Below are 141,204 nucleotides of genomic sequence, written 5' to 3'. Positions count from 1 at the left end.
TGGGATGCCATTCGATGATGCCCACTCTTCGAACATGCCCAACAAGTTCTTTCTTTGGACTGGTGATGTTTCTCGTTAGCAAGTGCTTGGGGATGTCCCAGATTTTAACCTGAAGGGCACAGGATGGGTCTTCGTGAGATTCCTGAGTAAGGAGGTAATATGGAACTTCCCAATAACTATTACTTCCTTGTTATAATTATACCCTTAGTAGTGAACAGGAATGCTCCCAACCTTATTGAAAGTCAGTCCTTCAAATTGGTATCATTAATTTTCTGTAGGCCTGAATGCTCCTCAGCCTCTATCTTTAGCAAGCAGTTCTACCATTTTGTTTTAATTTGACAATCCCACTCTTATACCTGGCCAAGTTGTCAGCACAATTATGAAGTTACTCCCAAGGGGAAGTAGTAAACCACAGATATTGCAGACTTTGTGTCCTAACAGTTTTGGAGCTGGAACAAGGAAATCCAAAATAAACTTCATTAGAATCTCAGAAGGTATTATAGCAGTGACTGATCTAAGCAGTCAGACATCCCGTGTGACCTGGTAAAGGAACTGAAAACTCCACCGGTGAGATGACAGCTATAGTGTTGCTTGTCCCATAGAAAACTGACCATTTTGCACATGACAGAGCCATTTGACAAAGTACAGAGAACTCCAGCTAGCCACAAAGCCTATGTTCTGAGCAGAGAGAATAGACAGCACCACACTGGAGTCACTCAACACTGGGAGCGTGCTGTCTCATAGCAGCAACCCTGGGTACTTCTAGAACAATGCTGCATGAAGACAAAAATTTTCTTTTCTAAGAATCACAGAATGGTTTGGGTTGGAAGGGTACCTTAAATATCATTTAATTCCAACCCTCCTGCATGGGCAGGGACACCTCCCACTAGACCAGGTTGCTCAAAGTACTGCCCAACCTGTCCTTGAACACATCCAGCCCCTTGAGGTTGAAGGAGGGAATGGAGGAAACCTGAAAAAGGGGCTGAACTTATGCAAGTAAAATGAGCTTTTCTTATTGCCACCCTAGAAGAACAAGTACCTGGGATGCTAATTGATGATTAAATCTTTAGCAAAAATTATTATGCTTGTCATAATTTTTTTAGGACTTAGCCTGAAGCAAAAGCAAAGTGATCTTTGAAGCAGAAGTTCATGGAAACTATCCGCACCTGCCTGAGTCTCCCACTCTTTCACTGATGAGGATCACACCTTTCTAAGCCAAAGAAGGAGAGGAACAACCTCTGGGACCTGCTGCGAAAGATCAGGAGCACCCTTCCCAACCATATTTAGCCCATTGAGCCCATCACAAAACTAAGGACTGTGGGATCCAATAACCTCCAGATGAAATTCTATAGCGGTAAGAGAAAAGCATCATGCTCTACAGTTTCAACAGCTATCATTAAAGGCATGGAGCTGAGAGTAAGAAGGGGGAAAATAGATTGTGTTCATGCTAATAACTGCCTGTGTGAAATATTTACTCCCCATGCTATGAAATGTTTGGTGGTTAAACCAGGGAAAGTCCCTGGCTTTAATCTCAAGATGCATTAAATGGCAGAAACTGCCTGTGCTTAGCATGCAAAAGAAGCAAGCAGGAACCATCCAAGAGCTGTCTACCCTCCTGCATCTTGAAGAACACCTAACAAAGTAAAAGGTACAAGAGTTGCCCTTCCTAGAGGATAAGCTCCCTCCCCCACACTGTTCAAACTCTTGGTCCCTTGTCACTTGCACTGGCTTCAGTACTAAGCCTGTCTGAAGCAGCACTGGGAACTACAAAGGGTCTCAGAAGTTCAGAGGCTCTCCATCCCCTTCCATGACCAAAAGTAGTAGTCTACCATGCTTCAGTTACACACCATGAAGGACAGCCATGGTACACCAAGGTAAACTTCAGAAAGGGCAGCTAACAGCCAAGAAACCTCTGGGGAATGAGGGCAATGGGAAATTTGTACCCTCTTCACAGAAGTCTGTGGCCTTCCTCAAAAGATCCAAGGAGACCCAGCACAGTAGGAGCAATCATATGCATGCTGGCACAGCAGCCAGAACTGCAGCTTATGCTAATCCACAGAAATGGCAGACAGCACCAGATCTTTAACAACAGACTGCAAGGAAGGCTTTGGCTCTAGTGTCCAGCCCAAAGTAAGTGGTGGACACCTCTGGGGCTCCAAAGACTTTCTCATGCTTCTCTCAGGACATAAAGAGTACTGCTGTGGAGATGTCCCAACTGTATAACCAGTCTGAGCTCTCCAGTACAGGCCTGGACAAGACAGATCTTGACCCCATGGAGTCCAACAGCAGTCACTAGGATGAGAGCACAGCAAATATGAAGAAAACTGTAAGGAATTTCTTCAGTCCAGGAACAAGAAGGTAAAGGTGAGCTTTTCTGGCTGCCCTTCAACTACATTGCAGGAAGGCACAGAGAAGATGGGGGCAGACTCTTTGGAGGTGCACAAGGCAATGGACACAAATGGCAATAAGGGCAACTCTTAGGCATCAAAAGAACACTCTCTTCCCTAGAACAGTACACAACACCTGGAAGAAGAACCTAGTGAGGCTATGGGATCTCTAGCCTTGGAGATCTTCCCAACTTATTTGGACAAGGCTTGGAGAAACCTGATCAACTGTCAGTCAAGGTTTGGACTATATGACCGTCACAGGTCTAGCTACCAGGTACCAAGAAAGTTACACTAAGAAACACAGACTGCTGCTCTCCTTTACTTAACAGAGAAGGAAGAAGTGTCCCTACACCATGTCACTGTGCAAGGGATCCCTAAGACCCCATTTCCTGGTACTAGGATGATGATGAGAGAGTAGAACCAAAGAGAGAGTACAGTCACAAACAGCAAGATTTCTTAGAACAACTCTTGGTGCTGAGGCTAGAGACAAACCCAGAGTTTTATTCTTATCCTGGAGAACAATCCAATATTAAGTTTCAGTAGAAAATTGGAAAAGAAAGCTGACAGTAGAGCTGTCTTAGTGCATAGACCCCAGAATCCTGATGAACAATAGAATAAACACGATCCAGCAGCATACCCTGGCAGGAATAAAAGCTAGCAAGTGTGGAAAACCAGGAATATAGCTAATAAATCAAGGGAAGCACTTCTCCACTTTACTCAGCAATCATTGAACAACAGGTGGAATAATGCATCCAGTTTTGCAGCTCCCAGTGTAAAAGAGAATCTGATAAACTTAAAAGAGTCCAGCGGAGGCCACCAGGAAGCTCAGGGTGCTGCAGCATTTGCCCTGTGAAAAGAAATTGAGGGATATGGGCTTGCTCAGCCAGGAAAAGAGACAGCTTCAGGGCAAAGCAGTAGAATCCTTCAATACTTACAAGACAACAGAAATCAGAACCAGGCTCTATCTTGAAATGCAGCATGGGAGGAAGGGATACAGTGGTCACTACACTGGGGCGGTTCTGACTACATATAAGGAAAAAAATTCCGTATGGGAGCTGCGGAAACAGGTTGCCCACAGAGGTGGTGAAATCTGCATTCTTGGAGGTTTTCAAGACTGTGCTTCCCAGGAGACGGGGATGACCCAAGTTCCTTTCCAACAGGAATGACTCTGTTATTCTGCAATTGCAGAAGGAAGCTTCAAACCTTGTGCTCAGCCCTCATCTGAGGCTCAAAACAGAGATCATGGCAGTGCCTTTCTGCATGAAAAACTGGCATACAGGTTGGAAGATAAAAGTCTCACAGGCAGACCAGAAATCAAAAGAAGCCTTCAAAAAATCATTCATATCCAAGGAAGCAAAGGGAAATCACTAAACAGGAAGGACAATTCAAAGAGTCTAGACTTCCAGATGAAGAGTGATTTTTTGCAGAGGTGAAAATGGCAGAGGATGTGCACCAAGCCAGGGCTTGAGGAAATAACAAAGGAAACCTTTCTGATGCTGTGGGAGTGAGTGAATATACCCACTGGAAGAAAACATGTGGAATCTGGAAAAAAAGCATAGCCGTTAATCAGATGTCCTCACTATTAAGGAAGTCACCATCACACTTTTGACAGGACATGGAAAGCAACCTTTCAGTATGCAGATCTGGGCTAAACTATCATTTGTAAATTCCAGTCGGTCTGCACCTAAACTGCAGAAAAATATGTCACTGCATCTTAATTACACTGACTTCAGCCAAGCCACTTAATGCAGAAAAGTATGATGCAAATTCCTCTGCTACTCCATAACTGATCCCGCATGACTTTACAGAGTAACTGAGGCCAGGGACAAGCTCAAACTTGCTTTGTGGGGAGTTAATCCAAAATAGCTGTTTCATCTTATTTTAAATTAATATTCTGGGGCTTCTCTCATGCAAACACACACAAGAAGACACAAGCCCCCCAAAACAGATACTACACTGATTTTGGTATATTATCTGGAAGGCACAACACAGGTCTGACATCGAGATTTCATCCAAGGACCTTCTGGTTTCTTTCCTTTACCCAAAAGCATATTAGCCCAGTAATAACACAGAGTACCAGCTGGTAAACTTACCGTGGCATCTTCTGAACATGAAGCTATTACAAAGTCATTGAAGGGGTTCCACTTGATGTCCAGAACACTCCCTTTGTGCCCACATATTTTAGGATAATGTGGGTCAAGCTTGCCTGTCTGGGAAAAAAAAAATCACTGAAATTAAGATGAGTTATGGAATTACAGAACATTTTCAAGGAAGCTCCAGCAAGAAACTTGTTTCTGCTTGTTATAGTCCAGATGTTCTGGATGTTGAGAACAGAATTTTACTGTCCCTGCAAGACAATTGATGATACCGAGGAAAAGAGGATGATGATACCCAGGAAGAGGAGAGGAGAGCAGAGGAGAGCAGAGCAGAGCAGAGGAGAGCAGAGGAGAGACTCAGGCCTTCCTAAGTACACACTTCTCTCAAGAAATCTCTACACATGCAACAGTCAAGATAGATGACACTAGAAGACAGCATTTGGTTCAGATCAAAATAAAACTTAGGAGGGAAAGCATACATGAGTTCTATCTTCCACAATTTTAGAATATCTTTAAAGATCTTGAATGGGCACGGGAAGAGAATTCCTTTCAGAAAACATTTCATGTAAGCACAGAAAAAATGTTTTAGTTTTCATTCTTTAGCCTCATCCACTAGCATCTATTGTAGTTTTTATACAAAACCACATTTGTGATACAAATTACAAATGCAGGATTTTTTCAGTAAGCTGTTTCTCTCTGATGGAGTTCAGATCCAGCCATTCACTGGATTCAATATGCATTACAGACTCTCAAAAAATGCCATGATTGGGTGGCATCTTCACTGGCACAAATCTTGCACGGACACTAAGAAGTATTGAGGGCTTTGTGCCACATGGGGGCTGTCTCACACCGGGGTAAACCCATACTTCAGGCACAGCCTCTGCTACAAAGTCAAATTGGTATATTTATTATGTGCTGCTAGGAAGGGTGATGGGGATTTTACTAACATTGCAGCAGCACTTGCTTCTCCCCGGCAGGAGCACAAATAGGGGGGGCTCCAGGAGCAGCCTTGCATCCCAGACATCTGCTCAAGAGCTGATGTCTGTCACCTAAGGAAGGAAACATTGTGACAAGCTAATGATGCCTACCTTCTTACTCTTAATCCACCTGGAAGAATTGTAAATTATAATGAATGCAAATGTGTGCTCTCCTGGAAAGTAAACACTTCTGTTGGTGTTCTCCCTGAACCTCTCTAGAAGTGAGCCTCAACAGTGCACAGCAGAGGGGAATCAGTGCTGGCCCTAACCTGGATGTGGCTATGATGTAATTTTCCCAGCCTTGAAAATTTATACAGATTTGAATGCAGAACAGGACATGATGTGTAATTATTTTGGCTTCACTGGTAAGTTTGTCGCCTAGACTGGGACTAACCTGCTTTAAACTGAACACCCAGGGGGCTTTGAAATGCAAAAGACTGTGCTTTTCCAGGCTAGAGTCTAAAACAATTCCCTTTTATAACAGCGACAATGCAAAGTGACTTGGGAAGGCAGAAGAGAGATAAAAGCCCTTTAATAAGCAGTGTTCCCCCGCCCACGGTGTCCTTTTGTAGGCTTCTGGGCTTGGTTTCCAGCTGGCAATTCAACTGGCTGGACAGCCAGCTCCACAGGGATCCCTTGATCCCTATGTGAACTCCATCCCCTCCCAGGGCTGGCTGCCTGTCTGTCCTCTTTCCATCTGGGAGACTCCCAGGCTGTCCTGAGCTTGCTCTGCCTGTCCCATACTGCAAGGTTCTCCTACCCCCAATTCCCCAGCAGGCTCAACTGGCCATGGAAAATGAGCCATTGACTACCTGGCTACCAGCCCTACCTGCCCTAATGCAACCCTGCAGCCCCAGGACAGGGCAGGACCCACAACACATGAACAACCAGGCTCCTAACAAATATAGGACAAATAGGATGTTGTTCTCAGATGCACAACTGTATGTGGTACCAAAGCTCTTCAAGTGCTGGGAGAAATCTCATTCTACAGGTCAACAACTATTTCAGTAACAAGATGTGTTGTCATTCATGCAGAGGTACCTGATTTCCACAGTTACTTTCATAGCTTGCAAATTAGTAGCTTTTCAATCACTCATTTGCTAGATTCCCAGCATTTTTGCAAAGTAGCTGAACTCAGGGTTCCAAAAACTACTCCTAGTGGGACAGCTGTTAAAACACTCCCAGCAGGTTTATAAAGGCTGATTACCATGAGATGGGTCAGCCTCACCTTTCAGGTGTAGTCCAAAGGGCACTAACACACCTTTTCAGCACATCACGGCACACCACTCATACATGGCATCACAAGTTCATCACAAGTTCATCACAAGTTCATCACAAGTTTCATTTCATAGCCCTTGCCCCCAGAGAGAAAGGAATAGAGTCTAGGAGGTCTACACAACTACAGATGTCCTCCCTTTCACACCTAGTCCTGGTACATTGAAAGAGTGGAGATTACATACACTTGGACACAAATATCTGTGTGTCAGAACTTTGTTCTCATTTTTATATCCCTTTGCTTTATGCTGCTAAGGAAGACACAAATGTAGTCAAGTAATCAAGTTTTGTCATTGGAGAAGAAAAAAGGCAGGCCTTTGTCTTTCAAAGGGAGGACGAAAATTGCCCTCTGGGTCCAGACCCTTCCTTGGTATGCAGTGCATGCACTTTACCAACCCATCTGAGTCAGACACCAATCTACACTCAAGCCACACTGTGGGAAAGCAGCTCTTCTCCCCAGTACAGTTACTGAGGCTGTGTCTCCTCTGACCTGCAGGATTTACAAAGACATTCAGTCTGTTCTGAGTACAAGGCAGCCCCTGTGGACACAGCCACTTTCATCCCAGGTAAGATGTGCTGCCATTCCACCAAGCTGGCCTTAATGGAACATTTTTATGAAGACCTAGCTGACCATACTCCAAGTGGTGGCAAATATTCAGATAATTCTTCTTTAGGCTGAATGTAAAGGCCTGCTGAAAAGAGGGTATCTATGGCAGAACTCTTTCCCTACATAACCTCTGCTGCTCCCAGCCTTACTTCTCCCCCAAGCTCTCAAGAGGGGAAGAATGGTGCAGAGGTATTCAAGAAGAGGTAAGAGACCATAGTGTCCATGATCCAGCAGGAGAGGGACACAACAAACAAGCAAGGAGGCACAGTCAAACGGGGCAAGGTTGCCTGCATTTGAGCATATCCTGAGACAGGTAGACCCTCAAGTAGAATATTCAAAATGTATGCCAAAAAAAAAGCATTGGAGTGATAAGAGCATCTCCCCAAGCAGCTTATTTGTCCTTTCTGGAAAGTGCAACCTTCCCTGTCCCATCCACCATCTCACCCTCATCAGGCTAAACCTGATGCCCTCTCTCCTGGGCTTTTCTTCCACAATGTGGCATGCTTGGAATGTGGCTGCTCCCTGTGAATCCAGTAAGAAGTAACCACGGATCAGCTGTCCATCACACGCACATACCTCCAGGTACCAGACTGTCTTTGGTATCCTGGCAGACAAGGGCACAAGCCAATGGAGCCCAATATGCTGCTCACTATAGGTGACCACCACAGGAGATGGGGGAAGTTCAAATACCACCACAAGGAGCACAAGCCTAAAGCTGCCACTTGGCAGCAGGCGTCACCACTTTGGAAGTGCATCATGAAAGAGCAATCAGTATACAGCCTGCAGACTCAGGGAATCCCTTCCTATGAGGGGCTGAGGCTTCTCTCTCCCAACAGCATGGGTCAGGAAAAAGTATTCAGAGAACAGCTGTACAAAGCACAGCACATACAGATCCTTTCTCTGATCCACTACCAGAGTTCAAGCCTCAAGGGACTTCCTGAACTAGGGAACTGCCATCTGAACAAGCACAGTTCATAAACCAACTCCTACCTGTAACTCCATGCTTTATGAACCCCTTAATTTTTTCTGGGCTTGTCAGCTTTTGGAGCAGTGAGCTCAGCATATGAACTGCAGAAACATTCATATCCACCACTAACGGTCTGCTCCCTGGTCTCCAGAATCCCCTTCACCACACAAATCAAGAAGAATTGCTTCCTACTTCTCTTTTCCACCCTCTTCACTATTTTATATATATAGTTCATTTGCCTTTTTTCCCAGAATGACTGAGGACTAACCTATAAAGCATTTCATCACATGAAATCAATTTCACATTTTTATTGATATACTTTAACTATCCTTTTCTGTATCATCTAGTTCTACCATGCCTTTTGACTTCTGCAAGCTGTATTTCAGATCTGAGTGGAGCAGGTGTTAAAAAGATTAAGCAGGTGTCAGGAACAGAAGAATTGCTACTAAAGACTAGCTAAGCTGAGAAGAGGTGAAAAGACAGAAGAATTGATAGTAAGCAGTGCAAGCACTTTCATCTCATTTTGCCAGCACTTTGAGAGCTGGGTCCCACCCCACATCCCTCAGTCACCAGCTGCCTGCTTACAGATACTGCTCTGTGACAAAGACAAGTTCTTCAGCCTCCAGCTTCAACAGATCGTGATCAAGGGGGGAGAATGGACTCAGTCAAGAAAAACAAGGTAGTGGTTAATTTTAGGACTGTCTCTGAACAGCACCAGTGGTGAAGGAGCTGAATAAACAAAGTCAAGAAGGGCAGCGATCTGTGCTAGGTTGTTTAAGCACAGTCAGTTAACTTTCATCCTTCACAAATGTATATTGGAAAAGTGGCACTGCAATAACACCATCAATTAACTTTTAATTAAAGGCTGAACTTTTGCCTTTCATCTGTTTGCCCTGATTCCACAGAGCTCATAATCTCATACTGAAGTTAATCCACATTAGTGCATGCCTAATTTTTCTGAAGCAATAAACATCAGTCAGCCAGTTTCTCCCTCTCATCAGATCCCTAAGTCACCAAAACCCATAAACATGGGATTTGATTCTGAAAGGGAAGTTTTTCCAGAATGAGTGCTTGAAGCTTAAGAGCTTCATTGCCTGATAAACATGTCTCTGTTCTTTCACAAAGGAAAATGTAAAGGAAAACATATTCTCCTTTAACTGAAGACATGCCAGTAAAGCACCTCTCAGTTTTGCCCTCTGTATCTACTAACTGCTTTTTTATTTGCAACTTTTCCTAGAGATAAACATCTGAACAACACAGAACCTGCAGATTATACAAGCAATGCAACTGAGATACAAAATGAAGGAAGGTGTTAAAAAACTACAGACAGCAATGTAAGATATGTAAGTACACACATCCCAAGAATCACCTGCCAGGGGATCTGGCATCTGGCCCATCATTTTGTAATTTGGGCAGCAGCTATAACTGAATATCACCTGTGTGATCTAGCTCCCTAGAAAGCCCGGCACTCCTCCAGCCTCTAAATGTGCTCTCTAAAGCCAGCTTGCCTCGGCAGAGCTCACCTGCTGGATGGGAATGACGAGGAAGGCCCCCCCACCTGCACATTCTGTCACCACTGCAATGAAGTGGGGGTTCACAGCACAGAAGTGGTTGTCATGGACGTTGCGGGTGATGGGCACGCAGTCGTAGCATTTCTCCTTGCTGGCAGCTTTCCCATACACGTGCCGGAATTTGGAGCTGCGGTACTGTGGGTGCCACGACATCTGCAAAGGGAGAAACACAATAACCTGTGACAAAAGGACCAGCCACCCCAGCAAGACCACTCCTACACTTTCCCCACCCCTTCCCCAGCAGAGGCTCACCCACCTCTGATTTTCAGTCCTTGCATCAACCTGCAGACTGCTGGGAACTTTTTGGAAGAAAACAGACAGATGAGCAATCCTGAATATTTATCTCTAACCTGAGTGAGCTAAGGACCTTGAGGCCTAGATGCAATGTTACTGAAAGATCAACTATGTGCAAAAGATAAGGGAGCTGGCACTAGAAAAGATGAATAACAGGCTGGGAAATCATCTCATACACAACACATAAACAGTTGTATTGAACCCGTTAGATAGTGCACTGTGGCATATGAAAAACATGTTGTACCAATCAGCAAAATGCTTGTATTATGTTATCAGCCTTGACTGTGTATAAAAGGGCTACTCCTGCTCTCAATAAATGGCAATACTTGAATTACACTAATCTGTGTGTTGTCCACTGTTCTCCCGCAGCAGCCAGCAAGCAGCAGCAAAGACAGCTGCCTCCATCACCAGCCAGCTGGGATGTGCAGGCACCAGGAATCCCTACCACTGGTGCAGGGCCACATGGCAGCAAGTTCAAAGAGGAGAATCCTGGTAGCACAGAGCCCAGGAAACAAAACATAGAACATCTTGGGTGAGGAAATCCTGAAAGGTGGCAATTGAACAAGCCAGTCTGGATGCATGCTTTGTTTAGCCCTCAGGTGGTTTAGGACCAAAAATGAATCTAAAGGTTCCTTATACAAAGGGAAAAAAGCTTTTCCTGGGAAAAGGCACATGCTGGGTGTGGTAAGAAGATCCTAGTGCCCCACTGAAGAAAAAGAGATGCAGATCAGGCAAGGAGGTAACTGGTGAAAAAGCACTGCATGCTGGGAAGATGGGCAAACATTGGGAGACCCAATACTGATCTCTTTAACATGTCTTTGGTGAAAAGTATTATCAGTGATGCTGGATCAATGACACTCCAGTATGAGAGGAGATCCCAACCAAGGCCACTCATATATATGAGTAAGTGTCTGAAGTAAGCAGTCATTCAATGGCAGGAAGCCAAGTGCATCATCACCTGACAAGCAGGGTTCTAAGCAATTCTAAACCAAAATGTCCTGGCCTCTTACAATACTAGTTACAATACTGCATCCTCCTGGAATTAACTATTAAATGCTAGGAATCTGTATTGCTTGATCCTAGGCAGTAAAGCTGGAGATTTACAAGCACCCATCAAGGCAAAGATCCACAAATCTCACATACCACATCACACTGGCATATTTGGGCTGTGAATAGTGCTAGGACACAAGTTCTGTCCTATTTCCTGCCTCTCTCCAACCTACTGGACAGCTCAGAGACAACCCCACCTTGGACAAATATACATGCCTGTAAAAAATCGGTCCTGGCAGATCACCAGTCCCTTTCACAGTCATTTTAATGCTCAATTTTCTCTTGACATGTTTTATGTTTGCTAACCCTGCACTTGTCCATATTCTCAGCTGATTGGATTTCCTGTGCAGAAAGTATTAGATGCAAAGACTCTGTGATACAGTAAAGCCCAAACAAAAACAAAGAAATGCAGGTTACTTGCAAAATAAAGCAGTAGTCCTGGGAAGCTGGTTAGGTTCACTCGTAATGAGAAAAAAACAAAAATCCCAGTATTGTCTGGATGCAGCAGTTTCTTTTTACAGCAGAAACATTATCTTTCAAAAGGAAATCAATTTTCTGGCTCTAAGGACCTTCTAGCTAATCTGCTGTTGAGGCGGGAAAGACTGTGTGTAGTCTGGAGGTTCAGGGCTCTTCTGCAGAAAGGACACATGAAAGATACTATCAAAGCAACATTCCTATGGAGTGCATGAACACACAGTAAGATACTGACATCCCATGTAGACTACCTGTAAAATGTTAACATAGAATAAGGAATAAAGGACACAAAATTAATTAAATGCCCATGTTTTGGAAAGAACTGCTTAGGAAAGATAGCTCTCTCCCCTTTCACTGTATAGAATTAAAGTTCAGCTGCCACATGAATGGACTTCAAAGCACCTACTGTTTGGAAAACAGAGCAAGATATGACTGGGAATGTCATAAAACTGGATAAAACAATCTTGGCAAAATTGTGTCCCTCTTGACAGCAGAAAGCTCAGTAGTAAAATAAGAAAAGCTTGGATAAAATATAGCACAAAACAGCCTGAACTGCTTTTGTGACTTGATTAGACAAAGCCACATCCTCCTTGATTTAGTGATCAGAATAGTCCTGCTCTGAACAGGAGGATGAACTGGAGAAAACTAAGGGCATGGAGTGAAACCAAACCATAGTGAAACCCCAAAATTTACAACTGAAAAAGCCTGAACCGTAAAATGCATGTATAGCCTGTCTGCTACAAGCCATCCAGTGGACAAAATGTAGTTCCTCAGCCTGAGACAATCTTCCAACTAGCCATTAGTGAGACCAGCACAGCCAGGGCTCTGACAGATCTCATCTATTAGACAGTGCAAGCCATGGTGTATGCAAGGAGATCCTCGTGCAGGAAAGAAGTCACCATTCCTACATTCTCCATCTGAGTTCTCAACACACCAAATGCTGTGCAATGTGTAAATACAGACCAAATACCAGATGCACAGCCAGGTGTAAAGGACTACAGAAACACTTTTGCCCCAGGCAGGTGCTCTGTAGGGTCTGCCTTCACACAGCTTGCCCAAATCTGTCCTTCCGCTGCTGTCAGATAAATTTAGGAACCAGTTACAGACCCTTGATAGCTCTTTTCCTTCAGCAGTCCTGGTCCAGCCTCTGTTCAGCTCCTGTGCTTGCATAGCAGGGCAGAAAGGGCCTCACTCTACAGTACCTTTCTGCAAGTATGTTTTTTCTGTAAAACACAAAGTTTTCCAGTCACTTCTCCTCCTTCCTCTATCTTCCTAGAAGGGACAGATTGGGTTTTCCATTCCTCATCAGGTACTTCAAACAATCTCCTTTTTTCTCTGCTAGACACAAAGCCATACTTGCTCCTACTTGCCCCTGAAAGAAATAATTTGAGTGAGTGCCATGTCCACTCCTCAGGGCTGAAGGTGAAGCAGAAGGCCAGAGGGCCAGAGGGAAGAAAGGCATCTCCTTCCTCTCAACAAGGAGAGCAGAAAGCCCCACGACAAAGGCAGAGCTGCATGAAAAATACTCATGGCCAAGCAGGGGAAGGAAATATGGTTTCCACAGAATCTCCCATCTAGGGCTCAGAGAACCCATTCTGGTGCAGCGGACAACAAAATCTAGACTGGTCTCCTTAAACAAGCAGCTCTGCAAATGATGTGTGGGAGATAAGGGTCTCCTCAGATTACAAGTGTAAGGAGATGCCAGTTCTTGATGGACGTACCTGTTTCCAGAAGGGGCTGTGGTTTGGCCTGCAGTGCCATGATGTATCTTCATTGCAGAAGTGCAGGATGTCACTGCTGTGTTGAAACAAATGGAGAGACAAAACACTTCCCTACAGGGCAACATGTGAGCAGCTCCTGAGTGCCTGTTTCAGCAGAACAACATAATGTTATCTGCTGCACTCCTGTACCAGGCAGAGACAAGCCTTCTTTCCTCTTTTATTCTCCACAACCTAAAGACTGTCAGCTACTCAAAGCAGCTCAAAAAGCCAAAGCCCATCTGAAGATGAGTCTGACAAGGAATGAAAAGGGCAACACAAAACGTTCCTACAGGTACCACAGCAGTAAAAGGACAAAGATGGAAACCATTGGCCTGTGTAGCATCCCAAAAAGAATATTTGTCTCAAAGCAGCCACCCTGTGGCCACTGTGCTCAGGTGGAGGCCTCATTCAATAGCCATCTGGACTCTGTTGTCTCAAGAAGAGACCCCCATTTGGGTAACCACCCTGATAAACAGGGCCCTATTCTCACAAGGACAGCCCCTCGTCTAGTGGCCATCCCGGTAAGGTGAACCTGGCAAGGGGAGCTCTGTTTGATGGCCACCCTGACAGGCAGGACACTGTCCTTATTCCGTAAGGGACAGGGGCAGGCACCTTGCACCCTGCGGAGGCAGAGTGACATCTTGTGTGTGCCCCGGGTAAGGCCACTGGAGAGGGCACATGTGCAGAAATAAGGGTTATTGCTGTGACATCCCAACTGGAGGGGTCCAAGTGAACACCTGGCTTTGCAAGATATGCCAAAGCCCCCCCCCCAAAATGGTGGGGTCAGGCAGCATAAAAGAGGCACACTCGAAGGATGTGCAGGATGATGCAGGATGTGCACCCACCATCCACCGACCTGAACTTCCTACCAAGATCATTGCTGGATCCAAGGGTGGTGATAACTTTCCTGTGTCTTCTTTATATCTCTTTCTCTCTCTCTCTTTCTCCTTCTCTCTCTGTGTCTCTGTTTCTAACTTTATCTCAGCACATGAGAGTAACATAGTTTCTAACTTTGTTAAGTTTTACTACCCATTGCTTTGTTAAGTTTTGTTAGTTGTAACCTGTTCTTTTGACAACTTCCTTAAGTTTTGCTAAATTGTAATCCATTGCTTTGAATTTTTCATACAAGCCTCCTGGGTAATAACCTTACTCCTGAGTACCGCACAGAGAATTTCCAAACTCAGTCTCGCCGAATGGGTTGTTAAAAGAGATTAATTAGAGGAGGAGAAGGATTGGGCCCAGCCACACCCAGGCTCCTCTCTGAGGGAGTTTAGAAAGCAAGGGGGTCCAGTCCGAATCTCCCTGGGTCGACCCCCACTCTGGGGAACCCTACCTGTGACCATTCTGTGGGATATAGAGATATGCCCACTCCACGAGACATAATATTTTGTTTGACCTCAACATCTGGGGAGTCGTGCTCACTCTGTGAGATTTCACAGTGCTGTACCCACCTTGTGGGTCTGCTAAGGAATGGGCAAGAGCCTTCGTGACAAAGGACCCAAAAAAGGCTGAGGCACCGAATGCCTTCTTTTCACCTCAGCCTTTACTGCTAAGATGGTCCTTAAGGTCTCCAGGGCCCCTGAGACCTGTGGAAAGCCCAAGGCAAGCAAGACTTGTGTCCTGGTTTGGGCCAGGGTGGGGGTTTAATCGCCGGGCCAGTGTTAAACCGTGACAACTTGAATGTAGTTTCTCTCAGTATTAGCAAGGCTTTTAACACTGTCTCCCATAACAGCCTCATAGAAAAAATGGGTCAAGTACAGACAATATAAAAGGAGACACTGAGGTGGGCTGTAAACTGGCTGAAGTCCTGGGCTCAAAGGCATGCTACAGGCTGCACGGAGGCCAGTCTCCAGTGGTGTGCCCCAGGAGTGAGCACTGGGGGCGTGCTGCTTAATATTTTCATTAATGATCTGGATGATGGGGCAGAGTGTACCCTCAGCAAGCTTGCAAATGATGCAGAACAGGTAGGAGCACAACAGAACTTTGTGCTGCCAACCAGAGGGAACTCAACAGACTGGAGAAATGGGGCCACAGGAATGTATCTATGTATCTATGGAAGAAGAACCCCATGCACCAGTATATGATATGTGCCAGCTGTCTGGAAAGCAGCTTTACAGAAAACATCTTGTGGATCCAGATGGTCAACAAGATGAACATTAGCTTCCAGCAACGTACCTTTCCAGCAAAGAAAGCCAGTGGCCTCCTGAGCTGCCTTAGGAGGATTGTTGCCAACTGGCTGAGGGAAGTGATCCTTTCCCTCTTCTTGGGATTGGGTGTGGCACATCTGAAATGCCAGGACAAGTTCTGGGCTCTCCAGTACAACAAAGATATGGCTATCCTGGTCGAGGTGCATGACAACAGTGAAGTGAATGGAGCATCGTTCATGTGAAAAGAGGGTGAGAGAGATGGGACTGATCATCAGGAGGAAAGCAGGCTCAGGAGGATCTTATCAATATGTAAAATACCTCAGGAGGGGGACTAAAGAAGACTAAGCCAGACTCCTCTTGGTGGTATGCAGGAACAGGACAAAATACAATAGGCCCAAACTGAAATGCAGAAAACTTAATTTAAAAACATGGAAACACTTTTTTTTCATTATTTTTTTTCACAGGTTAACCAAAGAGGTTGTGGAGTCTCTGTTCTTAGAGATACTTAAAATCTGACCAGCCATGATCCTGGGCAACTTGCTTTAGATGACCCTGCTCTGAGCAGAAGAGTTGGATCACTATTCTGTGATTCTATGATTTGAAGGCCTTGGATGTCAGTCACATGTATCTTGTACTGCCCTCAAAATGCCCCTGGCGGCATACAAAGATAGACACACGGTAGTATGTGGACTTTTAACCCAATAAACCTGAACTTGGTCTTGCCGTCTCAGCTCTCTCATCTGTTCCTCTCACAGACAGTGATCACAACACATCTCTTCCCCATTCCATGAAAAGTACTGTTTGGATGGACAGCCACTTTCAAAACTGTGTAGAGAGTAACTGGAATTACTGGGATTGGGGTAAGAAAGTCAGGGGATGTACACCAGCATTTCCTCGAAAAGATAGGACTGGTTTTTATTTTAAAAACACCTTGCACCTCCAAAAAGAAGGCCTATTTGTGCATTTTATAGCACTCCAAAATTAAATGTTTTGCTTTTCCTGGTTGTTTTTTAGGAATGAGTGTTAGCTTGCTCCCTGCACTGCAGGGCTGGCCCCAGTGTACAGAGAGTCCCTCCTTGCACAGCCATGTCTGATCACAGTGAGGCAGCATGGGCAAAGCCCAAGGTCCCATAAATACTGGGTGTGGAGCACCAAGTAAGGTTTGAAATAACAGCTCAGGGATCCCCAGCTCACTTCACCTGCTTGTGGGGCAGCAAGGAGACAGGGTGCCCAGAGCATAGGTGTGCAGAGCATCTGTGTACACTCGGCAGTACCCATGGGCAGCGTATCCCCATCCTGAGAGGCACCTGGAGCTAAAGTCTGGGTCCTGTGATCTGGTTAAGGAGGCAGAAGATCCCTGCTCACTTACTGCTCAGAGCTCTGGTGCCACTATCCCAGCACAGAGACTGATGCTGAGCTGACAGTATGAAAGGACCATTGGCTCTCTGACAGTATTGCACAGGGCCCTTTGTGTCCTGGGGAAAGGGAGCATAGCCTTTGCTGTCCACAAACCAGCTCCTGCCTTCCTGCCCCATCATCCTGACCTAATTCCCTGTACCACCAGCCTCTCTGTGGGGGGAGATGGAACTGGGATGGAAGGAGACACTGCAGATTGTACTAGTGTTTGTTCATATGTGTCTAACCATACAGCTGATGCCAAGAATGTGTTAAGCAGTATCCTTCCCTCACCCAGCTCTCAAAGACCAAGCCCAGGGACTTTGTGGTCATTATTCCCACATCTTCCAATAAGGATTTTTTTTTTCCAGAAGCTGTCAAGAGGTCTTAAAAGAGGATACAGAGATCCCTGCAAGCATTCCCACGTCTGCTTACCAGGCTGCAGTGGGCAATCAGCACAAGATTTTTCAGGTTGGACAGTGCTTCCTAGATAGCTTCTGTCCACTGAAATACACAATCCTAGCACTGGGAGCACTGTCATGAAATAGTAGAATCACAGAATCACAGAATGTCAGGCACTGGATGGGACCTCTGAAGATCACTGAGTCCAAGCCTCCTGCCAGAGCAGGACCAGAACTAAGGCAAGTCACTCAGAAATATGCAGTGCTGCCTATGAAATGGAATAAAATACACCCATCTCATCATGTGGAGAGCCTCAGCTGCAGAGCAGAGAAGCCTTCATGCAAACTGGTCTCAGAACATAAAAAGATCCTCATCACTTGTCCATGGTCCAGCACACAGTAAAAGGAAGCAGAGAACGTGAGATTATGGCTGCAACTTCTCTCACGTGATAAGAACAGGGGTCTTGCTACAATCCACACTCTTTGATTGTCAAAACTTTGTCTGTCCCAGTCCCTTGGAAAGCAGTAAGGATTTGGACATCTGTAGCAGCATAACAGAGTCCTGAGGGTAAACACAGAAACCTCTGGAGGTGTCTTCAGTGTGCAGCACAGAGTGCACAGGCATGCAACCAGCACATCTGTTTCTGTGTATGTACAGGTTAAGTTGCAGGTGCAGCAGATAGAGTCAACAACAGCTCATGCAAGGAAGACCAGAAGAGAATCAACCTAGAACTGATCTGTTAAGTCTGCTGCGTTGCAAGACCTTTCATTCCTTTTTTTTTTTTTAAGACAATCATATTGTCCTTGGTTCAGATGTTTGCTCTGATATTATGAGATAAAACAGCAAAGCTGTAGCAATTCTGAGCCCAGTGTTCAGAATGGGTGGGATTCTTCTACCTGGCACCTGACAAGGTTCCCAGAAAACCTCCAGAATACTTTGACAGCCTCAGACACTCCTGTTCAGCCCTTTTCTGTTTACCAAAGATGAGCATAGAAATGCATATGTGAAGTCTAAAGAGCAGACAGTTAAAGATGGAGAATCCCAGTCTCCCACATCTCTTAAGAAACACAATGGAGCAGCACTGGACTCTTTTACAAGGTTATTTATGAAAGTTAGATTTCATGACTCATGAAACCTGACTGCAATGGACCTAGCTCCTTGCCAAAGGTGTGAGGTCCTAAAAGGGCTGCGAAACCTCAGGATGTCTGCAGCACTGAGAAGCAGTCTTGGAAGAGCTATGCTGCAGCATATTTACTGCTCCCCAGGAAATGTCAGACTAAACAAACAGGCATATGCACTTCCAGCTGACTGAACATGTGCTTCACCATAGGCCAGAATGCTGCCACTTGGCCTATTGCATTCCACTTAGCCTAGGATCACAGATTCATGCACTGTGCATGAAATTTGTGAATCTCACCCTGGCCTAGTTGTGTTCTGGCACTTTCAGTCCCATCTATGACCTGCTTTGTCTTGCTCAAAAGACCTGAAAATTCACCAGGTATGAAGGCAAACTTTAAAATAAAATTTAAAAAAAAAAAAAAAAAAAAAAAAAAAAAAAAAAAAACAGAAACAAAAAAAACACACAAAAAAAACCAAACAAAAAAAAAAACCACAGACAAACAAAACAACCCAAGGAAAACAACCAAAAAAACTCAAAAGCTGAGCAGAATCAGATCATAAAAAATATGTGATATGGGCCAAACAGAGCACAAATGGGTGAGGGTCACATCATAGCTAGAAACTGGAGTGTCTTAGACAGCAATGACCTCTCAGCTCACCCAGGGAGCCACAGCCACATGGTGTGACAGTGTCACCCCAGGAAAGGAGGAGTAGCTATAAACCAGGCCTTGCCTTGTTCTCCTGTGAATTAGGCATGCACATTTCCAGCATGGCTGGAAGCACAACATCACTGCACTCAGCTGGAGCAGGGAGGAATTTAGGCTACATCAAGGTCAGATGGAAGATGGGTTTGTAACCTCACCAAGCAGCCTGGGGCAAGAAATCCCACTTAGCATGCTCAGCTCCCACGTTGCATGAGCTCCCATGTTGCATCTTCAGTGCATGAGATGCTTCTGCTTTTTCCCTGTCCCCTGGGACCAGCAAACTCCAAAGGACTCAGCACCCAGCATCTCCTATCATGTCATGCACACAAAATGAAACAGCAGATTTAGATTCCCACTGTGGGAGGGGAGAGGTGACACCAGAAAATGTGGGAGCCAGGACTGCCATACATCCTGCTGCTGGCTGCCAGGAAGAGCACTCATTTTCCCAGGTTCACAGAGCAGAACTATCAAGCAAAGAGTCTCACATCCACCAACAGAAGCCAGGGGCTAACATGCATGCCTATTTCTCAAGCCAGGAGTGTCCATTGCCATCTATACTGATTGGCTTAGTATCAAGTGACAATTTTCCTCTGATTTTATGCAAGAGGAAAGGTTGAGCAATTCCATCATTTACCAGCCTGGATGTTCTCTGTATGTCTTCTTTCCTTCCTGCTCTGAAGACGCAAGCAAGGAATCAGGTAGATTGGCTCTGTGATGAAATACCCATGGCACAAGCTGTCTGTATTTCCAGGACAGAAACAATACACAAGGAGCAGAAAGGACAACGCTGGGCTGTGTGCTCCTGCCCCACTTCACATGCCTGGACTGAGATTTCAGTTCAGATTGGTTTTCCTATCACCAACAACATGGACACAAAAGACTTCAGCTCTGGGTACTGTACAAGACAGCTCTACATAAAGCAGTTTCCCACTCCTCACTCTGATGTCCAGATCCAATGCTGCAGGAAGAAGCCATCTGCTACCTACTCAGAACCAGGCTTGTGTAGTCTTCACAGTCATAAGGTCTTGGTTCCAATGTCTCCACTTTAAGAAACTGTAGGCCCCACTTCTGATCATAGACAGGTGTGCTTCTTCCTGCATCTTATTTCTTGCTGAATCTCAGTAGAGGAACAGCTGCAGAAGAGGCTGCTCCACAAGTTTCTGCTCTTACTTGGCCAGCATCAGGGCATAGGTGGGGAGCAGTGCAATACACACCTCAGATCAGCAAGGTCAGTATTTCTTACACCTCCTGCAGAAGACATTTGTCACCTGGATGTGGTACACCAGTAAGACTCAACATACAAGCACTTGCACTGGGGCTGCATGTAGCAGTTGACTAAACAAGCAAGCCAACCAAATCACAGGTCCACCCAGCAAGACTGAAACAGTTTTTGCAAAGACAAATACACCACATCATTGCATTTACACTGAATAATGCTACTAATGCTCCTCCTACAGGGAAAAGATCACTCCCCAAGACCCAGTACTGCAGGCCACATGCTCCAAACAACCTACATCTGCAGTTAGGCAGCAGCAAAACAATAGGCACAAAAAAAAAAAAAAAAAAAAAAAAGTGTGCAGAACAACTTCTTATTCCAGATGGCTTTAAGACTTTTACCTTCACATCAACCCACAAGCATTCCTCATTCATTTTCCTAGGCTTATGCAGACAAAAAGGCTGCAATCCTGATAGGAGCACAGTGACTGCAAAACAAGCAAGCAGAAGGAAGGTTGCACTAGTGTGCACTTTTCTAGTTACAATCAACCAGTGCTGGGTTTCAACTTCTGATCCCATGTGTCCATGGGATCCCTTCAGCTTTCATGGCAATGAAAAAGGCTTTGTTAGAAACAGCAGAGTGGGCAAATGTGTCCCTCTTGCTAAACCAAGTATTGTAACAAGGTACAGTTTTCTGCAAGAAGTACACACTCATCCTGTGAGGGTTTTGGAAGATTGGACAGACTCCCTCACATTAACACAGACCAGACTTGGGCATGAGCATTCAGCCCATTGGAGCATGCTCTTGTCCACAGAATCACAGAATCATCCAGGTTGGAAAGGACCTCTGAGGTCAACAAGTCCAGCCTTTGATCCAGCCATCATTTGTTCTATCCAGCACAAATATTATTCTCAGATGATCTCACGGATTCAAAGAATCACAGAATTGTCACTATTGGAAAAGACCTTTAAGACCACCACGTCTATCCATCAACAGTCCCCCCCTCATAAAATAAATAAGATATATTTATTAATATCTGTATCACCATGCCCACTACAGCATGTCTCAAAGGGCCTCATCTACATGGCTTTTAAATACTTCAGGCACAGTGATTCCACCACCTTCCTGAGCAGTCCATTGCAACACTTAATTACTCTCTCAGTAATTAAATTCTTCCTTGGATCTAGTCTAAACCTACCCTGGTGCAACTTCAGGCCACCTTCCCTAGTCCTGTCATCATTCACTTGAGAGAAGAGGGCAACACCCACCTCCTACAGCCTCCCTTCAGGTATTTGTGGAGAGCAATAAGGTCTCCTCTTAGCCTCCCCTCCTCCAAATTAAACATTCCCAATTCTCTCAGACTCTCCTTATAGGATTTGTTCTCCAAACTCTGCACCACCCAGTCTCTGAATTCACTTCAGAAACAAAATGTCTTTCCTGTAGTGAGGTGCCCATCACCAGAGCAGCACAGTCAGCTCTTCACACCTCACCCTGCTCTCATCCTCCACTTTTCCCTTTCATCATAAGGTACAGTTTTATCACAGATGTTGGTGAACAATCCTCTAGCTCAGAGCAAGGCAACTCCCAGTGACAACTCAGAATGGCTGCAGCTTTCTGTAGGTGTGCAAACCCCAGGAGGGAAACTCTCTCACTCTCCCAGTGCTCTGAACCACCTTCTTTTGGTTGACCCATCTCCAGAGACTTCTCCCTGTGGCTCTCCATGCATGGCTGGGAGAACCAGAAGTATTTTCAGAGAAACCCACTTCCTGATCCCAGAAAGGACTCACCAGTAGCCTGGAGGAAGCCTGCCCTGTTCTCATAACGAGAAGGTCACTTATAGGTGTATTAATAAACACCAAGTCCTATGCAAGATGAGGCAGATGGAGAGGCAGTCCCTGGGTTTGTAGCCTGTGAAGAAACTAGAAGAGACCCCTCAAAACACCGAAGAATTACTGTGCTGCCAGACCATTGCAAAAGCAGGTAAAGGCTTTGCAAAGGCACCCCTTTGCTCCACTGGTTTGTGACAATTCTCATCCTTTTGCTTCCCTATGATTAAGGTCTCTATCACAAAGGTAAATGCTCCTCTTTCCTGTCCTTTCCTGCTCAATGACACCTGATCTATAACAAGCTCTTCCCAACAGAATGTATGCCAATAAATCAAAGACAAGCCTTCATACAGCCATCCCAGCTTTGTGTTGGAAAGGTCATGCTGTCCTTTCTTATTTTAAACATTTCTTGTCTCTGGTTGTGAAAGGTTTTGCATAAGGCTGTACAAAATACACTGTTGTTGCTGTGGGGGAAATATTGCTAAGAACTGACCATGGAGGTGAGTATTTAACAGATTATCTTGTTCTCAGCAATGCCAACAGCAGGTCTGCATGGACCATCTCCCAGTCCTCTGGTACCAAGACAGCTGCTTGCTAGTGCACCAGGAACATGAAGGTGTCCTAACACATCTCCAGCATTTCAACTCCTTTCTTAATGGAAAGGTAAAGCTTTTCCATTGCCCAGAGAAGGCAGAAAGTTCAAACATGAGCTACAACTCTCTTTTGGCTCAGGAAGTAGTTTCAAGCACAAATGAAGGAGTGAAAAAAGAAGGTAAGTCTTTGCAGGGGGCATATGAAAATATTCAAGAGCACTATACTGAAAGGAAGAGAGGTTAAAGTTGCAGGCACACAAAGAAAAGAGAAAGGGGATAAATTTAGATAGATTTTAGTTGTAGCATTACAACTAAGGGGATGACAAACAATTTCTAAATGGCACAAAAGATACTAATTTTTTTCTCAAACACAACAGGACTGTTGTGGTTCGTCTCCTGCAAATTCATAACGGTCCACCTCAAAATGCAAGAAAGCAAGCAAAAGCAGCATCAGACCTGCATGAATGAACCAGGACATCCTGATAAAACTCAACAATAAAAGAGGATATATGGAGCAGGTGTAAGCAGGCACCTGGGAGGAATATAGAGACAGCGACCAAAGACACAGGGCTGGGATTAGGAAAGCTAAATCCCACCAAGAGCTGAATCTGGTGAGGGATGTGAAGGGTAACAAGAAAGGTTTCTACTGGTACGTTGTCAGCAAAAGGATGACTTGGGAAAATGTAGGCCTGCTGAGGAATAGGAATAGGGACTTAGTGAGAAAGGACACCTGAAAGGCTGAGGCACTGAATGCCTCCTTCACCTCAGTCTTTACTACTGAGATCAGCATTCAGGTACCCCATGCCCCTGAGACCTGTGGGAAGTCCAAGGCAAGGAAGCTTAACCCTCGGTAGAGTAGCATTATGTCAGGGAACATTTAAACAGGACATGTATAAGGCCCTGATGGGATTCATCCACAGGAGGTGAAGAAGCTGACCCATGTTGTTACAAGGTTTTCTCTAAAAGGTCATGGAAATTGGGGGGATGTTCTTGAGAAGTGGAAGAAAGCAAATGTCACCCTTACCTTCAGAAAAGGCAAGATGAGGATCTGGGGAACCACAGGATCTTCATTCAGCCTGAGCTTGATCAAGCAGTTAAACATAAGTAATTCTTTCACTGCGAGGGTGGTCAGACTCAAAGAGGTTGCTGAGAGGGGCTGTGGAGACTCCAACCTTAGATGTACTAAAAATTCAAGCAGACAATGCTCTGAGGAACCTGCTGTACATGAACCTGCTTTCAGCTAGAAGCTGGACTTGATGATGTCCCAAGGAACCTTCACCCTCAGCCATGCTATGACCCTGTGTGATATATACAGTGATTTCTATAGAGAGAATCCTGAGCAGTAACAGTGAAAACAGACTAGAGCTTTCTGTGGGCATTCAACCTGAAGGACATGGGAGATGTTCCCCTTACACAACACTGCCTGCCAGGAACCCATCAGACAGAGCCACACCCGGGGGAAGGAAAACGAGCAGCAACTCAGCCTGGTGACTTAAAGCAACAAAAATAGCTGGACTACAGCGTGCACTCCCTCATTTAAATCCAACCACATGAGGAAAGCAAGAAAGCAAGATTCTAAGTTTGCAGGGGAGACTGGAGAAAGGAAAATTACATCAAAGAAGTGAAAAATAGTACAAAGTTAGCAGATATATAGATAGAATTGAGATAGTAAAGTCAGCACAGCCTTCTTAAACCCTTGCCAGGCCTCGCAAACCAAACTGTAATAAGAAGAGCCAAAATCTTGTGACACGATGTACTCAGTTTCCAATATTAACATGGTTCCTCACCACAGTGATAAGACAGCATGAGGCTAGCAAGAAGTTCCTCAAATGGACAAGTGGTTTGTGAAAAATAAGAAATACATACTTTTTGAGCGGAACAGGAGGATAAACTCATTAAATTGAGTCACATCATCACAAATCTTGGGAGTCCAACTTTTTTCCTATTCTTCCTTCATTTCTCTGAATCCTTCCTGAAGGACTGTTTTCTGAAATTGTCCAGAAATGGACAAAATGAAACTTATCCAACACTCATCTGCCTTTACAATTACAAACCTTTTCCCTGCTTTCAAAATTAAATCTCCTTTTGTGCAGCAGATGTTCCCTTGCTTCTTAATCTGTTTAAACAGATCACAGGAAAAAGACTATTTCCTTCTTGCTGCAGGAAGCTCTGCTCCATAGTTGACATGGATCTTTCCAGTCTTCTCCAGTTTTTACCTAATTCTTCTACCGTGAGACATATTTTCTCATTAGCTGATGAATTTAGCCTCCTCACCGCCACTCTGTTTGGCTGGTCTGTATTTTTCCAGATCAGTTGCACATAGAACTGGAATACATCTATTGTATTAAGATGGACAAATAGATCCTTCCTTTGTAATTTACCAGATACTGTCTTGTTCATATTTATCATTTCCTTGTTAAAGTATGTCCCTGGGTTGTGCTCTGCCTGGAATGAAGCAGCCCCTGGACTCTTTTCTGCAGAACTGCCCTGGGTCTGACAGCACTCCATCATCTGAAGACCTGAACTTCTCCCTGCTGAATGCATCCTTATTTCCCCATGCTGTTTCTCCAGCTCACCATGGCAATTTCAAACCAGAGCCCTGTGCTGCACACTTCCTGCTCCTCCTGTTTCCTGTTTATTATTTATTCCTTTGTCCTGTTTTCTTATAAAAATACCAAACAGCATCAGATGGTAGGAAGAAGCCTGCAAAATTCTTCTTATAAATCCTCATGTTTTGATAATTAACTCTCACAGAAGCTCTCCTGTATAGTTATCTCACCAGATTTATACGTACCTTACCATAGAGAGGTGTATGTAATACATAATTCTTTATCTTAATTGCATGGGACAGCACTGAACATTTTCCTGAAATCAAGATAAACGACATCTCCTGCTTCTCCATATCCACTGGGCTTTGTAACGGGAAATCAGAGTGCTGACATGATTGGTTTTGCCATGCTTCATCTCATTATTTCTTACACAAGTTTCACTTTTTCATGTTGTGCTGATAGTCTCCTTATGGAAAGTCCCAAGCTTCACTCTGTGTTGAGCTCAGAAATCTCCCTCACCCTCTTCAGAGTCCTCAAAAAGAAGATGTTAATTAGGTTAATTTATAATTTTGCAGCCCACACTGACTGGGGTCCCCACACATCTGCCACGACCACTGCCCAATCTCATCTGCCTGAGAAATACAGCAATCACTGTTTACATTTACAGCTCAGCAGATAACACTATCAATCACATTTTACTTTCTTTCCTTCTTGCTTTTGCTGCAGCCATAGGTCTTAGGTTTCAAAACAGAAATTGTCTTTTCTTGCACTGGAAAGGGCTGGGGGATATCCACCAAGGCACACTCTTTGGAAAATCTATGTATGCCTGCTAATTTGATAGCTGTTGCAAGTAATCTCTCATCCTCCTGTGAGGTCCAGCATGTTTAGCTGTCGCACTTTGCCACTCATTTCCCTGCCTACCCAGACAGTGCAGTTGTTAACAGAGAAGCCACTGCCCAAGCACAGGCAATCAAACTTGTCTATGCCAGGTATTTCACTTGCCCAGACACATGGATCTGCAGCAGCCATGCTACATGCTGGCATTATGGTTCCAGCCTTCATCCAAGCAGTATTTTTCACTAATTTGAGGCTCTCAGGCTTAGGCTTTTGAGTTTGCTTTTATTTTTCTTTTACATCTACCCACATGCTTCCATCCTTAAAAAGGCAACCTTAAAGGTAAACACAGGGATGTTAGTGTTATTTACAATTTGTAAGACACACATATGAAACAGTCTCCTGCCTTTTACAAATGTTAAGATGGTGTTCCCAGACAAAATCAGAGCCCTCAGAAATTCATCATTAGCCATAAGCCTCCTGGGTTGGGTCCCAAATAAGCACAGACCACTTAGTCTCTAATCCATTTTCTCTTAAACCTGCCACACCAAATGGTGTGTTACCCTCAGAGCTTAAGCTGGACTCTCCTCCAGTTTGTGGAAGTTCTCCTAGGCACACATCCCCATATGCTTCTCAGCATTCATATTACATTTCAGCTGTGTAATAACACTATCAAGGAGAAATTATCAGTAATGAATTCCTTTGAATCCAAAGTCAAACAGACAATATGGTTATCCAGTAACCCAGAGTTTTAAATACCAGCTGTACATGTAGTCTCAAACCATACTGAAAGTTCACAGGCTATACATTTATTTTTACAAGAGTAATAAACAGTACAGATACGGTGATTTTAACCTCTTAGTTCACAGCTTGGTTCCACCTAACACAGGACAAAGAGAGGCAGTTCCCTCTTCCACAGCTGTAGACTGAGAAGCAAGATCCTGCTTACAAGACATGTTGCCTTGGATCTGAGGTGTGTCATTTTGAAGTCCCAAAGTGGACAGTCTGACCACTCGATCATGGCCTTGACCATGTCACTTGACAACCAGTTGCTAAAAGACTGTGAAGGGAGCTACAGAAAGAGACATATTTCCAGGCTGGCCCAGACAAGTGCATCTCAGTCAGTGGCCACAACTGGGAAGCACAGTCTGAGTCCGGCAAGGTCTGCTTCCTACCAGATGTGGTGCAAGCAGGAAAAGCATTTCCCATCTTTGTCAAATTTCCACTGTAATTTAAGGCTGATGCTGCAAGAAGCACATTCTGCCAGCAGACAGTGCATCAGAAGGAGATCTCTGGGAACTCAGGCACAAGCACACATGCTGCAGTTGTTTCTCATCCCCAAAAAAGAGGGCCTGGTATTTCAAAGCATTGCACCCAGAACCTTCTGTGAGGTCCTCCCACCAGAGCCAACATGCAGAAATGCAGCAGCTCCCTTCCACAGCCTTGCTGCTGGTGATAGGTGCCCCAGCATGTTCATTATACAGCAGGAATCTTCATGGGTAGGACTACAGAGTGTGCATTAATGGAGAATCCAGCATGGGCACTGTTCCTGCAGATACTTGGTTTTCAAAGGTCACGTTGGCATGCATACTGCACCTCAGGCATTTGAGCCCTGTCAGGAACACAGTTCAGTGCCACAAGAAAACTGAGTTACTGGTGAAATCTCACAAACAGGACCAGTCTAGCAAGCAGTCTTGTATGAACAACACATTAAAAAAAAAAAAATAACAATTAAAAAAAACTGTTGGTAACAGTTTGTAAACAAGAAAGCAAGAAAGGAGGTGAAGAGCCATTAGCTAAGTGATCTCGAATTCCTCGATTTGCTTTATCAGTGTCGGTATCTCAGTATTCAGGAAAAAGGCTTAATAGCAGTCCAGGCTCTCCAGTGAATCAACAAAACCACATAAGAGCCTGTACCATTTCTCACAGCCTCCAGGCTGTGCATTAGCTTTTAGCAGAGGTATCTACCACATGAATAATGCAGCACGTCTTCCAGAGTATCTATACTCCAATCAATCCACAGTAGCAAATAAAAACCTTTCAGCACGCCTTGCTGTCAGGCAGCAGGACCTTTTTACAGCTGCTCAGAGGCATATCCTTGGAAAAACAACCCTATCTGCTACCAGAGCTGAAAGCCTTTTAAGTCAGCCAGCTGGGAACCAGCCTTTTAAATCAGCCATCCTGCAATGGGCTTTGATTTTATCAATTGCCTTTCTTTGTCTTTTGTTCCTGAAAGATCCACACCCACCCTAACCGGGCTCAGATTAATGGAGCTCAGACTAAGGTTTCAGTCCACTTTTCAAAACAGACACGTGCCAACCCCCAAAAGCAGCAGCTCACAGCCTGCAGCCTCTCCAGGTGCCCTCTGCTTCCCCACCAGCCACACAGCACCCAGCCACATCCCTCTCCTGCACAGTAAAGCAGCCACCTAATCAAAGTACCCTTCCCCAACAAGGGGGTCTAAGAGCCTTCACCAAACTAAGCCCTAGATATGTGCTCAAACCTCAGAATTTTCAGAGGCAAAGCAGTTGATGGAAAGTGGTGCTTCGTCCATGTCCATCCCTAGCACCAGTTTGGACATCAGTCATCTGCAGAAGCACAGAGGTCCCTTCTCCTTGTGGGATCTGCTTCTGACACCTCATTTCAGCAGCACAACCTGCAGGCTGCTGGCTGGCAGAGGCTGGATGTGCTGCTGGTGCAGATGTACTGAGATCTTCAGAGATGGTGTGGGATGACATGACAACAGTGAGCAAGATTTCAAAAGCGATCATATTCTAGAAATGCTTTATTTTTCTTCAGAACATCCAGCTCCAAATAACACTCCAAAATACATGCAGTTCTCCAGCATGGCAAAGATACTTAAATATAGTGCCCTGGAAAGCTGGGTGGGAAAAAACACTTCTGCCTGTAGTATAGACATAGCAAAAATACAGAGGACGTGAAACAGAGGGTGAAGGAGTCACTCAAGATGGAAATTAATTTTCTCACTCATAAAACACCAAGGCCCAAACCCTTCTCTGAGCAGGCACAGAAGCTGTCGCATGTCTCCCCTTCTCCTATGTTGCCACTGAGTCAAAACTAATGCAGAGGGTTCAAGGTGGACACAGCCCCAGAAGACATGAGACAAAGGCTCCTCCACTGACACAGGCATCATCTGCTTCCACCACAAGCAGAGGGTGGTTCCACTACTTTTGCCTCCCCCAAATATCTTTATGCAAATATTGCATAAAGACCTGGCCTGTAGTTCAGACTCCAGACTCCATCAACCCATTGCAGCCCTGCAACTCACAAACATCAGCAGCAGCTGGTACCACATCATCTCAGAGCATCTTTCCAGCAAGGGGCTCCAAACCAGCCCACCAACAATACACCAAAACCCCAAACTTGGCAAAATGCACATTGTATAAATTTTGTTTACATTAGAAGATACACCACATGTTGTGAACCTCAAAATTATTTTAAGCATGTCTAACCAAGGGCAGTTTAGGGCTGCCAGGAGTGGAACAAGAGGATTCTACACAAAGCAAGGTTGACACAGCAAAAATCCAAAGGCCTTCCTGAGCTATCTTTCCAACTGCATTTGTATTCAGTCAAAGCTGAAACTATAACACACTCCCCACAGCAGGCAGCAAAGCCCAACTCATTCCAGAACAAAAACTCCCTGATTGTGACACCTGTGCACAGTATTGCTACATCCTCACCACCTGGTATTACTCCATGGCTGTGCTCTTCTGTCCCCCTGGTACAACAAGGAGAGGGACAAGGGAGCATATCTGTCTCACAGAAATAGCTCAGCCAGGTTATTTTTAACTGGGTCATCCCAGCACAGCCAGCGGCAACGACCAGGAGCAGGGTAGAAAGCAAAGAGAAAAAACTGGCAGAGACCACAGTCTCAGGCAGCTCCCAAGAGGTTCAGACTCTCCTATCACCTGACCAGATGAGTAGGCTGAGACTGTATTTTGGGTAGAATCCCCCAGAATATTGTGAAGTGAAGCCACACCACGAAGTGCTGGCTGAATTGTCACCCATTCTTTATTTTATAATTGTTGGGATCACTTCCAAGCCTGACACTGAATGTGTACTTGAGCCTCCCCTGGGACAAGTGGGAGAAGCAAAGAAGAAATTATAACAATAAAGCATACAGAATCACAGGGAAAAAATAGGCCAGAAGGCACTTCTGGGGGTCCCATGTACTGCCCACAGCCCCCAGCAAAGCTCACTACAAAGGCAGGTCATGTTGCTCAGACTGCCCAGATGAATTTGCAAGACCAGTGAAGATGGAGATCCCTCAGCCTCCTCAGGAAACGTGTGTGCCCACCATCCTGTGGAGAAGCCCAGGCTGCAGCTGGCTGCAGGGCTTGCAAAGTTACCCAGATAACTCTCGTCAAACTTGCTGCCCACTAGGACCCTTGTGGGTCTTCACTGAAGAGCTGCTCTCTTGCCAGTCAGCGTGAGCTTGCACCACTGCAGGCAGCTGCTGCAAATCAGGGGCAGAAGTTGCTATTTACCTTTACTGAATTTCATGAGGCGCTCTTTTTCCCTCCCGAGAAGCATAAAACAGGCTGGAAGCCTTCGCATTGCTTAGGAAGCACAGAGGTTGGGCACTACACATGGAGGGTCTGTGGCCAGACTTTGGATTTCCCTGCATTGCCCAACAAGCATCACTCTTCTCATGAGCAACCAAAATGATTCAACCTGGAGCACAAGAGCCTGAAGCACCTGTGGCACCATCACTGTCGCTCTGCTGCCAACACTGCCGGGAGCTCCACTTCCTCAAGGTTCACACCTCTCACTCAGGCACATGGAGTGAAACACCATCTCACTGCACATTACTTTCTCCAGGCCACAGGAACAGTGCTTCATGAATACTTTTAAGCCAATGACAGCTAGATATCGAGCTGCAGAGCAGGACCTCCAAAGAGTGTGAAGAAACTTGTGCTCTGCCAATGCACAGTCAGTTTGTCCATCCCAGGAGGGACAAAGGAATCCACCAGGACTGATCCCTGACTCAGAATATGGCAACACCATATTCTGGAAGCTCAGCTTCTCCCTTCACAACATGTCCAGCATCTCCTTCATGTGTTGCCCCCACTCTGCAAGCTCTGACAGAGAGATGATGCATTGAGGGCACAAATGGATTCAGTCAACACAACCTTTAAGAAACACAGCAGTGGGTCAAGGGAGTGTGAAAGGCTGGCAAAAACCAAAATTACCCTGAAACTCAACTCAGTTTCATTAGGCTTATCAGAGCTCCCAGGAAGGGCAGGAGGCAGTATGACTAAAGCAAAGGATAGGCCCGCCCCAGCCTCTTTGGAGAGCAAGTCCCTCCTTCCCCTGTTCACCTCGAGCTTTCCAAGATAGCCTGTGTACTCCATCAGAAAGATAAAGCCAACTTGCCTGCACTCTCCAGAGACAATACCCTCTTTCACTCTCATGGTTACCTGGGCAGCAAAGAAAATATTATTGCTTATCAACTTCCTTGTGAGTGCTAATGGGCTTTTGAATTCAATGAGAGGGCAAATTCCACCTTCTACCTTGGCAAGATCCTGCTCTGTTACGAAAGAAAAGTAAATACAACAATCCTAGTTCACAGAAACATAAAAACTAGAGGCCTCCTCCATTCCCTCACCCTGCAAAAACTAATTCTAAAAAGGAAGTGATGAAGTGTTTGTATTTTAAGAGGCTTTGCTAGATTTCTGTCCTTTGAAAAACTCATCACCTGAGTCTCTGCAAGCTCTGCAATTCCTTCTGAAACCAGAGCACCATGCTTTCAACTCTCCTATTTCACAGGAAGAAGCTTCTTGGTATTCAAGACCACAGTGGCTTCTCAGTTTCAGGAACCAAAGTTTATCTCCCCATTGAAAAGATGCAACTGGGTCTCAATAGCCTGCCATATATAGGTTTGGGAAGACAGGGACACTTGGTCTCACTACTCTTTGCCATGAGGTCTGAGCATGCTTGCAGACATCTGGCAGATGCAGTATCTCTGCTAAAGGCTTTCCATGCAGCAAAGCTGAGCATTACAAGTTTGGGGAGTTTTGCCACAGTCAGGGAATACAAAGACTGTGGTTAGCTGCCCAGAGAGCTCCACTGGGCTAGCCAGACTTCTTCCCAAACCTCTTCTGCCTAGCTGAGGACTTGTGACTGCCAGCAGGACACAGACATTTCAGGAAATCTGACAGGCTCTGACTGTCTGGGCAGGAAGGCACAAACACTGGTGCAAGGGCACAGACTAGGGGACCTTGCCTCTGATGGTCTCTAGTCTATCCTCATAGTGAACCTGCCCATAGCTCTAAATCAGGGCAGATGTGGAGCCTGCAAAACTCCTAAGGTTGAAGCCTTCCACCTGCCTGGTTCCAGGTCTGCACCACCCTCCTGGGGATGAGCTCTCTCTAACATCTGACCTACTTCCCTCCAGATGCAGCTTGCATCTTTTCTCCTTGTTAGACTATCTGTCACTGCCAGGAAGAATCTGGCTCTGTAATTGTCCTTCCAGAAGTTGTATCCCACTGTTAGTGAGTTGGTTTGGCAGCAAAAGACAGAGGTACCTACTACCATGGACTACAGGAGAACCAGATGCGGTTTTTGCAGTTGTGAGCCAGGAGCAAAAGGAAACCATCACTGTCCTTCTGGAGAAATGACAACAGTATATTTTCCTTTGAAAAGCAACAGGCAAGCATAGAGGTCTTCTCTGAAGCCCATACCTGCTGAGTTCTTCCAGCTCACTTGCAGCATCATCTACAAGCAAAAACATCTAGAGGCACAGAGAAAAGATAAGTGCATCCCACAGCCATATAGGGTGGAATTGCTTTATGTTTCCAGTTGAGGTTTTTCTCTTTGTCTGGCTGATTAAATTAGAATTGTTATCTCTCCATGCTCTGGAAAACTCCTAATGCAATTTTGAGCTCTCTAACAGCAGGCCCACTTTATCTGGTGCATGACAAGCTACCAAGACTCTGTCCCAAAGGCATCTATTACAGACACATCAGCCAGTGCTCTCTTCTGATGCAAATTTAAAAACTGATTCATCATTTACAGCAGAGATAACTGGTTCAGTTTTGTTCTTATTGGTTCTTAGCCTGGCTTTGATTGATGATGACTAAATGGGAAGACTACCCAAACAGGAAGACTACCCATGTGTTCCCTGCCAGATAAATTATGTGCTGTGCCCATTCATTTACCTCTTAGGCTTGGCAAATCTACAGTCTCTGGGAAACCAGTGGCATCAGTCTGAACTGAATACGTCAATGAGAGCAGAAGCAGAGTTTGGTTGAGACTGGGACCACAGTTTTGGACCAAATTTCCCTCTCTGTGTCATTTACTGCACTCCAGTTTACCTTGCAAAGCCATCTGGGAGCATGCAGATGGGATTCCCTCCAGATGAAACTAAAATCATTTAAGGATCAGAACTCCATCCACTAAGGGGACTAGCTGGGTCAAATTTAAATGTCCAAAATGCCTGTGGATATGAAGTCCTGGTACCACCTCTTTCTCTCCATAGGTCCACTCCTCTTGCACTGTAGATGTGACTAGAGTTAACAGAGAACTGAGGTCAGTCACTACATCCACACTTTCTGTAGAGATCCCTGTTTGACCTTCAGCCTTGCCTGTCTTCAGACAGATTTTTTTTTTTTACCTTCCCTCCTCCAACTATTGTTCTTATGATGGGTTTGGTGTTCCTCCATCTCTGATCATTTTGTGCAGCATTACTGCCTTCCTGTGACCAGTCCCTCTCTTCACACATGCCATCTACTAGCAGTGAAGATCAGTCTCTCTTCCCACTTAGTATTTTATTTGCTACATACTTGATTCCAGACAGCCTCTTTGCAAATCTTCTCCAATATGAATTCTGAACATCTTCCAGCTCTGTCTGCACCACCCCTCTCTCCAGCTCTTCCAAGCAGGGAGAACCAGCATGTCCCAGCTGAGCTCCCCACTGCAGGCTCATTCTCTCTAACTCTACCACTGTTGCTTTCTATGCCAGTCTCTTCCTCCATGATATCCATGCCAACAAGCGGATCTTTTCTCCACCTTGGAGTCATCTCTGGGCATCTGTGCCTCAGACACTTTTTGAGCCAAAGGCTTATCTGTCTGTTTAGCTAGTCTTAATGGATTTTCCACCTGCAGATTCATCTAATGGCTTTTCTCGAACCACATCCCCAACATCCTCTGTCAATGAGTTCCACTGTTTACCTGTATCCTGAAGTTCCTGGGCAGTGATAAACAAAGGAACAATCACTCCTTATCTGAACTCTCCATCCCATCATCCTACCATACATGTCAAAGGCCATATGTCATACCCCTTTTCAGGCATACCTTTTCCAAACTAAACAGCTCTCCCTCTCTACCTTCTCTCCTGCACTAGCAGGTCCTCAGTGAGCTGGTATTGCAGGAGGCACTCAAGACATAGATGCACTGTAGATGTATCGAGGTAGTGTATGATCTTTCCACAGTATCAGTGGGAAAAAAAAAACAAAACAAAAAACAAAAAACAAGAAACAAACAAAAAACAAACAAAACCACACAAAAATAAAAACAAAACCAGCAAAAAAAAAAAAAAAAAAAAAAAAGGAAAAAAAGAAAAAAAGAAAAGAAAAAAAAAAGGAAGCAAGCCAGCTTGGGTCATGATTTTCATGCTTTAGACAGCAAAAACAAAGATTGTCTTTGTGAAGGTGAGTAAGAAGAAAAGCACTGGGTATGACACACAGCATACCTATGCAGCTTTCTAGTATACACCCATAAAATTACATCTGCATGTAGGGCTTTTTGGTACCAGAGAAAATCTTCAGGATCTAGAAAACTTCTGTGGACTTCTCGGATCCAAAGGGGAGCCAAAGCCATGCTCCCAGTTCTTGCTCAGCCAGAGATGGAAGTGTGAACAGTTCCATAGAAGAGTTCCCAAGCAGACTTTAGGACTCCAGGTGAGCACTACCACTGCCCTGACTAACACCCTGGGCACCCCACGATGCCAGAGAAGTTCAGGCGCAGGGAAGACAGCAGGCAATGACATATGGAGCTATGAAACTAAAGAAAGGGGAAGGTTTTTAGAAAGCTCAAAATAAAGACCTGACTTTCCTGAGGAAGACTTTCTTTTCTGCAGTTCCAGTCACTTGCAGGTTTTTAGAATAACAGACTAAGTCACCATGCAGGCATCTGCCTGCACTGCAAGACAGGCAGAAACAAAGAGTACAAACAGTGTTCTGTTTTTTTATATGTATATATATAAAACACAAGCTGTCATAAAGTCATGGAAAAGTTCATATTGAAAGTCATGCTGCCAGGGAAGGAAGAATAGATAAGGCTCTAGAAAAGACCCATAAAGCAGATATGTTGAAGCCCAAAAGGCCAGCAAAACTGTTTAGAGACAGAGTTTTGAGCCTTTAAACAGCAAAGGTATTTATTTTCGGATCCGGGGAACTCCCAGCTCGCGCTGGACAAAGAGTTCCAAGGGATAAGGGAAAGGGTTAGGGTATTTATACAGTAAAAGGGGAGGTTACAACATCATTACATTCTCAATTCTTGCTGACTTCATTATATTTTTATAAGGCGATATCAGACCCTAGCCATATCTTTCTTCTTATCTGTTGGTGGTGACATCTTTATGTTCTTCTTGTGCAGATGTTCACATTGCTTGGTGCCCAGCTGGAGCCTAAATGGCCTTGTTTGAAGAACAAGACTTACTTTTAATTATCTCCGAGATAGAAGTTAATCCCGTTAGGACCTTGTCTTGGTTACATTGTTCTAGTGGAAAATGACATTGGCAGTGTCTTGTTTTAAGAATAAGAGTTGTTTTACATTGTTCTAGTAGAAAATGACATGTCTCAGCTGCTTTGTTCACTTATTTCTCAGTATAACCCTAAATTTTACTGGTTATGAATACAAATTCATTAACATATATTACAAGTTTTAAGTAAATTCACACAAACAGCTTGGACTGATCTCCTCTCCTTACAGGAGCTAATCCTGTCAGGATCTTTCTCTTTTTCAATGTGTGCTAGAGAAAAAGGTTAGAGATTCTCACCACTCATCCTAGTTCAACACTCAGCATAAACATTGGGAAAGAAACACGAGAGAGACCAAAGCAGATTTTTCAGGTGGACTCTAGCTATGGGTTTCCTTGATTTAACTCCTTGGAACTTTCATTCCTAATATCATTACCAAGTTTTCACTTCTACTGTCATCCCATAATCACAGGTAAATTTAGGCTGAGTGGGTCTGAGTGTCTGTAGGCCAAACTCCGGGTCAAAGCAGAGACAGCCTCCAAGTAAAACCAAGTTTCTCAAGGCCTTGTCCACATGGATTCTGAAAATCTCCAATGGTGGAGGTGCTACAGGGAAGCAAGTCATCCTGCTGAGCCCCTCTCTGGCTAATAACTGTTACCTCAGCTGGTAATACACACCATCTGAGGGTGCTGGACAAATGTAGTGCTCTGCCTCTATGAAGATGACTTACCTGTCCCCCCCCCTCCAGAGCTCCCATCAACACAGGGAGTGAAATCCTTCTCCACCTACAGCAAATGTCCAGTGGCTCACTCCTGCCTTCAAATTGTCATCCCTCCAGTGGCAATAAAACAAAACTTGGGAAAGAAAGTTAGCTGTTGTATTGGGCAATACAATACCACCTTGAGGCCTTAAAGGTAAAGGCTAGCTGAACTTGCTGAGAGCTTGGAGACAGGAGTGCATCTTCATCACCGTGGTGAGATGGGATGCATTGCGAGTGACAAGTAAGAGAAATTAATCTCTGCAGGATGCCAGGTAGCAGTTGCTTGGCTAGTGGCACTCTGAGAGCTGTCACCTACTTCCAGAGAACACTGCTGTCTGCACTGAGGGACATCATTTAGGCAATCATCCTGTTCAAGGTTCTAGCAATGCATCATCCCAGGAAGCTCTTCCCACGATTCCTCCTCTTTGCTGCTAAAAACACAACTGCCTTATTATTTTGCCAAATAATAACTTCTGTTTCCAGCTACTGGCTCTTGCTCTGGTTTGTCAGCCAGAATTATATATAAAAATAAAAGAGGCTTCCTATATTTTTAACTCCACAGGAACCAACAGTTCACCAAAACGCAAGCTAGATGCCAAGACAGAGGAAAGTTTCAACTTCACCCTTGAGCTTTTCTCTATGAAGTCTCAATGAGAGTTTGGGGTTTTTCTGCTGCAAAACTTGATCTGCCTGGCAGGACCCATCAGATATAGCATGGGCCTTGAGGTATGGCACAAGTCTCAAATAAATGCAAGAAGCCATAAGGTGAAGCTCGTAGGTCCCCATTAAGCTTTTAACTGAGTGCCATGATTTTTAGAATTTTCAGTGAGACACTGAACTCCTATTGATTTATGTGGAAGGTGTGGGATGCCATGCTATCCTTAGCAAAATCAATCTTTTCAATTAAGACTTTGAGCATCAGTTACTGACATCAAGACTTTTGCATATTCAAAGAGAAACACAAGCCACAGCCATGACCACAGGCAGGGGGGGTGAGAAGAGAGACTCTGACCCTCCCTGACTATAAGGAAAAGAGCCTCTATATGTAGGAGGAGCTGAATATTTGAGAGCAGGAAGTTGGAGCAATGCTGTTCTGACTTTGGTTTTGTTCCTCTGTGTGTGTATTTTGGTATTCAAATTAAATTAGAGAAAATGGCAGAGAAAAATAATGTGAACTAATTACATTTAAGTAGATGTTAGCAAAACAGTATTTGTTTTCTTCTATTTGTCTGCTGCAATTACAGAGCTGTCTGGGTTCTCTGTGCCTATTACCCTGCAATTTTGTTGCCAGCACAGGCTCCTTTTAGGGGGCAGATAGAAAGGAAGAAACCAGAGGATAAAGAGGAAGATTCATCCTTCCTGGCGTTGTTCAGGTTACCAGACAGTGTTCCAAGTAACACCAGCTTGAGGTTTCTTAGGAAGAAGAGCTGCAACTGTGCCAGCAGTTCAGGCAAAATGGTAGTGACATTTTTCTAGGGCAATATTTTTAAAGATTTGCGTATTCGTGCTCAGGGCAAACTCTGGTTTAAATAACTTGTTTTAAATAACCTCACATGTAACCATGTGGAAGGTGGCTGAGAGATGAATGGCACTGGCAGGGATGAACTTTCCCCAGCCTGGGAAGCAAAACTTCACAGAAACCCGACGTGAGAAGAGCAACCATGATACAGAGGGCAGTGAAAAGCCTGTCACTGGATTCAGCACAGATTGCAGGTGTGAAAAGGGCACTGAGTGGCATTCAGGGGCAGCACCACTTCAGGGGTCCCTTTGCCAGGTTGGCAAACATGCTATGTGAAAACAGTACCTGGCTAAATGAGCCCCAGGCGAGGCTGGAGCAGAGCAGACAGCTTTAGGAGAGATCCACTGTTCCCAGTCCTGCTTCTGCACATGATCTTGTTCTCCTGCTGCTTCAGTCCACACCCCAACCCAGGCAGGGGGCATTGCCTGAGAAAAAGGCACTTGCCTACTGAGCACTACCCATATGCATTGACTGTGCTTCCCAGAAAACCTTGATCCAGAGCTTTCTGACCCTCCCAAGGAGGATTTCAGCCCTCTGCAAGAAGAGTTTAAATCATGGTGTCTGTAGGGGCACATTGCTTAATTTCTGCTCTTGGGAGTAGGCCCAGTGTTTGCCTTGGCTCCTGCCTGCACCTTTTTTTTGTCTATCCATGCTCTACTCTACATGCAACCAGAGCCACAAGGCTCTTTTCCTTATAGTCAGGGAGGGTCAGTCTCTCTTCTCATCCCCCTGCCTGTGGTCATGACTTGTGGCTTGTGTTTCTCTTTGAATGTGCACCATTACTGATGTAGCCCTGGTCTGGAGAACTTTCCCCAGACATTTTTTACTGGAAGGACCTCTCCCCAGTATTGTCTCCTTTCCTGGGTAAGGACAGTTCCTAGAAATACACAAAGAACAAGATGGAATTTGGCCTCTCCTGCTATCCTGCAAGCTATCTAATAAGTTTCCATGGACTTTGTTGCAGCCTCAGTGATAAACAGCCCACAAATGCTGGGACCTTTTGCTGTTTTGTCTCTCTTACCATTTTCCACAGTTAATTTTTTCCACAGAGGGAGAGATAGTGAGGAGTCATCACTGCTGAAGGCTTCTTCTCTGCTGGTGGAAATATCTATATTTCCTGGCGCAAGATAAATAGAACAGCAACTCCCCAGACTAGAAAGAAAACCTTGCACAAGCCAGAGCCCAAAAGGATGCTCAGAAGAGAGAGGGAGAAAGAGGTTAAACTTTGGGCCTTGCTCTGGAAGATGTGAAACGGTGTGAAATACAGCAGGGAGTAAGTCAAGAAGGGAAGAGAGAAGCTTGGAGCTGCATGCTGTCATTGGTCCTACCATGGGCAGCAGCATGTCTCCAAGCTTCAGAAAGGGCTTTGAGGGTCATAAAGTCCGATTTGTGAATTTCAAAGTGCTTTGGAACTAGAAAGTTCTGCTTTACCCTAAAAGAGCCCTGCAGGGTTGTCCTGGCTTGGACCAGGATAGAGCTAATTTTCTGTTCTGTAATTTTGCTTTCAGCTAAGTCTCTTATAAGCAGCTGCACTTGCTGAAATTAAGAGCAAGTTTCTCAGTCAGTGTCTGCTTCTCAGACTGAAGCGGACTAGGAAGGAGCGGACAAGATAAATGACAAAAACTGACCAGAGTATTCCATCCCATACACCTCATACTCAGTATAAATTTGAGGGATCATGAGGGTCAAGCCCCTCCCCTTTCCCCTTCCTCTTTGCCTTCCTCATTGCCCTTCACCCTTGCACATCTTCACCTGTCCCTGTTTGCTTCAGCATCCTGGGAGGATTCTGTCCATTCATCTCCCTGTGGTCCTGATCCATGCCAGCTCAAATCTGTGTGTTCCTGCCTCCAGCTCCTGACTGCTGCTGACTCCAGGAGTCCAGTCTGGACTTTTCCAGCCATGGTGGTGATATGAGCTTTATTTGGGGAAAAGGGAGGAGGAATATGGTATGATTCTTCTGTATGTTTGTATATATTTAATATTTTTTTCTTTTTTATCATCATTAAAGCTGTGTAGTTCATTTTCCAACCCCTAAGTCTCTCTCCCTTATTGTCTCTCCTTTCTTTATCAGGAAAGAGAAGGGGATTAATAGAGAGCATCTGTGATTTGGTTAATTGCCAGCCCAGCATTAAACCATGACAAGGATGTATTTTCAAGGTGGAGAATTGCTGGCAAGCGTGTAATACCACAGAGGGGAACTCCCTGGAAGTCCTAGGCCAGTCTGTCTTCCATTTGGAAGCCAGTATAACCCTGTGAGTGTCAAACCTCCTCAGCCCATGCAGCCTCCTGGATAATCTAAAAGTCTTTCCTGTTTCTCCCGCAGAGAGGCAGAAGGCGCGTCAGCGTAATTGCTGTGTGCTGCGGGCTGCTTGCCTCAGTCAGCTCTCTGCAGCCAGAGCAGCTTAACCTGTACTTAAGGGAAGCCAGGTAATGCATACATGTGGAACACTTCCCTGCATCATTGCTCCAGTGTCTTCTTGCTATGAGAGCAAGAGACCAAACAGTTTGCAGCCCTTTTGTGCTTTAAGAGGCTGTTTCAAGCCCCAGCTGTTTCAAAAAGCAGCAGCTGTCCAGCATCACCAGGGATAGGTCCAGAAGTCCTCTTTGGGTCTGAGCAAGAGGTTTAACACCAACATTCTCAGCAGCCTCCCAGACATCAGTTCACTGGCAAACAGTAATACTCAATGTCATTTTATTGCCAAAAAAGACTGATGCTGTTGATAACCTGCAGATAGGAATACTCAGGGTGGGTTTTGAGGGTCTTTTTCATTGAAGCAAATACTTCAAGCCATCTTTCTTGGAGGTTTATTTATGGTAGTGGAGGACAGTGTCTGGACATTAAGGATCAGGACTCTGCTGGGGTCTCCTTGAATCATTCAAGAGCGGATAGTGAGGAAGTGATTTGGGACAGTCTCCTTCACTGTTTCTTCACAGAAAGTCTCTGTCATGTCCTGTCACAACCCCTCTTTAACAGTTTCTCCAATGAAATCCCTGCTGTGGAAAACAGTGTCCACCAGAGTGGGATGAAAGCTTCATTCTCTGCAGCCACTGGGCTACTGAACTGACCATAACATGTAAGAAGCCTGCAAGATAATGTGCAAAATCTACCTTGGCTAGCCCCAAAGCAGCTGCCACCTTTCACTCCAAAACATCACCTTTCACCTCTGGAGATTTGCCAAGCCTTCAGTTTTCCCCCTAAGTCTCTGCAACACTGAAATACCCATGTGCCTGGACACCTGCAGCTCACAGCACAGGGACTTGCTCCAGACTGGAGTGTATACTCCCAAAACACAGTTCACAAAACATTCTGGCATCTAGAAGCCCAGACAGCCTACAGACAAGAGAGAACTGCCCTTGCAGAAGCACCACAACCTGATTCCAGAGACCAGCAGCCTGCCCAGTGCCAGCCCGCCTAGAAAGAGACTCAAAGAAACCTGCCACAGAGTCAGACAAGCCAAATTCCACTCATTATCCAGCTACTCATAAAAGTAGCAGCCACAGAAACATTCAAAATGTTATCTATTACTGACATTTTCTGAACAAGAAACCTGCTCAAAGGGGACAAATTTAACATAGACAAGAGAAATTACCCAGAGGGGAAAAAAAGAGAACGAGAAACCCATCACATCTGGAAATACCCTGACCTGCTATCAGGAAACCCACCTGCTCCACAGACCCAGAGAGCAAGTGATTGGATCATTGGGATGGAGATGAGCAATGCAGCCAGCCAGGCTGGTGCAGCTGGTGCACAGAGGACAGCACTCTCACTCTCCCCCAGACTTGCAAAACCAGCACACTTGTGCAGAGATGTTTTGCCTCTCAGGTAGAAAGGTGAGGAGGAGCTCAGGGCAGAGCTGGGGTGCAGGTGGGAGAGTTGTCTTGCTCTTTGTCCAAACATCTCTAGTGCCTGGACTTTGCATTCCCCAGGTCTACAGAGATGATGGGCTTTCATTTGTTGCTATAGAATAATGGACTGAATGAATTTGAGATACTCTTCAGCGATGGATCTGTATCTTGTCTGTGATAATGCTAATTCAACAGACATCAGCACAGATGAAAAAAACTCCTTTTTGCCTTGTGTCTAAAAAGAAAACAGCTCCCTCCTGTCCAGCCTGCCAGAGTTTTGCACTCGAGTTTCCTGAAAACATGAAGTCCCTTCGTGCCTCTGTTAGTCACTCTCTATCTCTGATCAAACCTGAAGAGATCTGAGCTCTCCAAAGAGGGCACAGCCAGTGAGAGAACAAAGGAACACCAGGGCTACACAGGCTACTCCTTTGTTAACCCACCGGGGAGCCTGAGTTAGGAAGCTTAAAAGACAACCAAACCCAACATGCCTCCAAGTGTTCTCCAAATCCTCCAATTCTAATTGCAGAATTCACTTGGGCACCCACGAGGCCAGAAGAACAGGTAAATTCCCATCCAGGTAAATTCCCTTTAAAGGGACTGCAGCAAACACGGTGCCCTCTGATGATGTGTAACTGAATGAGGGGATCGGGAACAGCCAGGATGCTGGGGCGATGTTTTTCTACACTGCAGAGCGAAACAAGGAGGGCACCACCCTGCAGGGTGAACAATGGATGTTCGGCAAGACACTGCACACAGCTGGCCTTCCCAGGCCACCGGGGACTTGTTTGCAAAGTGCTGTCATCGTTACATATCCCTTCGCAGCCGCCTGCCTCCGTCCCTGACGGCTGTGGCGTCAAAGCCAGATCCACGGGAAGAAGCCGTAGTCCAAAGCTGTGCGGACTGAAAGTAAGACCCCTTGAAGGGCTTTCCCTGAAGGAAGAACTGGCACCAGGAGATCCCACTGCCAGAAAGCGTGGCCCAGATGCCGTTTAAGTGGCTGTCATTGTGCGCTGCGCAAGATGTGACCTGCCCTAACACCAAGCACCAAAAATCCCCATGAAAGGGCAGTACAAAGGGTCCAAATTCAACAACAACACAGAGCCATAGATGAGGCTCCGTCTGTATCATGAGCAAAGTCATGGAGGTGCCAAACTGTGCCCCCCGCTGCCCGGGCAGGTGGGGTTGGCCGGGGGAGAGGCAGCGTGCTGCCCACTCCCGCTCTCCTCCGGTCGCCCTGCAGCCCTGTTGCTCCGTGCACCAGCCGCGCACCTCTGAGCGGAACCGCTTGCAGATCCCCTCCTCGGACCGGCGGGCTCCCACCGGGGGCCAGCTCTCGGTCCATCACTGTCGGAATAGAAAATCGCCGCTGCAGTTACCTGCGGGAACAGCCCAAGGGCAGGGCGCTACTGGGGAGCGGGCATCCTGCCCCAGGAGGGCGCGACCAGCACCGCCTGCCCTGGCTGCGGCCAGCGGGGATGCCCTGCTCCCGCTCTCGCTCCCACTGCCGCCGCACCGTGCCGGGGGATGCCCAAGGCCCGCAGCAGCGGGCGGCCGCCGCATCCCCCGACCGTCGGTGCTTCCGCGGCTGCGGATGTCGGACACTCCGCACAAAGCGGGGTGGGGCCGGCGGGGGCTGCGGCACCTCCGTCTCAGGGGTAGAGCAGCCCCACTGCCCCCAGCCCCCGCTCCTCGGCACCGCCGGGCTCCGCAGGCCCCGGGCTGTGGCAGGTGCCCCGGCCGCCCGTGCCCACGAGTGTCTCGGCCCCAGGACTCACCACCACCACCACCGGTCTCATACCTTGACGCTGGCGGCGGGGGTCCAGCAGCACCGTGCCGTGCCGCGCCGTTGCGTTCCGCGCCGCGCCGCGCCGCACCGCACCGTACCAGCCCGGCCCGGCCTTCCCGCGGTCCCCGCCCCGGCCCGCCCCTCACGCCGCGCCCCGCAGCCGGGAGGTGCCGGTGCCGGCGGGGCTCGGGGAGTGCCCGCTGCCCCCTGATGCGGGAGCCTGATGCCGCAGAGCTCCCGAACACCTTGCCGGGGAGATTCGAGCGGAGCGGCTACGACCACCCCCTGGGCGCGATCTGCCGTGGGAAGCGTGAGGTTTGTCTTGATGCTACGACGGGGAATGCCCCTCCGTACCCACTGAAAAGTGCTCAGGCACCTCTCCTCGCCCTGAGCTCAGGGAGCCAGCTCGCCTGGGCCCATGTGCACAGTTCACCACCACCATCACAGCTTCAGTGAAGTTCCCAAGGTCTGCACCTGGAGTTAAATTGTGAAGACTGGGGACATGTTTCTGAGAGCATCCTGACGGGATCAGAACTTTACAATCCCCTGCGCAGAGGTACCCACAGGACCTGCCTTAGCTCACAGAGCTGCTGAGGAAATGGTGTCATGTTCCCATATCCTCGGTATGCTCACCAGGTACTGCATCCTAGACTTTGCACACACTCCCACAACTCATTAAGGCCTTAGCTGCCATCCCTAGCTTGCAGCCTCTGAATGTCTTAGCAGCTCTTGGCAGATGGAGAGACATCGGTGCATGTGGGCCAAAAGCTGCATGGCCTTCAAGGATGGCAAATGGTTCTAAAAAACTTCTCCTACTTGCAGAGATCTGACTGAGACTTTGGGGTTAGCTGGTACCTTGGCAGCACTACAATCACACATGGTACTCTGGGTGAGGAATCTGGCAAGTAGACAGCAGGGCAGAAGTCCCTCTGGGGAAGGAAAAGCATCCCCTTGACTGGAGCTGTCCCACAGAATCCTTCAAGGGAGTTGAGTTGAGCAGAGTTTCAGAAGCTAATAGCCCTGCTGCCAGGTGCCAGGCTGGAACAACCCAGGAGACCGAGACAGCCAAGCAGCAACACATCTGTTGAGAAGCACTGTCCATGGGTTGAGCACAAGAGACAATCCAGATGTGGACATAGGCGGCTGCTTGTGCAACAGCTATCCTGGACCTGCCATAGGAATTGAGATGACTTCTGGAACTCTCACATATCCTCACAACCCACACCCTGGACTCTCACAGCATATGCTCACATCTTGACCATGGAGAAGTACAAGACAAGTCAGGTGCTGATGCACAGATGTCCAGTGCTTCCTTTTACACAGGCTGTCCTCCAGCCCTGACTGAGCTGTAGAAAATTATATGGAGGACTGACGGGGGATAAATGTGTCTTAGGGGTTATAGGTGGGAAATATTTCCACTGCCTGCAGCCCTGTCTCCTGTAAGCATCTAGATATGCTAGTCATGTGCAAGTGCTGCTCCTCAGAGCTGTTTAGATGTGATAAAGTAAATGGTTTTGCTGCCAGTTCCAAGACTCACGCTTAAGACTCAGTGTCTGGGAATGGTGTCTGTACTGGAGTGACATCAGTAACTGGCACTCACTCTCTGTCTTCTTTCCTGTGGCTTCTAAACTGGTCACTAAACAGCAAGAACGTGACTGAACAGCAGCAGTCTGGCTGCTGTCGGGTTGTGGCAAAGAGCACCCCTGCACAACACTTGTCCTGCTTTGTAAAGGGCCTCCAAGTGACCCACTGAAAACACTATTGGTAGTTCTTTCTGTGTGATCCAACAGCAGAAGTTAGAGCAATGTGTTCTGTAACCTTCTGCCATTCCACATCCTTAGGTACCAGAAATCAATGCCAGAGGCAAGCTGGTCTCATCTCTGGACATCTATTCCCGGCTTGTGCAAACTAATGAAAAGTGAAAAACTGCCACCACAGACAGCAGAGCTCATTATGGAAGTGAGCCTGGCAGCAGAGCAGTCAAACCCCACCACTGGCCCACTGCTGGCCAGAAACCACATGCAGCACAGCAGCCTCCAGCAAGCCACTGGGAAGAGCAGAGCTAGCACCTGTTCTGGCTGTGCTGAGCTGCAGGAGTGACAGTGGCTGCACTTGGAGTATGTGTGCAGCTGTGGATAAAGCATCCATGACCTGGCTGGGGGCTGCTCCCAGGGGCAGGTTCCTGCCTTGCAAGGAGCAGGTGCAGAAGTGGATGAGACGAGGATGAAGAAAAAAATATGAGTTGGGTTTCAGTTCCCTTAGGAACTTTTTTCCTCCCTGCCATAAATAATAATTTTGTACTAACAGAATCACTTAATAAAATAATAATTTAAAAAAAGGTAATCTTTTCAGCAGGAGGCTGGTATGTGGGGCTGATTAGTGTCCTTCTCAAAGGAACCTTGAGATTTCATTTCACTAAACTTGGATGTTGCCTCAAGTCTCAAAGCTTTCTACCAACTGCGTTTTGTTACTTCTCCTGGGCAACATCTTGTCCTTCACCCTCGATGAGAAGTATGAGCTTGGGATAAACATTAACACAGAAACATACCTGGGAATGCCTCTTTCCCAGGCAGCATGCCAGGATACAGGAGTGGATCAAATGTCTTTGTTGTGTACTAGCACTTTTGCATGCAAGGGCTTATCTGCAGCATACAGAGGTAGGTATTGGTGGTTCAGACCAAAGATCTTTCCAGTCCAATACCATCCAAGTGCCAAAAAGGGGTCAAGAGGGGAAAAGAAGGGAAGTGTCCTGGCTTCTACTTGTTACCAGTTCAGTGACTTCCTGAGCCAGCAGTTGCTTTCTCTGTTTGGTCACCCTCTACCAATTTGTCCTCTGGAAACCATGGAAACTTTTGGTGGCCCCGAAGTCCTGCAATAAGGTGATCTACAGATTAATTGCACATTCTCAAGAAGAAAAAAAAAACCAAACTAAAAAATTGCAACCATACTTGGCAGGGTAGGAGCTGGTATCCCAAGGTTTAGATTAGTGCAGAGACAGAAGACTTAATTTGTTACACATAATAGGGTTAGCAGAGGCCAGACCTGGGACAGAAAGGCACCCGTTTTATCCACAGGTGCCAGCACAGGCAGAGGGAGCTACTGAGCTATAAAACCAGGTAAAAGTGTTTTCCGACCATAACAGTTAGAGACGACAGCACAAACTATACATGTGCACTTACTGTAGGGGTAACCTCTGTTCAAAGCACCTCCAACACTGATTCTCACTTTAGGTCTTGCAGAGGCCCAAGGGACTTGTGTAGGGCTAAGCTAACCTCTGGGCTGGCATTTGTAATACAAGTTCAGTGCTTTTCAGGAACCCTGAAGTTTGTAGAGCTGAAGGGAAGCAGAGTAAGGCCCATGAGGGCATGCTAGTATGGTCTGCACAGGCCCTGCAGATACTCTTGTATTTACCACATTTTAGTCAAGATCAAACACAAGTGACTGGTCGGTGGTATGACCAAAGGAAATAGCCCTTAGCAAATCCTCATGTGGAGCAAATACAAGAGCTGGTGAAGACACAACACACTAGAAGCTTGTAACAATCCTGAGAAGTTCTTCCCTTCTGATTTCAGTTAAAAATTATTTTCAAAATTTCCCATCAGAGACAACAGCTTGGTCTGTATGTCTTCTCCAGAAAAGTTTATTTTTTAATGGGTCATTATATACAACATAGACCAATGTTTATTTATATGCTGTAAACTATGCTTTGGTCTGATAATGCATGTTTCAAATGACTTTGTCAAAAAGCATAGGGGCAGGATCGAAGACGTTTAAGCTGCTGGAAAAGGCTCCAGGAAAAATACAGTTGCAAGCATACTGCTGATTTCCATGGCCTTGATTTAAAAGATAATTCCTTTCAAAAGTCCAGAACAAGAGCAAAATTCTGCATTTGTGTGCAACCATAACACTATGAGTAAATTAGATAAGTGATACAATCTTCTGCCTTTTGAACTTCTCTAGCTAGGTGGCATCACTATAAAAGCAATTACTTTTTTTTTTTGAGATAGTGTAGTAAGACTCCAGTTACATTCTCTTCTTGTCCCACACTTTCCATGTGTGTAGCTATCAGTGATATGCAGGGGATCTACCTCACTCTTGCTCATCTTTTCACTCTTCTCAAACCCTCATTTCCGCTTTGATTACTTCAGTACTGCTTGGTTGGCCTCCACAGCTCTCCCCCAGATCAGACTTCTGTAATTCTTTGAAATTGGCTGATTTGTCCAGTTGTGCCTGAGGCAGACCTGAGGCAGACCACATGTCTCAGGTGAACAGAGACTTTTCCACTTGGTTATGACCCACCTGCCCGAGAACAGTATGGGCTCCAAATTCTTCTTTTCCCTTCCTCTGCAAGCAATGGTGACATCATACAACAAGATCTTTACATGAGGCTCATGCACTGCATGGGCTTAGGTTCAAGGTCAGTATAAAAATGCAGAGCGGAGCCCACCTTATAGTGGGGTCTGCTGCATGCTGTCAGCAACAGCACAGTGGGCACAGCTAGAATAAAGCACTGCTCAGCAAGAAAGTGGGGCAGCAGGATCTGGTACCATGTTAGGGAAAAGAAGCTGCACCTGACTCATCCTGGGCCTGTGGAGGACTGAGCTGCATACGCAGGGCATACCGCCCAAGGCATGTGTGAGGCTGGGGGACTGGGGAGAAGACTTCAAGGCCATATTCTCAGAGGCAGTGTGCTAGACCCATGGAGGTCAGATCCTTTGTTCAGAGGAGAGCAGCATTTTTTCTCTAAAGACTACAAAGCCATTCTTTGTGAACTAGTCCAAGTGGTTTGCAGGTTCATCCCTAGCGTGCCATATTACATGAATGTTCGCAATACTGGAAAGTCTTATGGAAAAGACCTCCTCCCTCCCATTATGAATGAGAGTCAGAGACAGGGATATCAACATAGACACCTGGCACATAAGGAGCATACCTGTGAGGAAGTGAGAGATAGCCAAACACTCATCCTAGCCAAGTGTGAGACAATCAGAAGATCCAGGTGTCCTCAGAACTCAAAATCCCCATAACACTGGTCTCTGCTGCAGTCAGATAGGGGTTGAGATGAGACCTCCACTATGAAGCAAACCTCTGTAAGGCAAAGTCCTGCCAGGGTCAGGCCAAGTCATAGATGACTCTGCTCAAAGCTAAACAAAGAACATTAACTCCCAGCATTTCCCAACCAGGCAAGGAGACACACCCTGTTCTCCCAGTGGCTTCCACAGGAACCAAAATAAACTGGAGAGACAATTCTGCTCTTGCACAATTCATTTCACTTGTTCCAGCCTGGATCCCATAGGAAGATGTTCTCCAGCTTGAGGACTTCCTCAGGCCCAACATTTATCTGGAGAGAGTGTCATGACTCATTAACTACAATGTTAAATACAAGCTTTCCTGGAAGGCTAGTCACTGAAGGCACTATGCCTTCTTTCCTGACCAGTTCAGAAGCTTTAGGCACCAATGAGGGTGTGCTCTTGGTTAATTCTTTCTGTTGCTTTTACTTGTACATAAAGATCTCTTCCAAGCCTCCATCAGAAAAGGTAGAAAAGCCCTGCCTTCCTTTTTACACCAGATCAATTTCTGTCATGGTACCAACACCTGACATTTCCTACAGTACTCCAGCTGTAAACCTGAATTGCACAGGTTAGGGTGGGTTGAATGGGGAAAAATACAGAAGGGAATAAAGCTCCTTTGACATCTTCCAGTCCACTGCCAGTCCACAGAGACTGGCACGGTCTCCAAATTGTTATATACATACAGCCATACTCCCTGGGGCAGAAGAACACCTGCATGACCACCTTCCACTCTTTGCTCTGTCTCTTCAGTTGCTACTGAAGACCACCTGCAAGGCCAGAGGAAAGCGATGGGGAACTTTGTTTTTTTTGTTACATCTCTTCTTCCTCTTCACTAACAACCTCCTTCAGGTCCTGAGGCCCCTGCTCTGCTCTCTCTTTTACATAGGCTGCCTTGATCTGTTCCAGCTTGCGCATCTCTGCCTCCAGCTCTTCCCTGTGCACTGACCTCCGGTTCCTCAGCAGTTTCATGGGGAAGGGGTTTAAGTCATTGAAGGCAATGTTCATCAGCTTCCTACAATGGAAAAGACAGACCTGGTGAACCAATTTACTGGTTGGTAACAGATGCTAACAGATACACCAACTGCATCCTGGGGTAGGCAAAGAGTAGGACCTCAGATCTAAGATTTCTTGAGCTCAAATTCACCAAGCAGCAGAGATTTAAAGGAATCACAAGCAATTCCCTTTCACACAAACACCAACCCAAGCAATGCTTTACAACACTTTTTAAAGTATCAGTGTGTAGGCACCTGTTAGGAGACTATGGATCAAATGCCAATTCTGATGGTCCCTGGGTAAGGAATATTGATGATGTTCAGCACTTTTCATCACAGAAATATTCCTTTGGACATATTGTCACTGAAGGTTGTAAGTGCTTCTGTGTTCCCAAGAGCCCCAATTACAGCTGAGAGATACCCAGCAAGTGGCAGACCAAGTTCCAGAAGCTGCAAAAAGGAGGCTGGCCTATGCTTTGTGGCCTGCTCTGCTTTAGCATGCCTCTGCCTGAGATAAAAAGACTTTAAGTAACACCATGAAGGGAAAGTCAAAAATGACACAAACTGATACATATCCCATGGACCTGCCAGTGTGCATGCAACTCTCTTGACAGACTGGGCCACAACTCTTTTTAGGTTGACTTAACAGGTAAGCAAATATAAACTCAGGATGAAAGATGGTCTACAACCCATACAACCATCTACAACCCACAGTCCTACCTGCCATCCGTGATCATTCTTGTGAAAAAGCGTAGGTACTGGTAGATCTCCACACTGTCATGAATTCTTAGGATTTCTTCCTCATTGTATTTAAAAATTGCAAGAGCATAGCGGAAAATTACCTGGAGGATTGAAAGGTATTTGAGTTGAAAAAGTCTTAGGTTGTTGAGGGGCGAGGCCCTGCTAGCATAAAACATGGGGTGGAGCACTGCAGTACAGGCTGGACAAGAGGCTTCTCCTGCTCTGAGTTAGGGCAGGCCTGAGGAAGCACACAGCGAATGCCAAGAGAATGACCCTCTCTAAGCTAATTTACAAGCCCAAGTATACCACATACTCCAAAAAGACCCCATAGGGATTTCCCAAGACTTCTCCAGTTCTGCCTATGCAAAGGGGCAACACAAGTATCATGTTTTCAGATACTAACTCTGCTCATCTTATGTTCCCTGTATCTGTCATACTATCAGCTACACCCAGATCACAGAATAGAAAACACCACAGCATAACTACCTGATAAAAAGTGCCAGGGATACTGTGCATAGTGCAGCAAGTACACAGACAACACAGAGGCTGGGAGGCATCAAGGCATCCTTCCAAACAGCCAAGATAGCATGAGAGGCTCAACCACACATTTCCTTGACCCATGTGCATGTCCATTGCCCTTACAATATGTCACAGAGGTGGTACATATGGGAGCAAGGTCTAGGAAGGTCTAGAATGAGAGGTGCACCTTAGTTCCCTCGTACAGGAAGGCATCCCACACTCGCAGGAGGATGTCACTGACCAGGCTGTCCACAAAGGCCACCAGAAACCAATTGAAGGTGATGAGTGAGACATCAATCCGATACTGCTCAAAATGAGCCGTGAGGCGAGGGAGCTTCTCTGACAAGAAGTCTTTGAAGACTCTCTGATCTACCTAAAGTTGACAAAAAAGAAAACAAAGAAGTTCTAGATGAGCAATCCTAGTGCTGGAGGGGAAGAGTGCTGCAACAGGGCATTGGCTCACATGTGCCAGGTAATTGGTGGTGCTGCCTTCTAGCCTAGTCACACCCCAGGAAAAGCAGAGCATCCTTTGTCTACCAACTCTCAAAAATTACTGAGCAGTGTACTTGTATGCTTTACCCAGTGCAAAGTGTGGACCTGAAACAGGGAAGACACAAGCAGAGATACGTATGTTTTTCTCATTCAGGGGAACATACTGCTTCCCAGCCTCCAAATCCAGACAGAAAATGCTGCCATATCTTCCTACATCATTTTTACTGGGATATTTTTGTGAAGTCATGAGTATTCAGTTGAATGACAGGGATTACAAGGATGCTCTCACAGCATCCTTGTAGATAAGTTGATCAAGTATGGGTTTGGTGATCAGGTAGTGAGGTGGATCAGGAACTGGTTGAAAGGAAGGAGTCAGAGAGTTGTAGTCAATGGGGCAGAATCTGGTTGGAGGTGTGTGACTAGTGGAGTCCCTCAGGGGTCGGTACTGGGACCGGTGTTGTTCAATATCTTCATCAACGACTTGGATGAGGGTATAGAATGTACCCTCAGCAAGTTTGCTGATGACACTAAGCTGGGAGGAGTGGCTGACACACCAGAAGGCTGTGCTGCCATTCAGAGAGACTTAGACAGGCTGGAGAGTTGGGCAGAGAGAAACATGATGAAATTCAACAAGGGGAAGTGTAGAGTTTTGCATTTGGGGAAGAACAACCCGATGTCCCAGTATAGGTTGGGGGCTGACCTGCTGGAGAGCAGTGTAGGTGAAAGAGACCTGGGGGTCCTGGTTGACAAGAAGATGACCATGAGCCAGCAATGTGCCCTTGTGGCCAAGAAGGCCAATGGCACCCTGGGGTGCATTAGAAAGGGTGTGGTTAGTAGGTCAAGAGAGGTTCTCCTCCCCCTCTATTCTGCATTGGTGAGGCCGCACCTGGAGTATTGTGTCCAGTTCTGGGCCCCTCAGTTCAAGAAGGACAGGGAAGTGCTTGAAAGAGTCCAGCGCAGAGCTACTAAGATGATTAAGGGAGTGGAACATCTCCCTTATGAGGAAAGGCTGAGGGAGCTGGGTCTCTTTAGTTTGGAAAAAGGAGACTGAGGGGTGACCTCATCAATGTTTTCAAATATGTAAGGGGTGAGTGTCAGGGAGATGGAGTTAGGCTTTTCTCAGTGGTGACCAGTGATAGGACAAGGGGTAATGGGTGTAAATTGGAGCATAGGAGGTTCAAGTTGAATATTCGAAAAAATTTTTTTACTGTAAGGGTGACAGAGCCCTGGAACAGGCTGCCCAGGGGGGTCGTGGAGTCTCCTTCACTGGAGACATTCAAAACCCGCCTGGACACGTTCCTATGCGAAGTGCTCTAGGTGGCCCTGCTCTGGCAGGGGGGGTTGGACTAGATGATCTTTCGAGGTCCCTTCCAACCCCAAGGATTCTATGATTCTATGATTCTATGATTAAAACCTGCCCAGGTCTGAATGACAGAACAAACTCCTAGAATCTCTTTGACTTCACAAGCAGGGCCTAATATTCTCACTTAGCTTCTTTTTGTGGTCTGAGTACTGTCTGTGTTCTGCCCTGGCTGCATGAGCTGAGACACAGAACACAATTGGTGAGATCCCCAACCTAGGTTTATAAAGGCTCCATCTAAGGGAAGCCGGGGTTTCATGAAGGTAAATGCTAAGGAGAAAGATCATGGGTAAGTCCATCCCTATGCCATATATTCCTGTCCCATCTGTGTCAGCCCATTTAGCTCTGGCACAGAGGTACAAACCATACAGCTGAGGATACATGCTTGGTGCTTAAGATCTTCAAGAGCTAAACTTTAAGTTTTCCAGCCAACTCAGAGCTTTCACTTTATCAAGCCAGCTCACAAAGCATCATCCTACATCTTCCTCTTTACATGGGTCTTGCTTAGGTCTTGCCTAGACTTTCAGAGACCAACCACAAGGTCAGGAAGTCTTGCTAAAAAAGGTCCCTTCAGCCGACAGTCTTTTCTCACCATATGTAGAGGAGCCTCTGTGTCTTCAGAGTGCCCTGCTTTACCTGTCAGTCACTATTTGTCAAATACTGAGTGCTACCTGTTAAATTTCATAGTTAACACTACCTGGTCTGAATATAAATTCTGCTGTCTGCAGTGATTTGGCTGTTTCCCCAGTATGTGGTTTGGCCTCCTCACCATCACACCACTCTCCCACTAAACGTTAGTCAACAAATTTCAGTGGCACAATCAATTACACTCAGCTACTGACATTTGTACTTACTGTGGGCCCACAGATACAACTCTCTTCTCTCTTACACACAATAAAGACACCAAAGTCACAGCCAGGCTCACCAGACTGGGTACTGCTGGGTGTGGCTGCTGTGGGCACACAATTACAATTCCATTGAACTATATGGGATTTATCTTGGCTCTGTGTGGGCTTGGGAGGATGTAGTATAGCTGATACAAGACATCCTGAAAACATTAAAATCCAGTGACTTTGAATTAGGAGGGCAAGTTGCACACTGAACAACATTTTACATCAAATGGCCAGAGGGCTTTCTGATCTGCAGGGAACCCGAAAGCCAGAACTGACACTGTATTTGATCATGAGCTGAAGCAAGCACAGTGAATATAAAAAGTCTCAGTATTTTCTTCCATCTGCACATGGCACTCCAAAGACAGGGTGTAGTTTACAAAGAAACTGCTGATGGACTGCAAAAAGGTCCCTTCTTGGTACTTACTTCTATACATGTTGGAGTTCGCTACTTCACTTCTACTAGGCCCTCCTAAAAATTAGTAACTGTGCAATTAATGAGCACCTTCTTTCTGAATAACTTGACCTTCAAATAGTTACTCAGGCATGGTGCCCAATTTTCTAGTGCTGGGGATCAGTTTTGCTGTAACAACTTTGTATTCCCAAGTCTACAATACCTCTGCAATAGAAGGGATTTCAAGGTGGCATTACTGTCCTGTTGGAAATCAAACACTCTGCAAGCTGTCTGCTTTTTTTCAAATCTTTACTGTAAGTCATTGTATCCAAGCAGATGTGAGGGTGCTCAGCTCACCTGTGATGTTATCAGTGTGTCACTGTAGTAGTCTGCTGGCATTAGGTTCTCCACAATATGGACTAGGCACCAGAAAGCACTCTCCTCCTCTTCCAGGACCAAAAGGGCAACCGCTGCCAATCTGTGATGGACAACATATGGTGAGGCAATGCAACACTGCTGGCAGAGACACAGGACAGCACAGGAACTGGAGAATCCAAGATTCCTCTTGGCATGTCTCTAGCTCCACAAGCATCCAAAACATCTAGTGTGTCAGGACAGCTGGTAAGAGGGACAAATGATCTGTTTGGTGGATTTCTGAGGGAACCATGGGGCTTCTTCTTTCCCACATGTCTCTGTGAGCAAACAAGAAGGATCAAATAGCAGAACTGGTATGACAAAACCAGCCTCACCAGCTAAGAGGATGTTCTGAAGATCTGCCGAAGTTAAAAGTGTGATGATTTTAGCTATTTCAACACAGGAAAGAGGTCAACTGGAGATACTCCATGTTACATGACACAGCTCACCTTTTCGTACACGACTCTACAGCCCTTACCCCCTTCAGCTCTGACTTCCACCCTTTCAGCCAGATTGGAAAGATAATACCACAGGCTCTCCAGAGTGGGAACTGTCCTTCTGAAGAACTTCTGGAGAACAACAGCAAAAGCTTACACAGACTTTCCTATGTTGAAAAGGTGTGAGCAGAAATTGCATTCTTGCAGCTAGTGCCTGGTGCCTCTTTTACTTGCAAGCATACTTCTAGGAAGTCTGGTTTTATCTTTTCTAACACCTTTGGACAGTAGAAGAAGCTTTTAGATTTCCTTAACCTTCTCTTCTTCAGACAGAACACCTCCAGTTTCCTCAGCTTCTCCTTACGTCATTTGCTGCAATCCCCTCATCTCTAACACTTCCAAAGGTTTCCTACAACTCTTCTCAGCTAAAAGGAGAATCCTCAGAGTGTTTTTCTGCTGAGTACATTACGACTTAGAAGTTTATCCCCAGTCTCATGCTGTTATTCTGGGACTGCCTCACTCTACCTCTTAAAACTGCTCCTTCTGATGCTGTAACTATAGAAATGCTGAACAAGTGCATCCTGTTGCTTGATCCCAGCAACAACACTGCTGAAAAAAGACAGCAAATGCAAAATTCTGAAGTCAAATATCAATAGCCAGGACAGGCCTCTAGAGAGGCAGGAACCTCGGGTTGCTGGAATCACTGACTAAAGTACGTGTCTTGGTAATATCCCATGAAGAAGCAGCACACCCAGCTCCTCACCTATTCAGTCCCTGGCAGTATCCAATGGCAGGATTGTGCCAGGAGAATGCCAGCAACACCCTCCGGAGCTTGGGGATGAGCTGGGAGGTGGGAGAGGAAAAATGTTTATTGTTGGTCAGTGTGCGGGGCAAGTCAAGCTCGATCTGCCGGCAGGCAGGGTGCTCGGCGCTCTGGCTCTGCCGCAGGAGCCGATGGTAGTGCTCAGGGGGGTGGCTGCAGTGCCGGCTGACAATCCAGCTCCAGACCCACTGACGGTGCTCCACGGGAATGCCGCTTCGGATCAGGCTCTTCAGCTCTGCAGAGGGACTCAGTTCTCCAAGGCTGTTCCACTTGTCACGGAGAGGCTTGTCCACTACTTCCTGGCTCCGTAGGTTGTTGGACTTTATCTCCAGGGCTTGAATTTTGGCCAGTAGCTTCCAGTCCTCAACTTCGTAGTCTGGCACTGTCATAAACCCATACTCATCATATTCACTGGAGGGACACAGGACAGAGAGGTTAGTTCAAGGGACAGAGCTGGTACCCATGTCAAGGGCCACACACTGCTTGGGGTTGTGTCAGCTACAGCCTGCCACCACGTTCCTGTCACCCATGCTGGACCACAGGTGCTCACTTCTCTGGCAGCTGTGAGACCCTACCATGCCACACCTGCCATGCTCTGCCATGTCTCAGAGACCAGAAGACAGTGAGAGAGGCTTCTGAGAGCCTGAAGCAATGGCATACACACATGAACCCAAATATAACTTTGCTCTGAGCCCAAACTCATCTTACCTCCCTCACCTCACCTGCTCCCCAGCCCCTATGGAGGTATCTAGTTCAGCCTTCTCCGTATCATGTTCTAGTGCAGAGATGGCTCTGTAGGAAGGGACTGCAAAGACTTTGGGGCATAAGACAAAAGAAAAGAGACCAACAGTCCTTTCTGATGTCTCTCTGTGCAAATCTCCTAATGATCAGAAAATGCCTGCAGTGCAAATAGTACAGCTCATGGAGGGTTTGTGCAGCATCAGTCCACATGCTAGGCTACTTCTAAGATGCCACTATATTCTTGACAAGAGAGACCAAGACTGACCTTGGTGTCTCATTTCCAAAGCTACCTGGAGAACTTGTGTCTGACTGATCAGATGAAATGGAAACTGCTTTAGGACTGGGGCACCAGCTGTACAGGAAAGCATAAACACAAATTCAAAGACCTCGGCAGTGCTGGTGGCAAGGCTCTCCGCAGGCCAGTCCAGCCTCCCCTTCACTTAAGTTTTGACCCCAGCACCAGAAAAAGACAATAGTGGCTTTGTATGGCTGGGACTAGAAAACCCCAAAGGATGAAGATCTCACATCCCATGTGACCTCCTGTCATACAGGAATTTATCCTCATGTCCAGTGTTCACCTCCAGACACACCGTGGCAGCTGTCACTTGCTATGCCATCTGTCACGTCCAAGAAAAATTTAGCTGTACCATCTTTAACTTTCCCTTCCTACAGTGATATGCTGCTAACAGATATTCATGGTCTCCGTACCACCAAATTCAACCAGTCTCCCTAACCTTCACTCCTAAGCCATAACTGAAATTTCCTGCTACAGAAAATGTCCCTGATTCTTTCTTGCCTGCACATCCCTCTTCACAGCCGGACAAGGGTGTGAATATCCTCTTTTTTCTTACCTTACAGGGTTCAGGTTAAAACCTTCTTCTGCTTCTTTCTTCACATCCCACTGGAGTGCTTCCTGGATAAGGTTCCTCACCAACTCAGCATCAGTGCTGGGTAGACCAGGAACAGCCTCCTGCAGCTTCCGCAGGACTGTCAGGTATTTGCTCTCCATCTGGCAGTTTCGTGCTTGCAGGCAGGCACACTGATGGGGAAACAAAAGGGAATGAGCTGGCTTCTTGATTATTCTGCCTGCATTGCCACTGCTTTCTATTGTCTTGGTCTGCATGTAGAATGAAGACTCCTGCCACAGAAAATATCCAGCAGCTTTCCACAGTCAATGGAATCTGCAGCTGTGAATGAAACACTGAACCAATGTGGTCTGTGAACAAGCAAAAGCTGCAAGAGGAAGACCTGCTACAGCATCACCTATTTGAGCTACTGGGTTGCATCAGTGAATGGCCATATCACAGCCATCTCAGCTCAGAATATAACCAAAGAGCCATCACTGCAGCTGAGTTCTCTGCAGGCTTTTTCTCTCCTCCTCAGAGAAGTTCCCTACTGCACATTGAACTGTATCTTGACAAAGCACACTGCTCCTGGGACTGAGCTATGACCATACCATTTTCAGGGTACATGGTACCCAGACACCCAGCACCACAGACAAGGTGACCACATGTCCCTCAGCAAGCCTAGTCCCATGGCACTGATACACAACTTTTCTGAAGCACACGATACCCAGTTCCTGCCATCATATTCCAGGCTTGAAAAACAAACAAACAAAAAAAAGAGTAATGAGGACTGTTATCCACTCTCCACAGGTGGAGAATTGAGCCACACAGGTGAGAAGACTCACCCAATGTCTCACAGGAAGCTCAATGAAGACTCCTGCTCAGTGGAAGCAGCAGTTGTAAATAAAAAAAAGAAACCACAGAGAGAATTAGACTGCATGTAGTGGTGACGGAAAGGAACGTGGGATACTGTTACACTATTTACTCATCCTTTTGCTTCACACTGACCATGTTTATCTGATTACTCCCTTTCTGAAGGTTATGGCAGTTTCACGATCAGAGAAAGGCCTTACGTTAGAAGGTAAGGCAAAGGCAAACAAATGTAAGAATGGAAATAACACTTTGGAAGCAGCTTTTTTTCCCTGCTCCACACTCCAAAGCTGTGGAAACACACTTTAAAACCGGGGAAGTAAAATCTAGGGAAAACCCACAGAACAAATGCCAGCACACAGCATCAGACTGAGAAAGGGATTCAGGACCAGAATCACACCAGAAGTGTGCGAGCAATCAGGTCATTCACACTTAAAATAGCTAGAAAAAAAAATATAGCTTTAGAAAACACAAGAACTGTGATCTAGCTGCAGGACCTGAGAGTACTGCTTATTGGCAGTGCCAAGCCTGGTAGAGATACCAAGATTAGATGGAGACAGGGCTCAGACAATCTGCCAGCTCTCAGGAAAATTTTTTAATTCCCTGCTCTTAGTATTGCTTTGCTTATTTGTATCCAAAAACATAGCTGAAATGCAGAAATCTGGGTTAAGTTTCAGCATCCTTAAGACTGAGCTTTCCAGGTGTTTCACGTTTATGGAAGAGTAAAATTGATCATGTCTAATTTGGGAAAAACACAAAGCAGAAAAAGGGTAGCACTGAAAAAACACACTGGGAAGAAATGTTATTCCTGTAGTGGTTTGGACCAAAATTCATTTCACTTTTGAAAGAAATTAGTTAACATTTCTCACCAAGGGAGAAAATGTCATTTTGCCTTACCTTCATCAGAAGGGCTTTTTCATTCTCAGCAACACTTGTCCAGAGTCGAGTAACCTGGTGGATCTCTGAGTTGAGGAACTGGTTCTGAGTTTTGTAAGCATCAATATCATCCTGACAAAAAAGAGAAACAGTCACACAAGGAGAGTTTTTGAGGGGCCAGCAATCTCTTCCCAGTTCAGAGACCTCCGCTGTCTAAAACAATGTCAACAATTTTGTGTTCTGGAGAGAAGACAGACTCCCCAGGATACATATTGGCTACAAAGAAAATAAAGCCACAATATTAAATAGGAGAGTCACACATAGATAAGACACTTGCAAATGCCAAGTGCACTGCATGCATGTACTTAGAAAACACAGAGACATCTGGGTGATATAAAGCTAGATAAGCAAGATAAGTAAGATGAAGAATGTATGTGTTTGTACTATTTAAAAAAAATATAGCGCAACTCTCAGCCCCATGGCTGAGAGCAAAAACAAATGCTCTCCCACAATGCAGTAAGTGGCTCTTCTGGCAATTCTCTAGCCCACACTTACTGGTCATTATAACTGTACATGTAGTGACATACAAAAGGCTGGGTTTGAAAGAACCAGGAGATTTTGGAAAACTGTTTGCAAGAAGGAAATGCAGAGGAACAAAGGTAGTGAAGGCAGCAAGTGAGACTGCAGCTGTGAAGCAACAGTAGAGATGCAGGCACCGAATAGTGACACAAAGTCAAACAAAACAGGTTATGAGCTGGAGCTGAAACTTACTCATCTGCTTTTGAACACCCAATCACCTATTGATATTAAGTGCCCTTCCAGCTTGCCTTTGGTTTGGAGACAGATGGAGCAATTGGCAGAAGTACATTCAGTGTTTCCAACAAGGAACACCCTCCTACTGAATGAGAGGGCACAGAAATGGGAGCTCCAAAATGACCTGTGCTGTCTCACCCACCTTCAGGTGCTCAATCTCCTCTTGCTGCTTATTCAATGTCTCTGCAGTGACAGTGTTGGCTTCTTGCAGGGGGTCAGAGAGCTCTCGGGCCTTCTGGTCTGTCAAGGCCATGATGACTTCCTGTTTGGCATGGTTCTTCTCCATCAGGAGCTGTACATGCTCCTTGAGTTCCTGAATGTGGCTGTCTCTCAGAGACAGTATCTGCTCCAGCTCCTTCTTTTCTTGCTCAAGAGCTTCCAGTCGACTGGTGAGATCTGCAATTTGTCTCACTTTGTGGCGCACCAGCTCCAGTCTGTCCTTATCTTCTGATGCAGTGAGATACATGCTAGATACTCGCTTCTCCTGCTGGGCTGCCTCCAGAGCTTTGTGGAGAAGTTTGACCAGCTCCTGGAAAGAGAATGCAAAGCCATTATATTTCACAGTGCTGCCTAAAGCAATAGCAGCACAGATAGCACAGGCTCAAACCAGTAATGAGGGAACACTGAAAGGTCCTCAGGATCTTGAATTTGACTTCTTTTGCTTGCTTTCAGAAGCAAAACTGAATGAAGTAATCTGTAAATCACAGTGCACCCTCAGCAGAGCAGCTGTGCTCTCAGAGCTGAGCCTGAAAGGTCTCTGCAGCAGGCCACAGATAGACTTGGCTTCAGGTGCACTGCTAATAGACAAGCTGCAGCTCACACTGTCTGAATTCTGACTTTTTACAGTTATCCTCCTTGGGAGGCCCAAGGCTGGAGTCAGCAGTGTGGTAAAATAGGAAGGAGGGAAATAATGCTGTTACCAGAATAGTGCTGCCAGAAGGAAAGTGATAAATCCATTTTAACCTTCTCTCTGCCAAAGCCCTCTATCACTCCACTCCACATACAGGCACTAAAGCTTGCTGCAGGCACATAGGTGCTGATTCAGGCTTTGCCATCTCAGCCATTTAAGGAAGCAAACCAAGGATGCAATTGATTGATTATCCACCATGAGACCTGGCTCTCTAGCCTCTGCTGCAGAAAGGGCTGCCCAGAATTACTCCCTGCTTGTGTGGAAGAACAATACCATTAAGGAGAGAAGCCCTTGCAATGACCCATGTGCTGACTGCCACTATAAAATCACCTCTTAATGGTGGGTGGATGTTCAAAAACAATGACCTGCTGTTAAGGTCATGACTCAGAGTGGCAGCTGCTGCCAGTGTCAGGGCACATATTCAGGCCTGCATTTCATACGTTCATTGAGCAGCAGAGATGTGCCAGCCAGACACATCCAGAGTACACCTGGACACCAGGGGGTAACACCAGGAGCTTCAGCTGGGCCCTGTGAGTGCCTGCTGAGCACTTCTCAGCCTACCACCAAGGTACAAGGGATTCCTTGTGTCCAGTCCCAGGGCCTTGCCCTTAGAAGCACCAGACTCTTCATTGTGCTCACCTTCTGTGACTTGACTTCCTCTGTGAGGGTCAGGATCTGTTGCTGTAGGACGCTCACTTTATCCATTGGGTTCCTCTCCCTGGACATTTCTTCAGGCAAGCCTGGGAAGCCACTGCTCATCCACCTGCCCTTCCTAATCCAGTTCAGCCTGGACTCCAACCTTCCATCCTCCAGGATTCCCTCCTTAACTGAAAGGAAATAGGATAAATTTACACAAAATTTGCTGCTACTATGGGTTCCTGAGTGTTGATATTAGGGGACTCACAACAGCTCAGCAGAGAAAACTGACACAGAACTCAGAAAACTGAACTGCTAGGATCCATAGGGTGCCACTGCACAGACAGTATGGATCAGCCAATCACCTCCAGATTTAAAAAAGCGATGATATTTCTACCTTGCACCCTACCCACCTATCTTGTACACAGCAAGTTACTATCATGGAGAGGAAACTTCCCAAGCAGTGGAGCTGCTGAGCTTAGTCTGTGATGTGCAGCAATTTAACCTGTATCTCAAAAAAATAACAATATGGGACTGCATCACGGATGATACTTTTGCCTCTGCAAAAGGTTCCAGAGATAGGGGATAGATAGATAGATAGATAGATAGATAGATAGATAGATGCAGCCTGGAGCACAGTCAGAAGAGTTAGTCTTGAAACAGAAGGGACCTGAGACAATATGATAGAGTTTTCAGGTCCTGTGACAACTCATCACCCTTCCCCTCCCCCTCCCTTTTCTGCTAAGTCTGACTCCCTGTGAGAAGGCATCATACTCAAAACAGCTCACACAGCTCAGTAATAAGCACCTCTACATCCTGCCTCCACTTCTGCCTCTTGTTCCTTATCAGGGATTTCAGGATGCTCCTGGAATTCACTGAAGTCAAAGACATTCCCATTGTTCCCCCAGAGCTGCTTGGAGCCACAGATATTGTAGACAGTGTTTCTGAAACAAGAAAAGATCAAGACAACCTAATAAACAGGAGAAGTCATGGTCAGTGCAGTCAGTAGATACTCAAGTTATTTAATGCCTTACCTCTCCTCATATCCCATCCCTCCTTCCAGAGCATATCTCCTTCATGTGCTGAGAAAATGAACTGTTCAAGGAATTGGTGGATTTGAAGGAAGCAAGGCTGCAACTTTTGTAAATCAGAAAGGTGCCACAAAATCAGTACCAGCACAGAAATGCAAATCAAATGGAGATCTTTCCCCATGTGCTTGAGCTCTGTCCATAAAGGTATAAGGCTGGACAGAGGGGTCAAAAATAGCAGTAAACCAACCACATCACTCCTTTCCCTCTCTCCTTCCCTCTTATTCTCCTTTCTCCCCTTTCTCCCTCCTTCCTTTCCTTTTCTTTGCTCACTGCAGAAATCCCCAGGTGCCAAGAAAAATGCAGCTATCTACAGCACAGCCAAAATATGACAACAGAAGCAGCCACAGGTCCTGTGTTCTGAATCACATTTTTTAAAATTGCCACAACAAACTCAATAGACTTCAATGCAGTAAAAAGATTCAGAAACAAAACTGCAATCAGGCCAAGAACCAGTTTATAACATCTGCTGTTACAGAGGCACCAAGAGATGACTTTACAACATCATGCAGAACCACAAATACACAACTATTTTCTATAAAAACTTTGCAAAAAATTGATAGTTGCCTGTCTCAATACAGGTGTTTCCCCTTCTTCTCTTGTGTTGTCCATCAGCTAAAACAAAGCAAGCCCTACAAAAGGGCCTACAAAAAGACTCAGTGAGACCTAAAAAGACTTAGTGTCAGCTACTTCCAAACTGTAAATTAAGCTGGCAATTACATATTGTTCTCCTTTTGCCTTGTAATTCTAAGACTCCACCACAGAAGAGAACACATTTCTGGCCCCAGAGAAAATATTGGCACAGAAGCAGACCTTCATTCCTGGTAGTCTGGAGTTGGCACTTGTCCATTGCAACTTTCCTACTTTTCTCTACCTCATGCTGCATTTTGTTTTACCTCTGAGACAGCAGCAGGTCAGGGATCTGATGAACTGAGCTGATACCAGGCATGCTGTGCTCATTAAGACCCAGCCTGATAGCAGTAGAACCTGAAGAACACACAGAACTAGGGGAGCAGTACAATTTGAAGAGCAAAGGAGGCAGTTGTTATTTGTGCTAGTAAAAGCAAGGCTGAGGAGGGAGCAGGAGTTATGCTCGTATTATTTTTAATCAAAGTGAAGAGGAGAGAATGTGTAGCCTGCAGTATGGTACAGCTGACTCCGTTCCTCTTTGGTACAAGATTGTAGCCATAGTAGTGGTGGTAAAAAACTATAGCCAACACCCCCAACAAAAATATTTGGCAAGAGCATGGCTACCTACCACACCTGTCGTCACTTAAAACATTTTTTATTATATGTAAATAAGCAACTAGAAGTCTCTTAGAAGACACTAATGAGGGCTGCATTTATGCAACTGCATCTGCCCAGCACTTGTCACCTGTAGCCCTGATGAGCTACACAATTCAACAGCAGATAGCAACATCATTGTAAACAGTGGAATAGTCACATACTTGAAACTCAGCAAGGAGTAGCAAGCTGTAGGGTGTCAGGCCATATTACAGGCTCAAACATATTTTGCTTGCAGTTCATGTATTAGAGAGCACACCTGGGAACTGATAAAAGGCTTCTATCACTAATCTACTGAGTACAGCTCACGCTGCCCACGTGCACTTGCACAAACAATATGCAGATGCATCACGGCGACCATGAAAAAACACTGAGTAGCCTGAAGAAAGTTTAACCAAGCTCTAGGTCTGCCACCACTATCTTTGCTAAGAGAGACAGATGATGTGAAATGACTTGGACAAGGGGGAGGTTAAAGACCCTCTGATAGGAAGTTCACCAAAACTGAAGTTCACTGAAAAATCCTTCAGAAAGCTGCTTCATGATTTTTCCACCTAGGCAAGGGTCTTATTTTACACAACACTGACATGTGAAAAAGAGAAAGATCCTGACAGGACTAACTCCTGTAAGGAGAGGAAATCAGGCCAAGCTGTCTGTGTGAATTTACTTTATGTAGAATTAAAACTTGTAATATATGTCAATGAATTTGTATTCATAACCAGTAAAATTCAGGGTTAAACTGAGAAGGAGGTGAACAAAGCAGCTGAGACATGTTATTTTCCACTAGAACAATGTAACCAATACAAGACCCTAACGGGATTAACTTCTGTCTCGGAGATAATTAAAAGTGTAAGTCTTATTCTTAAGTCACTGCCAAGGCCATTTAGGGGCTAGCTGGGCACTGGGGGAGTGCGAACACCTGCACGGAGCAGAATGAGGCAGCCACAGCCAGCAGATAAGGGAGAAATTATCGCAAGAGTCCAATTAAGAGGATGAAGTCATCGAAAACAGGAGAGATAAAGATTTCTTACTTCATCCACAGGCCCCCCACCCCCCCACCATCTCTGTCCAGGCCCCGCCCAGACTCCGCCTGTCATGAATATTATAATTATATGTTGCAAACTTATTAATATGTATGTCGCCTCCCCTTTTACTGTATAAATACCCTAACCCTTTCCCTTAACCCTTGGAACTCTTTGTCCAGCACGAGCTGGGAGTTCCCGGGATCCAAAAATAAATACCTTTGCTGTTTAAAGGCTCAAAACTCTGTCTCTAAACAGTTTTGCTTGGCCTTTTGGGCTTCACATGCAAGGAAGGGACAAAGCATCAGGCCAGCACATCAATGGCACTGCAGCTCTCCTCAGGCACTTACTGTATCTCTGTCCAAGGGTGCTTAAGGGAGATGTTCTGCAAAGCAGTAGATGTTTGGGGTGCAGGCAAAGATGCCGCCTTTAAACCCACTGCTTCTGTTGGTGTTTTCACTGGAGGCAAAAAGTCTTCATTTTCAACAATACCTGTGTAAAACCAAACCAGGACACAGAAGCAAGTGAGCAAGACAGAATCCCATTGGACTTGACTCTTTCATGTAACATGAGAGCCATAACAGTTTTGTGCAAGTATACATTCCATGTTCAACTGGCCAGGTGGAACAAGAGCAGCAGAGCAGGTTTCTTTAGTGTTAGGTCAAATTACAGAAGGTTTCAACTACAAATAGTGTAATCTATGCAAGGACAATCAAGTAACTTCAACCATTTTTAGACGAGAATGGCTAAGCTTAAACAATTAAACTTTTAACTGCCTAAGGTAAAAAACAAAGAAGCTGCTGCTGTTCTTTTTCCACATCCCAAACCAGTGCTTGATAGTTTCAATGCCCTGGCAACACTCCACAAACAGTTTGCTACCAAATTATTGCCTGCTGTAGCAAAATGCCCAGGCAGCATTTTACAGCAGACACTTGCTAGGGATTCTTTTTTTCAAACAAAATGTGCATCTAGTCATAAGTGAACAGGTGGATAACCTCCCCTGATCTACCAGCCTGTGTACTCCCACTGCTAGGAGTGCACATCTTTGTTGCACCACTGCTGAAAAAAATCTTGCTTGCTTAAGTTCCACAGACCTCTCAAAAGGAAAGGCATATACATGTGCACACCACGTGCATAAGGAAAATCAAGAGGGAAATCATGATCAAAAAATACCTGAGCATCTCCATCCCCATGATGTGGATTAGGAGATTGCCCTTTCACAATCATCCATAGTAAAACCAGAAGTTCCAAACATCAAACGAGCACGGATAGTTGGCACCTGCATTTAAAAACTGGCCAAAACCTCTTCCCACTTACAGACAAGGAGAACCATTCACCACTGAGGGGCTGAAAGGAAAAGAAAAACTGACATATGCAACACCTACTTGTTCTGCCAGCCAGAGATTCATTCACAAGCTGGGAGCTGCCCACAGGAAATCTGCTCTGAGCGTTGCAGAAGTCCCAGCGTCTCATTTGCAGCTGCTGAAGCCAGTAGATCATTGCCTGTTTGCTGATTGCCTAACATAACACAAAACAGGAAGGGGAGTAGTCTCCTCAGGATGAGACACATCCTGAAAAGCTGACCAACACTTCACAGAAACACTGCTGGCTTGACCAACAAGTCAGCAGAAATAAAGGCCAGGCTATGCCATATTCTCTGGCCCTGACACTGATCTGAGAGGATGGAGTAAATCTTCAGCATGATCTTAGTAACAGAATCTCAGTGGATCACTGATCTTATTGAAAAACAGTTTAGTGGTTTACTATACTCCAAGGCTAAGCAGAAATGTCATTATCATTTTTGCCAGGGAACACCTACAGAGCTTCCCAATACCAATTTTCAGAGAGATAGAAATCTAGCAAAGGTTCCTACTACAGCAAACACTTTAGACAGGGAAGCTCATTCCTGCTCAGCAAATTATATGTGGACTGCAGCACTCCTTAGTGATTTTAATTCAGCACCCAGTTCAGCTTTTACTTCTGTTTAACAAAAGCTCTAAGAGCTTGTTTGGTAAGAGAGTCTCAAGTCTTGCCAAAACAATACAAGTAATTTAGGTACAAATGGTCACAGTCCAGGCTAGGAGGACTAAAGTGAAACTCAAGCTAAAAGGTATCTTAGCAGATACGTGTCTGTCCTGATTGGAAATGTTCCACAACACTCACCACACGAAGATGCTGCCCCTTACCTTCAAAGTAAAAGCTCTGCTTCGTGTTCTGATCTCAAAAACTCCTTCCCCATTTTCTGCTTTGCAATCAAAGCTGGCGCTGGAGATATCAATAGACCCCAAGGGGTTGATGTCCTGTGCAGTTCTGTAGTATAGTAAATGACATTTGTTTTCATCATAAGAGAACCACCGAGACTTCCAGGTCTTGATTGGCCCCTTGACTCCCAGTTTATTTAAATAGCCACAGAGTTTTTTTCTGGATGTTTCTTTGCTGGGTTTCAGCTGTACATTTCCCAGTTCTCCAGAAGAGGAAAGCATGTCTTTCTCTCTCACTGAGCCTTCATTCCTGCTGTTATTTTCTGGATTTGACTCCAACAAATTGTCTGGAGAATCAAGGGGACAAGCTCCACTTTCTGGTCCTTTTTCCATCTCTTTCAGGGAATATTCTCAGAAGCGGATTGAAATTTCCCTAGATAAACAAGCAACAGCAGATCCCATCACCATTCCTGTAGAATCTGCAGCAAACAAAAAAGGAGGAATATAGTCAGGTCTGGCATATGACTAAAAAAACATTCCTTAGCTTTCAAACAGTTCAGGCAAAGTCTCTGACTTCTACTTTTTGGTCACTGTTCCCTGCTTTCCTCAGCTCAGATAACTTCTGTGTATGTGTTTTCTCCCCTTTCCATTCCTAAATTAGCCTAAACCAGCAGCCAAGAAGCAGCTCTACAATCTCTTGAAACACAGGTACAGCCTGTGAGCATAACAAATCAATAGCAATAGCCAAGGTAAGTGAAGCCTCAGAAAACCACATTAAGTAGCAGTTGCAGGAAACAGAAAGATAACAAGACTGAAGGGGAAGGTTGTGTGAACACAGACTCAGGTCAAAGAAATTTCAGGTAAGCATATCCAGGCATTTCCACAAAATGTTTGGCTAATATTTTAAATCATGGTGTCTGGAGAAAAATCCAGCCTTATGCACCATTCTTATAAATCATTTGTGTTAGTTGAGGATTGATGTTAAAAAAGTCTACGTGCCATGTGTTAGGTCTCCGTCCGGCAGGCCTCATATTATGCACCAGAGAAAGTAATTCTATAGTCCTGGAAAAAGAGACCTGGCTACTTATGGTGAAAGTAACCTGCTGGGTTCTCAAGAGGAATGCAATGTACAAGATAAAAACAGAAAAATAAGGCTGGAAAGGATCTCTGGTCTCTCGTTCAACTTTCCTCTAGAAAAAGAGCCAACTTCAAAGCCACAGCCAGGTACTCAACTCCACATTCAGATGAATTTTCATCATAAGCAAGGAAGGCAAGTCTTCCATGTTTCCAGGAACTTTTCAAATGCTTAACCATATAGCAGGTATGATTTTTTTGCTCAGAGCTGCAGGCACCCATGGCCCTTGCATTCTTGCATTAGGGAAACTAACAGCATTCCAGAAAAATACGCATAATTTTTTGCAATTGTTTTCTTAAGGAAAAACATGGTTTAAAGCACAATAAATGAAAATACTTCAGGTCAGAGACAAAGTTATCTGGAGCAAATAGGCAAGAAAATAAATTGCTGCAGTGTTAAGTTACTGGAAACCCAACTGCAGACACAAAACTGAACACAACAGCCAGCTGTGTGACAACAGATGAATGGAGAATAACACAGTGGAGCACCCAGAGGTGTTCCCCAAGCTCACACTCTTAGGAACAATCTACCCTCATGACTGAAAGAAGACTTACACATCTCAGTGCTGGCTAAGCCACAACTTGTTTATTGCTGCTCCCTTCTGCTTCCCTCATTACCCTTCTAGACATCTCTAGATAATGTTCACCCTTTCTGGAAAACTACTGAACTTTTTCAGCTTCCTCCTCATGCCATCAATCCCGCTGCTGAACAAATGCCAGAACAAGCATCCTTCATGAAGGGGATGTTTCAGCTAAGCTTCTGAAACACCCAGAAGCTTTGCTTTCAAGTTAATTTTGACTGGCACAAAGGAACCAACAGAGAAAGAAACAGGCTCAAGTCTTCCTGAGAGACTCAAAGGTTTTTACAGCAGTATCAGCATAAGGACCTCTGGTACCACCTGAAACTCCATCATAATTCTGCCTCTTTCCAGCGTGGTGATCCATGGGCCCACACCATGAACAGGATCAAGAAAACGTTTTGGGTTCAAGCACCAAGTTACAAGAAGTCACATCAGATCTGCACTGCAAAGCACCCTAGAGGTGAACTAACCTTGAGAGAAGTCCCTGGAAGCCACCGTCTGCTGGCACAGAGCTACTGCTGCAGCCACCACCGAGGAGGTAACCACAACCTCCGAAACAAATCCAACGGCAACAGAAGAGGGACTTTCACTTCAAGTTCCCTGCGGCCCAGTCGCTGCCTGGAAATCTCTAAATATCAGAGATATTTAGCTGAAAGCAACTCTGACAATGACCCATCAATAAAAAGAGAAGATTGGGGTGAGCACTTCCCGAGCCGCTGCTGTGACCAGCGCACGACAGTCCCCCCCGCACCTCCCCGTGTCTCCCCCAGCGCCGCAGCAGAAGCCCCTCCCAGCCCAGCTGCGCGGTGCTGGGACACCGGGGGTGGCAGCTGGAGCCTGGCACAGGGTTGCGCTGCCCGCCGCGACGAGGACCGGACCCTGACACCGCATTGTACCGCCCGCACCAGGGCGGGGGGCTGTGGGGGAGCTCCGTGCGTCTGACCGGAGGATGGAAGGGGTAGAGGGGGTACAGGGGTACCTGCTCCGGACGCATGGGCTGCAGCGGCCGCCGCCCCGCGCTTCCTGCCGGGCCGGTCTGGCGGCGGGGCCCGGCGGGGCGGGGCGCGGAACGGAGCGGAGCGGCCCGCGAAAGGCGGCGGGACGGGGGCAGCGCAGCAAGAGGGGTTTCGGCACCGGCGGCGAAAATAATTATAAATAAATAAATAAATAAATTCTAAAATGACATTTCGGCCATGCATTGGGTAGAAAATGATTCACCGAAGAGATGTAGAGGACTGAAAGCAAACCCAGAGGGGGATAGCTTAGGGTCTGGAGGGGACCAGCAGGTCCCATCTGCTAGAAGGAATGCACTCCAAGCGTTCAAAACTGGACCCCACAGTGTGAGAGCCACAGCTTGTGCACTTAGCTAGGGAAAACAGGGTAAGGCAAACAAATTTTGCTTGGCAAAAATGGTGGTACTTGGCGCCACAGGAGACTGGAGGCTGGTAGGACTGAGCTGGGCCAAAAGGTCTAGACTGATTCCTGAAAAAGCCTCCAAAAGGTATTGCAGGAAACAGAGGTGTCAGACTGCCCTAACTCAGTGCTCCAAGTCCTGGGGGCATCAGGGTGCAAAGCACAACCAGGCTCACACCGTCTGGCAGCTGCCTCTCTCTTGCCAGACCTGCCAGGCCCAGCTGGACTTGGCAGGCACTGGGTTGGCCTGGGAAGGCACTTCTTACATCTTCAGGAGTCTGTGACTTTGACTTTCTCTGTATACAGTGGTAGCTGGGATGTGATGGTGTGATTTATTTCTGTTGGCTCCGAGCTCAGCCAACTCCACCAACTTTTATCACTGTCTTTAGCCATGTTTAGTACCCTACCAGCCAGAAGCAAAACTATCCAGAAATCCAGTGGCCCTGCTTTCCACTGGTGTAAGCTAACAAGCTGTAATTGGTTATTGCCACTGTGGCTGCAATATAACCATCCTGCTCCCAGTTTTACTTCATACCTATCACTGAAGAATTACCTTGGTTGGAAAAGATCTTCAAGATCATTAAACCCAACCATACCCTGACACTGACAAGACCTGAGCTGTCAGGCATGTGCAACCCACACAGGGAACTGCACTGGTGAGAAGTCAAAAGTACGGATTTTGTGGTCTAAACCACAACCCCATGTGGCTTCCAGACTCGGCATGTGCTGGGTGACTCAGGAAGGTGTCTGCAGGACTAGCAGCAATGTCAGCACACACAGAGCGCCGGGGATCCCATCTGACACAGGTGGTGTGACAGCCCTTTGCCCGGCATCCCCGCCGGTGCCACGGCTGGCCGAGAGATGTTCGCGGAGGAGCAAGCACAGCGCTACCCGCAGGTTGCAGGAAGCCATCAGCACCGACTGCTGCCGACACTGCCAGTGCGGCGTGGCGCTGGCGCCAATACCGGGCACGGCATTTTCCAGTGGCCGTTCCGCCAGACCCGCAACCGGGAAGGCGCTGATGCCTCCAGGAGCCCTTGGGAAGGGCTGGAAGTGAGGCGGCGCTGACCCGCAGGACATGAAGGTTCCCGCCCCTCGCTCCGGTCAGAGCTCCCCCGACCTGCGCCCGGGGCTGCGCAAGCGCCCTCCGCTCACGGCGCCTCCGCCCGCCCTCCCGCGCAGGCGCAGCTCGCACCGCGCATGCGCCGCTCCTCCGCCCGCCCGCCCGTGGCGGAGAAGATGGCGGCGCCGTGAGCAGCGCGGGTTTGCCCAGCATCTCCCCACCATGAGGAACCTGCGGCTGCTGCGGACCGGCGGCCTCCGCTGCGCCGCCGCCCCAGGCACGCCGCAGTGCTTCTGCGTCAGCGCCGAGCCCGGCACCATCCTCGTGGGCTCCCAGCATGGCCTGGTGGAGCTGGGCCCCTCCAGGGACGCGGTGAGACCCGCCGCCGGGCGTCCTCCCGTGCCTGTCAGGCCCGGGACAGAGCTGTGGTTTCGAAGGAGGCTGCCGGTGCCTGTCGGGCATTGCTGCAGGCGTGCTGTTAGGGGTGGCTTTGTTCTTTCTGTTGCAGAGCTGGAATAAAGCCTTGGGGCCTCGGCCAGCGTGGGCGCCCGGCGTTTGTGCGTAGGTGCCCGGCGGCAGCTCGGCTCTGGGCCGCTGGCGGCTGCCCTCTGATGGGGATGGCTCTTGGGAGAGGCGTCTGGGGGTGCTTGGAGTATCCTGCAGCTCCCTGCTACCGCTTGTCCGGCCTCATGGGGTCTAGGAAGTTGCCCGTGAAGCTGCTCTGTGATGTTGGTGGTTTGGTGTGCTTTTGAAATGCTATATCTGCCTTCAGGAGGGTGGCTCTGTTTCACACTGGTCATCCCTGTAGTCTAGTCTGAAGCATGATACTTCGAACATTGTAATCAGGGACAAAACTGACACAACAGAAGGCTGCAGGCAAAGGGATAGTGACTGCACGAGGAAGCTTCTGAAGCTGTGATCCAGGAGAGGGAAAGAACCCCACAGCATTAGTAAAGAAAGTTCTTTTGATTCATGAATTCCCCTTAGAGCTGGGTTGCAGTGTTTTATCTGGAAACACTGCAACTTCGAGGCATCTAATTCCTTCCATATGTTCATATCTAAAGTTAGCTGACAGAAGAAATTCTGGGCTTTTCTGCTATCTCTGGTCTGTTTGTGAAGGCAATGAACTAAAATCTCTTTAGAACTAAAATAATTCTGAAGCTCATTCAAAGTTGCTACATATGGCAGCTTCTTTGGGGGGGGTTATTTTGGTTTTGTTTGTTTTGGGGGGATGGTATTTTAGACCTTTATTAAAGTGTTTTTTTCCCCTGATAACTGGGTGTGTAAGACATTCAAGCAACTAAGCTAGAAAGAGATATTTTAGCTAAAACTTTCTTGTTTTACTGTATCTATTCACATCCAAATGGCTTTCCTTTAATTTTTTATTTTCTTTATGTTGTGTCTGTAAAGTCTATCATTCTTTTAAAATACTGGGACACTTTAAGCAGCTACCCATTCACCTCTTAATGTTAACACTGTGGAGAAATATGAAAAAGGGGTTGAAAGATTATTAGAAAGACATGTTGGAAGCTGCAGTATTACTACTTACTATTTGCTCTGTTACATGAGTTTTCTCATTGTGCAGAAATTTTAACATAAGAGCACTGTCACCATTTGCTATGGATAAATGCAAATAAGAACGTACACACTGTTTCCCGGTGCCATTCTCATGCTCACTCCTGTTGTGTCATGCTTCGTGTAATGTAGGATGAAATATACCCATGAGTGTTATTTTGTCCTTTCTGCAAAAATCTCTGTGAGGTGATATGTAGTTAGTAAGTCATGTGCCTCTCTGTGTCAAGGTGACAAGAGAAGTTTCCCTGACTGCAGAGGGTTTCATGCCCGAGGATGGAAGTGGCTGCATCGTGGGTATTGAAGATCTTCCAGAGCAGGAGTGTGTATGTGTTGCTACAGCAGCTGGAGACATCCTGTTGTGCAATCTCAGCACCAAGCAGGTAATGTGACAGGAAAGACTCAACAATAACAAGGGATTTCAAAGGATAACACTGTTCAGATTTCTTTAGGGAGCAGTTGTATGGTTACTACATACTAGACTGCAGTTCCCTATTCTTGGCAGATGAGCTGATTTATTGTGAATGACTTGAGGAGAATTCAGGACAGAATATACACTCCATAAGAGGACTGGAACTGAAATAGTGGCTTTCCTGTCCACAGCCCTAGTCCTGTTTGCTCAGGGGTCTGCTGTCACACACCCTGCAGCACAGGATCCACTAGACAGTTTTACAGGCTATAGATGAGAATAGGTAGTGAATAAAGTCATCTCTTCACAGCTCGTTGTGGGTCAGTACAGAGCACCATGCTGACATGACCTAAAAGAGGAAAAAGTGATGTGTGTCATTATTTGAAGAATATTTGGAATAAACAATGGCCTAGAAAACACTTAAGGGGACTGACGTGTGTCATCTGAGTATACATGGCAGGAGCTGGGACACGTGCATTCTGTTTATTCCTTCTTGAGCATCAGATTTGTATAGTCTTCAGCAAGACACTTAAACATCACAGCAGCACCCTCTGAAATCTGCATCACCTCCCACAATACCAGCCCAGCAGTGCAGGTGTAGGTAAGCATTGAGACAACAGTACCCTGTCTGGGTTAGTTGTCAGATTTTGCTTATTTGCAGCTCACCTGTGTTGGTTCATGTCTGGCTTTGATTCACAGATACCCCTTGAAAGTGTAATCAGATATGTCAGAAAACTGTGTCCTAAATTGCAACTTAAAATACATTATAAGGGAATAGAGATTAATTGAAGATGTGATGTGTGAGATTTTTCTTGAACTGATATGTGGGTCAGATTTGAGGTTTAACTTCAGACGCTTTATTTCAAGGTTTCAGTTTTAAAAGTGTCTTCTTTTGGTGCAGTCTGGGTACCAAGAAAGAAGTCTTGAAGGTTACTCTGCTTGTTCTGAAACATTTTACATGTGGGTCATGGTTATTCTGCTCACTAGTGCTCAGTCCCACTTTGTGAACTTGAAAAGATTGTGATGCCGAAGCATAATTCTTTGAATGGTGTCATCTTGCTATTTATCACAATTGTTCTGTTCCATGAGTTTTGTAAAGTGCATGATGCAAGTTCTCTGCCCTCTGCTATTGCTTGTATACTCATGATGACCCAGTAAAACAGGCCCAATTTTTCATGAACTTTGAAGTTCGTGCAGCTGTACACAGTTGTCAAGTTTAGCATGCATAAACTGATCAGAGTTATAATGGTGTCCCTTAACTGCATGTTGGAATTCTCTAGGTAGGAACTATTATGTCTTTGTTTTGTGACTGCAGTATGTTTACCAATGTAACCACAGACCCGACGTGGCAATATTAAGCACTAACACTAAGCATGCTGACTGAGTTGCAGTGTAAAGCTCTTGCTAAAGCTGTATGGTAGAAAATTATAATAATCTCTAGATTATCTGAGCTGTCATACATAAACATCTCTAGTTAGAAATGTTTATTTCATTCAACACAAAGGGTAAAGTAAGATTTGTAGCTTAAAATTCTAAGTAGGAGAGGATTTCTTTGCCTTGGTGACTGAGTGCATTTGTGCTGGGATGGTGCTGCACTGGTGCTCCTGCACTTCTGTGATCTAATTTGGTTTTGCAGGTGGAATGTGTTGGAAGTGTGGACAGCGGTCTGAGTACCATGAGCTGGAGTCCTGACCAAGAGCTTGTTTTGCTTGCAACAGGTATCAGCAACATCATGTAAGCTCTCTGCTTTTAGAAGTGAAACTCACCATGGCCAAAATATAAAGCACAGTTCAGTTTAAGATAGAAGAAGCAAAAAGTGAATTTTTTGAAACCAGGGCTAAGACTTATAGAGAAGAACCTCACTTGATCATATATGAGACTTAATTTCACGATCAGCAAGGTGTTTTGGTGATTCAAGCAGACGCTGTTCAGCCCAAAAAGCTGAGTTTTATAGAACAGTAATTAAATAGTAAAAATTCAGATCTTTAACCAAGGAAGTATATTTGATCTTGCCTCAAAACATAGTAACTCCTGCTTTATATCCCCATTTGATTTTTCAGTAACAACCCAGCTCCTTGACTCCTAGTGCCTGAGATGTTTATTTTCCATGTGCAGGACATGGCTTTTTTCCTTATTGAACATTATGAGGTTCTTGATAGCCCATCACCTGCATGACAGGATCCTCCAGCAGAACTTTCTACTCCCACTTATGTGTCATCTACAGAGTTGTCAGGTTCTTCCCTTCATGTCATTAATGAATATGTTAAAAATAGTCTCTAGTGCTCAGGGGCATTCCTCTAATGACATGATAGTGGTGAGACACTGAACAAGGTTGTCCAGGGAAGCTGTAGCTGCCCACTCCCTAGAAGTGTTTGGGGCCTGGTTGGATGGGGCTTTGAGCAACCTGGTCTCACTGGAGGTGTCCCAGTCCATAGGACAGTTGGAACTAGGTGATCTTTAAGGTTGCTTCCAACCCAAACCAGCTGATCTCAAGCTGAACTTTTTGCCACGGAATGCAAGCTATTGCTCTTGGCACTTTGCTGGTTTTCAGTGCATTTCACTGTCCTTTTATCTATCCCGTCCTTCAGGAGTTTGTCTCAGGTGATATACTGCACTGTCAAAAGCCATAATAGGATCAATATGAATGCCATCCACTAGTCTCCTGATATCCACAAGTTATTTCATTATCCAAGGCTATCAGCACAGGCATGATTTCCCCTTCGTAAATCGCTGCTGACTGCTCCCAGGTCACCTTGTCCTTCATATCTTATGACAAGAAGTTGAAGTGACAGGTACTTATTTTGAAGGCAGAAAGACCTTTCTAAGGTTAGGCCAGGAAGCATGTTTTTGAAGAGAAACCTGAAAGTGCCTCTTCTGTGCCAGCTGGAGATTTTCTGCTTTGAGAGATGTCTTCTCTTTAGTATATGTTACCATTAGAAATATAACTATATTCATAACAGAACAATAGGAGAACACAGGAGAACACTCAGATTTTATTTATTGGTATTTGCAATATCATTACTGATACCGTATTTAATGTCTACCCTACAGGTCAGCAAACACTCATCATGATGACAAGGGATTTTGAACCAGTTACTGAGAAGCACATCCATCAAGATGAGTTTGGGGAAGGTGAGATGAGCACTAAAATGAACTTGTTCAAATTGCTGTCATTGGTGTGTTCTAAGCATGTAAAAAGTAAAGAATTGGAGCTTGCTGAGCCCCAGGTTACATTTTAGACTGTAATGCTTCTGGGCAGTTGAAGGGGAGCACCAATAATTTACTTGTCAGCATAAATTCAAGTATATTCCCTGTACTAGAGGACTTTCTTGGGTATGTAAATTTTCTGCAGGTTTTTAGAGTTATACTGCGATGAAAGGTGTGGCTTGCTTGGACCTGTGATGTTTACTGTGCAGAGTTGTGCTGTAAATCTCCCACTACAGTGATTATTTCTTCTTCAGGAAAACTTGTTGCTCTTGGCTGGGGTAAAAAGGAGACACAGTTCCATGGATCAGAGGGAAAACAGGCAGCGCATCGCAAACAGACGGTATTATACGAGTTCTCTTATGTTAGGCCCATGCTTCTCTCTGGGAAAACATGCTTAAAGAGGGTTTCTGTTATTCCTGTGGTGCCAGTTTGACACTGTCTTCCTGGTAATTGTCTTCATTACACTTCTTCTGTTTGTTTCTCTTGTACCTGAAATACCGCATTTTTATCCTCTTAATTCAAGACATCAACTGGGAGGAGGTACTTAGAGGACTTTTCATAAACAGCTTAGAGCAAGAAGATTTGCAAGTACTAGTGCTTGCAGAATTAAAGCCACCCTTAAATCAACACAACAAATCTTGGCAAACATCTGCTGTATTCTAAAGCATTAGCATGATGTTGTGCTGAGAGAAGCATAAATAACAGTAGTTAGAACTCCCGGCAGCAGTAGAAAGGTTTGGTCTACTGAGCAGCACTCTTCATGAGATGTGGTTCTATCTCCCTGCACATTTTAACTCTTTGCTCCTTTGTCTGATACTTCCTTGTTGGAGTCCTGTTTTGTCTAGATTTTATTTGGTAAAAAGTCAGATAACTTAAAACACTCCACTGCTGGATTTTTCTTCCTGTGTTTGTTTCAAAATTAAAACTGTCTCCTGAAACCTGGCAGGTTAAAGTGCAGAGTCATGAAATGTGGCCTGTGCCAGCATTATTATTAAGAGGGACAGGACAAGGCTTGGCTGTATCTGGAAGAATATACCTAGTCTGACAGAGTTGGAGAGGAACTTTTTACAAGGGCATGTCATGCCAGGATGAGGGGTTTTAAGCTGAAAGAGGTTTGACATTAAGAAGATGTTCTTCACTGAGTGTGGTGAGGCATTGGAACACGTTGCACAGGGAGGCTGTGGATGCCCAACCTCTGGAAGCATTCAGGGTGAGGTTGGAGGGGAACCTGGTCTAGTGGAAGGTGTCCCTGCCCATGCAGGGGCATTGGAACTACATGATCTTCAAGGTCCTTCCAATCCAAACCAGTGTATGTTTCTGTGATAAATCTTGGAACAGCTGCCTCTTCTATTGAAACTTTTTTTTTTTTCCTTTTGTTTTGTTCTGGAAAGAACCTGTTTGCCTTGAAGAGTTCTCCTTCTCATCCCACCTCCTGTCTGTCCTACAGACTGCCTGGATGCCATGCCTTTCTTGTCCTTCCCCTCCCAAGAAGCTGTCACTCCAGGCATCAGTCATGAGTAAACCCTGATTCAGCCTTGTGTTCAGCTTGTGCACAGCTGGTCCATGAGCAGAGACCTTGGTGGAGGAGAAGGGTAGTGTGTGGTAATGTGAATAGTCATACACACTTGAAGGAGGAGCAGGCTGACTTTGCAGACAGTTGTAATTCTGTTTACTGAGATAACATTCTGAGTGATTAATTTTTTCACTGTGCAGCCTTAGTATTTTTTAATGGATTGATTTCATGCCAAGGCTCTTGGAATAGCTGAGTTGCAATGCAGTCTGCTTAGACAAAGACAGCAGTTGCCTTACAGCGTTTTGATGCAACTTTTTTTCTGTAACTTCAGGAAGTGTCACCTACTTCAGCCTGGGATGATGGCAGGCCTCGGGTGACATGGAGAGGAGATGGGCAGTTTGTTGCAGTGAGTGCTGTCTGTCCAGAGACAGGTAAGGGACCAAACCTTTTTGAAATACCAGCAGGTGTAAGAGTGTTCTTAAGCAGAAGCTTATGAAAAGAAGGCAAGGACTGTTTGACACTTGTGGGCTATTGGCCACTTGAAGCAAGAGTGAGTTGAGATAGGTGCTCTTTTCTCTATTTTGTTGTTCTCAGAGGCATTTTACAGACACATTCTTTGCAGTTTGGTTTTTCACCCAGTGAGAAGCCAGCAGAGGTTACTACAGAGTAGTTACCAGCTGAACTGCTTCTTTTATCAGTGTTAAGTCACTGCTCAAGCTCTAAGTAATTTCTGGTGGGCTTCCAGTGCCAAATGGATTAATCTCTTTGGATTGCCATATCCACTGTTCCTCAATGAGCAGTCTTGCCTCATACACTGTTGTTTAAATACTGGTAATACTTTTCCCTAAAGCCACAGAGGTAATGAGTGCATGCATTTCTTGTAAGGCTATAATTTTTATGTCCCCTGATAGGTTCAAAGTGCTCAGTAATATGTATTGGACAGCATACTGAACTGCACCAAACTGCACTGCTATTTTTACTTCCAGTACTTCAGATTAGGGAGGATATTGCACTTATAGGGTGATTTTAACATTTCTGTGTTTAAAGTAGCAGAGGGAAATGGCTATGACTGAGATGCATCAGACTGAAATTTCTACTCAGTTCCTTTAGTGTCATTCATTTACTAAGGGAGAACTGCCTGAGACAGAACACATTCTTGTACCTCTTAAGGCCTAAGAGAGAAATCTCCTTTTTACTCATGTCAATAAGAATTCTAGTTCTCTCCTAGAATTAGAGAAGTCTTTTCCCCATGCTTTGTTACACCTTTGTCTCATTGTTGTCTCAATCTTTAGGTGCTCGGAAGGTCAGAGTATGGAACCGAGAGCTTGTTCTGCAGTCCACAAGTGAGCCCATCTCAGGATTAGAGCAAGCCCTGTCCTGGAAGTGAGTAGCAAAGCAGTCTGCCTGCTGGCACCAGGTTGTTGCTTTTTAGAATCACAGAATCCTAGAATGTCATGAGTTGGAAGGGATCTTGAGAGGATCGTCCAGTCCAACCTCCCTGCCAAAGCAGGATAACCTAGGGCAAGCCACACAGGAACACACAGGAAGAGAAGGAGACTTCAGAACCACTCCTGGCAGCCTGTGTCAGTGCTCTGTCACCCTCACAGTAAATAAGTTTCTCCTCACGTTTGTGGAACTTCCTGTGTTCTATCTTAAAGCCATTATTCCTTGTCTCATTACTGGGCACCACCAAAAAGAGATTGTCCCCTTTCCTACCCTCAGATATTTTTTTTCCAATTATCATCATCATATATTTATAGACATTGTTAAAATTCCCTCTCAGCCTTCTTTTCTCAGTGCTAAACAGCCCCAGTTCTCTCAGTCTTTCTTCATAGGACTGATGTTCAAGTCCCTTAATCATCCTTGTAGCTCTCCATTGGACTCTCTCCAGTAGATTCCTGTCTCTCTTGAACTGGGGAGCCTAAAACTGGATACAGTATTCCAGGTGTGGTCTCACCGGGGCCGAGTAGAGAGGGAAGAGAACATCACTACATATGCTGGACACTTTTCCTGATGCTCCCCAGGATACCATTGGCCCTCTTTTCCACAAGGGTACAGGGAGACTCATGGAGAATTTACTGTCCATTAGGACTCTGAGGTCTTCTTCCATGGAGCTGCTTTCCAGCAGTACATCTCCTAATCTGTATTAGTGGTTGATGTTATTCCTACCCAGGTGTGTGACTCTGCACTTGTCTTTGTTGAACTTCATGAGGTTCACTTTTGCCCAGCTCTCCAGCCTGTCCAGATCTCATTGGATATCAGCACAGCCTTCTGGTATATCAGCCACTCTTCCCAGCTACGTATCATCAGCAAGCTTGCTGAGGGTATTCTCCATCCCCTCATCCCCTCATCTTCATCATTAATGAAGATACTCAATAAAACATGACCCACTACTGATCCCTGGGGAACACCACTGGCCAGAGGCCTCTGACTTGACTCTGTGCCACTGATCACAACCCTCTGAACTCTGTTGGTCTACAGGTATCAGTCCACCTCACAGTCCAGACATATATCCCACATTTCTTGAGTTTTGCTGCAGGGGTGTTGTAGGAGACCCTGTCAAAAGCTTTATTGAAATCAAGCTATAGGACATCCACTGCTCTCCCGTAATCTATCCAGTTGGCCACACCTTTGTAGAAGGTTATCAGGTTAGTCCTGCAAGATTACCCTATAGGAAATCCAAATTGGCTACTCCAGATAACCTTTTCCTTCACATGGTTAGAGATCGCCTCCAGAATGAGCTGCTCTGTCACCTTTCCAGGGATGGAGGTGCAGGTGACTGGTCTGTTGTTGCCTGGGCCTTCCTTCTTGTTCTTTTTGAAGACTGGAGTGACATTGGCTTTTCCCCAGTCCTCAGGCACCTCTCCTGTTTGCCAGGATTTTTAAAAAATGATGGAGAGTGGCTCAGCAACACCAGCCAGCTCTCAGCATGCCTGGCTGCACACCATCAGAGCCCATGGATTTGTGTGTTAGTTTATCCAAGCCATCCCTAACCCGATCCATGCTGACCAGTGGAGTGTCTTCCTCCAGCTATGCTCCCTTACTTTTAGTGACTGCAGTTCCTGAGGGCTGCTCTTTGGAGTAAAGACGGAGACAAGGCATTCAGCATCTCTACCGTATCTCCATATCTGCATCTTCTGTCACCATATCTCCTGCTGCATTTAGAAGTGGACTCATCTTTTCTGATTTTTCTCATTGATGTATTTGAATAAGCTGTTCATGTTTTTCTTTACCTCCCTAGCCTAAGTTCCAAGAGAGCCTTGGCCTTTCTTGTCAAATCCCTACATAACTCTGGCAGCATTTCTATAGTACTACTAATTAACCAAACCATTTTTCTACATAACATAAATTTCCCTCTTCCATCTGAGTTTCTCCAGGAGCTCCTTGTTTATCCATGCAGGTCTCCTGCCTCCTCTACTTGAGCTTTGTGGAGGTAGTGTTTGAACACTGACCAAATGACTCAGGCCTTCCTACCTTAAAGAAGACAAAGTTAGCCCTCTTAAAATCCAGGGCAGAGCTTCTACTTACTGCCCTGCTTCTTTTCCTAGCAACTCTTAAAATGTCATGGTCACTACATCCAAGACTGCCCCAAACCTTAACATCCATGACCAGACCTTGTTAATAGAGGGTCCCAGCACTTCACCTCTCCTCATTGTATTCTTCAACCACCTGCAGCAGAAAGTTGCACTGCAGAAGCCTTTTGGACTGGTTATATCTGGCTGTGTGATCTTTCCAACTAATATCAAAGTGATAGAAGTCACCCATGAGCACCGGGGCATATGACCTCAAGGCTACTTCTAGCTGTCTGTAGAAGGCCTCATCAACAACTTTTTGGTTTGCTGATCTGTAGTAGACACCCACAAACAGCATCTGCCATGTTTGTATGTCCCCTCAGTCTTACCCATAAGCTTTCAGCATTGTCATTGTCTCTCCCTGCATTAAGCTCAGTGCATTCTAGTTGCCTACTCACATAAAGGGCAGCTACATCACCGTGCCTTGTCAGTCTGTCCTTCCTGAAAAGTACACAGTACATCATATAGTATCACATAGTACATCAATAACCAATCCCAGTAATGTAATGATGTTTTATTCCCTGGCCACAGTCTTTGATCAGCATCAATGTAATGTTGTTTGTGTTTGTTTTTCCCAAAACTTGAAGAGAGCTTCCTTCTGATCCAGTAAGAGGAATAACAGCCCTGGAGAAAATGGGATATGATTGGTGCTTAAAATGACAGCTTAGTGATTGTATTATCAACCACTTTTTGTTTGGCTCTTTTTTAAGGCCTTCTGGAAACCTGATAGCATCCACACAAGAAAAACCAAATAGGTATGATGTTGTTTTCTTGGAGAAAAATGGACTTCTTCACGGCGAGTTCACCCTCCCATTCCAGAAAGGGCAGGTCAAAGTAAGTGCTGTGTCTTGGCTTCTTTGATTAGAGAGTAATGGAGAGGAGGACTAGATCTTTTTCTTACTACAAGGGGAAGGTTTTAGCTCAACACTAAGTGCTTGGAAATAGAAAAAGTGACCTGAAAATAGAACAGTGAAGAAGCCTGTGGAGAGCCTGCAGTGCCCCCTGCAGGCCTTTAGTACACATACAAGTTAAGGGGCATTGTAGCCTTGGGTGCTTTTGACCACTGTCAGGGTTTAACACTGGCCCGGCAATTAAACCGAGTTACAGATGCTCTCTATTAATCTATCTCTCCTCCCTGATGAAGAAAGGAGAGAGAATAAGGGAGAGAGACTTTGGTTTGGAAACTAAACTACACAACTTTAATGAAACAGTAATGATAAATAGGAAAATTACTAAATATATACAAATATACAGGAAAATGGAAACCACATTCGTCCCCCCTTTTCCCCCAATAACTCTCACGTCACCACCGAGGCTGCAGGGCAGCCCTGGGAGAGTCCAGGCTGGACTCCTGGAGTCGGCAGCAGTCGGGAACTGGAGGCAGGAACACACAGATATGGGCTGGCATGGATCAGGACCACAGGCAGACAAACGGACGGAATCCTTCCAGGATGCTGGGTGAAGGAAGGGAAGCAGGAAAGGCAGGAAGGGCAGGCAGCTGGAAGCAGGAAATCTGGCTTGGCCCTCGTGATCCCTCAGATTTATACTGAGTATGATGTATATGGGATGGAATACTCTGTTTGGTCAATTCTGGCATCTATCTTGTCCGTTCCTCCCCAAAGCAGGGCTGCAGGTGGGACCTCTTTCTTCCTTCTGGAGGGTAAAAGTTTTCCTCAGAGCTGAGCAGTGTCCTTGGCTCTTCACACCAGTCTCTAGCAGTAACTTTAAACATCAAGTGTTATTAGTCCTAGAAGCACACACTGTCTGAGAAGCTTGCTGTTAATTTCAGCAAGTGCAACTACTTACAGGAGACTTAGCTAAAAGCAAAAGTACAAGACAGAAAATCACCTTTATCCTGACCCAAACCAGGACAGACCACTTATACCTTCCACCAGGCAGATGCTTCAAAAGTGCTTTTCAGGATGTCAGCTGTTGCAAGAATGAGGTGAAATAGCCCATTATCCCAAATCAGAGAAGAGAGAAGCTACTGCCAGGGTGTTACTTCAACCTCTGCCTTTGAATGCTAAGAAGTCTTTTGGCAGATGCTTCCTGAGTGCCAAGAGAATGCTGCTGTCAAGTTTGTGGTTGTATTGCCTCTTCAGCAGTGTAGAACCACTATGAGAGGTTCAGCTTCAGGATGCTTTTCTCCAGCTGTCAGGAGCATTACAATACACAGTAATAATATTAGTATATTAACCCATGCCTCTTACATTATTGAAAATGAGAAGCAACTTGGGGTCCTGCAAACCAGTCAGGAGCATACTCACCCTACGCAGAAGCAATAGTATCAAAAAGAGCCATGTTTGTTTCTGCAGGTTAATGAACTGCTTTGGAATGCAGATTCTACAATCCTGGCTATATGGCTGGAAGATCTCAAGCTGGAAAAATCCAACCCATGCAGTTACGGTGAGAGCACTGTGTGAGGCTCTTCCAATTGCTTGTAAATGTGGCTAGCATTGAGTGTTCCTCTGCAAGACACTGGGGAGTCTTACCTGCAGCTTTGAGACACCCACGTGGGTCACGAAGTTAGTAGCTGAAGCATCTTCCAGGCTACAGTATTTAGAAGTAGTGTTAATGAAATGCTAAAAGTGTGAGCCCTTCATAAAACATGGCTGCCTTCTCACAAGGGGAACTCAGAGAATTCTAGCATTGACTTTTTCCACAAAGTCTGTTGTTAGAGTTTCTTGTGCTGGTTGTTGTATGACACAGCCCATGGGCTGAGGTCTAGAACTATGATTTTTATTGCACTTAACCCACACCTAGAAGAGCAGCAGTGGTGGAGAGAACTTGAGATGTGTGTCATGTAGTTGTCTTGGTAATAACCATTTGTTTTTCTATAGTTCAGCTGTGGACCACAGGGAACTATCACTGGTACCTGAAGCAGAGTTTACATTTTGGTAGTCTGGAGGAAAATCGTTTAGTGTCACTGCTGTGGGACCGAGAGAACCCCTACAGACTGCATGTACTCTGCCTGGGTTGGCATTACCTCTCCTATGACTGGCACTGGACCATAGACCATGGAATGGGAGACAATAGCCAGCATGTGGCAAATGTGGCTGTAATAGATGGAGGTAAGCAGTGGGAAGGCCACTTTGTAATTTCAGGGTCAGGATAGGCATAGCCTTCTGGGTGCAGGCTGAATGGGACTGTGCTAGTTCTTCTGTTACCTGCTGTTATTAAAACCTGTTTATAAGGGGGATGTAATTAATGGAAGTTTCAGAGGTGGTTCAGTGGAGTTAACTACAATGGGCACAGCAGCTGTGTTTTTCCTTGACATTGTCCCTACTTTCAGTAAAGAACCTAACAAGAGCATCAGTAACATTTGGTCTGGGTTACAGCTTGTTGTTTTTTTCCCTCTTCCACAGATAAAGTGCTTGTCACAGCATTCCAGCATGCTGTGGTGCCTCCACCCATGTGTACCTATGAGCTTCAGCTCCAACAGGCTGTTAATCAGGTTGCATTTCACACAGATCCCAAATGTAGCGGAGATATGGCTATCCTGGATGCTGACAACAAGATCTCTGTGTACAGATATGGTGAGAGCATGTTGCACTGGCCTGTTAAAGGAAGCCCTCTGTCCCTAAGGCAACCCTGGCAGACTAGTAGGGTGATGATCACTCAAGTCTTTTAGTCAGGAGCAAGATATACCTGGTTCAGCTGTGGGTTCATGCTCAGTGCTTTTATCTCCAGTATTTTGGGTGGCACCAGGAGCATTTTGATGGTTCACTGGGGTTGTGGGAAGACAGTATTATTCAGACAGGAGACCATTGCTCATGGCTGAGTTTTGTACTGTAACATTACAAGGTATTTGTGATCTCAGAGTACGTGCTAATGAGGATTAAGTGTTGGCTTTACATGTAGGAATAGTATTTTCTGACTTTTATAGTAGGTTCCTGTAGCATCTACCTTTTGGTAAGAACGAAGATGAAAGGGGCTCTTTTGGGAGGATTTCTAAACTCTGCTTTGTTCTGTGTTTGCTAGAACAGAGCACAATGAATGACCTCACTGTCAGGTTTGGAGCTGTGGGTGGAAATGGATTTAAAGCATCTGTGGAAACACCATGCCTGGATAAAACCTACAGGTAATACTGAACTAATACAATTGTAGTGGAGAGCAAAGGGACTACCCTTTTCTGTCTAGATGTTTTAGAGGTCACAGCTCTGACCACTTGTCTCAAGATTTTGAAGACATTGTCAGATCATGTGTTTTCATTGCACTGACACTGTGGCTGCAATTAGTGCTAAGGACTGAGCAACACAGTGGGCAGTTTATCCTGAGAGGTGCCCTTGACTGAAGTCTTAATCTAGTGGGAACAGTAACTGTCAGTGACAGCACTGAGACAGCCTCTCCGGTGCCTGATGCTCTTGGCATTGGGGTGCTGCTCCTATTTTGTGCTTCTGCTCCCAGAACCAAATTAATGCTTGTGCAGTGCCCAGGCCCATGATCATGGCACATTGAGCAACAGAGCTACTTGCATGGTAGACAATGTAAAAATAAAAACACTCTGCTCTACATTTGTATGTGTGCACAGTTGTCACCAGAGCAGTACTGCCTAGGGAAAACAAATGGTGGTCTCTGGTCTCTGTCCTTCATCTCTAGCCCAGCCTGTGACAGGGTTCATGCCTTGGCTGACTGTCCACATGAGCCCTCCTAGTCATGGTGTGTGTCTGAGCAACCAGGCTGTGCCTTGGAAGACCTTTGCTACTCTAGTGAGGTGGAGGTTCTGGAGATGGAGGTACTGAAATACTGTTCTATGTTACTTTGTGACAGAGTCGATGTAGGCAGTGACACCAATGAAGTGATGAATCCTCTTGGGCTCCGGTTTCTCACCTGGCTGCCAGATGACAGCTTCCTGATGGTTGGTCAGGGTCAGCATGCTGCTCAGTCTGTCCTTCACCACCTGACTGCAGTGCCTCAGGTGGCTGGAGCTGAAGAAGGGCACCTGAATTTACGGTACTAGAGATCTGTCTCTTGTGGGTGAAGTCTGCGAGCACCTCTGGACAGTACCTGCATGATGCTGTCTCTCAGTAGACATGCAGCCTGGAGTCTGTGCTCTGGGGAATTTGATTCTCTTAGTGCACGAGAACCAAACAGCTCATGAAGCTGCTTACTGGTCAGCACTTGCCTGTAGTCCTAGTGCCTGACAAGAGGGTGTATGCTAGCATGCTTGTGTCAGCACAGAATAGTTCTGTTCCTTTGTCTGAAGACCCTCAAGAGCACTGAATTCCTCCATTTTACCCTTAGCATCCCATTAGCAAGGTCCAGAAAGTTCTTGTCCTTGTCCTTTCTTGCTGGGCTTTATGGAGTCAGTTGCAGTAAAGCCGGATCACAAAAGGAAAACCACCTGGGCTGCAGAAATCTACTTCTCAAAGAGATCCTGTGTATTGCTTTCTGCATCACTCACACAGCAAAGACAGGCAGATTTGCATGTGAACTGCAGATTAGAACAAAAGTTGTCTCTGCAGAGTGCTGTAAGCATGCAGACAGTGCCTCGCACAGTTAGGCAAGTGCCTCTTGGCTGGACTAGCTGGTCCTCTGAGGTGACAATGTCAGTTGACATAGGTGTGAAAGACTGCAAAACATCTTTACATGAACAAAGTATCCCTGCTGGAGATGTGCATCCTTCCCTCTGGCCACAGGAAATGCAGGATCTACATGTCAAATGTATTTACTAGGTCTGATGTTCTTTGTCTTGCTTCAGGTTCTCTGTGCCTGTAGATGGAGAAGTGATCAGTCTGTGCTGCAGCCCAGTTACCAAAAGTGTAGCTCTACAGCTGGCTGATAGACAGATCCTGAAATACTTTTGGGGTAAGCTAAGTCCTACCTGGTCTGAGATGTAGTTATTACAGATTTCTCAAAAGGTTTAATAGGTGATCTGACGTTCAGGGACATGGGTGACCCTGGTAGCTGGTTGTGCCTTTCATACTCCCTCTGCTCCCAGAAATGGACCAAAATTAGTAGGCTTTGTCAGAAAGCTGTTAATGTTGCTGAGAATGATAGTTCAAATTTTATGGTTTGAAAAGAAGATGACTTTCAGTTATTTCAGAAGTGCTTATTGCTCCGTCCTTGGCACTTCTCTCTCTTGATCCACAGTGGAATAGAGGGGCTGCTGAGCCCTTAGGAGTTACAACTTTCTTGTCTGCTGTGTCCTGAACTTTTGGGTCAGCATTCCTCTCTGTCAGATGGCATATCTTATTCCTAGTCTTCTTCAGATACTGGAAAACAGTTTTATCTTTGTTTTTTAGAGGGTTCTACTCCAGTCCTTGAGCCCTGGCGGACTAGCAGTGGCTCTGCTGTTCGGTTCCCCTACCCTTGCATGCAGACTTCTATCACAAGGATCAGTGGTGAAGTAAGTAAGACTGTGAGCAAATTTTATTATCTACTCAGTTGTTTCCTGTTTCGAATGTGCACCATCATCCCCTGCCCAGGGTTCAGGGATATTTCTTAATGGCGTTCTTTACATGGCCCTATTTAGAACTGAGAGTGTATCTTTCCTTGCCTTCTAGAGCATTCGTGATTGCTTGCAGTTAACATCCAATTCCCTAGTCTATGAATACAATGCATAATGTCCTTGAAGAGCAATAAATTTCAAATTTAAAGTTTCCAGCAATCACTGCCCTGCTCTTTTTAAAAACAGATTTTTGCTTATCTGAATTTACCCTGTTAACAAGCAAGGCTGCTGAACTGTTAGCAAACACTGAGTTACTGCAGATCTACTACTACTGTTCTTTTCTATTTTTTAACAGTAACAACAGCTTAAGGAATGACTTGCTATTTTGCTGGTAGTTTCAGGATAGTTTCTGTCCTTCAGTGTGCATCCAGGTGAATGCTGTACAGTGTTGCTTTGACCTGCTCTGTACTAGTGCATGTCTTCTGCTATTTTGGACCAAATACTACACAATAAAAAGCTAAATTATCTGCTATGGTTTCTGCTTCTATTTTCTTACTGTGCAGTTTCTATTACAGGGTAGACCAAACTGCATTTCAAGCCAGAAGTGTTTAAATAAGCCTTCCTGGTATAGGGCTTTCATATTTCCTGTCCAGTTTCTCTAAGTAGTTCACATGAGGTATTCAGTAACTAATTGTAAGGTCCTTCAATCCAGTGCTAGTAAGTTGTATGAAACACTGGAGGTTGAGGCCCTGATAGCTAATAAAGCTTGTCATAATTCTTTATTTACAGGAGATGATATTGGGCCTCACGGATCGATGCCGTTTTTTTGTGAACAATACCGAGGTACCAAAAGTTTTTACCCCTCCCTGGAATCCCGTTTTGCTCTGGCAAAGGCAGCCTTCCTGTTCCATTCCGTGCAACAATAAACTTCATTTTTCTACAGGTTGCTTCCAACATCACCTCATTTGCAACGTACAATGAGTTTTTATTGGTGACAACCAACTCCCACACCTGTCAGTGCTTCTGCTTGAAGAACCTGTCAGTGAAAGGTAAATGCCAGCTCTGTCTGCCTGCTCCTGGCAGCTCATGGCTGTTGTCTTGGAACCACAAGGTGTCTCCATTTTTCATATCTAAACCTGCTGTATTCAGGTCACTCAGACCATCTGTTTAAGAGATAGAGGAAGAGAGCTTCTTTCAAAAATTTATCAGAGCGAGGAGCACAGAACTTTTTATCACATGCTTCTCCCAGGGAGCAGGATTTGTCCTGTAGTTGTTGTCCTGTCACTGTTTTCAGAAACTTAGACCTGCATTCCCTCACTCTTTTCCATGTTAAAAAAAAAAAGGAGCTTTGTACTCTTTCAGGGTGCATGATAGAGAAAGACTCCCAACAGAAAGAGTTTCTTGTGCTATCTAGCTATGAGAGATATGAAGACCCTGGGAAAGACAGCATGACAAGTTACTGGTCCTTTTCATTTTTTTGTGCTCCTTTCATTTGTTGTGTTGAACTTTGTGATCCTATTGTATAGAGGACATACGTCTACTTTGCGTATAGCGGCACATAGCACTGAGAAATCCTTTCCCTATCTGGAACTGTTGAAGATCACTGGGTGTATTATTGACTCAGTTGGTCCTGTATGACCTTGCAGGGCCACAGAGGAAAGCCTGACTGGGGCACTGTTCTGCCATGTGTGCTGATAAATATGCTTTCTTCAGCCCTTCAGGCTGGCCTGAGCAGTGCTGCTGCACCCAACAGTGAGACCCTGCGCAAGGTGGAGCGAGGTTCACGCATCATCACCATCGTGCCACAGGACACAAAGGTTGTGCTGCAGGTCAGTGCTGTGCCTGTGTCAGCTGAGGTGTGTTGTCAAGGGAGGAATGGGGGGCATCTCCATCTCACCAACCTACAAACCATGTGTGCAGTGCTGCTGTCCTGTAGTGCTGCAGCATGATGCCTCATGAATGTCCAGCCACCTGGCTGGATGCAGAGGGGTTTTAAGCATGCCTGTGGGAGCAAGATTCAGCACAGACAGCTGGGTGTGTACAGAACTGGGAAAGGCTGTTCAGATTCCTAATGACTGAGGCATTATAGGGCTGCAAACTATGGCCTCCCACTGTGAATTTCAGACTCACCTCTTATTACTTGCTGTATTTGCTAGCAGTCCTCCATTAGCCATGGTAATAATTTTGTCTGAAGGGCTGAGCTTACTCTTCAGAACCATCAGAGATTAACGGAGTGGAGAAGAAGGATGTTACTTGAAAGGCACCTCTGGAGGTGTGTGGCCCAACACCCTCCTCAAAGCAGGGCTAACCAGAAAGCTTGATCCGGCTGCTCTGGGTCTTGCCCTGTGCCATGGAGTCCAACGTCCTGAGGAAAGAATGTTTTCTGAGCTGAGAGGATTTTTAGATACTTTTTCCTCAGTGATTGAAACTGCATGTCTGTTGAAGTGAACAAACAGGCCTGTACACCTGCATACAGCAGATATGCCTAGAAAACTGGCCACTCCTCCCTTCACCTTCAGTGTAAGCAAAGTAACTACAAATAAATAGTTGTGTGGATCTTGTGTTACAGATGCCAAGAGGAAACCTGGAGACTGTTCACCACCGAGCTCTGGTTCTAGCCCAGATTCGGAAGTGGTTAGACAGGTAATTGGCACTGGTGTATTCTGTCTTTCTCCCTCAGTCTGAGCTGTTAGAAGCTGGTTGGCCCAGCCTTATTGTGCTGGAGAAGAGAGAATTAACTTTGTTAGTGGGAATTTAACTGTTTCTGAGGCTACCAGCTAGGAGTCCAGCTTTGAGGAGTCCCAGGTACCTCTCCCTTGACCACTGAAGAGCTTCTATGTGTGCTAAGGCTGTGTGGGTGGGAGAAATCTTCATCTGCTCCCTTCTCCAGACAAATTCATCACTTCTTGATGAAACTTGCTGTTTTTCATGTTTTATTTGTTTAATTGATTTACACTGAAGTTTTGTGAAACAGAAGTTTGTTAGATTAAAATGTGGTTCTTTGGTTTAGGAGAGGAAATAATAATGCAAGGCCTATATTGCTTACTCAGCCTGGCACACTGCTCTGTTCCACTGCAAGAGGCTGGTGATGAATAGGATTAACAATCCATGTTTTTTCAGGAAGGCAACCTACATGGCTTGCTGCCAAGGCATTCCACTTCTCAGGGAGTCTGTGCTCAACCTCTAAGTCAGTTGCCTTCATTTTAATATATTGCACCTATTTACTGTAAACTATTGCACTTGATTGATTCCTCCAGGCTTATGTTCAGGGAAGCATTTCAGTGTATGAGGAAGCTGCGAATCAACCTCAATCTTCTCTATGACCACAATCCCAAGGCAAGTATGCCAAATTCTGTTGTATTGTCTTCCATATCCATCTAGTCTGGAATCCATTGATACTGAACAGTGGGCTCAAGAGTAGTGGTGCTGTCAGTTCTGCTTTCAGCAGAGACAGATGCTCTGCACAGCCTGCATCCCCATGCAGGTGGATTGGATTTAGCATTTCCTTCATCTTGTGCATTCAGAGGAGGTCTTTAAATTTGTTCTTATACTTACTGTAATTGTTCAGAATTACCATAGTAATGCTCTTGTTCATTTCAGGTATTTCTGGAAAATGCAGAAACCTTTATCAGGCAAATAGATTCTGTGAATTACATCAACTTATTTTTCACAGAACTGAAGTGAGTATAGTTCTGCGCATGGGGCCACACATGTTCTCAGTGGCAGTACAGTATTTTTTCAAAATATTGGCAGCTCTTCAGTGTGAGTGCAAGGAGTCACTTGCAAAACTGTCATGTTGAGCTCTAAAGACTAAAGTAAACTCAAGAATTTCGGTCTTGTTGGGAATGTCAGCTTGCATACACCCATTAGATTTTTTTCCAGTAAGTGATTAATTAGTAGATCATCTGACTGCTTTAATTTGTCTTCTCATTTACTGTACAGGGGTAAATGTGGACAGAGAATGTTTTGTTCCCTCATAAGGAGGAATAAGGACTGCAAATATGAAGCCTGAGGATAAGAGGCTTGCTTACATTTCCAAATTTCCTTTCTTATGTTCCTTTCTTTCTTGAAGGCTTAGTGACAAGAGGCTTTGGGTCACTGGTAGCTTCAGGACTTCTGACCTAATCTTAAATCTTTGTCTAGAAGTAACAGTAAATGGCTGATTTTTCAGAAGTGCTTTGTGCTCAGCGTCTCTGCAGTGGATTTAATAGAAATATATTGAAATATTTGTGTTCTGATTTTTTTTGTGCAACTGAAGTAATTGTTCTGAGCAGTTTTTTTCAGTGCCTCTCCTGGCTCAGAAGGGGACAGACAGGAGATGCTGGGGAGCTTTCCAGTAGTGTGGTACTGTGTCAGTACTGAATGACATATGAGTGATTCTGTTCAGTAGTTATTTTCTGCATGCATTTGTGTTTCTTCATATCACTGTCTTTGTGCAGGGCTTTGTGAGGAACTGTGCTATTATTCATGGTATCTGTTTTTATTTAGAGAAGAAGATTTCACAAAGAGTATGTACCCATCTTTGAATGGTAACTGTAATGCTCAACCATGCCAGCATCCTGGCCAGAAAAAAGTAAACCTCATATGTGATGTGATGAGAGCTGCCATGGAACGTATTGATCCTCAAAAGTAAGCATTTTTTTGTTTGGGGTGAAAAAAACATCAGAGAGATTTTTAGTAAGTCATTTGCAGAAAGCAAATGTGTCCTTAACATCAGTCACTTGGCTTCAGATACTCTGAGGCAAACCTGTGCTCCACAAAACTTTAGTAGCCATACATCTGCTAAGGATGCTGTCCTGAGAACCACAGCATCTCGTAATTCCACAGATGGCAAAACAACTTTTTACTTCTAGAATTAAAGTATCAGACACAGGATGCTTATAAGAGCTTAAGAAATACACTCCATTTGGGAAGGTCTGTGTGGCTTAGAGGACAGACAGGCATGAGCAAGGCAGTAATGCTGGCTTTTGGGAGCTGGCTTTTCCATTTGAGACTGAATTACTTTTGTAAATCTTCAGCTGCGTCTTTCTGAATTACGACCTTTTTGGTAACCATCTTCCTTGTATGAATCAATACCAGATAGAAATAAAGGGTTGGAAAAGAGGATAATATTGGTAATGAAACAGGGCTAAACCATTGGCAGCTTACACGTGAAAGAGTGGATAGAGGAGCAACAGCTGGTGGGTTAGTGCTGAGCCCTGAAAGATTAGACACATTTCAACAGACAATTTATGGGAAGAAAGGATTCCCTTAGCTGGGGAAGCTGTTTTGATACAGTATGAGTGAAATGTATGAAAGTAGAAATAATCTCTTAGAAATCTTTCCTTTTATAACAAAAAATGACAACTTTCATGCCAGATGTTATTTGGAAAGCTTTGTCTGGCTGTCCAAGCTTCCAAAAAGTGTTGTGCTCTCTCCATTGTGCAGGCTGCCATGGGGAGGAAGCACCTCCAATTTTGTGACATGTTTAGGGAGACATGCTGAGTAGAAAAACTTTCCTGGCATATCTGTTCTCTTCCCGTTTTTCCTAACTTCCTTGGAAAAAGACTGAAATATTTGATAAGTTTTGGGATTTGTTGTTTTGGGTTTTTTGTTGCCTTGGTTTGGGTTTTTTTACTAAAATGTAAAGTAGAACTTGAACAAGTGCTAAGACAGGAATAAGCAATGTTTCTGCTTTCTTACTTTTTCATTTACTGCTTCTATTTTCTTCAGATATTGCCTATCAATACTGACAGCACATGTAAAGAAAAGTCCTCCAGAACTGGAAATTGCTCTCCAGAAGGTCCATGATCTTCGAGGTGTTGTATCAGGAACTCACAAGTTTTGATAATGGGTGGTTTGCAGGAGCTTTCATTCTTAGCATGTTTCACCCTGGAAATTATTTTCTACTGGCTATTTATGGAGCCATCCAGAAAACAGAAATGTGCATGAAGCTAGCTATCTGTCAGTTGCACAGCAGCATATCAGCTAAGATATGCTGCTGTACATGCCCTCAGCTCATCCTTTTATCTAGGTATGCCAGTACATAGCCCAGAGTTGGAGCTGTTTTCTCTTTCCAATCAGAACTCTGGTTTTCCCAGCATGGAATAGGAGGTCCCATTCTGGGTCCTGGTATCTCAAAGTGGCAAACATGGCTTGTATTCTGTGATGATACTTGTGCCTTGTCACTGTTGCACACTTAGCAATTTACCATGCTTGGTTTTATCCTTGAAGTTGCCCAGGAAAGACAAACTAACCCCTCCTGCAAGCTGGAACAAGGTGTTAGTTTGGTGGTCTCGATATGATGTTAAGGATGTACTTGATAATGCACTCCTCCCTCAGAGTGCTGTTCTGATGATGATGGTGTAGTTGATTGTATGCTTTTTTTTCTTGTTACAGAAAGCATTACTCCAGATGTCAAAGCTGTGAGTGCAGAAGAAGCACTGAAATACCTGCTTTTCCTTGTGGATGTCAATGAATTGTATGATTACTCCTTGGGGACATATGACTTTGATTTGGTCATCATGGTAGCAGAAAAGTCTCAGAAGGTCTTGTCTTATAGTTCCAGCCAAGGAGCTATTCTTCTGCTTTCCAAGAAGTTCTTTGTAGTCTATGGATCAGTCCAAATTTTTTTTAAGTCATAGCTCTCTCCTCAGGCAGAACTCCATTTGTTCGGAAGTCCAGTGTGTGCTTGGGATGATGGCATGTCTCTGCATCCCTAAGTACTTTTTGAGCACAGTTTTGGTGCTCAAGGTGAAACAGAGCTCTTCTAGAGTAGCATAGCAAAGTAGCTCTGGGGAAAGAAAGAGCTGTTGTCTGAAGTGTTGTGACCGCCTGCTTTACACTCCCACTTCTGTACTCTTTTGATTCTTACTTATTTGTTGGTGGCCATTGTAATAGTGTACATCTTCCAGGGGGTTTAATTTTAAATCTCTGAATGGAAATGCCTGTCTTCAGAGTTTCCTAATTTTACAGGCTGTTTTTGATCAGAACGTCCTATTCATGTTAACAGGTCTTATGACCTTTAGTGTGGGTAAATTGATCAGCTCTACAGCTGCAAATTTATACATGATAATTGGTAATAGCAAATCAGTGTTTGATTTGATACCTACTCTTGAATTTTAAATTATACCAGGCTTTGTATACTGCTGAGGTCAATGTGTAACTTCCAAGTTAGTCATTGCTGGCAAGAATACATATATAGAATTGACTCTTTTAAGTTGGCTTACGTTAAAGAAACAAAACAAAAAACATGCCACCTTTTTAGTACATTATTATAAAATTTCAAATACAGAACTGTCTGTTTGTGAAGATGGGAGCAATAAAGATCTTAACCAGGTTAGCTCAACCCACCCTTTTTATTATTCTTTGCAGGACCCAAAAGAATACTTGCCCTTCTTAAATACCCTCCGGAAGATGGAAGCCAATTACCAGCGATATACAATAGACAGACACTTGAAGAGATACAAAAAAGCTCTTGGGCACCTCAGCAAATGTGGTAGGTGTTGCTAAGGAGAAGTTTTCCAATGGAACATTTCTATTTTGGAGAGTCATTGGGGAAAAACAGATGAAGAAAGAGAAAGATTGCACAGGGTCATCTTTCCTTCTGGCAATGCATGGTCAACTAACCTCTCCAGCATGCAGTGTAGCTTGGAGCAGGGAGAAAGGATTGCAGGTGTTTACTGCTCTGTGAAACAAAAATCTTGTTTTGTTCCTGTTGTAGGTGACTATTCACCAGTTAATATTGCTGGCAAAAATGCAGCAAACCTGAAGGAAGTGAATAAACTTGTTTTACAGTAATGAAATAGGTGCTTTGTGCTCTTCTACCTAAGCACCTTTAGTTGCCTCTTAATGCAGTGAATCCAGACTGGCTGGGAGCCATGAGACCCATGTACTTTCTCTTTTACTGCTATGAAAAATAAATTATTTCTGCAGGTCCTGAACACTTCTCTGAATTTCTAAACTTGGTGAAAGATAAGAATGAGTATTGTGAAGCCTTGAAGCTGTACCCCTCTACCACTCAGGAGTACAAGGTATGTTAGCACATAACACTGCAGCATGCAGATTTTATTTTCTCTTGTGTGTTTGCATGTTGATGACACCCTGAGTGAGGGCAGGAATGAGACAGCAGTTGCTTGTGTTCAAGTTCTGTGGGTGATTGCTGTTCCTGAGTTGTCTGAGACCCTTCTCTGAGATACCAGCTGGAATGATTCCCAGTACTGACCCTGCAAGGTCCAGTCACCAAGAGTGGCTGTTACTTCTTTAATCCTGTGACTAGGAGAGCACTTGGGAGTCCAGTTCCTGCTGCACTATCTCATGGTGTGCTGGAGAGCTCCTGCTAAGATAGAAAGACTTTTATTCCTGTCTTGATTTCCATGATACCAGCTTTCTGCCCAGCACTTGCAGGTTGTTTGGGGTACACTTTCTTATTCTTAAACTATTCTGAAGAGTACTCGGGAGCTTGGGGTACTTGTAGACCTGCTGTTCCTTAGCATGTTTTATCCTTTGTTAGTTTTGGTAATACAAGAACTTCAGCTTGCCAAGGCTGAGGTAAAATGTAAATTAATGCATTTAATGTAATTAAATTTATATATTGTAGATACACAGCACACAAGCCTTTGTAAAAGAAGTAGATGAAGATAAAAGAGCGAAAATACAAAAACTCAGTCTGTAACAGTGAAAAGCGGAAGGGCCTCTTTCCTCATGAGTGTGGTCTGTTCCTTGCTCTGGCTCACTGGGAGCCTTTCTTTATTCCCTATGTATTTTCCAAGTCAAATCCACTCACCCCTTCTTGATGAATATGTGGGCTTTGAATAGCATAACAAATGCTAGGATCTTGATTCACAGCAGCCTGTGCCTATGGAGTGGCAGGTCTTATATCCTCATTTGTGCCTCAAGTGACCCCAGGAGTAAGTTGGTTCAGGGAGACATTCTAACAAAAAATGCTCAGGTGAGTAGGGAAGAAGGGGTTTATTTCCTGCAACATATAGTTCCCTATTGCCTTGGAGAGTTAGGTACCTCTGCACACTTCTTGCTCTATCACTGTAAAATGGCTTCATGTGCTAATCATGAGCCTTTGGCTTGATAAAATGTTAAGCCTTGTGCCTGGAGGTAATTTGAGGGAGTGGGATGTAGGCTTTTGTTGACAGGCACTTCATTTGTTACTAATGGAGGACTGCTACTGATTCTAGAGCTGATTTCGTATTTCTCTTTTGTCCATTTCTTGCAGGATATTAGTGATGCTTATGGGGAGTACCTGATTGAGAAGCAGCTATATGAACAGGCTGCACTGATATTTGCTCGTGCTGGCAGCTTTGCAAAAGCACTCAGTGCTTTTCAGAACAGTGGCAACTGGCAGCAAGCTCTGTGCATGGCATCACGGCTTGGTTATGGAAAAACTGAGCTGTCCATCCTGGGACAAAGCATGGCAGGTAGGCCTTAGGGAGACAGAACTGTGCAGAAAACTGAATGCTGTTATTTTTGATTCATTTTAATTTTACCAAACGTTTAGTGAAATCCTCAGTAGCCAGCAGTGTTTTTCCTAAGGGGAGAACAAAGATCCCATGTTTCCCAATGGTTTGTGTGACTGCACATCATCTTTGTTTCTCACAGGAACCACAGAATGTTGGAGCTGAGCTGGTCAGCACCCAGGAGTTGCCAAGCTAGCTGTGGGCTTGGCTGCCCTGTGCTGACTGCTTCTTGTACTTTTTCCTTGCAGTCTCTTACTGAACTGATATTCCAAATTGCCTCCTAAGTTAGTCTCAGTGAATGAAGATTCTTTGAAGTGTCTGACATGACAGAGGCCTCTAGACAGCATTGACAGCACTGTGCCTAGTCCCAGACTGTAAAGACTGATGGAGGATTCATAGCTGTAGCTTTTGTGTTTTCTCCATAAAGCCTGCTAACAGCTAGGACCAACTGTGTATGTAAATCTATGGGCTGTCCTACTGCAGAAAAAGGTAGCTGGGTCTCAGAATTTGTGCTCACTGAGACATTTCAGACTGTATACAAGATCTGCTGTGGACCTGGCATATATGTCAGCAAGAGAGGCAAAGCATCATCCTGACAGTGGAAATATGATTCCTGGGAGTTTTGTATTTCAGAGCTGGATATTCCAGTATTCTCTTTTTGTGTCACTTCATGTGATTTGGATCCTTTATGTCCTGCCTTTAATACTTGTGTCTGCTTAGCTTGTGACTGCTTATTTTGCTGAATTACAGTTACAGTTTAAGAGGGGCACCTCAACATGTTTTCTCGGTGAGATTACTTTCCTTGGCTCATTTCATTATTTTTTCTGGTGCTGTATATATCTTGTTCTCATACATTACATCCTAGCATATGAACAAGGTACTGACCTTTAGGGAACTAGAAGCCCTAAACCCCTCCACCTTGGTGGCTGCTGTACATACCACAGAGAGAAGGTGGCCAGGTGCTCCCTGCAGATAGCCAGGCTGTGATACATTGGAGTTTTCAAGGAAGATTCCCTTTTTAGATCCTGTCCACTCAAAAGAGTATCCAAAGAGACTATTTGCTATTTTTGTCCCAGACTGGGAAGAAAAACGTTCTCCAGCTGTCCTTGAGGGACATGCACCAGCAATTTCACAAGCAAACTGCTGATGATGCTGCAAATTAATGAATTCTTGACATCAGGCAGCTCTTTTTTTACTGGTCAGATTAAGTAAGTGTGTAAGAATGTAGGAAGTGCTTTAGTAAGTGGGATTTTCCTCTACTTTGTTTTGTGGCACAAAATCCATCTGCTTCTGGAAAGCTGAACTCCTCCTTTTCTTGTAGGAAAACTTGTTGAACAGAGAAAGCATGCAGAGGCAGCCATTCTGCTGGAGCAGTACACTCAGGTAATGTAATCCATCCAGTCTGTGCCCCAGTAATACCCTGTTTCAGAGAGATACACCATCTGTGTTTTGTCTGCTGTCCTGGGGCCACATGTGACTCAATGCATGCTGACAGCAAAAGAGTCTGTGCCATAGGGTCTCCTGGGGTGGGCAGAGGTCCAGGTGATGTAGTGAGCAGGGTGGGGATGAATGCTGTGTCACTGAGTTTTTCCACCCCGAAAGCTGCCTCTGCTTCGGTATGAAACATTTCTGTCTCAGAGAGCTGAAGCATGAAGGCTGGAGCTGAAGTAAGGAATCAATCCAAGCAGGATTTCCCCTCAGTGTGGGAGAAGTAACTTAGTTTGTTGTCGTTTTATATCCACAGTTTTCCTGTTCTAACTGGGATACTGCTGCATAGAAATGTAAATCTGGATGGGTGCTACCTAAATGTGTATTACCCTAGCATCTGTATCAGTACGTGGTTACTCTTCCCTTTTAGGACTATGAAGAGGCTGTTCTATTGCTCTTAGAAGGGGCTCTTTGGGAAGAGGCTTTAAGACTGGTAAGACATTTCAGAGCACAAGAAGAAAGTCTCTGTAGAGTGCAACAAGAGGGATGGGATCTGGGTTAGATCCTTAAATAATACCTTGTTTCCTTTCCCTGATCCAGATTCACAAGTATGACAGATTGGATATCTTGGAGACGAACTTCAAACCTGCTATTCTGGAAGGTGAATCTGTGCAAGAATCTAAGACTTCTCTGTGCTGTAGAGGCTAAAGGTCTTCACTGTGTCTGTGGGATGTCACAGCACTCAAGTACTGGGAGCTGACTGGAAGGATGCTTTGATTCTGCTTAATGACACCCATTTAGCTGCATTTGGCTCTACTCAGTGCATCCTGAAGCCCTGCAGAGTCATGGGCTCTGTTTAACTTAGTCAAGCTCTCTCTGAGCTTTTCCAGACTTCACAGACTGCAAAGGGGTCTGTGTCTGCATGTCCATGGGCAAGCAGGAGAGTCCTTGTTCTAGAGCAGATGTGACAGTAGAGCTCTACAGACTAAGAAAATGTTTTATATGAGATTTTTGAAAGATACTTACTTTTATTGCTGTAGTCTTCCTTATATCCAGGTTGGTTACTACTGGTTGTTTTTCCTTCCCATGCTATGGTCAGTAGGCTTCATAACTTGAGGGATTTTTTTTTTCTTTAATTCAAACCTAGTATAAAGAGATGTAGTCACAGAGCCTTCTGCTCCTCTTCATCAGAAACAGACTCTTGTTCTTGAAAATGCTTGTCTGGCAGGTTTTTTAAACTCCAGGTGCATCTTGTTTGGTGAACTAGCTCTGAATTTCCTTCCACTTGAGGTTTTTTGTGTGCTTTGCACCTGGTTTCTGAGTTTGTTGAAGGACCGTGCTCCTTCAAACTTCTGTAAAAAATAATTTTATTATTTGCTTGCACAGATGTTCATGCTCTTATTTTCTTATTGAGCAGCTCAGAAAAGTCAGCTGATCTTCCTAGATACTCAGAAAACAGCATTTCTTCGCCATAAGAGTCGCCTACAGGTGGTCCGAGAGCTGAAGGAGAAGGCTTGTGAGAGCCTGCAGGGTTGGTATTGGAAAGCATGTGATTTTATTCTGCATAAGTAGCTGTGATCATATTTTTGTTTTTCTGGTTCCAATTTTCTTGGTAGAGCTGTACTCTATTCTGTCTCCAGGGGTACCCACAACAAAACAGCATTCTTGTCACCCTTTCCACACCATACTTTCACTGTCACTGTTTGATCTTGCCTTTTGGATGGCAGCTTTATTTTCAATGCTGTCAAAGTTTTCACAGACTAAAAACGCACCTGAAAGCTCTTCAAACTTTCACTGCATTATCTCCACACTGCCAGCCTGGCTGGGTCAGACAGTACTGAGTATGCTGAGCACTTACCAGGCATATTCACCTGCCAGGTCACACAGGCTTGGGAAAGTTTTTTGCAAGCAGAATGCTTTGTGCTGGTTGTGACTTGCTGCACTGAGACTCTCATCCCTCTGAACATGCCATTCAGTGATATAGTCCCCACCAGGGCAGAAGAGCACTGCGTTTCCCACAGTTCCTGTTTCTTCTTTTGTGTGCTGGCTGAGAGGGGTTGAGAGCTGTCAGGCTCCAAAACACCAGGAGGCAGAATGAATCTGCCCAAGCTGCTTTTCCAGTGAGCTATAGAGATTAACCAAAGAAAAAGCTAGGAATAACTGTGGCTTTTTTTCCATGCTGCGACATGTTTTGCAGATTATGAAATGCCAAATTGCCCAGAATTGGATCTTCTCTCTGAAACCAGCAGTGTTGTCACAGCCAGCGACATGAACAGCAAATATTCACACAGCAATTCAAGAATATCAGCGTAGGTATCTGCCTCAAAACAAGATGGGGGCTGCAGCCCTAGGATCTGCATTTGGGAGGGAGCTTGGCATGATCCGCCTTGCAGCTGTTCGTGCCTTGAGGCTGCTTTTAATTACAGGCTGTTCCTCGTTGTTTTAACTAATATTGGGAGGGAGGGAGAGAACAGAAAATGCCAGAAGCCACTAGTGCAACAGGAACTGAGTGTCCAGCAGAGGAGCTGTGAACGCAGACTCAGCAGGAGCTGGGTCTATGGTGTCAGGCATGTCGCCAAAATGTCTGTCTGGAGGAAGCTTGATACAGAGCATGGGCGGAGTTTCCCAAACATTGACAGCGTGTGCACATGGCTTGTGCTTTGTCTTATGCTTTGGACTTGATGGGTGGGAAGTGCTACTAAATTCCATAGCCAGGATTTTCCACGCTGGGTCTGTGTTGCCTTTGAGTGCTTTTAAGAATGTGAGCTGCAGTGGGATGGGTTAGAGGCTGGTATATGGTGCCCGACCGCTTCTGAATTCCCTACATGAAATGAGGAAAAGCAACAGTTGTGGAAGGAGTGTTCACTTTTTAGGGCACTTTCTGTGGCTCAGATGAAAAGAGGAAGAGAAAGCATGTCAGAATGTGCCAACTGTCGGCACTATGCAGCTAGTGATTAGGCCTGTGATTAGGAGTTGCTTTCCTGGTACGGGGCAGGAGCTGAGCTGTATCTATTGCACAACTTGTGGAGACAGCAGAAATTAAAATGTGCACAGGCAAACAGACCCTGGCACCAGATTGTTTTAATTGGAGCTCAGCTTTGCCTGCTAGTAACTCCTGCTAAACAACTTGGCCCACTTTGTGCTTAGAGCAGTACTTCGCTGAAACAGAAGGCATCCTGTTTTGTAGTAGAGAAACTGCCCAGCTACTGATTAAGAACACAATGGATATTTGTTAGAGTGTATCTGGAAATTGACACAAAGATGCATGAAGTCAGCTCTCACCAGAGAGAATAAAGGCTTGAGTAACAAGTTTAATGCACACTTTTGATGTCCCTTCACACTTAACCTTGTTAGAGCATCATGTTCTGCACACCCTAATTAACCAACCTCTTTTACAGGCGATCCTCAAAGAACCGGCGCAAGGCTGAGCGCAAGAGATACAGCTTGAAGGAGGGGAGTCCTTTTGAAGATATAGCCCTTCTGGAGGTGTTGGGAGAAACTGTTCGTGCTGTTGAGACTGTGAAGGGTAGGACACTTTGATATTTATCCACTCCACAGCTTGTGAGGACAGCTGAGGCAGTGTGCCCTCTCATGTTCTTACATGTATATAGTGGGAGAGGAGCTGCCTGGTCCATGGCTGTTATTTAATGGTTCTTGCTCTGTGCCTGGAAGAACACATAATAGTGTGACCTCTCAACATTTGAAGTTTGGGAGGTAGAGAAGTGAGGTCTTGTAATTGCTGTGACAGATTTGTGTCACATTTGTATTCAGGCACTGTAGGGGTTGGGTAGGAAATGAAGCAGTTCTGATTTGCTGGTCACCTTCCTGTACTCAAGAGATCCAGCTGTTTATTTAGTATACCTGTGTTAATTGCTGTTGCTTGTGCTTCTTCTCTTCCGTCCTGCAGGAGACACACATACTCTGTTGAAGCAGCTTGTGCTGTTTGGGTATGATGAGCAAGCTGGGGCATTGCAAAAAGTCCTGGAAGAAGTTTTGCAGTTAATGGAGACCTCAATCCCAGAAATCTGGACTCCAGACCTGCAGCAGAGCTCTGTTAGCCCGGTCTGTGCTCATCTGCAGTATCTGTTACACCTGCTGTACAATACCAAGTATCTAGCAGTATTTTGCATTCACCAGCAAAGAGTCTGGAATCTTTCCTTCCTTGGCTATCCAGATCTGATTTTTCTTAATGTAAAGGTCAAGCATATTCTGTGTAGTACCAGACAGGTCCATACAATATAGGTGTGTACAACAGCTACAGCCTGCCTTGTCCCTGACACTGAATGCCATGCTGGACATAATGAGGTCTCATAAGGCTTGTGTTCCCTCATCCTCATGGTTGAGCATTTAGCATAGCTTTTATGGTGGTGTGAAGTAAAAAGCTACCAGACTGGTCAGTTTAATCTAAGCCAGTATATCATAAGTATATTGCAAAAAGAAGGATTATAACAGGCTTCTAAGATTCAGTTTAATACAGTATGAGGAAAACACAAAGACTGCATTTTTTTCTCTTTCAAAATGCATCTTTACTTCTAGTAAGTAGTTACTGAGTGTTCATGGTGAACACAACAAATGCCCAAGTATCATCCCCCAAACTACTAACTAGCAGGAGTCTTAAGAACATATTAAAAATGTCCCCATGTGATGGGGAGCTGAGACTCTCAAATGAACTTCAAATACTGCAGGCACTATAATGAAAGTAGTCCTGCCAAGTCATTACATTTGCAGTGCTGTGAAGAATTAGGTGCCTGGTATAAGGGTTCTGTGTCCTGAGAGGCTGTCCAAAAGCAGTTAGTTCTTTCTGCCTTTTGTGACTTTTTGGAGACATTAATGGGCTTTGATTGCATAAGCTGGGTCACCTCGTACTGTGAGGTCTCTTGTAAGCAGCTACTCCTGTGTCTGGAGACCAGCAGCAGTTTTATTTGTAGGTGTTCCCACTCTTAGCTTTGTTTTGTGCAGGTTGGAACATAAGTTTTGCTTCTTCATGCAGGTCCTGGGACCCAATTCAACTGCTAACAGTATTATGGCTGCCTATCAAGAGAAGAGGATGATGAGTCCTATGGTACAAGGTTAGTTGAGTCTCTGAGTTAGGTTTGGGTATGAAATGTCAGTGAGGTCAGTGGGCTTTGAGGCTCTTAAGGCATTGCTGACTGCCAGCAGTTGTAGCATTCTTTCAGTTGTAGGAGTGTCTTGTCTTTCTTTATGGTGCCTTGTGAGGGTCAGTCTTCATAATAAAGTCCTATTTTCTCTGAAGGCCTGTGTTAAAACCACTGCCTTAGTTGTGCTCCTGGCTTGCTGTGTGTGTAGTGTCTTTGTGTTGTGAGGGAACTGGAAGACTGATTTTGTAGGGAATGTGTTAATTCTACCTGTAACTTACTCACGGAATTTTTATGTGTTTAGCAGCCAGGCCAGGCTCTTGGCCAGGTTACAGCCTACCACCTTGAAGTCCTTGCAGCTAATACAGACTTAGGGCTGAGAGACCTAGCAAGAGCTGGTACCATCTCTCCTCTGCCTTCCCTAGTCCTGCTGTCTCTTCTGCTGCTAGTCCTGTTTTTACCTGGAGAAATCATCTAATAAACCTTTAGATGTGACCTACCTATTGCCAATTTTTGAAGGCTGGCTCCAGAGAAAATCTTGTGCCTCTAATTCACACTTAATAGAGTCAGCTGGCTATTGTGTGGGACTCTCCAGCCATTGGCTAATGGGGTTCTGCTTTCTGCCATTGTTCTCTCCTCATTCTGAACAGTAATACTTAATGGAGAGGGGACTCAATTTGCCCCAGAAATTGATTTCTGTAAGCAGCTGAGGACACTTCCTTGCAGGCTGGTGATTAGGGAACTGTTATGTGCCAGAGACTTTTCAGTGTCCTTTGATACAAAGAAAAGCTAAGTAGTTGACAGCTCCTGAGGAACCCTCTGTTCTAACACTTGTCGTATTTGTTTTTCAGATCCAGAATTACTTATTCCACCAAAACTGAATAAAAATCTGCAGTGGAAACTGCATCTTCTCCAGTAACTTTTAAAAGCCAGGAATCCCAGTGGACACTGAACTGTAATTTTCAAAATAACTTCATTACATCTTTACAGAAACCATTTTTGTCCTGGCATTTCTTGGGGGTCTGCAAGTGAAGAGTTGGTCCCTCCACCTGATGCAGCTGTGACCAGGATGGCATCATGCTGCCTGGACAGCCACTCACCTCCCAGTGCAGAGGAGGTTTCTGAGACTGGGGGGTAACACAGTCTGCAGCTCTGAGTGCTGCTGGTTGGACCCCACATCTCCCACCTGTTCTCTTCCTTCTGAATGCAGCAACCCCACCCGTGTTGGATGGGCTGTTTTTTCTGCCATCACCCCCACCCCATGAATGGTACCTGCCATAAAGACCGGTCACGTTTTAAGCAGTTCAGCCTGTTTTAGAGATCTCACCACTACAACCAAACTAGCAGCAAACTGCCACAGTTGCTAAACAAATGAGTTTTGTTTTCTGTGTTGAAGCTGGATGTTGATGATACTGTATTTTCATTGAACAGCAGAGCAAAGCCTGCAGTACCAGCACCCATTACTGCCCTGAAACTGCCCATTCATACCAAGGAGATTTTGGGTAAACCTGAATAAAAGCAGGTGAGCAGTGTGAGGTTGGGGGGTGTCAGTGTCACACACTGCTGGGTAGTATTCCCCTCATTGAGTTTAAAGATGACAGACTAAAGCTGCTGTATGGCACCAGCAGATCAGCAGCTGTGCCCTGATGATGCTGGTGAGCAGAACTGTTTCATCTGCAAACTGATTTAAACTCATACCTGAAAATTAGGATGTACCACAGAATATTTTTGTGATCTGGCTGGAGAAGCAGGAACAGCCTTGGCACTAGAGGAAGGGGCCAAAGTCTGTACATCATAGAATTCATTCTTTCACCTGCAAGACTGGTTGATGATGTTATGTTTTTAGATACACAGCCTAGTGTCTGCATAATGCAGCCAGTGGGATCATGATCAAGTCTTTTCAGAAGAAAGAAATTGCCATTTATGTAACATTTTATTAAAAAGCAGAGACAGAAGTTCTGTTGTTTTTCTGCTTAGTTCAGGACCACAACAAAACACTAAATCACAGCTTTTGTGTTGCAATATTCAAACTTTTAAACATCCAAACATTTTTAAAACCAGCTTATCAACTTTGTCAACACTGGTCTTTGTAAGGTGCCCAGTGTCTTCCTCAGAAGCACTTCCTAAGAATGCAGGAAGGACCACCTTCTTCATATTCACTCCTGGAAACCCAGAGCTCCTGGAAAGAGTGGAGTGATGCCAGAATAGACCCACCAGTCCAGACAGAAAACTTTCTTTGAGGGGAAGCGAATATGGTAAGGTTGTCACTGGGGCATAACCTGGCCAGTTCCATCTGGAAGCGTTCAGCAAAGCCCTTCATCATAGTGCTCCCCCCACAGAGCAGGATGTTTCCTGCTATTTTTTTGGGGAGGTTATGGTGGCAGTTCCTGAGACAGGTGGCTGTTAGCTCCAAAAGCCCTGACTGCTGTGACCCAAGTAAGGCTGGGTGGAAGAGTGCTTCAGCACAAAGGAATCTCTCCTTGCCTAGAGTGAGGAGGTGTCCATCTGGCAGCCTGTAATCCATTTGTTGTCTATCACCAGGTAAATTCAAATCCTGTCTCAGGTCCAGAGAAGTGTAACAGCAGTTCTCTTTGAGATCTTGCACGATGTTCAGCTGGTGTTCTGTAAAAACATTTCCAGACTCATTTACCAATTTCATGAGATAACGTGTGATGTCCAAGCCAGCATAATCCACTCTCCTAGCAAGGCTACATATGATATAACCTTCATAGATGGGAACAACGTGTGAAACACCGTGGCCACTTTCTACCACAAAAGCTGAGGTTTTTCCATAAGAGTACATGGATAAGTGGGACTGGTAGGCAAGGTAGAGGACAGGCACGTGAAGTCCCTCAAACATCATCTCAGCGTATCTCTCCTTGTCAGCAATGGAACACAGAGGAGGCACTGACACCAGAACAGCATGGTCTTCTGGCTGAATCTTCATCTGAGTGTGGAAAATGCACTCCAAAGTATCTTGGACACAATTCCAGTCCACCACTATGCCATGTCTTACTGGGCTGGTAGGTGCTGACCATCTGTTCTGAAGCTCTCTCCCAACAAAAGTTTCTTTTTGATGGCTCCCAGTTTCATGCATGGGCTTAGGAGCTGTAGGTGAAACAACATAGGAGGGCTGCATCTCCCCTGCAAAGCCACACTTGAAGTAACCTGTGCCAATGTCTACAACCACGGCTTCAGATTTTTTCATGGCCCTGAGGCTACCCATAGTCACAGGTATGTGGCTGTCCTTTACAGGCTTCAGTTTGTGTTTGCTGCTGCCAATCTCACAGACCTTCCCTGGACAGCTGTAACTTCATGCAGCAAGTGCTGGACATGCTTTTCTGTGGCACTGCTCTGCCACCACTCCACCTGGGATCAGAGCAAGGCAGCAGACTGAGCCTGGAATGGTTCTGCTTAAGGCTGCCTTATGACATAGGCAGGCTTGGTCCTCAGCAACCAGAGCTCTGCATCCAAGTGTATGACAGTCATGCCTTAGCTGAGCACCACTGGTGGATGGCTGAGGGGCAGGTGCTTGTGCTTCACTTTAACCTGCTCAGGGAGGCACTAAAAAACATAACACCCATCCAGATGTGATGGGCTGTGGGATGAAAACAGTGCATTTAACTGTGAAGCAGCATGGCTTTCCTTCCGGTGTTGGCCCTGTGAGGAAGGCCATGGCTCTCCAGCATTTGCAACTCCTTTTGCTCCAAAATAGTTCCTGTGGCTAAGCATTAGCACAACCTTCACCTCTGGAGCCAAGTGACGCCCTAGTCTGACTGCCAAGAGTGAACACCTGGACTGGCTGTGCTTTTGTCATGGTTTCTCTCTTATTTTTGCTTTCTAAATTAAGGTGTAATATTACTAACAAGTGAAGCATGACAGGTGTTTGACATTACACCTCAACCTCTCACTCACCTTTACTGTCCCCGGCTCAGTTGCAGGAACATCTTTTATCTTTTCCAGCAGGAACAGATCACTGTTTGTCCCATCAGTGCGTGCAGTAACACGCTGCTGCCTGGGGGCACAAGAGAACATCCTCCTTCTCCCCACAGAATCCATGAGCAAGCCGTACAAACAGCATTTTCCTTGCACAGCAAAAACACCGGTGTGTGTTTTCACTGAAAGCCACTTAACCCACGGCCTCTTCACAAGTCAAAGCCAGGACTATAATGAAATTGAAGGCTACAAACCAGCTCTGGAGCCAGAAACATTGTGCTTGGCCTCTTTCTGCATGACCACCCCTCCAAGCAAGGGGTGCAGCACATGCGGTAAACTGGGACGGTGGGCTTGGGGGGTCTTGCAGTCCCCTTCCTACAGGCTGTAGACAGCCGCCCTGAGTGTCACATTGTCACTCACACTGTCTGTCACACCCGCGCACAAGTGCTGCCTCCCCCACTCATCGAGGCCTCCCCAGCGCTGAAGGTTTCCAGGCGCGAATGTGCAGCAGAGCGGCTGCTCCTTGACAGAGCGGGGGCAGCACAGGAGGAGCACCCCAACCCTGCCCCGCATCTTGCTGCAGCCCCGCATCCTGCTGCACCCCCGTCGGAGCCATTAACGCATTCAGTGCTGGTCCTGGAGCTCCGTGACACGGGAGGAGTTACCTCAGAGCCTGAGCCGCACTTGGCTGGCGAGAGGCAGTGCCCGCTCCGCAGCTCAGGGCAGGTCCAGCGGCACTGAGCCCTTACAGCCGTGCTGGGGCACAGCGAAACAGGGACGCGGTACCTGATGCTCCTTCCCATACACTCTCATCCACTCCCTTGACAGCTTTGTTGTCCAGCCACAGCAGCTGCTTCAACATTATTGCTGAAGAGAAACTTCAGTGACAAGCAGAAGACATCAAAATAATAGACCTCTAAATCATCGTTTATTTCCTTTTTTTTTTTCACAGTAGAAAGCTAGAACTGGGTTCAACACCTCAGCTGCTGAATTAAAATAATTCATCCACAGTGCTTCTTCCAGACTTCATACAGATTAGTGTGACAGTACCACAATAAAACTGCAAGCACACTTACTATTTCAGAATTCACTTTATTTTTATGTTTTTGGAGGTTTTCTTCTCCAAGCTATTACGTCACTGTTTCCTGACTACTTTTTCCTGTATCACAAATGTCATTCCCTTTAACAAAAACTACAGATGCCCACTAACATTTTGAGATCTTTCTTTTAGCCTGAAACCTGAAGACAGATTCTGAGGTGATTTTTTTTTTTAGGTTATCTTGGCCAATGTCTCTTGAGATGCTCTTTTAACTGTGGGATAGTGGACAACTGTTGTCTGCAATGATGACATCTGAGGGGCAATTTGAGAAGTTCAGAGACATGATCTTTCACCATCACTCTTCCATTGCTTCGTACCATCTCTATCACATCTGAAAGCAAAGTAAGAAACCATAGGTATTGGAACCATGTGGCATCATGAAAAACACTACTGCTGAATCTCTGCATACCACTCCACTTGCACAGCAGTTCATCACTGATTTCTAATTTGAACCAGTCACAAAATTTGGTTGTCTTTTAGCTAGTGCTATTTCCTGATACCTGAAATTACATAAAACCTTTCACTTCCTGCAACAACATTTATGGCTTACACATTTTTTGTGAAAAAAAAACAAAACAACACACAGGCCAGAACCCACAAGCAGCATTGTGTGTTATGAAATAAACACCTTTTCTAACAGTTACCTTGAGAGTTTAAGAAGTAGTCTGTAGTAAATGAGTTCCAGTGCTTTTTGGTTTTCAGGGATGGAGAATCAAAATCCTGGCTGATTACATGCAAGTGTAGCTGACTGAAACAAATATATTACGTAGATAGGAATGTTAATGCTTGAAGTTCTTTTGCAGTAGTATCAGTTACAAACATGATTCAGCAGTTGGAGTGACAGCCTTATGGATCAGTCTCGCCATGTCTGACACACAGTCCTGCATCAGAAGAAACCAGTCCATTCTGGAAGCACTGCCTGTGTCATGCCAAGCATTTCAGTTGAACATTCAAGATCATCAGCCTGCATATTCCATTGGTGCCTACTAGAATGAGCAGTCCGTATTCATGCTCAATTCCAAAATGGCAGGGGGACTGGTTTTAATAAACCAAAGGTTTTAAAAAAACAAAGGTTTTAATCTTTGTAAGGCACCTGCATGGGACTTGGTCACTTGGCAGTGACTCAAAGCTTCCTTCAAGAACAAGAGAACAACTGAGGAACACCAACTGCAATAATGACATGCACTGTTGGTAAGATCTGGGCTTATTTACTCCTTGCTCAGTATCAGGTAACACTTCATAGGCTTAGGAGTCACTCTGCCCCTAGACCAATGCCCTAGTACTTGGTGGCTTGGCCTCTATTGCTGAGACTGGACCACCCATGCACTGTAGCCCCAGCTACAGCTCTCTGCTAAGGGAACCAAGCAGGCATTTCCCACCAGACCTGAGATGCCTGCAGCTCAGCTGCACCTAAGGGACCTGGACACCAAACTGACTGCAGTGTTTAGTATTATTAGTGTTATTATCCCAAATCAGTCCCCACCTGATGACTCATCTAGGCCTTACCTCATACTGGGGATAGCATGGTAACCCAGTCTGAACTCCAGGCTCCCTCTGGAAGGACACTGTTCAATCATTTTTTGCCCAACTGAATGCATATGTTCCAGGAGTTCAAGATGGTCCTTGGTGACTGACTTCAGGCTTGAAATGGGATCCCATGGTAAGACAAGCCAGTGGTAACGTGCTTTGGGGTATTTATCCTTGATGACTACAGTCTTTTCATCTTTGTAAACCTTGCAAAACAAGTAACCGGATTATTTACACACTGGAAGTTAAACATCTTATTTCTCTAAGCACCGTTTTAATGGCTCTTGAGGCTTCACCCATCTGCACATCCCACTGTGGTTGCCAATGTCCTTAACCACACGTATGTGTTGCCAGTGCAACCTGGACTGCCATGAAAAAAACCAAGAAAGAATACAAGATAGGGAGAAATACCAAGCAGTGGAGCATTCCAATTCATCGAGGAACTTCTGGAACTAGGGCCACGATATGCACCCTCCTTCATAACATGCAACAGAAAGTTGCAGAGAGATGTTCCAATATCCCTCTTCATACACTTCACGGGAAAAACTTTCAATTCTTACTTAGTGATAAATTAATCCTTGCTACAGGTGGACATGAACTCTCTTGAAAATCACCTGGACTCAGACACCAGCAGCATCCAGGAGCCTCTACTTCCACCAGGCTATGTGCAAACTTTGCTGTCACCAAAACAAAAATCAGAGCATTGTGCTCAGTATAGAGCACACAGGAATGCACTGGACTGCCTCACTCTTTGTAAAGCTCTGGAGTGAAGCCCAAGTCTTTGAGGTGCTACAAACAGCATGCTCAGAACAGCAGACCTCCACCTGTGTTACAATGAGGAAAACATTAAAGTCTGAGCTGTTTCAGTTCTCCAGCACTTGGTCCAAAACAGTTACTTGTATTCTAACATTCAAAGAATACTCTGAAATCCAGCTTATGTTTTGGGTCAAGAAAGCATTACGTTGGCAAGTGCTATATGAAATTCTGCTTAAGGGATGAAGCATAAGCTTCATGTTGAAGATAAGCAAATATTTCAATATCTTTGTCATTCCCCACAGAAAACTCATTTGGAAGTGCTGATATTTCTAGAAAATGGGAGTAGTTCTACAGCTCCATGCAGTTCAACACTTTAGACTTGTATTTAAAAAAAAAATTAAAAAAAATACATATATATAAAAATACAAAACCAGAAAGACAGTCAGGATAGAGAGCCCCTCTGGTCAGTTATCATGGAAATTATTTTCAGCCTGAGGGGTATCAACACCTGAAGGGGCCCAGTGAGTCTGTAGGATCTCAGTCACTCCAACAGACGAAGGTGAGGGCAATCACACCAAGCAGTGAGCACAAGTCTTCAGGGAGGGTGACCTCTAAAGGTCTTTTCCAGCTGGAATTACTCAGTGATTTCTAAAACCACGTATCACAGGTGGCTGTGATATCCATCCTCCTGAACATATACTCTTGAAGAAGAAGAGGAAAACATATCTCTAATATTGAGATGGCCATGCAGCAGTCAGACAGCCAAAGCACAAGCTAAATTGACTCAAGCTTCAGGCCTTACTCTGCCAGATGGTAGAACATTGATGAGGAGCATTCTCCCTGTTTTGGAGTTTAGCTAAAAAGATTGTCTTTCAGAAGCTGTCTATATACTTGTCATAACTTGAGAATGAAATGAAAGTAGTTTTCTCTACATGGGCAGGGAAGATTCTCTCAAGGCTCTCAGAATCCAAGAAGGAGAAAGTAGGTGTGTATACCAAATATTGCAGCCACAAAAAAACATTTGTCACACTGCAGCCACAAATCTGTCACATTTCTGTGTCTTGAGTCTGACCTCCTCAAATGCAGGCAGGAGAGAACATAAAAGCTCAGGAGAAGCCATGCAGCAGCCAGAGAGAAAGAGAGAGAGAGAGAGTGCATCTGGAGCATCTGCAGAAGTTTACAACTACAAAAGCAATTCCTGTTGGACAAACAAAGCGACTAGAGGAGGAGTCAGGCTTCACATCCTGTCAGCTGGCACCAAGATTGTTACAGCTCAGAGTCTGCTGAAAACCAGAAACCTCACCAAACTTGGAAACAAGGCCGTTGAATGTCGGAAAACAGGAACCTCCTCTACTGGCTCAGGTTCAAGCCACACCCCCATTCCAGCTGGTTTCCCTGAGGAAACAAAGCAGCTTGCATGCTCTCCCAACAATCTTTCTGAATCTGTTGGCCAAATTTGGGAGTGTAGAGAGCTTCAAGATAATTAAGATAATGACATTCTGAAAAAGCGATATACCAGACTTCCAAATTAAAGCCAGTACAAGCAGATCATTAAAGTAAACCACAGAAAAAAGTTCATTTATTTCTGTTAGACAGGAACGACTGTGAAGTACAAGTGTATAGCTCTTACCTGCATTTTTGGATCTTGCATGGAGCTCTTTAGACCCTGACTCCAGTGTCCTACATATTCCTAAAGCATAGAAGAAAAAACAAAAATTATAAATTAAGAATTGTTTTCAAGCATTCGGTTTTTAGTATACAGCAGTAATATAACAGCTGAATGAGAGCTGAATTATTTCCTTTCTACAAACTTGCTCCAACTGTGCCACAAAGCTACTTTTGAAAACTTAGAAAGATATGGTGAAGATTCACAGTTAAATCTTTTAAATGTTGGAAATTCAACATGAGGGAGCTTTAATCAGTTTGAATACAGTGATTTGTATGAACATGTTACAGCAATCCCTGATTATTACCAAAGACAGATTAAAGACCTTCTGCTTCACTGATCACAAGGGTCAAAGGAAGTACAAAGATCTTCATTAACTGTCCTATCACATGTTGCTCTGCACACAACAAAGAAGTGATTGTGGTGTGTGGCCCTTACTCTTAAATGTACTGATTTTCTGATATTGTGCAAGGAGTGTACAGAACAACCTTGGACTGAAATTCTGCGTTAAGGGCTTTCATTTCCGCACCTTCTCCAGCGACTGTGCTGTTACAGTTCCAGGTGCAGTAATCAGTCTTTTATTTTGTCCATGTCAGGCAGGGGTAAAAACTCCCTTCCAAACTACTTAAGCTGGTAACATCCATTACGGTAAACATCTTTCTATCATGAAGGACAACCAAAGCAGGAGGGGGTGGGGAAAAGCAATTAAAAAAGAGAGGGTCAGGTTGTCCCATTCCCTGTACACAAGCCACTCCTCTATTTGTACCACAGATTTCATCTCAAGAGCCAGCAGAATATCCTTGAGTGACTCCACGCAAATGGAGCCCTTCTAGCAGAAACTGCAGCTGGAATCAGTCATTAAATCCTCACTCACTACAAGCAAGCCCCTCCACACATACACCCCAGCTCAGGTTAGAATGGATCCCATGTCACTTCCTGAGGACCCTGGTGCCTCAACACACACGCAGCTCAGATGCACTGAATACTCTGAAGATGTGTGTTCACCCACCAGTAGCACCCACAACAGAAACCAAAGCCCTGGAGGAGGAGACAAACCCAGGAGAAACAGCACAAGTACTAACACCAACACACTTGCCTTGTTTCTTGAAGACCCTTCAGATGCAGATCCACCAGTGCCACTTAGCTTGGGGTTTCCATAAGTGCCTTGGGTATCCACCACCTCCATTTTCGGTTTTTTCCTGGGAACAAGCTCTACATCATCATCATTTTCAGAGGAGTCCCCACATGGCATCTTGTAGGTCTGTATTTTCTCTTCTGCCTCTTTAACAGTTTTCCCGGACTCTTCAATAAATTGCACCGTGTAGGGGAAAAGTTTGTTCACAACATGCAGAACTTGGCCTGGCTTCATTATCACCTCTTCATTCTTCCCAATATTCACGAGATCAACACTAGTTGGGTTGACTCCTATCTTTGGAAGGAAGAAAAAGGAACAAAAATAACAAGTGATGTTGTAAGTGGAATTACCAACTACTGCTCCACTGTTCAGGTATATCACTCTCCTAGAAAGGCAACACTTTTTGTATTACTGCACTGCCTCCCCACACCAACCTGCTCTAGAGGATCAGGGAACTCCCAACGCTTCCAGGAAGACCTTACTACAGTGTTCCAGTACTTAAAAGGGTGGCTATAAAGACAGAGACTCCCTATTTACAAGGAGTAACATGGATAAGACATGGGGCAACAGGCACAAGTTGCTCCTGGGGAGATGCTGTTTTAACACAAGAGGAAAATTTTTTCACTGTGAGGACAGACATTGGAATGGTCTCCCAGGGGAAGCGGTGGATTCCCCCACTTAGGAAAGTTTTAAGTGTCATCTGAACAGGGTGCTGAAACATCTCATATAAACAACAATATTAGAAGGGTTGGACCAGATGATTCTTGAGGTCCCTTCCAACCTGACATTCTGTGATGAATGCTGGAAACACCTCTCTACAGCCCAGTCCCACAGCCCCCCCAGTGCACAGGGAATTCACAGTTTTGTAGCAGCTCGCTACAGTGCTGAAGCAAGACCTACGCTGCATTTTGCTAAAAAAAATTAACAAGCTATTAAATTACTTTTAAAATAACAGCAGCCTTAGTAACAATTACTTCTGAAGAACAGCAGTAGTTTTAGGAAATTATTTAATTCCAATCACTCACAGAAAGTTTCCTCTCCTCAAACCATCTTACTATCTTCCTTTTCTTTTTACTGCATTTTCATTTCTGTTCCTACCAAATGCCATCCCATCAACACATTTGCCTTCCACTACAGAAGGATGCTCTTCAGAGTCATTTGAAGGAAGGAGTTCAGGCTTACAACCACTGGCTTTCCAAGCACAGCTCACTGTTAACACCTGCAACACACTTCTTCCAGCGCAAGCAAAAAAACCCCAAAAATCAGGAAATAAAGACCCTGTGAGCCTCTAAAAGAGTCTAGTTCACAGGGACTGTCTAAGAAGATTCTTGCTAGATTCACCTGATACTGGTGGGGTCCCTGTGCTTGCTGAGTCTGGAGACATCATGATGGAAAATGTTTCCCCTCAGTGGACAAAACAGGTTGATGTGTTGTCCACATGTGTGCCCAGCACATGAAGCCAGAGAATTTTTCCTTCATGTTGTCTCAAGGATATTGGTCCTCATAAGTATGAGAGAGTAGAATCATAGAAGCACAGAATAATTTGGGTTGAAAGGGACCTCTAATGGTCATCTAGTCCAATGCCCCCGCAGTAAGCAAGGACACCCTCAACTAGATCAGGTTGCTCAGAGCCTCATTGAGCCTCACCCTGAACATCTCCAGGGATCAGACATTTGTCAAGCCTCAACTACCCCCCTGAGCAACCTGTTCCATTTTTGCACCACCTGCAAGGTAAAGAACCTTTTTCTAACATCTAATCTAAACCTACTCTTCTCTAATTTAAAAAGCATTGCCTCTTGTTGTATCACTACAGGCCCTTGCAAACAGTCCACCTCCAGCCTTCCTGTCCATCCCTTGACATGTGGGAAGGTCACTATTAAGTCTTAGACTTCTTTTCTCCAGGCTGAAGAACCCCAGCTCCCCCAGCCTGTCTTTGTAGGAGAGGTGTTCCAGCCTCCTGATCATTTTTGTGACCCTTCTCTGGACCTGCTCTATCAGGTCCATGTCCTGGACATGCATCCAGTTAGTAACTCGAAAATGCACTAGGTGCTCACATCCCATTCCTTCCCTGAGGTGACCACACCTTTGGCTCTATCAGCCACTGAAACAAAAACCTTGCACAGCTGCCCAGTCCCCTTAATATAACAACCATTACGACCTCAAATGCAGGCCTGACTCTGCAGCAGGACACTCTGCCCCAGTGGCCCTGCCTCAGTTTGTGGTTCAGTTGCTGCATCTGTCATCTTCACTGCCCTGAGCACGGACTGGGAGTTTCCATGGGAAAGTAAAGGGGATAACAAACCCTGAACTAGTCTCAATCTTTAAAGTACCAATAGAAGGCCAAGTTGATACCTCTGGCATCAGCTGTTCTCCTGTGTTGAAGAACATGGACTTTAGCCATAGCTAAGCCAAACAGAGACCTAACAAGAACACACAGCTAACAAAAGAAGTTGCTTAGTGAAGGAAAACACTTTTGTGCTTTTTCCTTTGTTTCCCTTTTGTTCTCCAATAAGAGCCAGTGGAGGTATGGCTGTTAAATGACAGCACCCAATTACTTCATTCCACAAAAGCCTACTCCCATCTTTGACTGGAGAGACTCCTGTAGACTTTCCCTAGAAGGTGTCCTGGATTTTCTCCCCTCCAACAGGGATGCCTGGTCAAGTGGTTACTCCTCAACAGGCCGAGAGAAAAGCACCCCCTACCCCATCCATAGAGAAAAATATCAAATCCCTGTGCATGAATTCTTATTCATATCTTCATTAGCTAGCTTTAAAGAAAGCTTTAACTTCTAAGCTCTGGAACTTCAAGACTTTGGGTTCTTTTTCAAAAATAAAAGAAAAATTTCCAACTGTTGCCTTACCACATTGCCTTAAAGCATATGCCTTTAAGCATAAAGAACTATTAATAAGTAACTTAGGATTACTCTAATAACTAGTCTTTATATAATACCTATTAGCTATTCAGTTAGTTTTTTGTTGAGTTGCCTAATTGTTTTGCTGCCATAGTATCCCAACACTCAGACACCCTGATTTATACCAGTTTTGTCTAATTTTTAAATCTTCTCCCATTTGCAATAAATTTTGGTTTTGTGCATACACATCTTGTTCCATATGGGAGAGCTTCAGCCACAAAAGCTTAAGGCCCAGGAGGCAGACCAGCAAGTTTAGGGGGAAAATTCAAAATATCCAAAACATAGCACCTGGAAGAGCAGGTTAAGGATTCACAGCAGCATTCCCTGATGCTACGAGTCTTGCTGTCTGAGACTGGATTGTAACTGGCAGGAACACTACAGTCTTCCTTGGAGGTACACACACAAAAAAAGACATCTCCCTTCCAAGGACCACTTGCTTGGCCTTAGAACAGCTTCAGGCCCTTAAGATCCAGTGATAAGAATCATCACTTGCACCAACAGTGGAGTTTAAGTACAGCATCTCAGTACCAAAAATATCGTACATTTGTTTAAAAACATACCTGCTTAACTGTGACATACCCCTTGTTACAGTCTGCTTTTAACTGAACTGGAAAGAAAGAACAAAGCATCACAAAACACTGTAAATAAAAGGACCAGACACTCTGCTGAAGCACCCCTTCCAGATGACATTCCTCTATTTTAAATCTATCTTCTGAAGCTGCTCTCTGTGAGTACGCACAAAGAATACTTCTGCCTCATCCTCTGCTTACAGGACTACAGATAAAGCAGAACGAAGCCATACACTGAGTCACACCAGAGTATTTCTTATCATAGTCAGCAAAAACTACTTCAGAATGAAGGTGAAATCTGAAGAAGTCTTCTACATATTCTTGCCATTCTCAGCAGCCCTCTGTGTAAATAAGGTATGGAGCAGGACTGTGTCCAGAGGAAACAAAGATAAGGTAAATAACAATAGAAAGGTAGTATTTTTATACATCAGAGATATTTTTAATATATTCCCTCTGCATATCTATAAAATAATAAATCATACTAAAAAACAGTTGGTGGATGAGTAATGAGATAAAATAAAGGTGCAGGCAGTGGAACGTGACTGTGGGCCTGGGGACTCACATTAAGGTTCAATGCCTTAATTTACAAGGGTGAAGTTCTTGTTCCTCTGATTTTTTAGGACCCAGACATCTCCATAGTGTTGAATAATAAAGCTTGATGACTTCAAGAACCAAGCAACACTATGGACCATGCAGAAAAAAGGAAACCATAAGCCAGTGACTGCAGAAGCAAGCCTAAGGAAAGCCAGCTGAGACTTACAAGGCGAACTCTGATTTCCTAACTAGATGTTACTCAAAGGAGGCCTAAGAGTAAGGCAAAAACATTGGCTCACCAGCTTCACTGTAACTTAGCCAAACAGAAGAGTGATATTTATTGATAAATTCAACTCTTGGTACTTGCATCTTACACACCTCACAAGACTGGCTGCTGCTGCAGGTAGAAAGTGGGATTTGAGCTAAAGCTTACCTTGCTGCCTTGAACACTTCCTATCTGTTATCCCAGTTTCTGGGCCACGCCCAATCACCACTGCTTCCAAGTGTGGCAGTTTCACTCTCTGGCTGCATTTCTCCTTCCCCACGAGCCAGCAGGCACGCATCACTGTGCAGCAAAACAAATAGTATGTTAATAACACTCAGCTTCCATCTAGGTCATCTCCACATTGAACAGAGTCCAGGAGTTCTGCTGCCAGCCCATTCATTAGCTGAGAGGCTGCTGCTAACTGGGTCCCTGTTTCTGAAATTCAAGGCAGAGCACAACATTAACGCTATATTAGCTAGTATAAGCTAAAAGAAAATTGTTGCTGGAAGGGCAGACCTGTTTTCCTTCCTTCTATACCACCATGCACACTCACCGGTACAAATCATAGATAAGACAAGCCAACTGGATCTACAGTTCCATCTGACCAAACAAAGACAGTTCCTTGGTTCCCACTGCATGAGAGGTTAATTTGAACACCAAAACAAAATGACGGAAGACAGAGGGGCCAAGGGAAGGTGACAGCTCCATCCAACACCAGTCTGCAGATAGCCCACGCTACAAAACCGGACCCTCTAGTTTACACCATTTTGATTGCAGACAGCAAAGATTCCGGGACCCTCCTGGTCCCTGCTGCTAAACGCTCCTCATCCCAGTTCTGTCGCGAGCTTATCCCGGTGGAAAGGAACCCACCGTCCACAAACACCAGCCCCGCCACACACTAACGCGCGGCGTGGGGTTAGGGTCCCCCCGCCCCCCCAAACTGCACCTCCCGGCCGGGCTGCCGGGCGGGACCTGCCCCTCACCGCGTCGCAGGCCGCCGGCCAGGCCGGGGCGGACTTGGGGCGCACGGCACAGCCCGAGAACACGCGAGCCGCCCCAACCCCTCCGGACCCCCGCCTGCCGCCCATCGGTGGTGCGGACCTGGACCGGGACCGGGGCCTCATCCCGCGGATCGGGGGGCAGCCGGACCCCGTCCCCATGGCAACGCGTACACGCACCCTCTCCGCGCGCGCGGAGCTGTCCCCACCAATCGGCTGCGGCGGTGCTGACACTGCCTGACCAGGAGGCGGGAGCGGCCCGGTACAGGCTGCCCGCGGGGTGACCCAGAGCCGCGGGGTGGGGGTGGGAGAAAGGGGCGGCGGACACGGCGGTGCCGGTGCCGCGTACCCGGGTGCAGTCGGTGCCTGCCCGGGACACACGGACCCAGCCTCACCGCTGCCGCTCGGAGCAGGGCTGGAGCCGCCTCCCGGACTGCGCATGCGCCGTGAAGCGCACAGCCCTCCCACTCCTCCGGCGGGCGGTGGGGGCTGAAGAGGGGCGGTAGCGATTGGCCACCTCCCCTCCCCCTCGCACTCCTATTGGCTGCCCGCCAGTCAGGACCCGCCCCCCCGGAGGGAGGGACTTCCGGGGTGGGGCGAGGTGGTGCCGGCTCAAAAGCGCCCGGATGCGGGACCGGCTCGGAACTTTCCAGAAAAGTCGGGCTCGGCGCTGGGCAAGGAGTCGCGGTGGTGTGCGGGACCGCCCGCTGCTAACGGGTCGCCCTCCGCCATGGTGAAGGAGACTACCTACTACGATGTGCTGGGCGTGAAGCCCAACGCCTCCGCCGAGGAGCTGAAGAAGGCCTACCGCAAACTGGCGCTGAAGTACCACCCGGACAAGAACCCCAATGAGGGGGAGAAGGTCGGCGGCGGGGCGGGATGGGGCTGCGGGGAATGTTGCCTCCGGTGTGGTGACTTGGAGGGCGAGGGGAGCGGCTGGGCTGGGCGGGATTCGGCGGTGTGGGGACGAAGCCGGGGAGATAGGGGGGAACACGGTGCGTTCCGGGGTTGGGAGGCCCGGGAGCCTGAGGCACCTCGGTGTCTGTCTCTCGCAGTTCAAGCAGATCTCCCAAGCTTACGAAGTGCTGTCGGACCCGAAGAAAAGGGACCTGTATGACAAAGGAGGCGAGCAAGCCATCAAAGAGGGTGGCTCTGGCGGTGGGTTCGGGTCACCCATGGACATATTCGATATGTTCTTTGGCGGCGGTGGGAGGATGCAGAGAGAAAGACGAGGTAAAGTGCCGTTTTCCCACACTTTCCTGTACTTAACGAGGTCATCTCTGTGGTAGACGGGCTGGGAGTCTCAGAGGAGGATGCTGTGGGTGTCAGGACTTCAGACTGCGTTAAATTGCATTTGACGGGATTGTTCTAAAAATCTGAAAAAACGTTGTTCGTAAGACCTGAAAAGAGCAGAGGAGGGCAGATGTCTCGTACGGTGGTAGTTTGGTCTCCTTTGCATTGTCTCGTGTTAATAACTAACCAGGTTTTGTGTTTGGAAAGCCTTTAGCCAGACGCAGGCTCAGCTGCTGATAGGATGAGTAGGAAATGGCACCGTATCTTTGCTGGCCAGGCTGCCCTAAGAGTACTGTTCAAATGTGAAATGTTCAAAAGTCTTTAAGTAACTGTATCTAAAGGAGATACCCAGGTAAAATCAAATCAGTAGAAGCTTCTTGTTCTCCTGTGCTGCTCAGTGGAATTGCATTTAAGGTGCAGTTAAGCGGTGCTCAGAAATTAAAGTCCATATTGATCACTACTGCATGAAACTTCTGTGTAAATTAAGCTCGTTAAGAGTAGTACTGCCCCATCACTTTACCTAAGAATCGTTGAGAAGCAGGAGAAAAAAGAGCTTGTATCAGAGTGTGAGTGTGTTGTATGCAAGTATTCCTGGCAAGTACCTTTAACAAAGTTAAAGCTACTGTAGGTAAAGTTCTAATTAATTCATGAGTGTAAAAAATTAGTTGATTACTTCAGTTTCCAGAAAGCCCTCTGGTGACAGGAAGAACATACTTTGCTGACTGTAAACAGCATCTCCCACTTCCTTGTGGGTGACATGTTAATCTACTTGTTAAAATGGAAAGTCCTGTATTGTGAAACTTAAATGTCTGCAGTTCTACATTCTTTGTTTCTCTTACTGCTGACTCTTTCACAGGATAATCTTTACCTTACTCCAATAGAGAAATGTTACTGACAGAGCCATTAGAAATCTAATTTAATACCAGATAGGAAGGGGCTGTTGACCAATGCCAGAAAAACGAGATGAAGCTATATTAAAACATGATGTTAAAGCTCTTAAAATTCGTTTATTGTGGCTTGAGCTTAGTGACACGGGAAGTTGACTGTTAACCTGGAGAGCAGGCTTTCAAAATAACCATTTTGTTTTACAGGTAAAAATGTGGTGCATCAGTTGTCAGTAAGTTTAGAAGATATGTACAATGGTGCAACGAGGAAGCTCGCACTGCAGAAGAATGTTATCTGTGACAAATGTGAAGGTAACAGTGTAATTGAGAAAAAAAAGAGAAGCACAAGGTGCTTCTAAAGGTTTCTGGGGGTGGGAGGAAGGTGGTGGCAGGGGGCTGCATTTCTGGCAGTGTGTGACCCTTTGTATTTCAATTTTCATTCTCTGCAGGTCGTGGTGGTAAGAAAGGTGCAGTGGAGTGCTGCCCTAACTGCAGAGGAACGGGCATGCAGATCAGAATTCACCAGATTGGGCCAGGAATGGTGCAGCAGATCCAGTCGGTGTGCATGGAGTGCCAGGGGCACGGGGAGCGTATCAGCCCCAAGGACAGGTGCAAGAGCTGCACTGGCAGAAAAATTGTCAGGGAGAAGAAGATACTGGAAGTTCACATTGACAAAGGTGAGGTGTCTTACTAAGGTGAAGTGTTGAACTGGGATGTGCTGACTGGCTTAGGAGCACTAAAACAGAAGTTATAGGAAATGCATGGTGTTGGTTTGTCGGGTGAGGCTGCTGGACATCTATCCAGTGACATTGCCTGTTGATGGCCTTAAAAAGCTGGAGGCTTGTTTTCAGGGAAGGCTCCTCACTTATATGTTTGCATATAATACCAGTGCACGTAAGTCAGGAGTGAATTCTGAAACTTGCACTGTTCTTAGTGGTGAATTACTTCTGAGCCACCTTGTGAGTCTTGATCACGTAGCTGGCATGATAGAACTAAAACATGTGACTTGTCATCTCGGCTGCCTAATGAGTTTCCTGCCTGTTGGAAAACCCTGCAGACTCCGATCACTTCTACTGTGTTTCAGTGTGAAGGGGAACCAGGTCTGCTAGAGCAATAGGGTCCAGAGACAGTGCTAAGCCTCTTGTGCTTAGAACTCTGTTTGCTATGCAACCCTGACAGCACTGCTGAGTGCAGGCACTCTGACTGGCAAAATACAGCTTGGTACACAGACCCCTTACAGGCTGGGAGAACTTGACAGGGCTGAGGAACAAACTCATCTCTGTTGAGGAGACTGCTCAAAAGCTGGTGGTAGCAGGCTCTGGAGCAGTGCAGGAGAGCAAGCTGACAAATGTGGCTTCTACAGACTTGGACCTGATAATCACCTGCAACTGGTGTATGTGTAAGCACACCTTACAATGCCTGAATTTGTTTTTAGCAGGATAAATCCTACAGGAACATTAAGGGATAGTAGGGATATATCGATGTTTTATACATGGGAATCACTGAGAAGTTTTTTTCCTTGTAGAAAAGCATACTGTGAGCTGCCATGGGGCAGTTAGGATTTACAGCAGGGAGACTTGTGTGGGTGAAATGGGTTTCTTGCATGATAGAGTCTTAGGGAGAGTCCTTTTGTGGTGTTCAGCAGGCATAGAGGTTATGTTTCGTAAGGAGCTCTGCCAAGTGTATTTATAAAACTGAAGAAGCTCACTGGACGCTTGCTCTTAAAATGTATTTTGTAGACAGCATTTCTGGTTTGGATTTAGTACCTGTGCATGTAGTGGTAGCTGCTTTTATAATGTTTCACTTAAACATTTTCACTTAAACATTGTCAGGTGACTTCTGCAGTAAAATTGAGCTTAAGACATAGTTCTGATTGACACCAGTAAAATCTGTGGATTAAAAAAAGTCACAATGCTTCAAGGAAGGGTCCTGATGTTCTAACCTAAATATACAGATACCTGATACCAGCTTGTGCCTATAAAACATTACTTACTGCTGCTTTGCAGTTATAAAGATGAAAATATTTGTTTGTTTTTTGCTACAGGAATGAAGGATGGTCAGAAGATAACATTCCATGGTGAAGGGGACCAAGAGCCAGGACTAGAGCCAGGTGACATTATTATTGTCCTGGATCAAAAAGACCACTCTACATTTACAAGGTAAAAAGTCTGGATCTCTCTCTTTTTTTTTTTTTGTTAACTCCTGATGTGCTTGTCTGTGTGCTTCCTCAGTTACCACTCACCTTTTATCTACTGGAAATATCAGTAGATAGGATCGTGTGGCTGGAACCCACCTGTAAGTGTGTTTGGGTCACCAAAGCAGCTCTGAGGCATGCAGGAATCCTGGTGCAACTTGTCACAGGCACTTGTATTCTAGTAGCACAAGACACTCGTGTGTGTTTTGGCAGTGGAAGGAGATGTAAGACAAACAAAGCCAGGCAGAGGTATTAAGAGTTTATAAATCTTGAATTTTAAGAACTCTTAAAAACACTGAGATTTTCTTCAATAGATAGGAATATTTGTGGTTATTTTCTTGCTCTTTCTAGACTAACATTCCAACCCTTGCCTCAGAAAATTACCACATAATGTAGACAGCTGTTCATTCACCACTTGGCTTCAAGGCACAGAAAACTTCCAGTGTGTTCACTTTCTTACAAATAAGATCCCTGAGAAAAACATACTGAATATAGCATGCACCCTTCTGACCAGCAGTGGTTTCCCACTCTTTATTCCTTGCCTGAGTGCACTGGGCAGAGTAGTCAGTCCTGTCTGTTCTTTCTTGCAAAAGCAACTCAAGCAGCACTGACAGTATCTCAGGTATTTCCTGTTAGTGGACAGAACTGCTTGGTGTTGCAAGCTCCCTTGTTTCAAACTCCTATTTGGGGGATGAGTCTGTCCAGTTCATTTTGGTCTGATGAAAAGCAACACTGGTCACTTCACTGAAATTTGTTGCACTTGGTGTTTTAGTTGTTCTGTTCAGAGCAGTAACATGGGAGTCAGTGAAGTGGGAGAGAGCATTTGTCTTGACACCAACCACTGACCCCATATTTGTAGATAGGAACAGGAAATCCCAGGTTCTTGCAAAACCTGCAGCTGGTCTGCAGCTTTGGAAGCTGGTGCCAGAACTCTATGCCAGCATAGAGCTCACAGGTTAAGAGTCAGCTCTCATTGCTTTGGCTAAGCTTACTCAGCTGATTTTTCTTAACTTCCAGTGAAACTAGATACTGCATCTGTTTTGCCAAAGGGACAGCCTGGGACAAACTGTTTGCTTGGTTATCTGTAACCTGAAATCACTTTTTTCTGTCTGTCTGCCCGCTGCCTTCAGTTCTCATGTCCCTAGATAAACCTTGATATTACTGGTCTTATGGGAGTTATACTGAGGTCATGCTGCTGTGAGTAGTCAGGTGGCATGTTCCCTATCTCATGTCAGAGAAAAAAAGCTTTTCAGGCGAGTCTCCTTCAAGAGACTTTTAAAATGACTAGTGAAGAGAGTAACTCATTTCTTAGAATAGGCTGGAGGATTTTGTGGTCCTTGAGCATGAAGTGCATGCAGACATCAGTACTGCCATACTGAAGTAAGATTAGGCAATGAAAGTAATTCCAGTATCTCTTGGAGACACTTGTGATTTCTAAAAGGTACTTCCATCATAACCTGTAGTGGCCATTACCTGTTCAAAATTTCCTAGTACCAGACCTTCAGAAAGCAAGTGTAGCAGAACAATGTGGAGCTTGCAGATGCACTTACAGCACTAACCTACAAAAAGGAAGGCATTAATTGTCCCAATTGCAGCATTTAGGAAGATGGGAGATAACTTCTTTGAATTGGGAAAGAGTGGAGAATTGAAACTGGATGCAAGGGAGCCTTGCTGCATTTGATTTCAATAAATGCTTCTACACTTTTAATAGTTAGACTTGATCATTAATGGCTCTCAGTGTGGGTATAATTTCTGTACTTGCTGGCTCAAGGAGTTGTATCAATATTCATATTCTTTAATACTGATATTAATTTTAATTGCCTGGGCTTATATTAAAATTTCAGCTTTACTGTCCTTGCCAAGGTAAATACTGATATTGGGTAGGACCCTTTTACTGCTTCTCCCTTTTGGTGACTATTTATGATTGGCTCTGCCTCAGACGAGATGAAGACCTTCTTCTGTCCATGGATATTCAGCTGGTTGAAGCACTCTGTGGCTTTCAGAAGCCCATCACCACGCTGGATAATAGAACCATTATTATCACCTCCCATCCTGGTAAGTGTTTGCTGTCTGATAGAGGTCCAAGCATACAATTAATTTAAGCTGGAAATTTAAAGGAACAGAACATCTCTTTTTGTGTACTTGGGGTACTAGGTTTTGTGTTGCAATCAGTCCTGTTTTCACTAGTCTTTGCAGTACAAGTCTTTAAACAAAGAAAGGTTTTCTGGATAGCAGTCAGCAGTAACTTTCTCTTTGCGTGATATAGTAACAGATCTTGCCTCATGGACAGACTTGTATCCTGAGGATACCTCATGAGAATTGAAGGCCATGAGTCTCTGGAACTGATGGAGCACTTAAATTTGTAAGTATGCTTCCTTTGGGAAGCATAACAAGGCTACAAGAATGCTGTGTAAACATCAACTTGCTTTCCTACTCAGAAGTTACCAGGCAGTGAGTCCCTTCTAGACTACTCTGTGTTGGTGCAGCTGTCTGATCACAACGTAGAAGGTTAGGTAACTATTGAAGGGAGTTAAAACTAAAATGATGTAGCCTGCACGTATCCATTCCCTACTTTTTGTTTGTTTTGTTGTTTCGGGTTTTTTTAGGCCAGGTTGTGAAGCATGGTGCTATCAAGTGTGTGCTGAATGAAGGGATGCCCATTTACCGCAGGCCGTATGAAAAAGGACGTCTGATCATAGAATTCAGGGTAAGTGGCTGAAATTGCTTCCACTGCACAGTTCAGCATTGCATCTCCATTAAAAATACAACCTCTAAGCAGTTCCTCAGTGTCCTGGTTTGAATACTTGACCCTCAGTCAGGAAGATGCACCAATTACCAGTTTTCATGGTTTGGTATTTTTCTTTAATAAAGGTGAGAACATGTAATCCATTGAAAAGAATGACAGTTCAGAACAGGAAGAACACTGCAGAACACTATGATCTGGAAAGTACATTAAGTGCTAGAATAATTTTTTCAGTCTTGTGGATTTCCATTTGCTTGGCATGTTCTTGTGTTTCTATCATCCTGTAGGAAGAGTGGATCGGTAGCTTTGTCCTGTGCTGAAGCAGAGGAGTAGGCTGAAAAATGCTGATTTCTTCTGTGGACATAAGCTAATGCTGGGAGCTGTGGCAGCAGGCTCTGTCTGCTGTGGTTGTAGAGGGCTTGCAGCCATATCTCTCATGTGAATATATCCTGTACTTTGCTTCTAGGGTGAATCCAGAGGGCAGCCTAAGAAATGTTGGTTAACTTGCCAGAGTTAGAAGTTAACTTCTTGCAGACAGTGAAAAATAGCCTAGTGACATAAAACGTCGGGTTTAAGCCATCTGTGATGATAAAGCTGATTTTGGCAGCTATTTGTCCTCTAGTGGAATGGGAAAAGGACAGTTCAGACAGGCTTGAGTAACACCAGTTCTTGATGATTTCAGGTGAACTTTCCAGAGAGTGGTTTCCTCTCCTCAGAAAAGCTGTCTTTACTGGAAAAACTGCTACCTGCGAGGCAGGAAATAGAAGAAACTGAGGAAATGGAACAAGTGGAGCTAGTGGACTTTGATCCATCTCAAAAAAGAAGACATCACTATAATGGAGAAGTCTACGAAGATGATGAGCATCACCCTAGAAGTGGTGTTCAATGCCAGACATCATAAAAGGGCCAGTGAATAACTTGTGATGCTTGTTTTGTATGCATTAGTGTATGAGTGAAGGACTACAAGCAGATCACCCTCACTTTCTGCTGTTTGTTGTTCTGTCCAGCCATAGTTGTTTCTAAAAGCATAAAGAAATAAACTAAGTGAGTAAACTGACTTTGCAGTTTGTATAAAGCTCCAGGATACAAGCCCAAATGAAATTGATTGCACTTCTTTCCTGCCTCTTGGTCAAGAAAATTTCCTTACCTGCTTGTCTTTTATTCCAAGCCTTGTAGTTCCTCTATGTGTGCAATTGCCCAAGTTTAAACTAGGATTCTGTGGTGTTCTTAGGAATTCTAGATCTTATACTCTGTTAATAAAACATGCACAAGTACTAATAATTCATGTTAAGATACAGCTAGATTTTGTACAAGTTAGGATAATATGTTCATGTTTTGGGCTTCTACTGGTGTTCTGTTTAATCAGGGCTGGTTCTAGTGCAGCCACCTAATATGTGAAGCTGACATGATGTGGTCAGGCTTCACAGGCCTGTTAGTCATGCAGACCACAAGCTCTCTGAAGCTGCTGTACTTAGGTCAAATAGTTGTTTCCTCTGCCAGCTTTGGTCTGACCCTGGAGCTTGCTTTGGTTCATTGCTGATTACTGTCTGCCTGCTGCCCTGCACAATACTGCTTCTAGAGACTGGTTGCTTGGCTTCTTTGCTACTGCCTGTGAATAAATCTCCAGGCTTTTATCAACACACATCAGGTTTGGAGTCTGTCAGCCTGATGGCATGTGAAGCTTGACTCCCACCTTGATCATTGAGATCAGATACCCCTGGGTGGGGTATCATGCAAAGCAGTACCAGCCCTGTTGGTGGGGATATTGTGAACCTGCAGAATAGAAACTCACTGTCAATTAATAAAATAAACTGATGAATCTAGGATGTTCTCTGAAACTGTGTGCTTTATTTTAAGCTCTCTTTAACAAAATTCTGTATGAATGTTCTAATTATTGTAGATGAAGCACTTCCAATATAATTACAAAATTGTTCATTGCCTTCTTTCTTAGACCAGATGTTGGTTTAAATATACCACCCCCTTCTTTTTAGACAGCTATACGAGTAAAAATCTTAGCAAGAGCTTCCTTCAGAAAATATGCTGAGAAGACAGGGCCAGATTTAGCCTCTAGGGTGGTAGTTTAGTCTTCTACCATCTGGGCTGGGACAGCTTGCTTTTCATACTACTCTGAAGCAAAAGTGTCATGAAGAAAATGGGAGTTCTTACTGGAATAAAAAGCTGTTGTGTGACAGTACACACATTTTAACTTTAAATGTTAGTCTGCAAAATGTTTCTAGCCCTTTTAAGTGTTAAAGGTTTCAGTTTATAAAGACAGCATGATTTTTTGTACCTAAAATGTAGTTTTCTTTCAGATACATACAGAATAGGAATCCCCTGATGTTTCACTGATTTTTTTGCATTTTGTTTTTTTTTGTTTCAGTGGGAATTAAATTCTGTAGGCAAAGTGTTTTTCCAAATTCTAGTTGAATGGGTTCATCAGTGAGCTGTACAAATGAGACCAGCAGGAGCCTTTGCTTCATCAGTAGTCACAGGGAGGAGCAAAGTAACCCCAGCTCAAGTTAGGGACAGGATTCCTGCACAGCTGTCTTCAGGCTGAACAGCACCACGCTCTGCAGCTTGTTTCCAGATCAAAAACCACCCTTGTTTCTTTTTTCCCTTATCCACTGCAGCTAAACAGCAAGGGCAAACTAAGGCCAGTGCAGAGCCTTTGGAATTATTTATTTTGCTTCAGATGAGGGTATTGCATTAAAAAAAAACATTCCTAGAGCCTGTTGTTCACACCCATAGCTGCATCAACACAGTTAAGGTAACGTCAAGACCATGGTGGCCAATTTTTTTTCATGCTTGATGTTGTACCATGGGCTGTTCAGAGGATGAGCAAGGTGTGGCTTCCGTGTGGCTTTCCTTGGCAGAGGGAAGGTGCTATCACGAGTGCAGGAAGGCAGCAGGAGCACTACCAGTTCAGGATTATGCTTTGATGTGAGCTACTGACTGACATAAAACTATTTCCCAAATAAATGCACTGGCAACAGTAGAGTTGTCTTCAGCAATAAGCACTAGAAAGACAAAAGCTAATAAAGAGGACCCAGCCGTTAGACCTTCCAGCATGACGCTGAGAACAAATGTGTGGTCTTTTCCAAGCTGTTTCTCCCATGATACTCTGGATATCACAGAGTTACAGCAATCAGTAAAGCCTGTTCTGTGACACTGAAAAATTAAATACAACATTTTTTTTCTGAGTTCTTACTGGTCTATGTGGGATACAGTTTCCCACTTCGGGGAACAAAGTGAATGTGTAGGAATTGAGGATACAGTAGCAGAACAGAGCTGCTTCCCTAACAGCATAGTAATCCAACCTACCATAACCTCAGTTTACTTCAAGTGTTTCGGTTTCAACCACACGAAACTGGTATCACCAAGTTTATAGTCTTGTCTGTTTCTATGATTCGTTCCAGTGTGCACCAGGCAGGTAGGATTTGGGGGTTTTTTGGATTTGTTTTTTTCCCAGAAAGCCAGCAGCTCTGCTGTTCCACAGGTTTGCTGTGAAACTGAAAATGCTCACTGCAGGCTCATTTAAGAGCTTGCTCTTATTTTTGCTTCTGCCTGTAAGACTGAAAAGTGCCTTAGTTGTCCTCTCATGTCTCTGCTTTGTCTACCTGCTGTAGCAGTGCAGAAAGTTTGCTCAGCACAGGGGATAAAGCTTGGTGATCCCAAATCTGCTTTGAACTTGCAGTGTGACAGAAGGGCAAGCAACTTGCCCCATGACTTTTTCATTAGCAGCTTCATCTGGAAAGATACATTTCCTGCTTCTGTTTGTGACTGGTGCTCAAAGGCACACCAGTAGAAGCAAGGTTTGATTTATGCCATCCTTTCCCAGAAACACAGAAAAAGGCCATGGTTCTATGTTTTCTTGGGAGTAAAATGAGAACTACTACAGTGTCCAAAGAATGAGGAACTTCTGCCCCTCTGATACCTGCAAGACAACACAGCAGGACACAGTCAGTCCAGGGGGTTCCTGGAGTGCAGCAATGAGTGATAGAGGAGCCCACGAGAGATGCTTTGCTGGACCTCGGATTTACCAACATGGGGTTGGTTTCTTGAGACTGTGAAAGTCAAAGGCAGCCTTGGCTACCTTCAGGTGGTGGGGTTCAGGATCCTGAGAGGAGGGTAAAAAGCAACCCTGGACTTCAGGACAGCTGATTTTGGTAGTGTCACCAATATGGTTGGAAGCTCCCCATGTGCTGAGGCTCTGGAAGTGAAATAGCAGCCCAATTAAGCTGGTTAACATTCAAGGCTCACCTCCTCCAGGCTCAAGAGCATCCTAGCAAACAGGAAGTCAGGCAAAAATACCAGGTCTGTGTGGATGGACAAGAAACCCCTGGCCAAACTCAAAAACAACAAGGAAGCATCCAGAGAATGTAACCAAGAATGGGTAAATTGGGAGTAACACAAAGATATTGTCCAAGCTTTTAAGGATGACATTATAAAAGCTTAAGTTCAACTGATGTTGAATCTGGTCAGGGATGTCAAAGAAAACAAAGGGCTTATGTAAGTACATAGGCTAGGCAAAATGTGAGCCCACTGCTGAATGAGGTGGGGAACCTAGTTACACAGGACATGGAAGAGGATGAGGTGCTGCTGGCCTTCTTCTCCCCACTCTTACTAGTAACACCAGCTTTCAGGAATCCTCAAAGCCCAAAGAGCAAGTCTGGAGTAAGCAGGATGTACCCATGGTGGAAGATGATTAGGCAGGCCAAAGAAGACTTAAGTGAACTGGAGATACCTAAGTCCATAAACCCTGATATGATGTCTCCCCAAGTCCTGCAGGAACTGGCAGACCTATCATGGTGATTGTGGGAAACACTTGAAGTCTGTAGGAAAGCAGATGTCCAATCTGTCTTCAGGAAGAAGGATCTAGGGAACCACAGGCTGGTGAGCCTCACTTCAGTCCCTAAGAAAGTGATGGCACAGCTAAACCTGGAAACCACTTCCAAGCACATCAGCAACAAGAAAATCATCAGTAGCAGTCAGCATGCCTTCACCAGGGAAAGTCACACTTAAACAACTTCATAAACTACTACAGTGATATTACTGGTCTGGTAGATGAGAGAGTAGTGGATGTTGTCTACTTAAGACTTCAGTGAGGCCTTTAATGGTGTCCTCCATAGGATCTTCACAGAAAAGCTGTATGGACTGAATGAACAGACACAAAAACCTGGCTGAACAGTCATACCCAGAGAGAGGTCATCAGTGACAGAAGATTTAGTTGGAGGCCTGTGATAAGCAGTGTACTTCAGGGGCCAGCTGTGGCTCCAGTCTTGTCCAACATCTCCAGTAATGATCTGGATGATGGGGCACAGTGTACCCACAGTGAGTCTGCAGATGACACAAAACTGGGACAAGTAGCTGACACTTCAGAGTGTCATGCTGCCCCTGAGAAAAGACCTCAACAGGCTGGAAAAATAGGTTGACAGAAACCTCAAGAAATTCAACAAACAGAAGTGCACCTGGGGAAAAAAAAAATTCAGGTACAAGTGGTACATTGGGGATTGTCCAGCTTGAAAGCCACTGGGAAAAGAAAAAACCTGGAGGTCCTGGTGAACATGAAATCAAACGTGAGCCAGCAATGTGCCCGTTTTGGTATCTCTGTTGCCAGCAGGTTAACAACAGTGATCACTGGTGAGGCCACACCTGGAGTAGTCTCTGGTTTTGGGCTCCCCAGTACAAAAGAGACATTGACATACTGGGGAGTCCAGCAAAGGGCCACAAAGATGCTGAAGGGACTGGAGCATCTTTCTTATTGGACAATGCTGAGAGCTGGCACTGTTCTGAGAGGGGAAGAGAATGTTCAGATGGGGAGATCTCATCAATGCATATAAATACCCAAATGGAGGGTGCAAACAGACAGACCTAGGCTCTCCAGTGGTACCCAGTGACAGGACTGGAGGCAATGGGCACAAACAGAAACACAGGAGGTTCCCTTTGACCATCAGGACACTGTGAGGGTGACTGAGCACTGGCACAGGTTGCCCAGAGAGGTCATAGGAGTCTCCAGTCCTTTGAAGATCAGACTTTCTGTCATTCTGTGAATAAAACTTGAAAGAAATATGGCCTATAAAGCTTCTAACTAAAACTTCTAACTTGGGAAGGCAGGAAAGGCTTAATTGGCAGCAGCACATGCTTGCTCCCAGACAAGCACCTGCCATTTCCTGCCCAACAACACAGAGTTAGCATCAGAAGAACTTGTTCCTAGACAGAGAGCAGCTGTACAGCCTAAGGAACACAAAGAAACTGAAGAAGCCTTTGTTACCCTGTTTCATAATGCAAGCTGCACCTGTTACATGTAAATGGCTGTGGTCCACTTCAGCAGCATCCATGCCCTTTTACTTTGCTCCACAGAGAGCCAAGGAATATTCCTGAAATAAAGTTTTCAGCCACATTTCTCCTCAGGATTCACCTAGTCTTTTCTTCCCTGACATTCAGATCCAAGTTTGCTCAGCCTGCTTGGACATGTTGCCATGATCCAGAGAAAATGAAGAAAACTTGTACTTGAAGAGTATTTATAACTGACTGTTACAACCCACCCCTATGGTTGATGTAACTTAAAATTTGGATCTGTCAGAACAGAGTTCAAGCAACAAGGGTCAGGTGCAAACAGAAAGCTTTATTTGACAAATGACACAGGCAAACGGATATGGCAGATATGTTGAGTGGCAGAGAGAGAGAAAAGAATGAGAGAAAAGAGCGAGAGGGATATCAGCACCCAGGGATCCAGCAGCATCCAGCCACCTTTTCTTTGGGATGGCGATCCGATTCTGGACGGGGCAGAGGGGCAGTGCAGGGGGGTGGGTCTGTGGAAGGTAACCAAGAAAAAACACTTCTGTGTTCTTTATATACAGCAGGTTTCCCACTGCTCTGAAGATTTATTTAGGCCCCTGGAATCCTGTCCCTGAAGTTTCCCACTGCTCTCGAGGCTGACTCAAGGCTTCAGGAATTTCACCTCCTCCCAGGAGGATCCCCTTGTCCCACCAAACAGGGTGGTGCTGTCTGGACCCTGCCCCTTAGTGCTCCTCGGCCAGTTTGCTGCCTCCACCCCAGCAAGAACCTCACCCTTTTCAGTCAGTGTGGGCCAGTGCCCTGATATTCCATTTGCCATATTGAGGCAGGAGAACTCGAAAATCCCACTGGATGGAACCTCACACTGACTTCTAGCATCTTTCCCACCAATCTCTGCAGCATTCTGTCTCTTCTCTCAAACTGCACAACAGTGTTAGCAAGATGCCCTGAATCAGAGGCACCTCTCTCACCTCAGCTCGTGGCTCAAAATTCTCAGCACCACAGAGAACCAGTGATTCACAGGGGCAGGCCAGCACCCATGGAGGCAGTCTATTTGCTCAGACCTCATGAGAATTTGGCTGATTTGGAAAACATTCACAAAGGATCTTTTGAGATCACCTCTTCAGTTTTCAGTTTGTCTATAAGTTACTAGAACTCAACAGAAGGTTTGATTTTTCTTTGCAGGTGGCCAGCTGGTAGTGGTATCAGAGCATGGTTATACCCCTTATCTACACCACCATCTGCTACTTGGAACAAATATTAACCCAATGACATTAAAAAAAAAAGTTACCTCCAGCACTGGCCTAACTCTGCAGGAACCTAAGCTCACTTATTTTTTGCTGAGGTGGCAGCAGCTCTGCAAGCACACGCAGAGAGGCAGCTGACTGCACCTGAGCTGGGAAACAGGAGGATGAACTGGCCCGTGAGATTTCCACTACGTGGCACTCCCTCCTGCACAGCATGCTGCACCCCTCTATGCATGACAGAACTCACCAGTTCTAAGCAAAATAATGAAAGTAAGGCCCAGAGGTGAACAATGCTTCTTTAATATTAGTTAAAGCAGTAGGTGTTGTCTTGTTTAAGTCTTACATCCAGGTAAGTGGTGTAACACCTGGCTAATTCTCCAGAGAGAAAAGGTCTTCCTAGACTACATTAAAAAAACTAACATGTTTTTAAAAAAATTTATACATGTTAAAAGAAATATAACATTTTCAAGATGGTATTTCTGTGCCTGCTGTCAGTGATTTTACAAATTGCATTTGCAACCCATGTATGTAAGTTTTATTATTGCCCTTTGTACTTATATATGTATGTATATATATACATATGTAAGTATAGGAACATTTCACTTTTTTGTCTTGAAAACTTAATGCAATTAACTCTGAAAGTCTAAATAAGAAGCGTAAGAAATGCAAGATTTTCTCATATTTTAAAACCAGAGACTGAATTTTGATTTTTAAACATTCAGGATCCTGACAGTTTTGATACAACTACTTTTCTTTTTAAAGAACAATGTATGATACAGTTTACACTGAGGAAGATTACAGTAACACTGAGGATTAGCAGTTCTGTAATCTGAAGGCAAAATGAACCACAAATTGGATAATATTAAGCATATTTTGTCAAGACTTTCTCCTTCAGCAGAAGCATTAGTTGTATTAAAAAAGCAACAAGCTGCCAGCTGATGTATTACTGTCAGATGTTTCTGGCACACCAGTGACTTTTTGGCAGGAAAAATAACCACCTTTTGCCATCTGAAAAATAACTTTATTGCCATATCTAGGAAGGTAAAAATACAACCTAAGAATTAAAACATTATAGCTGAACATAGAACTAAACGCTGAAGTTCTAGCAAACAAGCAATGCTGTGTCAGAAGCTGAAATTTTTTTGCATTTCTTTGGACCAATATGAACACAGACCAAAGGACCTCAGTCACCATCTGACAATCAGTATTTGCATTAGAATCATGCCCTTTAAATGAAGAAGTTATATAAAAGTTATTTAAATTTGGAACTGATTCATTAATTCAAAGAGAAAATTATTACAGTTTGAAAGATTACTGCAGCAGGAAAGCACCCCTCAACAGATGAGGACAGGAATCAGTGTGCAGATTGAAATCTACAAGTATTTGTGTCATTGTTACAGACAAAACCTCATTTTTTGCTTCATCCTAGAAAAAACATGGTCAGAGGTTAGAAGACCCTTATGTACATTCACAACAGTCTGCATAAGTTAGGATCTCAAATAGGAATCATCATCTGCTCCAAAGTGAAGAGTCAGAAAGCTTATTGTTAGCATAGTGTGAGACCTAAGTATCACCTTAACTAGGTCAACAGTGAATTAAATTTTAAAAAAATCTTACAAATAACTATTTAAAGCCTAAGTATGCCATGCCCTTTTGGGAAAACAGGAAGCAAAACTTGGTAAACTGGAAAAAAAAATCCCACCAAAACAACTGCAGGATGTGCACCATCACAGCACTAGGAACTCGGCCTATGTAAACTGGTTTTTGCATGCTCTAAAATATTGATCCCCTGAGGCATCACTCAATTAAAGCTGGTCTGGAGCAGCTTTATGCAGTTATACACTTTGAGGAAGAGGGCCCAAGTAACAATTCCTTTTAGCCTGGAAGTAAATGAAAACACACAAACAAATGAACAAAAAACTGAAAAAAAAAAAAAACCAAAAAAACCCCACCAAAACCAAAAAACAACCAACCAACCAAACAAACAAACAAAAACACACAAAAAAAATCCCCAAATGTATCTCACTGCCACATTAGGCAGGTTTATAACAGGAAGTGCTGGGAGATGAGGAAGAATAGTTCTGAGGAAGATGTGTGACATTACTTAATATTTGTAATTGGAAAAAACTACAGTGAAAACTGATCACAGCAAAATCCACTGAACTAAAAAAAGTCTCTCCCTTCAAGCTGAAGATATCTGCACTCCAGGAAAACTTTGCCTTTGTTTCAGCACTGAAGGACAGACAGGGTTCCTATTCCACATAATTTACTCAAAGCATTTTACTGTCATTTACTGGTTGCTGCAAGTCAGCGAGCACTTTTAAGTGTGTACAGTTCCTACTTTGTTCAACTTACTATAAATGCTTTAAGAAGAGTAAAGACTTCAGGAGACAGAAAAAAAAACCTCTCTGAAGTTGCTTCAGATTATCTGGTAAAAATAAAAGTATTTAAAATTACCTGATGCTATACTTAAGCATCTATCTACCTAGCTTTAGACCAAGAAGTAAAAATGTCATTCTCTGGAAACCTGAACTGAAAATTGAGCAAATATCACACTCTGTGCATTTAGACCTTGTTAACACACAAACATCAATAACCTGCAATTAACAGGCACACTTCACAGCTCATGTAGAATCAAGCTATGGCTTCCACAGCTTGAGGAGGCCATCTTCACTGTAAGTGGCAATCAGATTCTGGTGGGGGTGATGGGCAATGCCAATGACATCTTTCTCGTGAACCTAGGGAACAAGCAGAAAAATGGATCAGAAGACTCTTCCTTTAGCAGATTCAAAACAAATACTCTCTTCAAACAAGAACTGGAGGAAAGCTGGACTGAAGTTTAACATGCTATGTGTGTATAGCAAAAGCAGAGGAACACACTCCCCTGATGTTATGTCCCAGATGCAAACAATTTTTGTGATATAGCAGTTACTTTCTGTTGGCAAACCTAAGGTTCAAGTGAAGATTTACATCCAATGAAATCCACGACACCTGCGTGTTCCCCATTAAATTTAGACATTCAGGCTGGTATTCCTCAGTATTTTAATGAAAGGAATATTTAAGCCTGTCTGTGCTGTCAGATTCTTCATCAGCCAGAGCCCAGACCAAGATGTGCTCTCGTTCAACTAAGTTTGAACCAGATCACTCTTGGCTCCATGGGTAAACATTTTCATAAATTCTAAATTTTAATGGTTCTTAAAAAAAAACTCAGGACAGACTACAGCCAGGTGCTTGTTACCAATCACAGCTGCTAGAGATTAAGGATTTCTTACTACAAGACATCTCTTTACAGGCTTCTTATAGGCTTCATATATGATGCACGTCCTTGAGTTTAGAACTCTGCAGAAGTTCAAATATAAGAACTTACAGTCAGAGTTCTCTCCAGCTTGCCAGTCACTGTGCTAAAGCAATAGAGCACAAAGTCTTCACCAACACAGTAGATCCATTCGCCACGAGGTGAAAGTGCACAGCAGACAAAGTCACCACCTTCTCTCTTACCAGAGCTGAAACTTCTTACAATCTGGTAAAGATACACAAATTATTATTTGGCAGGATTAAACTGTAGCACATCACTTACATGTTCAGGGCAACAATATTTAGGTAGTACTAAGTCTGTTTACAACAGGATCTCTCTATAGTTGCAATCACTTTTTGTAATTCAAACTGGAAGGCTGGAGCACCTCTCCTATGAAGACAGACTGAGAGTTAGGGTTATTCAGTCTGGAGAGGAGAAGGCTCTAAGGAGACTTTATTGTAGCCTTCCAGTAAAGAGGCCTTTAAGAAAGCTGGAGAGGAACTTCTAAGGATGTCAGGTGGTGATAGGACATGGGGGGAATGGATTCAAACTAGAGGAGGGTAGATTTGGATTGGCAGTTAGGAAGAAGTTCTTCACCATGAGGGTGGTGAGATCCTGGCACAGGTTGCCCAGAGAGGTGGTGGAAGCCCCATCCCTGGAAGTTTTTAAGGCCAGGCTGAACAGGGCTCTGAGCAACCTGATCTAGTGGGAGGTGTCCTTGCCCATGGCTGGGGTGTTGGAATTAGGTGATCTTAAAGATCCCTTCCAACCTTGAAAATGCTATGATTCTAAACTGTTAATAACCTGGGTACAGAATAGTTTGTCATTAAAGCAAACTGGAGAAATCAGGTGTAACCCAAAGCTAGGCTATTAACCAGGTTTTTGGCATTCTTAAAATGCCTGAGAGAGACTTGAAAGGAGACCAGTAAGATCACATACTTGTCCTTGCATGTTCATAATGACAACAGTATTCGATCTGTTGCAAACAACGAAGTGTTCTGGGTTTTTAGGCAGCAGAATTACACTGTTCACAGTAATGTCTGTCCCAGCAGTGCTGCCAAGAGATTTGAAGGTGTTTGAGCACTCTGTCGTCTTCACATTCCAAACCTAATATGAAAAATAAATGCAAAACCAATTAGCTCTAAAAACATCGTTCAGGATACAAAATTCAGATCTTTTAAGGCTTCTGAAGGGAAATATGAATTCCGAAACCTGTAGTTTAGAGCAGATTTTTTAAAAAAGTAAATTATCATATCTATTTTGGAGTGTAGATACTGTGAACTATTTCACAACAATTGAACTGAAAGTGAATTTCCGTAATCCCAATTCATCCTGGCTCCCTTCCATTAAGCATTCCCTGAGGGATGAGTCAAGACTTCCTTTATGGTTTTAGCTGGTGTCTATGAATATGAGTGCAGAGGCTGTAAATGCCATTTTCCTTACACAAGACAGACATGAAAATCGCTGAAAAAGCAAAGCCTCACTGATACATCCCAGCTCAGAGCTGCTTCAGGCACAACAACAGGCTGTTTTCATTGTTCTAAACAGGAAGCAGAGCTGCTTGTTTAATAGTTAAATAAAACTTAACTCAGCACCTGTGGAGTATTTTTTGCTGTTTATATACTACACAATAAAATGAAAGATGCCACCATTTTATGGTATTGCCACAATTGAGACAGTCTGCTTAGCAAGGAGTCCAAGTCCCAAGTAAAGCCCCATTTAATATGAGCAGCATTCATCACACTCTCCTAGGCCATATCTATAAACTGGACCTGTTTATCCATCCCTTATGCACAGCATCAATGCCCTACATAATGTCACTATTTCTGTATTAATTTTATTTATGATTGGTCAGTAATGCCCTATACACAAAAATGCTTTACCTCTCAAGACTATTAAACACTAGAGTAGTTCCACCTTTTTCTAAAACTAGAAGCCAAGTCTACCACTCCTACAACCAGTTTAATTAATGCTCTATTAACTAGCTTAGGTGGCAAGGGACTCCTAAGCACCAAGAAATTAGCAGGTGTCCAACGAAGTGAGCAAGAAAACACCAATATTTCATACCAGGGAATTCCTACATTCTAGGACAAGAGGTGTCCCAGTCAAATCAATTTCTAGAATAAAGCAGGAGCAGGCAGGAGTAGTGTGCTTATGCCCCCCTTTTAATAAATACTCTGCAGCAGCCTGTAAGCATGGTATGGAACTTCATGAGTTCTGATTTACATCAGTCTACACCAAAGATCACAAGCAGACTTGTTACTGCAGATAACACCAAGTCCTTCTCAAAGACTGCAGCAGTTCTAACACATCAGGTACAACATGCAAATGAATGTGTTATTCACAGAGGTAGTATCTTACCTTCACGGTGCCATCAGAGGATGCACTGATAATATAGTGGCCATCCTGGGTAAAAGTAGCTTCGTTGACAAAGGAAGAATGACCACGGAATTCCTTTAAAGTTTTCCCAGACTTTAAGCCATGAATCCTGCCACACAACAGAGATCACATCTGAATGAGCAAACGAGGTTATTCTGAACTGGCTTCACTGTATTTTAAATCTGAGACACCTTCAATAGGCAACAACTAGAAATGCTAAGAATGCATAAGTCTTTATTGCAAGCCCCTTTCATCAAACACAGTTGTGTTCCTGTGAAAAGCTCAGGGAAAAGCTCAGCCTCATGGGCTTGTATGTTTGATAGGCTGTACCTCCACAGGACTATGGAAGGAGAAACTATGCAGCTGACAAAAGATACAGAATTAAGTTTGGAGGTCTCCAGTCCAACAGACTCAGCTTTACGTGAGCTCAGCTTGCTTATGGCCCTGACCAAGGCCCTGTCCAACTGAGCTGAGAAAAATTCTTTCCTTACATCCAGACAGAATTTTTCTCTTTGAAAGTTGCTGTTACTGCCTGCTGTTGTGCAACTCTGCACAAAGTCTGCTCAATCATTTAAAAGGAATTACACTGGTAATCTGTAACAGCCTTAAATTGTAGTACCTCCTGGCTACAGAAATATGTTTTTTAAGCAGAAGTCTGAAGCCTTAAGAATGAAATTCCTTTTTCCATGTGAAGCTTGCTGGCCTTGATTCAACATCCAACGTCAACTATTTCAGTTGAAATTCTTATGCTACAATTCATATATACCAGAGTTTACAGAAATTAACATACCTCCTTAAGAGGTCTTGTAATGCCTGTTCACTGTGCAGTTGCCTTCAGATACACATTTCTTCATTTTTACGTAATGCAGTACCATTGGTACCACTGGGTTTAATGGTACTGGCAAGAGCCTGAAGCCATTAAACACATTACAGAACCCTGTTTAATTAAACATGAAGTCTAGACCGTCATCAAGCACTGGAAGAATCTGACTCACACATCCTGCAACTCAATTTTGAGAAAGACAGATGAGGAAGCTGGAAGCCTTGACAAACCAGACAGACAGACTGCGAGAAAACTCAGCATGTTAAGAACAAACAAGTTGTTTCAGAACCACCTCAGGAATCAGAACCAGTCGGGGTCTCACTGGCTGCAGAGGAGGTCTGCAGCAAAGGACCTGGCAGCAGGCCCAGGGAAGAGCTAACTGAGGAAACCCAGACACACACCAGATGCACTGGGAGAGGCAGTCTGCTGATCACATTCCCTGGAGCTTGGCAGAGGTGCAGCTCCCTCTGCAGGACTGTGTGTCCAGTTTTAGGCCTCCAGTAAGGGGCCACTAAGTGGCCACAGAGCTGGACCACAT

General features: G+C 44.9%; 7 protein-coding genes across 17 annotated transcripts in view; 2 read left to right on the top strand and 5 right to left on the bottom strand.

The window, feature by feature from the left end:
• The window catches only part of CORO2A (coronin 2A), a 52,709-nt gene extending 8,763 nt beyond the window's left edge, over positions 1 to 43,946 (bottom strand). Inside the window, exons 1-4 of the mRNA XM_030467248.1 lie at positions 43,889 to 43,946; positions 9,833 to 10,033; positions 4,481 to 4,597; positions 1 to 109 (exon numbers count right to left, since the gene is read on the bottom strand). The exon at positions 1 to 109 is cut by the window's left edge and continues 41 nt beyond it. Coding sequence (XP_030323108.1) covers positions 1 to 109; positions 4,481 to 4,597; positions 9,833 to 10,033 — 427 coding nt within the window. The 5' untranslated portion in view covers positions 43,889 to 43,946. The remainder of the gene's footprint in view (positions 110 to 4,480; positions 4,598 to 9,832; positions 10,034 to 43,888) is intronic.
• Positions 43,947 to 47,505: 3,559 nt separating this feature from the next.
• Positions 47,506 to 70,053, bottom strand: TBC1D2 (TBC1 domain family member 2). Of its 2 annotated transcripts, XM_030467961.1 has the most exons (15): positions 69,982 to 70,053; positions 69,473 to 69,630; positions 67,273 to 67,766; positions 66,472 to 66,604; positions 65,437 to 65,578; positions 62,503 to 62,639; positions 61,699 to 61,886; positions 60,292 to 60,678; positions 59,358 to 59,468; positions 57,597 to 57,784; positions 55,945 to 56,415; positions 54,691 to 54,811; positions 51,385 to 51,570; positions 50,658 to 50,779; positions 47,506 to 49,957 (listed from the first exon to the last, which is right to left on the bottom strand). In XM_030467961.1, exons 3-15 carry the CDS (start codon positions 67,678 to 67,680, stop codon positions 49,756 to 49,758), a joined length of 2,796 nt encoding a protein of 931 aa, XP_030323821.1. In that variant the 5' UTR covers positions 67,681 to 67,766; positions 69,473 to 69,630; positions 69,982 to 70,053; the 3' UTR covers positions 47,506 to 49,755. The 2 variants fall into 2 exon arrangements, with proteins under 2 accessions (XP_030323821.1, XP_030323822.1); XM_030467962.1 differs by lacking the exon at positions 69,473 to 69,630 and having other exon boundaries at positions 69,982 to 70,035.
• A 1,578-nt stretch (positions 70,054 to 71,631) lies between these two features.
• Positions 71,632 to 105,108, top strand: ELP1 (elongator complex protein 1). Of its 2 annotated transcripts, XM_030467261.1 has the most exons (36): positions 71,632 to 71,850; positions 73,281 to 73,433; positions 75,096 to 75,177; positions 76,511 to 76,591; positions 76,921 to 77,006; positions 78,511 to 78,610; positions 79,472 to 79,562; positions 82,462 to 82,585; positions 84,067 to 84,157; positions 84,592 to 84,822; positions 85,117 to 85,287; positions 85,733 to 85,832; positions 86,522 to 86,704; positions 87,453 to 87,559; positions 87,997 to 88,100; positions 88,932 to 88,985; positions 89,086 to 89,191; positions 89,856 to 89,971; positions 90,712 to 90,785; positions 91,400 to 91,478; positions 91,743 to 91,822; positions 92,631 to 92,771; positions 93,855 to 93,940; positions 94,521 to 94,669; positions 95,496 to 95,619; positions 96,057 to 96,154; positions 97,351 to 97,552; positions 98,913 to 98,974; positions 99,450 to 99,512; positions 99,620 to 99,680; positions 100,437 to 100,550; positions 101,217 to 101,328; positions 102,418 to 102,545; positions 102,927 to 103,081; positions 104,010 to 104,088; positions 104,967 to 105,108. In XM_030467261.1, the coding sequence occupies exons 1-36, from the start codon at positions 71,701 to 71,703 to the stop codon at positions 105,032 to 105,034; spliced, it is 4,005 nt and encodes a 1,334-aa protein (XP_030323121.1). In that variant the 5' UTR covers positions 71,632 to 71,700; the 3' UTR covers positions 105,035 to 105,108. The 2 variants fall into 2 exon arrangements, with proteins under 2 accessions (XP_030323121.1, XP_030323122.1); XM_030467262.1 differs by lacking the exons at positions 71,632 to 71,850; positions 73,281 to 73,433 and having other exon boundaries at positions 75,123 to 75,193.
• Positions 105,109 to 106,225: 1,117 nt separating this feature from the next.
• ACTL7B (actin like 7B) lies at positions 106,226 to 107,341 on the bottom strand. The gene has a single exon (XM_030467620.1). It carries the CDS (start codon positions 107,339 to 107,341, stop codon positions 106,226 to 106,228), a length of 1,116 nt encoding a protein of 371 aa, XP_030323480.1.
• Positions 107,342 to 108,965: 1,624 nt separating this feature from the next.
• APTX (aprataxin) lies at positions 108,966 to 119,985 on the bottom strand. 8 transcript variants are annotated; one of them, XM_030467128.1, is made up of 8 exons: positions 119,692 to 119,985; positions 118,682 to 118,813; positions 117,706 to 117,752; positions 114,196 to 114,528; positions 113,064 to 113,123; positions 110,657 to 110,883; positions 109,795 to 109,898; positions 108,966 to 109,481 (listed from the first exon to the last, which is right to left on the bottom strand). In XM_030467128.1, exons 2-8 carry the CDS (start codon positions 118,809 to 118,811, stop codon positions 109,327 to 109,329), a joined length of 1,056 nt encoding a protein of 351 aa, XP_030322988.1. In that variant the 5' UTR covers positions 118,812 to 118,813; positions 119,692 to 119,985; the 3' UTR covers positions 108,966 to 109,326. The 8 variants fall into 8 exon arrangements, with proteins under 8 accessions (XP_030322988.1, XP_030322985.1, XP_030322986.1 ...); XM_030467125.1 differs by lacking the exon at positions 119,692 to 119,985 and adding an exon at positions 119,067 to 119,267 and having other exon boundaries at positions 109,029 to 109,481; XM_030467133.1 differs by having other exon boundaries at positions 109,327 to 109,481; positions 119,861 to 119,983.
• Positions 119,986 to 120,086: 101 nt separating this feature from the next.
• DNAJA1 (DnaJ heat shock protein family (Hsp40) member A1) lies at positions 120,087 to 128,451 on the top strand. Its single transcript, XM_030466731.1, has 8 exons — positions 120,087 to 120,373; positions 120,567 to 120,744; positions 121,896 to 122,000; positions 122,138 to 122,365; positions 123,733 to 123,847; positions 125,822 to 125,937; positions 126,489 to 126,589; positions 127,308 to 128,451. The coding sequence occupies exons 1-8, from the start codon at positions 120,242 to 120,244 to the stop codon at positions 127,524 to 127,526; spliced, it is 1,194 nt and encodes a 397-aa protein (XP_030322591.1). The 5' UTR covers positions 120,087 to 120,241; the 3' UTR covers positions 127,527 to 128,451.
• Positions 128,452 to 135,168: 6,717 nt separating this feature from the next.
• Positions 135,169 to 141,204, bottom strand: part of SMU1 (SMU1 DNA replication regulator and spliceosomal factor) — a 13,593-nt gene continuing 7,557 nt past the window's right edge. The window contains exons 9-13 of one of the 2 annotated variants that reach the window (XM_030467084.1): positions 139,826 to 139,952; positions 138,404 to 138,571; positions 137,537 to 137,689; positions 136,767 to 136,907; positions 135,169 to 135,594 (exon numbers count right to left, since the gene is read on the bottom strand). In XM_030467084.1, coding sequence (XP_030322944.1) covers positions 136,809 to 136,907; positions 137,537 to 137,689; positions 138,404 to 138,571; positions 139,826 to 139,952 — 547 coding nt within the window. In that variant the 3' untranslated portion in view covers positions 135,169 to 135,594; positions 136,767 to 136,808. Of the gene's footprint in view, positions 136,908 to 137,536; positions 137,690 to 138,403; positions 138,572 to 139,825; positions 139,953 to 141,204 lie in introns of both variants that reach the window. The other variant, XM_030467083.1, reaches the window with a different exon arrangement.

Source organism: Calypte anna, chromosome Z (assembly GCF_003957555.1).
Source record: "Calypte anna isolate BGI_N300 chromosome Z, bCalAnn1_v1.p, whole genome shotgun sequence".
Lineage (NCBI taxonomy): Eukaryota > Metazoa > Chordata > Aves > Apodiformes > Trochilidae > Calypte > Calypte anna.
This window is presented reverse-complemented; position numbering and strand designations above follow the sequence as displayed.

Bases quoted from the DNA above. Each gene is read 5' to 3' on its own strand.
- APTX (XM_030467125.1), bottom strand. From the start codon at position 119,151: ATGCAGTGGGAACCAAGGAACTGTCTTTGTTTGGTCAGATGGAACTGT. The intron at 110,884-113,063 runs GTAAGAGCTATA...TTGTTTTGCAAG, and splicing joins TGCAAGATCCAAAAATGCAG to GTTTACAAAGATGAAAAGAC. The intron at 109,899-110,656 runs GTAAGGCCTAGA...TATTTGTTTCAG, and splicing joins CATGCTATCCCCAGTATGAG to TCAGCTACACTTGCATGTAA.
- ELP1 (XM_030467261.1), top strand. From the start codon at position 71,701: ATGAGGAACCTGCGGCTGCTGCGGACCGGCGGCCTCCGCTGCGCCGCC. The intron at 75,178-76,510 runs GTATCAGCAACA...TCTACCCTACAG, and splicing joins GCTTGTTTTGCTTGCAACAG to GTCAGCAAACACTCATCATG. The intron at 91,823-92,630 runs GTGAGTATAGTT...GTTTTTATTTAG, and splicing joins TTATTTTTCACAGAACTGAA to AGAAGAAGATTTCACAAAGA.
- ACTL7B (XM_030467620.1), bottom strand. From the start codon at position 107,341: ATGGGTAGCCTCAGGGCCATGAAAAAATCTGAAGCCGTGGTTGTAGAC.
- DNAJA1 (XM_030466731.1), top strand. From the start codon at position 120,242: ATGGTGAAGGAGACTACCTACTACGATGTGCTGGGCGTGAAGCCCAAC. The intron at 120,374-120,566 runs GTCGGCGGCGGG...TGTCTCTCGCAG, and splicing joins ACCCCAATGAGGGGGAGAAG to TTCAAGCAGATCTCCCAAGC. The intron at 120,745-121,895 runs GTAAAGTGCCGT...TTTGTTTTACAG, and splicing joins GATGCAGAGAGAAAGACGAG to GTAAAAATGTGGTGCATCAG.
- TBC1D2 (XM_030467961.1), bottom strand. From the start codon at position 67,680: ATGGAAAAAGGACCAGAAAGTGGAGCTTGTCCCCTTGATTCTCCAGAC. The intron at 65,579-66,471 runs GTAGGTGTTGCA...GGTTTTACACAG, and splicing joins ATCTCTGGCTGGCAGAACAA to GTATTGTTGAAAATGAAGAC. The intron at 51,571-54,690 runs GTGAGCTGAGCA...TGTCAACTTTAG, and splicing joins ACACACTGATAACATCACAG to GTAGATCAGAGAGTCTTCAA.